The sequence below is a fragment of the Martes martes genome, assembly GCF_963455335.1.
Source record: "Martes martes genome assembly, chromosome: 4".
Taxonomy (NCBI): domain Eukaryota; kingdom Metazoa; phylum Chordata; class Mammalia; order Carnivora; family Mustelidae; genus Martes; species Martes martes.
Genome location: NC_137891.1, coordinates 726691 through 860982, shown reverse-complemented (window position 1 = coordinate 860982; position 134292 = coordinate 726691). Strand labels below are relative to the sequence as shown.

The following is a 134292-nucleotide window of genomic DNA, read 5'->3' as shown; positions in this document are numbered from 1 at the left end:
CCTACATCTTGGTGCGCCCTGTGATTTTTCTGTTGAAGACTAGATATTTGAATCTAATAATGTGGTAACTCTGGAAATCAGACTCTCCTCCTTCCCCAGGGTTTTCTGTGTTATTGTTATTAATATCACCTGTCTCTGTGCTAAGGATTCGTGTGAGGGGTAAACAGAAGGTCTGGTTTGGTCTTTTCTTAGCCTGCGTGACAGCATGGTCATTTTCTTTCTTTCTTTCTAGATTTTATTATTTATTTGAGAGAGAGAGAGAGAGAGAGAGAGACCATGAGTGAGGGCAGAGGCAGAGGAGAAACAGACTCCCCACTGACCATGGAGCCCAATGCAGGACTGGATCCTGGAACTCTGCATTCATGACCTGAGCCAAAGGCAGATGCCCAACAGACTAAGCCACCCAGGTGACCTGCATGGTCACTTTCTAATTTTTCTTTTATATGCAGTTGCTTTTGAATATCTTAGTCTGTAATGTTTGGGTCCCAAAGGGGAGAAAAGAGGAAAATAAAGTTGGAGGAAAGGGTGCCAGCCCTTTATTTTATTCTTAAGATTTATTTATTTATGTTAGAGGGGTGGGGAGAGGGACAGAGGGAAAGAGGGAATCTCAAGCAGACTCCCCACTGAGCACAGAGACGGATGCAGGGGGTGATCTCACAACCCTGAGTTCACCACCCAAGCCAAGTCCAAGAGTCAGATGCTGGACTGACTGAGCCACCAGGGGCCCTTAAAATACCCTGGAAGTCACTTCAGCCAGAGGGCCTCGCATCAGTGTGGGAGGCGTAGAACTAGCCCGCCCCCCAGCCATGTGCGCTCCTGTGTGCTCAGAAGAGGCGCTCGGAGGTCCGCACGCACGTCTCCATATTTGGAGCCAGGGCCCTCTGTGCACCTGGATCCCACAAGCTGTGTGCGCGATGCCCCAGGAGCACCTGTGCAGCGGCCCGCCACGAGACCGGTGGGGGATGGGGAGCTGCTGCGCCAAGAGTTTGCGCTGAGTGGAATGAACCACATCGTACCGTCTGAGTCTTTCCCGGCAGGTTACAAACCTTCCACAGACTCCAGGTTTCCACGAGTGGTTCAATCCGACAGAGGCCACAGCACAGGTGTGTTTTAGCGGAGGGATTCCTGGTGCCTCGCACACTGCCATCTTCCAACGCGGGATCCTCTTGCATTAGGTACCGATTTTAAAATACATATAATAAGTTGGTTCCCCCAGGATCCTCCGAAGACAATCATCTCGTTTCTTTTTTAACTCGTAGATTCAAGCAGCTGTTTTCTTCACTGATACTCGGCTTGTCCCGTCTTCCAATTTCCAACATTGTAAAGTCTCCCGTTCTGAGAGCAGACCAGAGACCCTTTTTGGCAGATCACAGAAGTCCCGTCCTTTCTGGGGACTGGCTTCGGGAAAGCTGCTGCCGTTTTGGGCGTGGGGTGTCCAGGGCGGCCTACAACTCTGCCTGCGTGGGGGATGCTCTCTCGTTTAGTTGGCTCTTTGGGAACAGATGCCCCCGACAGCCTGTTGAGACAGAGGTGAGATGCCCCTGGGGCCTGGAGCCCAGAGGAGAGGCTTGGTGGAGGTCAGGCCTCCTCGAGGGCGCCCCTGGGCTCTGCCCCAGGCAGCCACAGTTAGTTGCAGGAGCTGAAGGAAAGCTGGGGCGGCTTACCCCTCCCGCCCCCCACGTCCAGGGCTCGTAGTGCAGCCAGCCGCAGGACAGGGACAGGGACGTGGGGAAGATATGGCAGGGGCTGAATCCAGGGCTCAGCTGCAATTAGCGGAGGCCCTGAAAACAGCGACAGCTCGTGTGCGCTGGGCCTGGGGAGGAGGAGCCTGGGAACAGTGCTGTCTCTGGACCCTGGACGGCAAACAGGAAGGGCTGAGTGTTCAGGAGGTGGGACACCTGAGTCCTGCTGCCTACGAACCAGTGGGACACGCCCATGTGCCATCAAGGCCCACACACGTGCTGGCACTGTCCCTGAGAACCTCACCAGATAAGCGTGTGCTCGGTGGGCCTGCAACACCCCCTGCCCGCAGGCCTCCCGTCTCCCGTGCCAGGCCCTCCGCCTTCCGCGGACAAGGTCCCCGGGACTCAGGGGCTCCGCTTCTTGGTCCCTGAACCACGACACCCCCGTGTCCCAGGCACTCCGGTTGCTGTCCCCAGCAGCGAAGAATGACCAGCTTCCAGAGCCCTGACAACAGGGTGGTCAGACTTGTGGCCCCCCGAGCTGGGAGGAAGCACATGCTGGGGCTGCTGGGCCACGGTGCCCGTTTCAGTGGCCTCGGCTGACCAGGGCCCACAGCGCGGTACAAGTGGTCTGGCGGGCCTGACCCACAGAGTCGACGCAGGCAGCCCCCCAGTACGGTGTTGTGAGACCTGGGTGTCCGGCAAGGGGGTGGCTGACAGCAGCGGCTCCCACACTTGGGCACGCGGTCACAGGCGGGGCTAGGACAGTCCTGGAATTTCTGATTCGGTGCGTCCAGGGTGGGCCCGAGGACGTGTCGCTCTCCGCAACCCCCCCTCGGAGGCCCCGGGACCATGCTGGTGTGCTCAGAGGTCCCACTGTGAGGAACACTAGCTTATTACAGAGAATCAGGACTTCAAAGGTAAACGATGTGGTCAATGTCAGCTGCCCCAGTGGAAAATGTGGTCGCTTGACCTGCTTCCCCACGTGAGCCAGTTCTCGGGCCCAGAACCCATGAATCGGAAGGTCTCCTTGGTCTCCCCGAGACACTCTGGTGGAGGCAGCAGGACTCCGAGGCCTTTGGTAAAGCTCCCCCAGCCACCACTCTGGGCAAGCGAGCCCGAGGGAGCTGCGCCGCCGGGTCGGAGTCGGGGCTGGTGGACCCCAGGGGCTGCCGCACACCAGCACAGACCCCGCCTGAGAGGGGAACTCGGGGGTCAGAAACGAAGGGAGTCCGAGTCTGGTCGCACTCACACAGGCTCCCTCTCACTCATCCCAATGTAGCACAGAAGCTGTGCCAAGCCAAGCGTCACAAAGCACTTCCCAGAGGCCATGTTCACCTGCTGTAAGAAACAGCCTCACCCCTGCTCATCTCTGCCGGACGAGCCTGGGCGCAGCGTGTGATTTATTACACCGGGGCGTGGGGAAGAGTATCTGGGGCTCCCACCGGTCTTACCTGCTACAGGAAGTCTGTGTTCTGTAGCCCGAGGAGCCAGGATGAGGGTCCCGCCCGTGGTTAAGTGTGTCCGTTCCAGCTGTACGTCCCCGTACCGATGACGGTCTGCCCGCGGCTCTGTGGACACACTGGACCCTCTGTGAGCAGGACGCCCGGCTCTAACTGGGAGAGCAGAGCCTGACAAGGACCCGGTCACCGGGACTCAGACCCCCTGGGACAAGGGTCTCAGTCTGCTGTCCCTGCTCCGGGCAAAACAGGCAGATGAGCTCTGGTCACTGCCTCGGGGCCGGAGGCTGGGTGGGACGGCGCTTGGCCCCGCTCACCCTGACCCTGGAGACTTTCCAGGAGACAGTCGGGAAGCTGGGCTCCGGCAGGCGGGAGGGGCCCGTGTGGACTTGGAGGGAGAGGCCAGCTGCCAAGGCTCACGACCGTGTCCGCCTCCGGAGCGTCACCCTTCACGAACAGGCACACCACCCCCGCCCAACGAAGGACCGCAGGGGCACAGCCAACGGCCGGGGACAGGAGAGCACGGAGCCCCGGCCTCCGTGGTGCCAGGCGTGAACGGAGCCCCGGGGGCCCCGCAGAACGCCGGGTGGCTGGCCGGACCGGCGGCAGGGGCCAGGGCCGTCCCGGAGCCGACCTCAGCGGGCGGGGCCTCCGCCTGGCTGGGGCTCGGTCAGCTTTCTCTGCCCTGAGATGCGCGGCCACAGGCCAGCGTCTTCTCCGAGGCCTTGCTGCTCCGTCCCCGGCCAAGCGCTGAGCCTGAGGCGGCCCCCACCCGACCCCCACGCGCACCCGACCCCGGGACAAAAAGGCAAGACAGGACCCGCGGGAAGGTTGGAATTGCTTTTATTGGGGTGGGCAGCGCAGGCCCACCCATGGTCAGGTTAGCGCTCTGCCCTCGCGGAGGCGGCCGGAAACCCGCTGCCTCACGCGCCGCCCGCCTGGGTTAGTGGGACATGCAAAGCTTCGTCAGGGGGTGGAGGCGGGGCGGGGAGGGGGGTGGACGCCACCAAGGTGGCCGGGCAGCGGTCTCCCCGGAGACAGGCAGGAAGCACCCAGGGCGGGGCCGCAGGGGGGCAGAGCCCACAGGAGCCCCAGCCATACCCAGCCTGGCCCCGGGCTGGCGTGCCCGAGAGCTGGGCCGTGGGGAGTCTCCCCAGAGGGTCTCCCTCCCACCCCAGATCTGGGGCCCCGGGGCCTGGGGTGGGAGGAAGGACACTGAAGGCACTTACTAGGGGGCTGAGGCTGGAAGGCGGAAGCCAGAGGCCTGGGGTCTTGGGACAGTGTCAGTGGGGGTGGAGGGGGCAGAGTCCGCAGCTTGCCAGGGGCCAGCCGGCTCTGTACACCGGACCCTCCTCTTGCCGTGGGAAAGGGGCTTCTCCGGGCAGGCTGGAAGAGACGGCCGGCCCAGGACCCCCCGCCCGCCCCAGCAGGGCCCGCTGAGCACGGAGGTCAGTCCCGGAAACGGGAGAGAAAGCTGGTCGTGAGGGCTCCGCTGGTGACGGGGGCCGCCCCCCGCCTCCCCGAGCAGCTAGGACTGGTGGTTGGTGTCAGGGAGCCCGGCAAGCAGGGCCGGCAGAACCGGGCCCAGACGACACCCTCCCTGGAGACCCGGGAGGGCTGGGCTCGGGGCCTGGCTCGGGACCCTCCAAGGCACCTGGCTGTGGCGAGTGGCAGGTAGACAGGAGAGGGGAGGCCTGCGGGATGAGGGGATCCCAGGGGCCCAGCTGGCCCCCTCCCCCCAGGAACAGGCTGTCTGGACAGGAAAAAGATACTAACGTATTAGTCTCGTTGGTTCTTTTTGGTTAAAGTTGAGGCACCGCTTGGGAGGAAGACGCCCTTGGACACGCAAGACCCAGCACCTGGGCGGGGAACCTGGCCACATGCAGAGCGGGGGGCGGGGCGCGGGCAGCCGGTCAGGCCGCTGCGGACTCGGGGCCCCCCAGGGAGGGTGCGGGCCCGGAGGCGTAGCGGCGGCCGTAGCCTGAGGAAGAGTAGGAGGACGAAGAGAAGGTCATGGAGAAGCCGGAGCCGGTGGCATCGAAGCTGCCTCGGCGGGAGCCGGCCCGGGAGCCGGTGCGCGAGCCGGAGCGCGAGCCGGCCGTGGAGCCCGAGCCGCTGACGCTGTAGGGGCTGTAGTAGCCCTTGCTGGACTGGGCAGCGGCCTCCAGCAGCCGCAGCCCCGTGCCCTCCTCCACCATGCTGCGGTCCAGCGCGTCCTTGTACGAGATCTTCAGTTTGGTCTTGGGGCAGGTGAGGTACTTGGAGTAGGCGCCGACGTCACGCAGCTTCTGGGCGGTGCGGGCGTCCACCATGCCACGTTGCAGGGCCTCGTCCAGGGGCACACGGCCCGGGGCGTCGGGCTCGATCAGGCCGCCCGTCAGGTACTGCACCTCCAGGAACCGCTGGCCCGCCTCATAGTAAAGCCAGCCCTTCTTCAGGGCCTGCGCGGCCGACATCTTGGTCTTGGTGCGCGGGTCCTCGAAGCCGCAGAAGGCCTTCTGCGCCAGGTTGATGCGGTCCACCATGATCTTGTCCACCAGGCCCTTGTTGACGGCGTCCGTGACGGGGAAGCGCTCGCCGGTGCTGGGGTCGAGGATGCCGCCCGTGCAGGCCTGGGCCTCCAGCAGCCGCTGGCCCGTGATGTTGTCCACTAGGCCGCGGTGCATGGCCTCCGTGATGGACACCTTCTCCAGCGTCTCCGTGTCCAGGATGCCGGCCACGGGGCCCGTCTCCTCCGTGGGGTCCGACCAGGAGGCCACCTGGGTCCTGGAGGGGGCGGGGCTGACGGGGTAGGAGGAGGACGACCCCACGGAGGAAGAGCGGGAGCGGAAGCCGCCGGCGTTGCCCGAGAGCATGTCCGCGAACTCCGTGATGGAGAGCGTGCCGGCGCGGTACTGGTCCAGCGCCGAGCGGTCGATCAGGTTCCTGGCGATGGCCTCATCGATGTCATACTGGCGGCCGGAGCGGCGGTCGATGATCATGGACTTGACCACACCGTCCGAGGAGGAGATGGTGATCTCCTCCCACTCGCACTCCTGCTCAGACAACTCCAGGTACGTCTGGTGGTCGATGAGCCCCTTGCGGTAGGCCTCGTACACAGACATCTCCTTGCCTGTCTCCGGGTCCACGATGACCACGCGGCGCTTGCGCACGGAGGACTTGGAGGACGTCTTCCGCTCCCGCTTCTTCTCCTTCAGCGGCAGCAGGCGCAGCCCCGTGCCGGGGTCCTCCACGCAACGCTCCATCAGCTGCAGGTACGTGAGGTTCTCCTCCGTGTTGGGGTCGAAGAAGCCCTTGGTGTCGTCGCTCGGGTCCGTCAGGATCTCGTTCATCTCCTCGTCAAAGAGGCCGCGCTGGTAGGCCACGTCCACGGGCAGCCGGTGGCTCTCCTCGGGGTCGATGATGCCGCCCGTGGCGATCTGCGCCTCCAGCAGGCGGATGCCGTGGTCCTTCAGGATCAGACCCTTCTTCATGGCCTGGAACAGGGAAATGAGCTTCCCGGAGTAGGGGTCCTTGTAGCCGGTGACCGCGCGCTCAGCCGACAGCAGCTTGTCCTTGAACTCGGGGCCCACGATGCCCATGCGCACAGCCTCCTCCACGGTCAGCTTGAGCCCCTTAATGGGGTCGATGACGTAGCCGGTGGCCGCCTGCGCCTCCAGGAGCTCGAAGGCTGTGCCGGGCCGGATGACGCCCTTCTTCATGGCCTGATACACCGATAGCCGCTCCTTGGTGGCGTCCACGAGGACGCCGGCGATGCAGCTGGTGCCCTCGAGGAACTTCTGCAGGGTCCTGCTGACCTCCTCCACCGACGCCAGCCCTTCCTGCAGCCGCAGCGCGGTCGCCTCGTCCATGACCTGCGAGCGCACCAGCTCCTCCACCGTGATCTGCTTGCGCAGGCCGCGAAAGGTCAGCTTGCGGGCGTCCGACAGGGGCAGGAGCAGCTGGCCGCTGGTCTCATGGCGGCTACAGCGGCGCAGCAGCTGCGTGTAGCTGAGCCGCTCGTCCGTGGACGGGTCCAGGTAGCTGCGCACCTCGCTGGGCTCCGACAGCTGTTCGTACGTGTCCTTGTTGAGGTAGCCCCGCTGGTAGGCCACCTCCAGGGGCAGATGGAAGCCCAGGCGCGGGTCCACGATGCCGCCCGTGGCCAGCTGGGCGTCCAGCAGCCGCAGGGCCTCCTCTGCGGGGATCAGCTCCTTCTTCATGGCCTGGAAGAGCGAGATGGTCTGCTCCGTGTAGGGGTCACGGTAGCCGGTCACGGCGCGCTCCGCCGACAGCAGCCGGTCGTGCAGCTCGGGGCCCACCAGGCCCTTGCGCACGGCTTCATCCACGGTGAGCCGCTCGCCCTTCACGGGCTCCAGGAGGAAGCCCGTGGCCGCCTGCGCCTCCAGCAGGAGACGGGCCACCTCGGCACTCAGCAACCCCTTCTTGAGCGCCTGGTAGACGGACAGCGACTGCTTGGAGCCCGGCAGGTAGACGCCGGCCACGCAGCCCGTCCCGTACAGGTAGCGGGAGGCCGACTCCTCCTCCAGCACCTGGCGCAGGCTCTTGGCGCCGGCCCGGAGGAGCCCGTAGGTCTCGTGGGAGATGATGCGGGCCTCGTGGAGGTCCTCGGCCGTGAGGCGGCGACGGACGTAGTCGTAGGAAGCCAGGTTCTGCTGGCGGATGATCTCCGTCTTCTCGATGATCTCGATGATGATGACAATCATCCGCTCCTTGGTCACGCGACCGGCCTGGAAGTCCGCCAGCAGCCGTGTGCGCTGCTCCTCCGGGATCAGGTCCGACTGCATCACCTCCCACAGCGACATCGTGGAGCCACCACGGCCGCCCCCGCCGGGGATGTCGATCTGCGTCTCCTCGAATGCCCGGCGCGTCTCCTCCTCCGTGTACACCTGCGTGGTCTCCACCACCTCCGTCCTCTCGGCACCTCTCAGCGGCAGCAGGCGCAGCCCCGTCTCGGGGTCGAGCACGCAGCGCTCCAGGAGCTGCAGGTACGTGAGGTTCTCGTGCGTGTTGGGGTCGAAGAAGCCCTTGGTGTCGTCGCTCGGGTCCGCCAGGACGCGGTTCATGTCCTCGTCGAAGTAGCCGCGCCGGTAGGCCACGTCCACGGGCAGCCGGTGGCTGTGCACGGGGTCGATGATGCCGCCCGTGGCGATCTGCGCCTCCAGCAGGCGGATGCCGTGGTCCCTGAGGACTAGACCCTTCTTCATGGCCTGGAAGAGGGAGATGGTGCTGCCCGAGTAGGGATCCTTGTAGCCGGTGACGGCCTTCTCAGCCGACAGCAGCTTCTCGTGCAGCTCAGGGCCCACAACGCCTGCCTTCACGGCCTCGTGGACGTACAGGCGCTGGTTCCGCACAGGGTCCACCAGGAAGCCAGTGGCCGCCTGTGCCTCGAGCAGGAGAGTGGCCGTGCTGGGCCGGAGCAGGCCTCGCCGCATGGCCTCGTAGATGGTCACCTTCTCCTTGGAGCTCTCCAGGTAGATGCCGGCCAGGCACCCGCTGCCCTGCAGCAGCGTCCGCACGGAGCTCAACTCCGACAGGTCCTTCACCGAGGTCCTGCCATCCTTGAGCTGCTCAAACTGGGTGCTGCTGAGGACCCCGGAGGCCACGAGCTCGCTGGCCGGCACCGGGGCGCGCAGGCCGCTGAAGGACAGCCTCTCTCGCCGCACGGTCTCTACCTCCTCCACGATGGTGATGAGGATCTTGATGACTTTCTCCACGGTGACCGTGCCCGTCCGGAACTGGCGCACCAGTTCCTGTCTCTGCTCCGCCGTGAAGTACTCAGAGCTGAGCAGCTCCCACACTGTCACTGTCCTGCCCTTGAAGCTGCCCACAGGCACCTCCACGGGAGTCTTCTGGAAGGTCTCCTGGGCCTGCAGCTCGGAGCAGAGCCCCTCGCGCCGGGCCTGGGCGGCCTTCTCCGAGACCGGCAGCAGGCTCAGCCCTGTGAGCTGGTCGGGCCGGCACTGCTGCTGGAGCTGCCCGTAGGTGACGGGCTCCTGCGAGCTAGGGTCACGGTAGGTCCTGGCTTCTTCCCCGGGTGCCGACAGGGTTCGGCGGGTCTCCTCGTCCAGGTAGCCGCGGGCACAGGCCACGTCCACGGGCACGCGGTGGCTCTTGCTCGGGTCCACGATGCCGCCAGTGGCCAGCTGGGCATCGAGCAGGCGCAGGCCCTGCTCCCGGGGGATGAGGCCCTTCTTCAGGGCCTGGAACAGGGAGACGCTCTGCCCCGAGTAGGGGTCCTTGTAGCCTGTCACGGCCTTCTCGGCGGACAGCAGCTTCTCGTGCAGCTCGGGCCCCACCAGGCCGGCACGCACCGCCTCATCCACAGTGAGCCGGGCGCTCGTGGCAGGGTCAATGACGTGGCCGGTGCCGGCCTGGGCCTCCAGCAGAGCCACAGCCGCCTCTGGAGACAGAAGGTCTTTCTTCAGGGCCTCATAGATGCTCACCTTCTGGCCCGCCTCCTCCAGCCACACCCCTGCGATGACGTTGGCACCTCGCAGGGCCCGCCGCACGGCGTCCACGTCCGCCACCTCCCGCACGGAGCGCTCGCCCCGCTGTAGCTGGCGGAGGAGGTCGCGGTCGATGACCCCGCTCTCCAGCAGCTCCGCAGCGGGCACCAGGGCGCGCAGGCCCTCAAAGCAGAGCTGGCCCTTCTGCTCGTGCTCCTCCACCACCGTGATGACCATCTTGATGATCTTCTCCACCGTGACCTTGCCCGTGCGGAACTGCCGCAGGAGGTCCCGCCGCTGCTCTGCCGTGAAGTACTCAGAGTTGATGAGCTCCCAGATGGTCACCGTCCTGCCCTGGAATCTGCCGAAGGGAGCGGACACGGTGGCCTTCTCGAACACGTCCCGGGCCTCGGAGTCTGTGTAGACCAGCTCGCCGCCCCTGGCAGCCTGATCCGTGAGCGGCAGGAGGCGTAGCCCCGTCTCGGGGTCGAGCACGCAGCGCTCCAGGAGCTGCAGGTACGTGAGGTTCTCGTGCGTGTTGGGGTCGAAGAAGCCCTTGGTGTCGTCGCTCGGGTCCGCCAGGACGCGGTTCATGGCCTCGTCGAAGTAGCCGCGCCGGTAGGCCACGTCCACGGGCAGCCGGTGGCTGTGCACGGGGTCGATGATGCCGCCCGTGGCGATCTGCGCCTCTAGCAGGCGGAGGCCGTGGTCGCGGACGATGAGGTCCTTCTGCATGGCCTGGAAGAGGGAGATCTGCTCCCCCGTGTAGGGGTCGGTGTAGCCGGTGACGGCGCGCTCCGCCGACAGCAGCTGGTGGTGCAGCTCGGGGCCCACCACGCCCTCCTTCACAGCCTCCTGGACGGTCAAGCGCCGGTTGTGCACGGGGTCTAGGAGGAAGCCAGAGGCGGCCTGGGCCTCAAGCAGGATGAGCGCCGTGCCCGGGCTCAGCAGCTGCCTTTGGAGGGCCGCGTAGATGCTCAGCTTCTCGTCGGTGGGCTTCAGCAGCAGCCCAGCCACGCCGCTGCAGCCCTGCAGGTAGCGGCGCACGTCCTCCCACTGGGCGAGCTCGGCCACGGTCGTGTGGCCCTGGGCCAGCCGCTGTAGCTCCTCTGAGCTCAGGACTCCGACCTCCTGCAGCCGCTGGGCCGGCACCTTCCGCCGCAGGCCGTCAAACGCGAGCTCGGGCTCTGCCTCCGCAGCCGGGCCGTCGGGTGCGTCCCGGCCGTTGGGCAGGGCTTTGGCGGCCACGGCCTGCGCGGCGGCGATCTCCTCGGACTGCGCCAGTGCGGCGCGGTGCTCCTCCTCCAGGCGCTGCAGCCGCTCCCGCAGCCGCCGGTTCTCCTCGGCCAGCAGCTCCTCCTGCTGCCGCCGCTGCTCCTGCAGCCGCTGGAGCTCCTCCTGCTGCCGCCGCGCGCCCTCCTCGGCCTCGCGCTGCCGCTGCCGGGCCTCCTCCATGCTGGCCACCAGCTGCTGCTTCTCCTGCTCCATCTGCTGCTGCTGCCGCTGCTGCTCCTCGCGCAGCGTCCGCGCCTTGGCCACCTCGTCCTGGAAGAGCCGCTCCAGCTTGGCCTTCTCCTCCTCGATGAAGCGCTCGCGCTGCAGCAGGCGGTCCTTCTCGGACAGGAAGCTCTCCTGCAGGGCCCGCGTCTCCTGCAGCAGCTGCTCCTGCTGTACCACCTGCATCTGGGGAGGAGGGGAGGGGACAGTCAGGGACGCCGGGGGCCCGCCCGAGAGCAGCCCCCCTGCCCCAGGGCCCACCCACTTGCGCACGGAGGGCAGGTCGGTACCTCCTCGGACTTGTGCTGGAGCAATGCGGCCTCCTCCTTGAGCTTCTCCTTCTCGCGCTCCAGCTCGGCGATGGCAGCCCGGAGGCGCTCGGCGTCGTGGTCGCTCTGCTGCCGCTGGATCTCCAGCGTGTGCACCAGCGTCACCTTCTCCTGCGTGGCGAGCTCCGTGCGGTGCAGCTTCTCCCCGATCTCCTCTGCCTGCTTGCGGAAGCGCTGGGCGTCCTCCTCCGCGCGGGCCTGGGCCCGGCTCATCTCGGCCACGCGCACCTTGAGGCGCTCGGCCTCGGCGCTCATCTCCAGCTGCCGCTGCCGCTCGGCCTCCAGGGTGCGCTGGAAACCCTGCGTCTCCTGCGCCAGCCGCTGCGCCATCTGCTCCTTGTCCTCCTGCAGCTGCCGGGCCTGCTCCTGGGCCAGCTCCTTCTGCTGCTGCAGCAGCTCCGCCTCCGCCTTGAGGCGCGTGGCCTCCTGCACCGCCTGCATCTTCTCCTTGAGCATCTTCTCGGCCAGCGCCCGCTGCTGCGCCAGGTCCTCCTCCGCCAGCTGTCGCAGCCGGGCCGCCTCCTGGGCCGCCACGCTCAGCCTCGCCGCCTCCTCCGCCACCTGCTTCATCTTCTCGGCCTCCTCCTGCAGGACGCGCTGCGTGTTGTCCTTGTCGCGCAGGACGAGCGCGCGGTTCTCCGCCTCGATGCGCGCTTTGAGCTTGCCCAGCTCCTCCATCTGCACGCGCACGGAGAAGAGCTCCTCCTCCACCTGGCCGCGCTGGCGGGCGGCCTCGGTCACCTCGGCCTTCAGCCGCTGAAGCTCCTCGTCCAGGATGCTCTTCTGGTGGTCGGTCTCCTCCAGCTGCAGCCGCAGCGCCGTGAGCTCCTGCTCCACCTGCGCCTTCTGCCGCAGCGTCTGCTCCGCGAACTTCTTGTGCTTCTCCATCTCGGCGTCCGCCACCTGCTTCTGCTTCAGCGCCGCCTGCTCGGCCTGCGCCCGCCGCGCCGCCTCCTGCTCCGCGTCCTTGCGCAGCTTCTCCGCGGCGGCCTGCGCGCGCGCCCGGGCCTGCGCCTGCTCCTCCGCCGACTGCTTCAGCCGCTCGGCCTCCTCCACCCGCTGCCGCGACTGCGCCGCCTCCCGCTCCGCGCGCTCCCGGGCCTCCTCCGCCTCCTCCGCCGCCCGCCGCGCCGCCTCCGCCTCGGCGCGCAGCCGCTCCAGCTCGCTCTGCTCGTGCTGCAGCGTCTGCTGCAGCTCCCGCTCCTTCTGCTGCACCGCGAACGCGTGCGCCTTCTCCTCCGCCTGCAGCCGCTTCTGCGCCGCCTCCCGCGCCAGCTGCAGCTGCCGCGCCGACTCCTGCTCCGCGCGCTCGCGCAGCCGCCGGGCCTCCTCCACCTTGGCCTTGAGCCGCTCCACCTCCTCCAGCGCCGACGTGCGCTGCCGCGCGGCCTCCTCCTCGGCCGCCAGGCTCTTCTGCACGCGCTCCTCGGCCTCGCGGCGCCGCTGCTCCTCCTCGGCCGCCAGCTGCCGCTGCCGCGCGGCCTCCAGCTCGGCCTGCTCCTTGCTGCGCAGCGTGTCCTCGGCGTGGCTGCGGATGCGGCCCAGCTCCAGCTCCAGCTCCGCCTTCCCGGCGGCCGCCTTCTCGAAGCTCGCCTTGAGGGCCAGGATCTCCTCCTCCACCTGCCGCCGCTGGCGCACCGTGTCCTCCACCAGCCCCTTCTGCCGCTCCAGCTCGCTCTCGGACGCCTTGCGCAGCTGCGCCAGCCGCTCCTCGATGTCCGCCTTGTGCTGCGCCGCCTGCTCCTCCAGCAGCCGCCGCTGGAAGGCCTCGTCCTCCGCCAGCCGCCGCAGACGCTCGTTCTCCGCCTCCTTCTCCTTGAGCGCGATCTCCGCCTCGGTCTTGAGCCGCGTGGCCTCACTGATGGCGGCCAGCTTCTCGGCCAGCACCCGCTCCGCCTCGGCCCGCTGCCGAGCGGCGTCCTCCTCGGCCAGCTGCCGCTGCCGCTTGGTCTCCTCCGCCAGGGCGCGCAGGCGGGCAGCCTCCTCGGCCAGCTCGCGGAACCGGCCGGCCTCGGCCTCCAGCCTCTGCTTGGACTTCTCGCTGGTGGAGCGCGACTCCTCCTCGGCGCGCGCCTTGCTGGCCAACAGCACCTCCATCTCGGCCCGCACCTTGGCCAGCTCGGCCTCCAACTCCTGGCGCTTCTGCGTTGCCGCGCCCGCCTCGCGCTGCAGCCGCGCCAGCTCCTCCTCCAGCAGCTGCCGCTGCTGCTCGCCCTGCTCGGTCTCGGCGCGCAGCCGGATCAGCTCCTGCTCGGCCACCAGGCGCTGCTGGGCGGTGCCCTCCGCCAGCTGCCGCTGCTTCTCCAGCTCCTGCTCCGCCAGCGCCCGCTGCCGCACGGCCTGCTCCTCCGCCTTGCCGCGGCGCCGGGCCTCGCGCTCCGCCTCCTCCTTCTGCTTCTCCGCCTCGGCCTGCGCCAGGCTCTTCTGCTGCGCCACCTCCTCCGCCTGGAGCCGCAGCCGCAGCGCCTCGTTGGCCTTCAGCCGCCAGCGCTCCAGCTCCTGCTCCGCCTCCGCCCGGGCGCGCTCCGCCTCCGCCTGCTGCCGCGCGTGCCGCTCCGCCTCCTCCCGCAGCTGCGCCACGGCCACGTGCTCCTCCTGCAGCGTGCGCTCCAGCTGCGCCGTCTTCTCGGCAAAGGAGGCCCGCTTGCTCTGCAGCTCCGCCTCGGCGCTGCGCTGCGCCGTCTCCAGGGCCACCTGCACCTGGCGCGCCCGCTCGGCCTCCGCCTGCCGCAGCCGCCGCTCCGCTTCCTCCGCCTGGAGCCGCAGCTCCTCCAGCGCCTGCACGGCCCGCTGCTTCTCCCGGGCCGCCTCGGCCTCCGCCTTCACGCGCACGGCCAGCTCCGCCTCGGCCTGCCGCTTGCGCTGGCTCTCGTCCTGCACCTGCCGCCGCAGGCGCTCCGCCTCCTCCTGCGCCTGCCGCTTCTGCGCCTCCGCCTCCTCCGCCCGCGCGCGCAGGGCCTGCAGCTCGCCCTCAGCCCCGCCGCGCTGGCGCTCGGTGGTCTCCAGCTGCAGGCGCACCACGCGGATCTCCTCCTCTATGCGCAGCCGGCTGCGCTCGGCCGCCTCCACCTGCCGGGCCTTGGCCTGGATCTCCGCCTCCGAGCTCTCGCGCAGGTGCTGCAGCTCCTCCTGGATGCTCCGCTTCTGCTGCTGCGCGTCCACCGCAGCCTCCTCGCGCCGCGCCACCTCCTCCTGCATGCGCCGCTGGAGCTCCTGCGCCTCGCGCTCCGCCTGCGCCTTGGCCTGGGCGTGGGCCTCGGCCAACTGCCGCTGCTTCTCCAGCGCGGCCTCCACCTCCGCCAGCCGCTCCCGCTCCTCCGCCCGCTGCTGCTCCGCCAGCCTCTGCGGCCACGGCAGAGAGGAGAGAACCAGAGACAGCGGTGAGCACACAGCGGGCCGCCGGACGCAGCACAGGACGCGGCACCACCACAGTTCACTCCGACAGCGCGGGGGGGGGGGGGGGGTCGAGGAAGGACGGAGGTCACAGCCCGGCGGAAGGAGACAGCGTGCACCCTCCCAGGGCACTCAGGGCAGCGAGCGCAGCCTGGCCCCACCGTGCTCACCAGCCTGGGGAAGGAGGCCCAGGCGTCCTCCCCTCTTCCCGCAGACAGGCCATGGAGACAGACGGACAGGGAGAGAGAGAGAGAGAGAGAGCAAAGCAGGAAGTTCGCAGGGCCTGCGAGCCGCACCCACCACATGGCCCTGCCTGAGACCCGCTGAACACCAGCTGCCCTGGCTCTGGCCAGAGGACCCCTGTCCCTGACCCAGGCCCACTTCTGCATCCCGGTGGGGCGGGGAGGGGCAGGGCAGCTGGTGCGATAGAGCAGTCCCCAGGGACTGCAGGCCTGCAGAGAGGAGGCGGGGTAGGCTAGACGGCATATCCACCAGGCAGCAGGGGGAACAGGAGAGGGAGCCACTGGGACCCTCCCTCCCCAGCCCCGGTGATGTCACACTCCCCAGCTCTTAGAGCAAGTGGCTGAGCACAGAGGCCGCACAGAATCCCAAGGAGGAACACACACGCGCACACGCACACACGCGCACACACAGCCAAGAGAACACCTGGTGGGGGGTGCGTGCCAACAGAGGAGGGGGACCAGCCGCCGTGGGGAGAGCAGTGCAGCGCCAGGCCAAGGTGGGGCAGGCCGTGCTGCAGGGGAGGGTGTTTTCGGGAGGGGACGGGGTTGGCAAGAGGGATGGGGACAGAGCTGAACTACGTGGTCTCACATGGGTTCCTAGGCTGGCATCTGGGGGAGGGGACGGGAGGACGGCACTCCCACCCCCCAAGCCCTACCTCCTCCTCCTCCATGCGCCGCAGAGTTTCACTGATGAACTTGATGTACTGACTGGTGAGGGTAGTCAGCTCGCTGTACCTCGTGCGCAGGTCTACGTACTGGGGGGGAGGGGGCAGCCAGGGTCAGGCCTGCCCCGGGCCCTGGGCCCAGGCAGCCCACCCGGCCCCACCAGGCCCACCCCCGGCCCCACCTCCTGGATGACGCTCTCAGAGCCGGACTGGACCTTGGGCTTCTTGGCCGGGGAGGCCACTGGCTCCAGCTGTGCCTTGTACGTGACCAGCTGCAGCTCATAGTCCTGTGAAGACACGCGAGTCAGCCTCCAGCTTCCCGCTCCCCTCCCGCTGCGCCTGACCGTGTCTTGGGCTTCTGCCAGGGCGGCCCGCACGCGGGGCACCTCCCCCGCGGAGCCTCACCTTGATGGCGTTGATGTACTGCTTCGCCAAGCGCTGGCACTCCTCCACCTTCTCCCCGTGCTGCTCGATCTCCTCCAGTAGGGCCTGGGAGGGGAGGGGGGTCAGAAGCCGCGGGCGCCCCCCGCGCCCCCCACCCTGGCCGCGCTCCGCCCGCACCCACCTTCTCCTGCCGCAGCTGCTCCCGCACCGCCTGGCTGTCGGCCAGAGGCACGGCCTGGATCTGCTCCTGCCGCCGCTTGGCGTCCCGCAGCCATGCGTCCAGCGGCTCCGCGCTCTCGCGGTAGTAGCGCAGCTGCCGGCCCAGCTGCTCCAGCTCGCGCTGCCGCACGTCGGTCTGGCTCAGCACGGCCTGCCAGCGCTCCAGCAGCGGCGCCACCCGCTCGCGCCAGCGCTCCACCTCCACGTCCCGCTCGCCGTGCTGCCGCTGCAGCCGCTGGCCCACTTCCTGCGCCCCCCGCAGCTCCTCCCGCAGGGCATCGAACACCGGCTGCTGGGCTTCCGCCTGGCCCCGGAGCTTCTGCAGAGGGGAGGGCACGGTCTCAGCCCCGGGGGCCCCGCCTCTGGCCCCCAGGGCACAGCCCACTCCAGCCTCCCCGTGAGGCCCCGGCCCCGCCCCACCTTCAGCGCAGCCTTGGTGGCCTCCAGCTCGGGTAGGGTGGCCGGCACGGCCTGGGCCTCCTTGAGCTGCTCCTCGTGGGCCCTGAGCACCTCCTCGGCGCCCTGCGTGCTGCGGATCACCAGACTGATGGTCTTGAGCCTGCGGGGAGAGGGGGCTCAGCACCGGGGCGAGCACCAGCCCCCGCGAAGGAGAGCCAGAGGACTCCTGTGGCCACAGGTGTCCGCGAGAGGAACAGAGGCCTCAGGGACAGGGTGGCTGGGGCGTTCTGGGACCCAGGGACACGTCAGCTCCGACTGAGTCCTGGAGACAGCTGTGCTGTCCAGAGAAAGCCCTGGGCCCTGGGAGAAGCTCTCAGCCTCCCAGATCCAAAACTGGGTGAGGGGTGACGCCGCGTACCACGCGGGTGAGGGGTGACACCGCGTACCACGCGGGGACGTTTCTGACCCATCTGTCTTTGTGCAGAAAGAGCGAGTAGCGCTTGGACGTGCTGTTTACGACACAGACGCTACAGAAGGACCACAGGCCCTGGGAGCCAGTCTGTGATGAGACGGAGCGAAGGTGTGGAGAACCACACGCCACCCTTCCCAGGGGTCAGAGCCCTGTGGTGAAGTCCACGCGGGAGTGGGTCGCAAGGGGCCGGCAGAGGAAGGGGCCTGGGAAGGGCCGCATTTCCCCAGAGACGCGGGAGCGAGTGCGGACTGGGGGGGGGTGGACTGCAGCCTCCAGAAAGACCTCAGCCTCAGGCCCACTCCCCCCTGCACCCCACCTGCGTGCCCTCTGCAGCTCCTCATCCCCACCTTGCACCAAGACCAGCCCCCAACCCTGGCCAAGCCCCGTCTGAAACTCACTGGCCACGGGCCACGTACCCTTCCGGTGTTCCTCACCCGGCTCCTGCTCGGTCTCCTCCCCCAGCCTGCACACCCGCAGTCCCATGCCTCAGTGAGCCGTACTGAACCCCCTTCCCACGTCAGGTCACCAAGAACCCCCACCTTTGGGACACATCAGGGCTGTGCCCTCTGGCCACATCCACACCCACCATCCTGGTCCACACCCGCTTCGCCGCCAGAACGCTCAGCAGACCCTTCCTCCTGGCCCCCATCAGCCTGTCCTCTGCCGGCGCACGCGCTCAGGCCCCCCTCTGCCCAGAACCCTCCCACCCTCGCAGCTCCCAGCCACCCACACGCTCACTCACTTCTCCAGGTAGATAGCAGACAGACTGCGGACCTGCTCCAGCTTGCCCAGGGTGAGCTCCAGCTCCGAGCGCAGAGTGGGGGCGGCGGGGGACGGCTCGGGCAGGGCCAGGACCTTCTCGGCCTCGGCGGACAGCCGGGCGACCCCCTTGCCCAGGCCCTCCACCTCCGCCTGTGCTTTCTGGGGAGACACCGAGCAGGGCATGAGCTGACTTGGGGAGCCCCGCACCCAGCACCCGGGGAAGGCTGGGGAGGGCAGAGTGGGAGGGGCGCGGGGACGGGCAGGGGCCTGCCTGCTGCTCGGCGATGCGCTGGGCGCACTCCCGTGCAGGCTCCTCATCCAGCGGCAGCCGCAAGCGGTGCACCGTGCGGGTCTCGCAGGCTTCCAGCTGCAGCCGGATGTCCTTGAGCTCCGAGATGCATCGCTGGCAGCGGGACTCCTCCTGTGCGCCTGGGGACACACGCTGCTCATGGGCCTGCCCCGCCCAGCCCCCCACCCCCCCCACAGCTCCCACCACTCAGGCCCCCCACCCCAGGTCTGCCGCCGCCTACCTTGCTCCGCACTCTGCAGCAGCTGCTGGTAATGGCGGCTGCAGGAGCCATAGTCGCGCTCGGCCTGGAGCCGGTCCTCCGGCCCAAAGCTGCCGGCGTCCTGACTGTCCCGCAGGAAGGCCTGGTAGTGCAGCTCCAGGCTGCGCAGGGCTTGCCGCTGCTCCTCCGGCTTCAGCGTCCGGAACTGCGGGCGGCACCGGGAGCGGAGCGTAGGCAAGGGGCGCCCGGCCCGCGAGATGCCTCCCTCCCTTCCCCCGCCCCGCACGGCCCCGTGGGTGACTCCTACCGTGACCAGGGACCAGGAGCGGATGAGCTGCAGGTCTCGGCTGAGGCTCTGCCATGCCAGGAGACTCTTCATGTCCACGTGCAGCTGCTGCCACAGGGTGACCAGGGCCTGGTGCTGGGCCTCCAGCCTGCGGGTCAGTGCGCGGTCAGAGCCGTGGGGGCACCCGCCCAGGGCCACCTGCTGCAGCTGCCAGCCCCCCGCCTACCCACCTGGTGACAGCCTCTTGGGCCTCCTGGTTGGGTGGGGGCACGAGGAAGCACACGGAAGGCACGGCGGCCTCGCTGCCGGAGCTGCTGAGCACCTTCCAGTGGGACGGCTGCGCAGGGCCCAGCAACTGACACTCGTCGCCCTTGTGCACGGTCACCTGCGGGAGCCGGAGTTGTCACTGAGCCGCCGTGCGGCCCCCCACTGGGCCCTGCCCGGGGTGCCCTCTACCGGGCCCTCACCTCCGCCTGCTTGTAGTCGCATGCGGCCAGCAGCGGCACGCGGCCCCGCACGGGCTGCGCTAGGTTTCGGGGCTTCAGCTGCACGATGGCTTTGGCCCGCTTGGCCAGGCCTGACAGGTGTGCCCTGTACTCGTTCAGCTGGTCCTTCTCATCCTGCCAGGGAGAGAAAGCTCAGAGACTACGGTCCAGGAGGTAAGACCAGGGCAGCAACTCAGGGCTCGGCCCCCAACACATCCCTCTGACCCTCCTTTCTTCCCGGCCCAGACTCTGCACCCCCCCCCCAGGGCCCCACACTGCGCCCTCCAAGAGAGCAGCCCCAGCCACGCCTGGCCACACGATGTCCTCCCCCCACTGAAGGTCGTCCACCTCCTCCCATCTCACTCCTCCAAGGGTCCAAAGCCCACTGAGGACTGTCAGAGGCTGTGGTCAGTCTACCCTGGAACCGCCCAGGTCTCTTGTGCCTCTGCCATAAGACCCCCCAGCCTTCACTGCCCCCAGCTTCTGCTCCCAGGGGCCCCCAGCCGGCAGGACTGTCCAGTGTCCGTCCCTCCCTCCCGCCAAGCCCGCCCCTGCCCCAGGGCACACGGGCGCCAGACCCAGACACTTCTCTGCCAGCTGACCATGCCAGCGGCGGGGTGGCTGACCCAGGTCTCTGCTTGCCCTGGAGGCTCAGGTGATGGAGAGCTCACGTTGCTCTAGCTGCCACCCCGCCACCACTCCAGGACCCAGCACTAACCGCTGAGTGCCCCCACACTCCCGTCCCGCGCTGCTGACCGGCCCCCGTCTCGTCTTCCCGCCGGCACCCCGGTCCCTCCCACTGCTGCATGCCCACCCCCAGAGGGACCCTCACGCAGCGGCTGCGCAGCACAGACTCTGAGCCAGCCTCTCCGGACTCCCGGGAGGCCCCGCACTCCCCCCACGGCCACAGCTGCCCCTGCCAGGCCGTTCCATCCCGGAAGGGGACGGCCACCTGCCCTCACTGCTCCGGGCCCCAGGAGCCCCACTCGTTACTGCAGAGCCTCGGGCCAGCTGAGGCCTATGGTCCCTCACCTGGGCGTCCTGCAGCAGGTCCTCCAGGCGCGTGACGGTGACGGAGCGGTCACAGGTGTACTTCCTGCGCAGCGTCTCCTGCAGCTTCCGGAGCTGCTCCTCGGTCTCCCGCACATCCGAGAAGAACTGGGAAGAAAGGAGGGTCACACGGGGCCCAGGAGCCTCCGGCCGCAAAGGATTCTGACGCGAGCCCCGCAGGACAGCGCCGGCCCTGCTTCGCCCCCTGCAAACGGACACGGGGAGGGGCCCTGCACCCCTGCCGCGGTGTGGGGCCCCTCGGGGATGCTGCACCTGACCCGGGAGGAGCCCCGTTCTCACCTGGAAGTAGGCTGTGTTCTCCTTCAGGTGCGCCTCGATGCAGCAACACAGCTGCAGCATCCAGCTCCACTGGGTCTGCAGGGCTGCCTGGAAGGACTGCACACCCCCCGCGCCCCCTCAGGCTCCTGGCCGGCCGCAGCCGACCCCCACGGCCTGCCCGCCCCCCCGTGGCCGCCGGGGCCCCCGGGGCGGTCCCCCACGGCCTGCCCACCCCGCCCCGTGCCCACGAGGGGCCCTGCCCCACCTCACCTCCACTGTGGGCCGAGCAGGGTGCCCCTCCCGCAGCAGCCGGTCCCCGGTGCTCTGAATCTCCTTGATTTTCTTCTCCCGCAGCTCCAGCTCACGCATCAGGGCCTGACGTGGAGACAGAGGGCTCAGGAATGGTGTCGGGCCAGGGCCAGGGCCCACCAGTCTCCCATAAGCGTCCCCCCGCCAGCCAGCACCCGGGGACCCCACAGGGGCAGGACGGTCCTGGAAGATTCCAGAAGGCGGCCTCACCGAGTAGCTCTCCTTCTTGGCGGCCATGTTGGAGTTGCGCTCCCCCCAGTCGAAGCCCACCTCCTCCTCCTCCTTCTCACTGAGCCACATCAGCTCCTTGGTGGCCGCCGCCACAAAGCCATGCAGGCTCTCCAGCCAGCGGAGACGGGCCTTGGAGGAGTTCTGCAGGGCAGCGGCAGCCCGTCAGCCGGTCCCACCGTCCGGTCCCCGCCGTCCCCGCCGTCCCCGCCCCCAGCCGCAGCCGGCACTCACCAGGAGCTTGGCGTACTGCAGGTCCAGCCGGCCCAGGCAGTCTCTGTAGGCGCCGCGGGGGGCCGGGGCGAGCTGGCCCTGCGGGAGACGGAGGCGGTGACACTTACCGCGGCCAGGGTCCGCACCCCCCACCCCGACTGCCTGCCTCCGGGCGCCCGCGCACCTCGTCCGCTCGCGCCCGCTCAATCTTGGCGCGGAACTCCTCGACGGACTGGTGCAGGCCGCGGTGGCTGCCCAGCTGGGCCTCCACACTGGGCAGGTCCCCGCCCCACTCGGCAATGTCCACCCGCCGCTGGTTCTCCTCCACCCAGGCCAGCAGGTCCTGCAAGTAGCGCAGCGTGACGTCCTCCAGCTCAGGGCGCCTCTGCGTGGTCTGCACCGACACCGGGGTCACGGGCGCCGCTACACCCGCCTTCAGCCGGAGGTTGTACTCAGTCCGGATGGCCACCAGGCGCTCGTGCAGGCGGTACACCCTGGCGGCGGAGGGGGCGTGGAGGGATGAGCCGGTCGCCAGAGCGTCCCAGACGCCCCAACCCCGGCGAGGGGCGCAGCCCACCTGCGGTACATCTGCTCCCCCTGCGGGTGCCGCCCGTCCTTGAGCGTCTGCACGTCGTTGAACAGCACGCGGATCATGCCGTCGGCCTTGTCCAGGTCACGCTCCACCTCGGCCGCCCGCTGGGGCGCCTTGCCTGCAGCCAGCAGCCGGACGTCCTGCAGGGCGTCCCCAGCGCTTAGGGCCTGCGAGCAGGCGGCCTCCTGACTGCCCAGGGTCCCGATATGCCCTCCCGGCCGGGCTGCCAGCCCCCGGCCCTCTGTGGGAATGGTGCTGACCCCCAGGGCTCCCTCCACGTGGTCCCGGGCCCCGTCTGCCTCCACAAGCCCCGGCCCAGGCTCACAGCCCCAGCCCTGCCGGGCCCCACGGGTGTGGGTCTCCCCGCCAGCTCCTCTGGGCAGCAAGCCTCCCAGGCCTGGCACCGGCTTCGGTGGCCTCTTGTATGGCCTGCCCAGTGCCCGGAAACCAGCTCTGGCCAACGGGAGCGATCAGAGTTGGCAGCACCCCAGAGGAGGAGCCGGGGCTGCTCTCCACCCACTGGCCACAGGGCGTGGCAGGCTCCGGGCTCTTCCTGCCTCCCTCCTGCCTGCCTCCCCCCACCTCCCCTCCCCTGCCCTCACCGACTGCAGCAGGGCGTCGGCGTGGTTCAGCTGCTCCTCGCACAGCCCGGCCTCCATCTGCAGTTTGCTCACTGTGCGCTGAAGACACTCCAGCCTGCGGAGCGCAGCGCCCACGGAGCCGCCGTGAGTGGGGTCCGCCCGCCGGGCTCCGGGACGTACACCCCTCCTGCCGCGGGCCTCCCTGCCCGCCCGCGGCCCACAGCAGAGCTGGCCCCAGTGTGGGAATCCCAGCCGGGGGGTGGTTTCCTCCCCAGGCAGTGACTCACCCCGTGGCTGCGGCCCCACCCCCAGCGGCCTCCCCCCGCCCTGCCCCCACCCACCTCTCAAACTCGCCCCGGAGCTGCTTCTCCCGCTCCAGGATGGCCACGTGCAGCTTGCCCCACTCCTTCTCCACGTCCAGTGGGTGGTAGCCGGGGGGCACCTTGAGCTGGCCCGCTTGCACCGCACCCTGTGGGCAGGGCCCGAGCTCAGGGGGGTCGGGGCCGAGCCCCCCAGGGCCCCCCAGCCTGTCCACCCTGGAACAGCTCCAGTCCCAACAGCTCAGCCACCGGGCCCTGCCCTCCGTGCGGAAGGAGGCCTCGCTCCCGCCGGCACCGCCCCGTTCCCCCCGTCCGGGACTCCCCCTCACCTCCAGGGACTGGAAGATGCCCTTGGAGCGGTTCTTGTCCGCCTCCTTGGCCGGAAGCTCCGTCTCCTTAAACTTCAGGAACTGGCACCACAGGATCTGTGGAGAGGCGTGCGTTGAGCTGCCTGCCTGGGCCGCACGGGGCCGGGAACGGGGGCGGGAGGCCAGGCCCACCTCGATCTCCTCGAAGCTGGAGGGGAACCGGCGCTCCTCGAAGGCCGCGGTGTGATGGCGGACCCACTGCAGCAGCAGCAGCACGAGCTCCCGGTACTCCTGCCAGCGCAGCTGCAGCTCCTGCGGCCGGGGGGGCCGTGAGGCACCGCCAGTCCCCACCCGGGACGCGCCCCCCCGCCAGCTCCCCCCCCCACCCCCGACCCCCCCCCCCCGCCCGCCCCGCCCGCCAGCCACGGCTCACGTTGGCCCTCACGCCGTCCTGCACGTCAGGCACCCGCGGCATGGCGTCGTACAGGGACGAGACGTACGTGATGATGGACTTCTCGTCGGGCTGTGGGACGTCCACGTCTGCAGGGAAGGGACCGGCATCAGAGGGGGCCCGGCAAGGGGCAGCGGGGGAGCAGGGGGTGGGGGACAGGGCACGCACCCTCAGGGTCCAGGAGCCGTGTCACCCCCAGGTCCCGCTCCGCCACGGAGAAGGCCTGGTCCAGGTTCTCCAGGTTGGTCTGACGGAACACCTTGTTCATGTCGATGAGCGTGGGCCTGTGGGCAGGGGGGCGGGGGGACTGAGGCCCACGGGGCACGTCACTCGGCCTGAAAACGACCCCCCACCTCTCTAGCGCCCAGCACTGCCTGCCTACGTGGCCTGGCCCCCAGAACTCAAGGAGCCTGCACCGGGCACAGAGGCTGGGACACACCAAGCAGAGGCTCCCCGCGCGCGAGCGGTGCCTGCGGCTGCCCTGCCCCCCAGGCCTCGGGTTCTGGGCTGGGGCAAAGGTCCATTGAGAGCCATTCCCACCATGGCCTGGCCACCCCGGCCCCTTCTGGCGCGTGCCACGTGGGGCTGAGGCCCCCGGCTCTGAGAGCCATCAGCTCACTAGCCATCTGGCTCAAGGAAGCCGGCGACGCTTCAGAAAGGCTCGGGGCAGAGGAGGGCGGGCCGTGGGTGGGGCTGGGCCTGCCTGCACCCTTCCAGAGGGGTGGGCTGGCATAGGCACACAGCTCCCGGGGCAGCGGGTTCCTGCGCAGATGCCCCTCCCGCCACGGCCCCTGCCCCAGCTTGCTTGCAGTCGCCCAGCTGAGGTGCCCTGGGGCGCCCCGGGACACATACTTGTGCCGGTGAATGATGGCATTGAAGAGGCGGCCGTCCCGCCAGCTGGAGGTGAAGTTGTCACAGCGCAGGCCTTGGTAGCCCTCCACCATGCGCTGTGACCACAGCAGCAGCTTCTCCTTGGCCGTCATGTCCTCGGACTGTCCGCTCACCTGGATGTCGGAGATCTGCCCCGCGCGGCGGGCCGGCAGCACTCAGCCGCAGCCACGCGCCCCGCCTGGCACCCACGGGCGCTTATCTGAGTCCATGCGAGCACGCGGGCCCCCATGGGAGCTCCCAGGCCAGCGGAGGCAGGGGGCGCCTCCAGGTTCCCTCCCCCATCAGCACCACAGCCCAGGCTGCTCTCGCCGGGCTGCCCCGGAATGAGTCAGAGCCCCCAGGCTCTGCCACCGTCACAGAGTGGGCACCACGGATGCCTCCCTGAGCTGCTGGAGGCCGGGCCCTAGGAGGGCAGCCGCGGGCACCAGGGCCAGCCCAGAAGCTGCAGGCCTAGGAAAGGTGGTCCCAGTGGGGGTGGGGGCCAGGTCAGCACCCGCCCCCCGCCGACTCCAGAAGGGGGGTGGGGTCTCTGGGGGATGGGCAGGGTCTGGGGGCGGCCTGTCAGCCTGCCAGCCTGTGTGACTCAGCTGCCGTGCCACCAGACTCTGCCTGCTCAGCTCCTAGATTTGTGGCTTCCTGTGTGGCTGGGGCGGGCAGCGGGTGAGTCAGCCAGTGCAGCGGGTGCTTCTCCAAAACCCTCCCGGGGCAGGAGGCCGCACGTTGCACAGAGAACACATTCCTCTGCAGGGAGGCTCTCCCGCCCTGCCCAGCCCGGGCCAGAGGGCACAGCACAGGCAGGCCCCAGAGAGAGCCCGGAGCCCTCGGGCCACGGGGCTAGCTCAGGGCACGGGCGCCGTCTGGGGCTGGGCTTGGGGCTGGCAGGAAGGTGCCAGGACGCCAAGGGCCCTGGCTCCTGGGCCACACCCCAACCCGGCCGCCTGGCCGGCCCCCAGACTACCTGGAAGTGCAGGATGATGGTCCAGATGAGGCCCAGGGTCAGCTTGGGGTTGCCATCGGCGATGTCATCGTTTCGGATGTTGACCAGCTTCACCTGCACGCAACACCCACAGCCACACTGTCGGCCGGCCGGGGAGGGGGCTCCACGGCCGGGGAGGGGCCCGGGCCGGGGAGGGGGCTCGAGGCCGGGCCGGCCGAGTGGCCTCACCTGCCGGTGCCGCAGGTAGTCCAAGGCGATCTGCACATTCTGCAGCTTGTGGAAGCGCATCCTCCCCTTCTCCCGGGGCTGCGGGAAGAGGCCCGGCCGCTCAGAGCCTCAGGGCAGGGGCACGGTCCCACCTCCCGCCGCAGCCCCCCGCCTGCCCTCAGAACCGCCGGGGCAACTGCGGGAACCGACCGAGGGTCTTCCCCAGTGGGCAGCGGCCCTTCCCGTGTCCCCGCGTCACCCTCCCCGGCTAGAAGAGGGGGGCTGGTGGCCCAGAGGCCAGACCCGGCAGGGGCTCTGGAAGTCCAGGAGCCAGGCCCAGGCTGCGGGAAGGAAGGAAGGGGTGGGAGGAGACAATAGCCAGGAAGCCGCGCGCGGAGGGCAGTGGCACCGGGGGCAGGGTCCTCCTGGATGGCGGCAGCAGCCCCGGTGGGTCCCCGTCCCAGCCCCGGGCACCGCCACAGGCGGGACCCCGGGCAGCTGGATACAGAGCCATCTGCCTGCCCAGGCGCCAGGCACAGGTGGGTCCAGAAGGGCCACCAGCCCCAGGTGAGCCGGGCTCCCAGGCTTGGGGAGCCCACGCGCTGCCTCAGCCAGCACGCACAACCACTCACTCACCAGGCGCGAGCTCCTGATTACGTCCCGCTCTCTTGGCTGCCCGGCCAGAGCAGGGCATAGGGTAAAGGGCAGAGGCCAATGTTCACAGTCCAAGCAGCAGAGAAACCAAAGCAGAGCAGAGCGTGAGGTTACAGAGAGCAGCGGGGCCGAGAGCCCACGGCACGGGGAACGGGCCACACTCCCAGGCTGGGCCCAACGTTCCAGGCCGGGAGACCCAGGAGGGGCCGAGGCCAGGCTAGATGCAGAGTGGGCATGTGGGAAAGGCCCCAAGAGAGGAAGGCAGGCAGGGGCGTCCAGGTGAGAGGCAGGCGGGGCCCCAGAGGGGGCAGGCGGGCGGGTACACGCACCAGGCTGTCCCCGGAGAGCACCTCCAGCAGGGAGATGAGGTTGTGGCCATCACGGAGGTCTTCATACAGGTCGCTGATGTGTCGCTGGGCCTGTGGGGACAGAGGTACTAGGCTGCTACACAGCCGCCACCAGGCCATGGCAGGGGGGGACAGGCCCTGACCCCAGAATGTGCCCCGCCCCCACCGAGGCACCTACCTCTGCCCTCCAGTGCTACGAGGAGAGCAGGAGAGGCCGGAGGAGGAGGAGAAAGAGGAGGAGGAGGAGGAGGAGGGGGAGACAGGAGGCAGGAGCAGGAGCGGCGTGAGGGAGGCCCGGAGAAGAGAGAATAACAGGTTTCAGAGATGGAAGGTGAGCCCGGCCAACAGCGAGAGCAGCCCTTGTTCCGGCCAGAGGACCAGGGGCGCCCTCCTCCACCCCGTGACCCTGCCCACACACGCACACACGTGTCTACACGCGTCCACACCAACCTTGATGAGGTGTTTGTTGACCCACTTGGTGAAGGTTTTCTTCTGCACACGATCCCGCTCATCTGGGAGAGACAAAACCAGGTGACCTAAGGCCTGGGAGCGGCCCCAGGGGCCCCCAGGAGGCGACCACCAGGCAGACACAGTGGCGGCACCCGAAGCGGGTCTCAGAATCCCAGAGACCCGGCGCCCTCCCACGCGCGGGAGCCTGGGTGCTGGGCCGGCGAGGGGCCTCCTCTCCATCCCCCCATGGTCTCTCTCTGGAGATGGAGGGCCCAGAGCTGGCAGCTACTCTCGAGGACCGCAGAGTCCGAGTCCCGGCTGCCCCACCCCCACACACGCTGCCTTAGAGACCCGGGCAGAAAGGTTCCCAGTCAGGACCCAGGGCAGGGTGAGCGGAACGCTGCACCCTCCCAACACGGCAGCCGGCTTCCCCAGGGCCCAGGGAACCCCCACCCAGCACGGCCCTATAATCACGATCCAGAGCCCAGTGCCAGCCTTGCCAACACAGGCCAGCCCTCTCCATGTTGGGCACCGGTGGCTGCCCATGCCCCACCCCCACCCCAGCTCTGCACTGGGGCCGGGGTGTGTCACACAGGCCTGGGGGCCTTAGCTGGTCTCAGACTCTGTCCCTACGTTCAGGGTCCCCACCCCTGCCGGGTGCCAGGCTTCCTGCGGCAGGAAGTGGACCTGCCCAGCAGGGTTGCCCACTACCTTTCTTGCCCTCCGAGGCCCTGAGCACAGCCAGGTAGAGGTTGTCCTCCGAGCTGGTTCTCTTGCGGCCCAGGCCCTCGGGCTCTGGCACCCGCAGCCGGTGCTGAGACATGGTGCCACCCCGCCCGTCTGGCGCTCGCTCCCGAGGCCCCCCGCGCTGAGCTCCGGCCCTCGTGGCACACAGGCGGCTGGAGGCTGGCGCTGCACAGGACCCGCGGGCTCGCTCGGCTGCAGGCAGAGCTGGTGTGGCCGCTCCCTGCCCGCCGGACTCCTTCGTGTGCCGCTGTCCCCGCCCCAAGCCCCACCCCGCCCTGCCCACGCCCCTCCCCCCAGCGGGAAGGAAGAAGGTGGCCCCTCCCCCAGGGCCACACCCAAGGCCCCACAGAAACAGGAAACCCAGGGGTTTCCTCACCCACTAGCTGCCACAGTCCCAGAGGGACACCCAGGGATTTGAGGGGGCCTGGCACGCTGCTGCACACCTCCTGCTGCCAGGACCACACGCCAGCCCCCCAGCCACCCCACGGGACACCCCGCCACAGGGAGGGGTGCCTGAGTGTGGCTGGGCCCAGGGTGCCCCCCGAGGCCACACCTCCCTCCAGGGCTTCAGCCCAGGTCCACCCCTCAGCCTGCCCACCCTGTCAGCTGGGACCCCAAGCCGAGTGACCCCGAGCTGGGGGGACGAGCTGACCGCCTCTTTCTTGCAGCCCCGTAGGTCACACCCTTGGGCCCTATTTCTGTGGCCTCCGCCCCCTGCTAGGCCCCACGATGCCCCAGCTCAAGAGCCACAATGGTCCCGTGCCGGCCGGGCCCTTCTGAGCCGCTCACCAGGCACATCCCGGAGCAGTGCCCCCTGTCCAGAGGCACAGCACACGGCGGGGCAGGAGCGGGCACATAGCTGAGCACTGACTCATCAGGCAGGACCGCCTAGCCCCAATCTGCAGGAACTCGGCCTGAGTTAGGGGGAGGAGGGGTGCAGGGGGCACTGGGGAGTGGGGGGGGAGGGGCACCCATGAGTCAGGGTCCGGGAGGGGGCCCGAGTGACTCACAGGAGAGGAAACCACACCTGGGGGCTGTTTGCCGTGGGGCGGGGCTCACAGATAGCGGCTGTTCGGGGCTGTAAAGGGAGGCGGAGCGAAGGGTGCCCGGGTGCAGCCCGGCTTCCTCAGGTCTGGACAGACACGCCTATGGCCGGCACTCCTGCCCCAGCCGCCCAAACAGCCACAAGAATTTTCCAGTGAGAGCATCTGGCTTGATGCAATCCAGCTGCGAGCGGAGCCCCCCCTACCCGGAGCCTCCGGCCAAGGTTCCGGGAAAAGCTCACCCCACCCCCGTCCGTGCTGCCCCTCTGTGGCCACGGGAGGGCGCCCAAACACCACGGGGCAAAGGGGGCGCCTGCCAGGAGGAGCTGGTAACACCCCACAGCCCCCCACGTCTAAGTGACCCAGCCAGACCCTCAGGCTTGGAGCCCCGGCTCTGCACCTGGCTCCAGACGCAGGATGGAGGTCCAGCTCCACACTCCCCACCCCTCCATGCAGAGCCCGGGGCAGAGAGGTGGCCTGGGGAGGCAGTCTCCACACCCCACCAGACATCCGCTCTCCACGCTCCCAAAGGCCTCCCAAATCTGGCCCCCAATACACCCCCCTGGCCCCTCCCCAGGTTTGGAGCGGGCAGAAATGCCCCTTCAGAGGACCCCTTGCCCTAGCACCGCCCAGAGTTCCAGAAGCCAAGACTGAGCACCTGCAACGAGCAGCCACTGGGCGAGTCCAGCACGAGCTGGGAGGTGGGGTCCCTGCCGGCAAGGGTGTGGGTGTCATTCTGGGGAAGGTCCCTGGGAACGGGCCAAGAGGTGCGAGCAGGGAATTCTGGGACAAACAGGACCCAGGAGCCGGGGCCTGAAGTCTGACACTAGTGTGAGCCCCCACCCAGGCCCCAGCCCAAGCTCCTTCTCCAGGTTTCTGCCACTCGGGGTCTCCAAGGATGCTGGGGGGGGGGGGAGCAGCCCCAGCACCTGCTCCCCCAGGGAAGCTCCCCTGCCTCTGAGCTCCTCCTGTCCCTCCACCTCCGAAGCCCTTTCTTCCCAGCCCTGGCTGCCCCTGGCTACCCTCCCCCATGAGATTCAGACCCTCAAACCAAGAGGCAAGCCTTCCCAGGATGGCTCGGCCTGCGTGCCCTCAGCCAGACACACCGGCCTCCAACACTGCCGGCCTCAGCTGGCCCCTCCCCAGCAGGGGCGCTCCCGCCTTGTGCTGTCCCGAACAGCCGATTTTCTGCCGCCAGCCGGGGTCCCCCGGAGCCGCCCACGACCCTTTCAGGGATATCATCGCCCCTTTGTACAGATGTGGAAACTCAGGCGGGAGATCCCACAGCTAATGAAGACGCTTCGGGGACGGGAAACCTCCGGACGGAGCGTAGCGCGCTGGCCGAGGAGAGCCCCAAGGCCGCAGAGGGCCTGGAGTGCCGCCGCCGCGCCTCCCTCCCGCCCTCCCCCGGCGTCCCGACTGCCCAGGGCCTGGTGCCGTGGCACCTTCCCGCAGAAGGAAACCGCGGCCCAAGGCCAGGCCGGCCCCGCCCACCTTCCCAACCCCGGCCTCCAGCTACGCAACAGACGGGCCGGAGGGGACCGAGCTCGCCGCCTTCCTCCCCAGGTGTTTCCGCAGCGGGGGGCGGGGCTGCACCTGGGGCGCGTGCTCCGCCCCTTCCCGGAGCCCGCGGCTCCCCGGAGACCGTGCCCCCCGCCCGCCGCCCCGCGGCCGCACGCACCTACGCAGCACAGCTGCCCGTAGAGGTAGCCCCTGCGGGCCCGCTCGCAGCCCCCGTCCAGCCAGCGCGGCCGTTCCAGCACGACCTCCCGCACGGCGAAGGCGCCGCCCGCCCGCCCTGTGCCCGCCGCAGCCATAGCCCGGGCGCCCTGGGGTCCGCGAGCGAGGAGGACCGCGCGCAGCCTCTGCTCCCCAGCCCGCGCCGCGAGGCCGCCGGCAGCGGGCGCCCGGCCCAGACCCGAGGAACCTGCCCCGGGCGGGGCGCCCCGCCCAGCGCGCGCCGGAAAGCCGCGCCCCTACTTGGAAGGAGAGGACCCCGCTGGGCCCGGGGCGCTGGCGGCGCAGGGAGGCTGCCCGACAGAACAAAGGGGCGTGGGAACTCGCGGGATGCCCAGGTTCCCGCGGAGCGGAGCCTCGGGGGACGCCGAGGCGCCGGGAAACTCCCCTCGACTGACGCCCACGGACTGACGCTCCCAGAGGCTGGCGCTTGGGGACGGCGCCGGGAGCAGGGGGCTGCGCACTGCCAAGAGCAGAACCGAGGGGCGCTGCAGGGCAGCCCACGACAGCAACGGAGCAGGAGCCCCTCCCCCCGTGGGGACAGGGGACACAGTGGGCGGAGGAAAGGAGGAAAGATCAAGTCTGCGGGGGAGAAGCGCCGGCCCCAGGCACTGTATTAAACGCCCGCAGCTGAGTCACTCGCGGCTCCCCGGTCCCCAAAGCCACGCCTAGAAGCCCCATCCTGACTCAGACCTCAGGTCCGGCGGGCCTGGCACCCAAACTGGGAGCCCCTCCCCGCCAGGTGCAGCCAGGCACAGACCAGACACAGCTCCAAATCCAGGAGGGCAACCCCTCAGGCCCCAAGCCCAATCCCCACCCCGCCCCATTCACAGGAGGAGGCAGGCCCCACCCCATCCCTGCTGGGCAGTCCCTGGCTGCCATCGGCGGGCGCCCAGAGCCGGTGACTTTGCGCAGGCGGTCGGGCAGAGCTGCAGCCTGGCTGCCTGCCCCCTGGCAGTCCTGGGCCCGGCCGAGGGTGCTCAGGTCCAGCCCCACCTCAGTCCCAGGCAGAAGCCTCTCCCAAGACCTGCCCCAGGACGGCAGCCCTGCACCTGCTCTACACCTGCCAGCCCGGGTTCCTGTGTCCTTGCCTTCCTGGCAAAGGAGCGCAGGATCGGAGACAGGGGAGGGGAGCTCCGCGCCCAACTGTGCGCGGGCCCTGCACTGGAGACCCTGCCCGTTTCCCTGGGGTGGGGCTGGGGTTCAGTGGCTCCCGCACCCTAGAGCCCCAGCCTGGGCAGGTGGGTGCAGAGGAGTTTGGGGGTGCCGGCTCTAGAGCAGGGCCAGGAGCAGTACAGGAGCGCCTCCTTCGTAGTCAGCAGCCACCGCCCCTGGCCGGCTGGAGGCGGGGCGGGGTGAGGGCCGCCTCCCTCCCTCCCTCAGCTATATTTCCCTGTTCCCTCCCCTTCCTGTCCCTGAACCGCAGCCCCAGCTAGGCCCAGGTGGTAGCCGCCAGAGGCGCTTACCTTGCACGTCCTGCACCCGCCAGCGCCCCCTGCGCCAGTGCCACACGGCGGCCAGGGTGACGACGTGGCCCACGACCACCAGGGAGGGAAACAGGCTGCCCGAGGGCTCCATGGCTCTGGGGCTGCACCGCTGTGGGCGCAGCAGGCGGAGCTGCCCTCGGGAGCGGCTGCCAGAGACCCGGTAGACCCCTCCCTTCCCTGCTTGGAAGACGGGTGTGGGGGGGGGGGGTTGCCCCGGGACCTGGGACCGCCCAGCCTGCGGACCGCCCTACCGCTCGGTCAGCCTGGCGCCCGGGCGCCCGGGGGACTGGTCTGGTTCACAGCCCCAGCTGTGCTCCCGCCCGCCTCCTCTCCCTCCTCCCTCCCGGCCACTCGGAGCTCCCCACCCACCTCCCGCTGCGCCCAGCTCAGCTGTCCGGACGCAGAGCTAGCACGCTCAAGGTTAGCTGGAACCTTAACCCCTGCTTACCCACAGCCACACCCGCCGGGAGGAGGGACCTGTAGTGACGCACAGCCCGCCCCCCCCCGCCCCCTGCACGGCCCGGGCAGTCTCAGCATGGCCCCCCCATGCCTCCCCAGGAGGGTGACTGCAGTGTCCCAGCACCCCACTCTGCCTCCAAGAAGCCCTTTTGGTGACAGCTGCCAGGAGCCCAGCAGGGGTGGGGGGCAGCACCCCAGCCCCTTCTGGCCCCCCAGGCTTGCAGCGGACCCAAGCACCCCCCCCAGAACCCCAACAGCCCCGTGTGGGACAGCAAACACGGTCCAAGGGAGGGCTGGGGTGATGGCCTGGGAGGGCAGGGTGTGTGTGGGGAAGTAAGGACAGACAGAGCCTCCGGCCCACCTACCCGGCACGATCTTCATTAGGGACGGCAGCGGGAGCCCACGGGGCAGACAGGGAGTGGGAGCAGACTGTGCAGAGGGTCACAACCCCTCGGAGGCGGCCGCGAGCCCCACGGTGGCGGTGGGAGGAGGGCACGGCCAGCCGAGCCGCTGTCAGCAGCAGTGCCTGTGTCCATGGGGGAGGGGAGGGGTGGGCAGGGGGGGATATAAATATCTGAGGAGAGCAAGCAGGGCCCGTCACTTGTCCAGACTTAGAACATGACGTGCAGAGCAGGGCACTGGGGCCCTCACCGGAGTCCGTTCTTGCTGGGGGCGGCGCCACCCGACACTCAGCCCCAGGCTCCTGCCCGTGATTCTAATAATAAGAGGCCACCTGGCGTCGGAATCCACCTCAGAACAAGGCCCAGCACTGACACGGAGACTTGGGGCGGCGGGGGAGGGGGGGCTCCCACCCGTGGGAGTCGACGCAGCCCTGCCCGGCCCCGCCCCGCCCCACCACTCAGGGCCCAGGAAGTGGGGGGTTACGCTCGGGGAAGGCTAGGGGAAGGTTACAGGCGCAGGGGGCTTGGCTCCCTTTCTCCCAGCGGGCCCCACACGAGTCAGTCCACACGACACCTGGCCCAGGAGAGACAGAGCAGCCTCTCCAAGGTCACAGCACCAGCCAGACACCCCGGGCGCCCCAAATTGGGCTCAGCCGCAGGAAGGTTTGCCGGCCCTGCAGCACGGGCCCCAGGACCCTGCCCCAGGCTGCCCCCAATGCCCGCCCTGGCCCCACCCTAGAGCCCCCGCAGCCTCTGGTCTGCAGGAGGCCTGACGCCAGAGGTCACTGTCAGCAGGCATGCCCAAGCCACATCCTGGAGGACCGGAGCTCAGCCTGGCCAGCAAACAGGACATGGGGGTCACCGTGCCACCCTCTCCTCCCTGGGGCCTTCAGGCCCCCGGCCCACAAAGAGTTAAAAAGGATTTATATCCTATTTTGTAGCATTTCCTGTGCATGAAGCACCATATTCTATTTCAACCTCAGAGAACCCCTGAAGGAAGTCAAATGCTCTGACTGAGCCGTGGGCACGGGGAGCCTGTGGAGAGCCAGGAGCTGGCCCCTGGGGGCCCGGGCAGCGGCCGGCACCTGCGGTCACCCCACAGCAGACCACACTCGGCCTCTGACCACTGGGCTACAGGCACCACGGTCCATCTGGGGAGACCAGCCACTATGAGGAGAGGGCCCGGGCCGGTCCCCAAACCTCCCACTGGCCAATCCCCCATTTCAGAAACTCATTTCTGAAGGACAATGGCCTGCAGCCCGTGGCTGGGGCGGGAGCCTCACGGCAGCCCCAGAACTCCACGGCCAGCGAGAGGACCCCTCCGGGGCAGTGGTTGGTCCCCGAGCGCCCACCTAGGACAGGGCCTCTCACCTCCGGCTGCCTCCAGCCACACCCACAGGCAGGTATCGGAGGGGACCCGCTCGTCCTGCACCTCTGTGTCCTGGTGTCCGCAAGGCAGGCGGTCCCAGCGCCCCCAGGGCCCCAGCCCCAGCCCAGCCGGAGCCCCCATGCCCGCAGCAGCCCCCCGGGGGGGCTCGGCCCTACCTTGGCCCAGCTGAATCAGCTCCTCCATGCTGTACCTGTCCATGGCGGCTGAGCACGCGCCAGGCCACGGAGCCAGTGGGGAGGAAAGGCAGGAGGACAGGAAGGAGGGAAGGGTGGGAGGCAGAGGGAGGGCTCACTCAGGCCCTGGGCTCCCCACCCAGCTCTGGGAGCCGTGACTCCTCCTCATGGCCACCCCTGAGTCAGTGAGCGGAGCCGGAGCCAGCAGAGCCGAAGCCCGGTGGGGCAACGGGTCCGACCAGCCCAGGTGGTACAGTGGACGGGCCTGCCCGACATCCCCGAGCCTCAGTGGAGCCCGCAGGGCCCGCCGGTCTTTGATGCCTGCCCTGACCAGCCCACCGGCAGCAGCGTGCCCCTGCCTCCCCCCCAAGGCCCCTCCCGCCCCTATGGGTCTCCAGCCCGGGCAAATGCCACACCTGCGTCCCTCTCTCTGTGCTCCCCCAGGTATCTTCCCACCCAGCCGATCAGGGCCCGGGAAAGGCAGATCTGATTCTGCTCTGGAGCCCCGCCCGAGTTCCAGAGAGCTCGGTGCACGAACTCCAACACAGACACGGAGCTGGTGACTGTTGCCAAAACCTGTCCCCCCCCCCCCGCCCACCGCCAACACGGCACTACATGGCCATGGGAAGAGCACGGCCATTGCGTGTGTGGACCCCGGGTTCCCTCGGGGACACAAGCACCACACGGGAGAGACAAGGCCTGCTGTGGGTGTGGGGTGGACCACCGGCTGTATGACAACGGCGCTGGGAGCATCAGGTCCCTTTCCTTCCGGAGCATCTCGGGTCAGCTGGAGTTCTGAGCCGGGCAAAGCAGTACTGCTGGAAACCTAGAAGAAATTCCTACACAAATGCCCTGGCCTCGGCTTCCCACCACAGAAGTAAACCCCAGCTCCTGCCACAGCCACGGGCCCGGGGCCGTGTCCTCCCAGCACCCCCTACCCTCGCGGCCCCCCCAACTCTGGGTGGGGCTGGTGCTGCTCAACGGTCAGGTTCAGCTCAGAGCACCTCCTCAGGGGGTCCCCCCCCCCCGACGGCTTCTAACCCTGGCTCCCTGTCGCCCACCCCTGCTCTCCGTCCCTCCCCAGGTGCTGGGGGCTTCCCTGGCCGGGGGCTTGGTCTGGGTCTGGCCGGAATGCGGCTGACCCAGCAAGACGGCCCACACACATCAGGGCTCGCCGGCGGGGCTGGAGCAGGCGCGTGTGACTGCCTCACGGCGTCCGAGCTCCCTGGCCAAGGCTGGACAGGCAGGGGTGACCCACTGACCGAGGCCATTCCAGGGATCACACGGTGGGCCTCACCCTAACGGAGAGCACAGAGCCGAGGGAGAAAGGGGTCTCTCTGAAAAGTCACTGACTCTATGTGCGACCCCAGAGACGAGGACGTGCCCACACCGCAGCCAGCAGCCAGCATGCCCAAGATGCCCCCAGCAAGGGGGGTCCTCAGGTCCACGCTCGACCCTTGGGAAGCCCACACCCGCAGGCCTGACTCAGCCTGGAGCTGGAGCTCATTTCCTGTTGGAAACTCTGAGCGGCCGCCTGTGGCTGCGGCTGGGAGGAACACTGAGTCACCTCCGTCGGGGCTGGGGGCGCCCTCCACTCTGCCCGCTGCAGCCACACCCAGTCCCCCATCCTGGCCCTACGACCATATGCCCGCCCAGCCGCCCAGCCTGGCCACAGACAAGGAAGGAAGAAGAGAAGAGGAAAGAGGAGCTCATGCTCACCACACGCATGACTCCGGAGAGGGAGAGGGCTGGAGTGCCGGTGGCAAGGGTCGGAGGTTCCCCGGGTCTGGAACTTGGCCACTGGATGCCAGTCAGTGCTAATCAAACACCCAGCCAAGCACGCACTGTCCCCTTGTGGGAGACACTGTCACCCCAGTGACAGAGGAGTTGGAAGATGCCACGCAACTTTTCCACGGCCACGGGGAGCACCCGAGAACATTCCTCTAGCTGACAACCTCACTGATCCTCCCAGATGGGCTCCCAGCCCTCACGAGGCCAACGAGACCACACCAGAACTCGAATAGAACTTGACCCCTATTCACCCGGCAGACTCCTGCCCACCCAGCCGGCCTCCTGGCAGGCCCCCTTCCCAGACCCTTAGAGACCCCGTTCCTCCCCAGGTGACAAGACACAAAGACGGAAGCGGCAGCCAAGCCTGACCTCTGCTGGGGCACCAGGGCCACCCCAAGTCAGCACCAAGGCCAGGGGGCTGGGAAAGCACATGTGTGAGCCTCAAGCTAATGGGACACCTGGGTCTTGCCAGCACAGCTGCTTGGGGACAGATGCCACGGAGGGAGGACACTGTGAAGGGTCCCTGGCAACCCCTGGGACCACAGGACCTGATCCAACTTCTGGAGCCCCGTCCACCGTCGGCCCAGACCCAGGACGGGGCCCAGTGCCCACCACACCCTGGCCTCTGGTCTGCTCTTCTCCCCCCAACCCCGGGCTACCCCCTGGGCCCTCCCCAACCCCATGCCAGCCACGCTCCCAGTCACAGTACCACATCACAAAACCATATGAGCCACAAAACCGTGGGGGTAGATGTCACCCGCCCTGGACAGACCGAGGCTCAGAAAGGTCAGACAGTTGGCCCGGGCCACGCTACTAGAGAGCCCCCACCCCATCCCGTTCTGGCACGTCCTCTGCGCTCCACAGCCTCGCCCAGAGAGGGCCTAGGGGCAGCCAGGCCGCAGGGAAGGCTCAGGCCAAAGGCAGGGCCGGGGACGGACACCCGCGGGCGTGGGGCAGGGCTGTGCAGAACAGCTGGGCCTGCCAGTCCAGGCCCGCAAGCCCCACCCCTAGCCCCAGGGGGAGCCTGGGGCTGGCCTGGCAGCGGCCCAAGTGCTCCTCCATGGCCTGCCCACCCCAAGGTCCTCAAGCCGCAAGGAGCAGCCACGTGGGTCCAGCGGCTGAGAGGCCGGCACCACGGGCAGACAGAGCACCACCTGCCGGCGTGAGCGACGTTCCCACACGTGTGCTGCCCACCCCAGCCCACCGGGCCGGTGCCCGGGCACCCCGTTCCCGTCCCCCACAGCTGGGGCCCGGATGCCGCTGACCTGTGGCTGGCGCCGGCTCCGGACCAGGCCTCCCCAGGTTCCCTGGGGCAGCAGCGGGCCGCACAGGGGCCTCAGCCGGCTCCTCCGCGGGCTCCTTCCGACGGTAGACTCGCCGCTCCTCACGGGCAGGGTCCTCCGCTGGCTGCGGACCCCACTTTGGCGGGCAGCCCAGGGGACCCTGCACAGACTGCACGTGGGGGGTGCGGCGCGCGGGCATCACCATGGCGACCGGGCGGCGCACGCGCTGCAGGGAGGCGGGCACGATCTCCGGCGGCAGGTGCAGGTACTGGCGCAGGTGGGCCATGCCCTCATTCGTGAGGTACCAGTAAAAGTGGCGCCAGGCGAAGGTCTCCCGCACCAGGCCGCGGGCCCGCAGGGAGGCCATGGCGCGCATGACCTGCAGGTTGCTGACGCCGGGGACGTGAGGGTGCAGGCTGCGGGGTCGCCGGTCCTTCTTGGCCACCATCACGCCCTCGCGGAAGAGCACCTCATAAATGGCCCGCAGCTGGTCCAGCGGCATGAGCATGCCGGCCACCATGGCTGCCAGGGCCCGGAGGCCGGGCGGGGCCGGGGAGGAGGCCAAGGAGGTCCAGGAGGCCCAGGAGGCCCCCGCAGCAGGGCCGAGACACCGGCGCCCGGCACCGCACTGAGCGCGAGGGCGCGGGCTCCGGGGCTGGGGACTCTCGCGCCGGGCTCTCTGGCTCCCAGAGACTCTGCCGGCACTGTCGCCTGCCCGCCGCCTGCGCGAGCCTCCGCCCGCCCTCCCGCCCAGGCCGGCCCCCTCTGACTCAGCAGCACCGGCGGCCCCTCCCACCCAGAGCCAGCAGGGGCCCCTCGCAGAGTGGGGGGCACCTTGCCGCGCGGGCACCCCAACAGCCCCCCTCCCTTCCCGGGCCCCACAGCTCCAACGTCAGGAATTACATCAGTTTCTAAACACTTCCTTCAAGGATCCTAAGACCGGGGTGTGTGTGTGTGTGTGTCCGGGAGCAGCCACGGACCAAGAAGCCGAAAAGGTGGCAGAATGGGCAGCAGGGAAGCAGGGAGCAGAGAGGACAGGAGGGGTCCTCAGGCTGGGGACCCAGCTCAGGGTTGTGGTCTCAGGGTTAAGTGGAATTACAGGATCTGACAGTGGGGTGCTGGGCTGTCTGCTCCTGGGGGCGGGGGCACTTGAGGTCTGAGGCGAGGGCTGGGGTCCGGGATCTTGGGGAGCAGAGGCCTGAGGCAGGACGGAAACAGCAGCTGCTGTAGCACATGGCCAGGCGGGTAGCCGCCACCACTGGCTGCTGTCCGTCAAAGGGGCAAAGGGGCAGAGCCCCCACCTCCAAATGCCAGGCCCGGGACACTCTATTTAACACTTCCCTTGCCAAGCCAGCTCAACGGGGACGCAGGAACAGAGCCTGCTAGGACCCCCAAACACTCAGAGCAGCGAGCAGAGTAGGGGGCTCTGGGCAGGCCTTCATCCACCCCAACCCCCAGGCCAGCTGCTGGAAGCCACAGAAAATCAGTTACCAAGTCCCCACCGGCCCAGGCAGGCCTGGTGCCCCTACTGCTGCATGGACACCCTGCCCTGGTGGCCACGTGGCCGCCTGTGTATTGGTGGGGGGGCAGACGCAGGGGAGAGGAGCGCCGCACTGGCAGAGGGTCAGGGGCCCCAGCAGGGTCCACAATCGTCGGCGGGTTCCACGGGGGGCCCTGGAGCCCGGCGGGCCGCACCCATGAGTCACTTCCAGGCTCCCACAGCGGGGGCTCTAACCGTGGACCTCCCGTGCCTCCCCCATTCCGCCCGAGCCCCCACTGTCGCGCACTGTGCTGCACGCACCCGCCCCCAGACCTGTCTCTCCCCCTCCCCCCAGGCCGACACACCCTTTCCCACCAGGCGCAGCGAACGCGGGAACTGATTATAAATAGGGCAAATGAGGCGGGGGTGGGGGATCCCGAGGTGGGAGGCGCCCGCGGGCAGGCGGCCAACGGGCAGCGGGCGGGGGCGGGTGTACGGGCCGTTGCCATGGCACCGCAGCGCCAGCCCCAAACAGCGCCCGGAACACACGCGCACGCACGCGCACACACGCCGTCACGCGCGCGCGCACTCGGGAGACACACGCGTGCGCCCGGGCTGGCGGGCGCGGCGCTGAAGCGGAAGGTCCAGCCAACTGTCCCCACGGCCCCGCCCTCCGCCCCCGCCGGTCCCCTGCAGCCAGGCGGGCAGCCAGGCGGGCCCAGCCGCAGGGAGACCGGCTCCGGGAGGACGCACCGCCTGCGCGCGAGTGGCCGGCGTCCACGCCCCTACGGCCTCCCCGCCTCCCGGGCCGCGGCTCAGGACCGCACTCAGGCAGGCCCGGCCCAACCCCGCGTGCAGAGACGCCCACTCTCCCGGTCGGGCCCCGCCCCAGGCCTCCCGCGCTCCCCCCTGCCCACCCACAGCCCTTTCCTCACTTTCTGGTCTCCCGCCCATGCCTACCCCCTTCATCCAGGCCGTGTTCCTGGCATGATGTCCCGACCTACTCCCCCCAAATCCCCAAGCCAACCGATGCCCCGCAAAATGACTCCAAGCCACCCTCAAGACCTCCCAAACTCTTGGACCTAAGGTGTCTCCTACAGGGGCCCGCCCCCGCGACGGCAGCAACTTGGGGAACCGCAGAGAGGGGGCGGGGCACTTTAGGGAATTCCCCCCTCCCTCCCACCAGCCCGGGCGCCCTCGGCGGATGAGGGGAGGGGCAGGTAGGAGCCTGGGGCAAGCTGTTCCCGGCAGCTCCGTCTGCTCGCGCACACCCCCCGCCCCGTCACTCTCCGTGCCAGGGTGGGGGCGCCCCCCCCAAAGTCCCAGGGCTGGAAGGATGCCCTTTTCTGCCCCGCCCCCACGCTGCAGAACCGCAGCCGGAGTCGCTGATTCGGCACTGGGAGGGCCAGGGCGGGGGGGGGGCTTTGTGGAGGGGGGGACCCAGGACAGCCTCTACCCTCACACTCCAGGGTCCTCCGGGGCCCTCCAGGTTTCCAGGGCAACCAGTCGGAACCCTCGGGCAGCCCCCAGCCTCCCCACCCCAGAACAAAGAGCCGCAGTGTGGACTTGCCCGGGGCCAGCCCTCCTGGCGCCTCCCCACAGTGATACCCACTGCCCTGGCCAGTCCCCTCGGACGCCGAGCTGCAGGGCTGCAAAGCGGTAGGGAGGCTGGGAGGGCCGCAGGCGGGGCGGGAGCTCCGCAGAGGCCGGGAAGAAAAGGGGCGGACCCGCCGCAAAGGCCAGCTCTCACCTCCGACCCGCCCCCGTCGCTGCAGCAGCCCGCCCCGCCCCCCCGACACTCACCGCAGGGCTGCAGCGAGAGTAGCCCCCGGCCAGACCAGGGCAGACCCCGGCCAGGTGGAGCCCTGGCGGTGCATGGGCCCGGGGTCTCCGGCGGCTCCGGCTCCCCATCCCCAAGGCTACTCCCGGGACAGCAGACCTTGACCGCGGCCCTGCGCAGGGCTGCACCCAGATAGAGGTCACTGCCCGGCCCTCGCCTCCTGCCTCGGGCCCCGTCCCCGGCCCGCACCTTTGAGGGAGCTGATCTCCTGCTGGATAGCTCTCGAAGGGTCCATGTCTCCACCGGGACTGACGGCGGCGGTGCCGCCGCCACGCAGAGTCCAGCCCCGCAACTCACTGCCGGGGCCAGAGCCGCAGCCTGGGGGAGGAGCCGGGAGGCCTGGGGCGGGGCTTGTCAGCTCGGGGCGGGGCTTCGGCTGATCAATGCCCAAGGCCAGGCCGCCCAGACGGGAGCTCCCGCCGCGCCCCACCCCCTTCCTCCAGCCTCCACCTCGCGGTGCTTGACTCTGCCAACTCCAGCTAGACGGCCGGGTCAAAAGGCCGGATCCAGGTGCGCTCCGATGGCCCACCCTTCCCCACCCCACAGCCTCGCGGTCAGAGTGACCGTCCGGTCCTTCGTGCCAGTGGCTTCCCCGACCTCGAAGCCACGGCCACTCACTCCCTGCAGGAGGTATCCACCGGTCCGGGCCACCCAGCGACCTCCTCAGCCAGTATCCTGGCCCTGGAAGGCAAAGGCCCAGAGGCAAGAGAGGAGGGTCTGGCCAGCCCCAAAGAATGTGGAGACAGCAGGGGCAGGGGAGGAAGAGCTGGAGACAGCTGTCCCGGGGTTCACCAAGCTAGGGAGCTCCCTCAAACTACCTTGGACAAGGGCCTGGAGGCAGGAGATACGGACCACCTGTGAGGACGAAAGAAAGCAGGTTCCCAGGTCCAGCCTGTGAGAACGGAAGGCGGCCCACCCGACAACCTCAGCTTTTACCGGCCGCACGGCCCACGAGGCTTCCTCTCCGGATCCTCAGGAGGGCAAATGGTCTGACCCAGCAGCGTGGCTCTCTCATGCCTGCTAGGGCCTTATCAGGTCCCCTGGGCCAGGCACTCAGACTTTGGACATGCCAAACCATCTTGAAGCTTTCTGCAAATTCCAGGAGCCAGCTCGTGCCCTCGGTGTCCCCGGAACCTGCGTCATAGCACCACAACCAGGCCCTCCCTCCTTTCCAGCCCCTCTGGGGCAAAGCCCTCTTCATAATCCCGGAGACCAAGGAGGGATCCCTGCCCCCATCCCCACGTACCCTCGTCTTCTCTCCCGCTGCTCCCGAGACCCTACCTGCCCTCAGCATGGCGCTCCTCCCAATGGTCCCCACCAGCTTCAAACCCGTCCCCCACCCCCATGGCAGCCAGCCTTGCTTGGGCTCCCAGCAGTCGGTCCTCCGCAGGGATCAGCTGTAGGCCATGGGACAATCGTGGGACGATCAGGGAAGACCTGACCCGGTGAGACCCCACAGACTGTGTCTGTGGCAGGAGCACGGGGGCCACATCGCCCCCCGGTCACAGCCGAGAGTCCACCTCCACCTCGGGAAGCTGTGGGGCCTGGGCAGGAGAAAAGCCTCCTGCCTGGGAGGCCACGCCTTGCTGGGTGATGATGGCAGGAACTCGGCCACACCAGCCACCCTGGGCGGCTCCTGGAGGTCTAGGTCCACGACACCACCGGGCCAGGTGCCCGCCGGGGCTCCTGCAGGTGCTGGGCAAGACGGTGCCGCGGTCACCCCTTCGGGCCCCGGCCAGCTCTCTCTGTGCAGCCCCCTTCCAGAACAGCGCTGTTACCAGGCACCTGCCAGAGACTCTGGTGGGGGATCCTGGTTCCGGCCCCCACACCCCCTGCTCGGCCGTTCTCTCCCAACGACCTCTCAAACCCATCCTCACCCTCCCGCCCACTGCCTGACCACCACCCTTCTCAGCAGGCTTGTCCTGGCAGCCCCCGGAAGACCGCCGTGCACCCACCGGGTCCCGCCGGGCCCCGCTGCTGCCCCCCAGCCTGGGCTCCCTTGCTCCCCTGCAGTGTGGTAGACCCGGGCCTGCGTCCCACCGCCCGCACCCTTCTGCCAGTCCCTCCCAACAGGGAGAAGCACGCTAATGCAGACACTTGACTGGGTGGCCCCAGGCGGCTGTCTCGGCATCAGCAAAGCCCAGACCCGGACCCCCAGGCCTCGCTGTGGGGGAGAGAAGGGAGTGGTCTCTCGCTGGGCCAGGGGGAGGGGCCCCCAGGACCTCTATTAATATGGTTTTGCCTCACTGATAGGTTAAAAGAGAAAACCTGTATATGGATCCCAAAAATGCTGAGAACTCATTCGATAAAACCCAGAAGCAGCGCTGGGTTTTACAGAGTGTCCCAGTAAACCACGAAAGGCACACACTGCTTACAGTAGGCCAGACAGGCTCGCCAGGCTGTCCTCCCAGGGTCCCCCCAACCCCCGGTCCGCCAAGGACATTCTACCGTAAGACGGGGAGTGCCAAAAGGAGCAAGCCGGTGCCCCTTCAGGCCAAGAGGCCCTCGGGGCAGTGGTCAGGGAACCCTCCTAAACCCACCGCCTCCGCACGGCTTCCGCCCACCGGCCAGCGTGCGCTCCCCTCGGCACCAGGACAAACCCCACGGCCCACCCGTCAGAACCCACAAGGGAGCTCCGTGATGTGGCTGGCTTGACTTCACCTCTCAAAGACTCGCGAGGTTTCATATACGCCGGCAGCAACAACTTAGAAAAACATACGAGAAAAAAGCCTTCATCAGCAACACTAGCTATAAAGTGCTTAGAAGAAGATAAATAAAAATCCGCCAGAACTCGAGTGCGGAGCCCCCCGCCCCACCGCGCGCACAGAGACGGAGCAGGGAACTCGCGCGCCCCGGTGCGCGGGTCCAACACGCCCCAGGCTGAGCCCTGCCATTGCGATGGGCCCTGCGGCTGGCCCCTGTTCGCACCTGTTAACACGGCCTCACGTACTCACGTCTGGCATGTTCTAGACCGGCAAGGCTCTGCCGTCCGTTTGAAACGGTAACCCGGGCGCTGGGCAGGTGTCGGAGTGAGGCCCCCCGGGCCGGGCAGCAGAAGCACCAGCAGCACCTAGCAAACACCCCAGACGGCGCACTCGCTGTCTGCCTGGGAGACGGTCACCGGACGCACAGGGACCGCACCCTGGGAAGGCCCCTCCCCGGCTTCCTGTTCACTCCTCTGCCGCTTCTTTACGGAAAATCAAGCAAATACAAACATAAGTCTTGGTTTTCCTCCTTTTGGCACAAAAAGTGACGCCTCACATGTACCATCCGACCCTTCGCTGCCGTCAGCCCGTGGCACAGAGGGGAACCCCCCAAGCTGGCAGAGCCCTCGGCCCTCCCCCAGGAGCCCTGTCGCCTGCCAGGACCCCCAGGAGCACCGTCCCCTTGGGCACCATCTGACAGGCGCCGCCACTGGCCTGGTTCCCACAGTTTCCCCAACACAATCCAGAAATCCAAGTGTTGGGATTTTTGCCAATCTGATACCTAAAAAATGGTATCTTGGTGTAGATAAGGCTTGCGTTTTACACACGATTTGATTCAGAAATTCTATTTCAAAGAGTAGTCATAGGCACACCCAACAATTCAGCTACAGGACCACTCCTTGCTGCCGTCCTCATATCAAATAAACAAATAAATAATAACCTTAATGCTGTATGAGAGGGGGTTAGGTTGAATACGATATGGTTAGGGGCGCCTCGTTGTCTCAGTCGGTAGAGCGAGCGACTCTTAATCTCAGGGTCGTGAGTTTGAGCCCCACATTGGGGGCAGAGTTTACTTAGTGAAAAAAATTTTAAAATATATAGTTACCATACCAAAGAATGTTATGTTATATAATATTGTAAATAAATGTTATAGAAAGATGTCCACGTTGGAACATTAAGTAAAAAGAAGTTACACGTGTCTAAAATGCTCTATGATATCAAATTGTATAATTATAAAATTATACATACATTACATTGTACTATAAAATATCGTGCACATTTTTTCAAAACAACAAGCACAAAACAAAAAGATGTGGAGGTTTTGAGTACATCGCCTGACACTGTAGGGCATTGAACAGGGGCCTTGACAAACACGTGTTCACATCTGAATCCCTGGTGCCTTTGACCGCGACCTTACGTGGAGAGAGGGTCTCCGCAGATGTAATTAAGGATCTCAAGAGCGGATCACCTTGGATCATGGGGTGGGGGGCCAAATCCAATGAGGCAGAAACGAACAGAGCCACAAGGAGAAGCCATGTGAAGACGGGGATGCCAGCAGCCACAGCGGCTGGGAGAAGTGAGGAGGTCCCGCCAGCACCTCACTTCTGGACTTCCGGCCTCCAGAGCTGAGAAAACACGTCTGTGTTTGTTAGACCACCTGAGTGTGGCGCTCGTTACGGCAGACCCAGGAGACCAGGCGGCACTGTGTTACGGGGGGGAGTGACCAAGGCCTGAGCGTGCGGCTGTGGCTTTGGGAGTGGGCCGCGGACAGAGGCTGGAGGACTGCAAGGAGCCGGGCAGGAGAAGCCTGGACTGCCGTGGACAGACTGCGGGGAGAAACGCAGATGGCAAGCGTGTTGCTGGTGAGGACCCAGAAGGAAGGGAGGAAAGGCGATCCTTATCAAATAGTGGCAGGAAATAGGGCTGAACGGCGGCGTTCCACTGCTGGGGGGACACCAGAACTTGGGAGCGTCTTCAGCTGCGGAGATTTCCAGGTGAAGCGTGGGAGGCGTGAGCGGCTCAGAGGAGGGTTCAGGAGGAAAGACATCCGTCGTGGAAGGGACGGTTAGCGCTGGTAACCCAGGAGAGCCCCGACCTGCTCAGACTGCAAAGGATGCTAAGGCTGGGAGAGTATGTCCTGGCGGGGGACAGCCAAGGGTGACTGGACGGCCTTCCGCGGAGCAGATCAGCCGTCTGACCCACAGGTCCACTCCACCGTCTCAGCAGAAGCTAGGAAGGGAGTGGGGTCATCCAGAAAAGATCTACGGAGACCCCTCTTGTCTAAGGACATGGGACCCGTGCCATACACAGGAGACCCACAGGTTTATGAGAATGTCAGACCAGCGGAGACACCACCAGCTTGGACTGGACAGAACACAGCACAGAGGAAAGGCATTAGGAATCTGGGATTCCTGGGAAGTAGGCTGGCAGGGCTACCCAGCTTCAACCCTTCAGGGAAAAGGAGACAGGGCTCCCCGAGCAGAGCCTTGGGGCCTGAGCGGAAGGCCAGAGCACAGAGCATCACGCCACCGCCGGAGGAGTAAGGAATTTGCCCTGCAGGTTTCAAACCTGCTGGGACCTCAAGGCCCTGATCACTGCCTAGTTCCCCCCTTGGAAAGGGGGTGTCTAGTCTGTGCCTGTCCCACCATTGTATTCTGGAGTCTCGGACTGGCTCACTACTTTCTCAGGTCCACCCGCAGACAGGAATTCTGCCCCAAGGGCCTCACCCAGTCCTGATTTGGACACTTTGGACAAGATGTGGGGCTTTTGAGCTGCTGAAACTTAGATGAGGTTTTGAACTTGAGTTGATGCTGTAATGGGCTGATGCTTTGGGGGACGGTGGGAAGGGGTGAATGTATTTTGCATGTGACAAACATGAGTTTTAGGAGGCCAGAGGGCAGACAGCTGTGGTCTGAATGGCTGTCCCCCAAATCTGTGTCCACCTCCAAATCCCAGAGCCCACAGTGTTCTCTTATTCAGAAAAAGGGTCTTTGCAGTTATAATTCAGAATCTTCAGATAAGATCATCCTGGATCACTCAGGGAGGCTCTAAATCCAGTGACAAAGAGCCTTACAAGAGACAGAAGACACAGGGAGGAGACCGTGTTGAAGACGGAGCCGTAGTCACTCACCAGGGAAGGCCCATGGCCACCGGGCGCTGGGGCAGGAGCGGCCCTACAGCCCCTGGAACAGTGGGAGGTGCCGCGGTGCTGTCTGAGGCAGCGACCCAGGAGAGGGTGTTCTTGGGGCCGGCTCTATCCCACAGCCAAGCATGAGCCGTCCTAGTAATGACCACAGTCAAGCTCAGTCGCGTCCCTCAAGGCTCACTCCAGCCCTATGAGCTTCCCGCGCAGCCCTTCACTTAACGAGAAAGGAGAAAAAAGGGGACGTTTCAGAAGTTCAAAATGCACATTCATTTCAAAATGGAAACAGGGGCACCTGGGGGGCTCAGTGGGTTAAAGCCTCTGCCTTCGGCTCAGGTCATGATCTCAGGGTCCTGGGATCGAGCCCCGCATCGGGCTCTCTGCTCCGCGGGGAGCCCGCTTCCTCCTCTCTCTCTCCCTGCCTCTCTGCCTACTTGTGAGCTCTCTGTCAAATAAATAAATAAAATCTTTAAAAAAATTTAAAAAAACAGAGAAGAGAAGACTCTAAGAGCCCCACACCCAGAGACACCTGCTGTGGACACTGTTCTCTGGCCTCCCACCAGCTGCCCCACACCTGCCCCCTGAGGCCCGCACTTCCGGCCCCGCACATGGGTCCCAGAGGGCCGCCCCTCCCCCAATGTTCCGGGCACGAGCCCGCCTGAACCCAGACTCCAGACCAGCTACGCCAGACGTACTTCTATGGCATTCCTTGCCTGCAGAATTGGCCCTGCCCCCACTCCAGGAACCAGGGTGGGCAGCAGAGTGTCCCCCCTCCTCTTCCTGGCCCCACATCCCTTTTGCCTCAGGACAGCAGTAAAGGTCCCTGCCAAGGGCTGACCACCCACGGGGACAACCCCTCTCCTAAATCACGACCCAAGCACCCCCAGAGGAGAGGAAGGGAGGAGAGGGGAGCACCCAGGCCTCCAGGCTCCTGTCCCATGGCTTCTGGATGGGCAGTCTCTTCCCATCACCTGAGAATGAGTTCCTGATCTCCCCTTCACCCGGCCCACCAGCAACCTGGGCCCCCCCAAATGACCCAGCGCCTGCCCCCACTTGGGTCCCCAACCTCGTGCCCCACAGCATCGGCTCCCCCGCCCACGGCTGCCTGTCCACAGCTGGTCTACAAGTGGCCCCCACCTGACCACTGCTCCCCAGCCTCCTCGAGCCCCTTCTGAAGGCACCCAGACCCCGCCCCCCTCCTGCCAGCTCCCCTCGGGCTTTATGGGGAAACCGAGGCTAGGAGGCAGCATCACCCACACCTTGCTATACTCTAAGGCCTGACGGTCCCAGCCCCTGCTCACCCCACAGGCCCTCGGTGGCAAGGGGCGGTCACATTCAGCCCCCAGCACGGGCAGATAGGTCAAGGAGAGAGACGGCCCAGCTCTCGGCAATGCCCATCCCCCCGATGGCCACAGGAGCCCCTCCAGGCCAAGGCCACCCCTGCCCCAGGGACCTCAGGCCAGCGTTTCACCTGCGTGCCGGCACTCTGTCCTGGAGGGCCCCCTCCCTCCCACAGTGTTGGACACCCTCCAGCTCTGCACCCCTCTTCTTCCGCGAACATCACCCTCAGCACCTCCAACCTGACTACACCTTCAAACAGGTCTCACCAAGGTCCCCAGGGTCCCTTATCACCGAGGGCCAGGCCCTCTTGGAGCCTTGTCCCGCTCAGGTGGCCCTCTTCCAGTCTGTCACCCCTTCCCATTCACTGGGCTGCCGGGACAGTGTGCCGTGGCTCTGCCCCTGCTTCCCCTGGCCGGCATCCCCAGCTGCCCCAAGGCTCAGAGGTGGGCCTCCTCCCTTCCTCATGAGGATCCCAAAGTACGGCCCCAGACGGGCCTCCCTCAACTCATCCAGCCTTTTCTGGCATCCGGGGGTCTCCACAGGCTCGCTCATCTCCAACTCGCAAACCTAAAGCAAACTCCCGCTGTCCCGCCTTCCCTGCTGGAGAGAAGGCCGCCGCGTCCCCGGCTCCCACCCTGCCTTCTGCCACCACCAGGCCTCTCCCCTCGGCACCTGCTCTGGGGGCACCGGGCAACTGATTGGGACCAGGAGACCCACGAGGGTCCGGCTCGGGGTCCACTTCTCCCTCCCACTCACTCACTCGTTTCTGAGTGATTCTGTCTTGCGGCAGAGGAGCCGCGGGACACAGACCCTGCCCTCAGGAAGCTGAGTTTGGTGGGAAAGGAGATACGTAAAATCCTCTCGGTCACCCACGGATGCAAGTCCGAAGCCTGAGCACGACCGCCCCAGTCTCCTGCACACCCCAGCCCGAAACAAAGTCCAGATAAAGAGGCAGATGTTAGAAAACAAACACACCAGAACTGGAAGACGCTCTCAGCAAACATTTTTTACAAAACAAGAGCGTCCTGAGCGGACATGAAACTCAGAGGTCACAAAATAAAAGAGGAAAGTTTTCGAGTTGATACGGATGAAGACAGAGACAGGATGAAATGACAGGCGACCCGACGGGTGTGTCGTGTGAGAAGTCAAGACAGCAACTGGGAACACGGGGCCTTTTAAGAAGCTAAGAAGCTATTTCCATGATCTCAATGCTGGTCACAAGGAAACTGTGAAATTTAAGGAAGCGACGTGTGTATAATTTGCATGCTTTTCTGTAGAAATGTTATATTTCAATAGAACGCTTACTTACCAAAGGTAACAAACTGGGAGAAAGTTTGAAACGTATATAACGAATAAGGAAGTTAATACTCATAATACGTAAAGAGCTCTTTTTTTTAAAGGCTTTTTAAAAAGATGTATTTATTTATTTTAGACAGAGAGAGTGAGCGAGCAGAGAGAGGGCAGAAGGAGAAGCAGAGAAGCAGACACCGCACCGAGCACAGAGCCGGACCCGGGGCTCAATCCCAGGACCCTGAGATCATGACCTGAGCCAAAACCAAGAGCCCAAGAGACAGAGGCTTAACCGACTGTGCCTCCCAGGCACTTCTGTAAAGAGCACTTATAATTCAAAGAGAAACACATCATACAGAAAAATTAACAGTGCTTTTTTCTTTTCAAACCTGATCTCTACCTGCCTCTCTCCTAGATCTGAACAAGGGTTTTGAGTAGGCAACTTATAAAAGAAGAAAAGTGAAATTAGCCGAGAACTACAAAACGATGCTTTTATTTACTGATCAAAGAATGTGAATTAAAGCAGTTTGGATTTTCTCATCAATCAGTGGGCAAAGATCTGGAGAACGCATGTGTCTTGTATCTGCCGCGCTCACCTATGCCAGAGCGCAGCCTAGAAATACAATCATGTTTAACGACGAGCCCAAATGTCCATGTAAAGGGACGAGAGAAATAAACGGTGGTGCTTCCGTGTAATGGGGTATTCAGGGCCCATGAAAAAGCATCAGGGAAAAAACCATGAGGGGAACTAAGCGCATTCCTTGGGAAAAGAACAATCATTCCGACAAATGGCGTTGGGACAACTGACATCCGTGTGCAAGAGAGCGAAGCTGGACCCTTAACTCTCACGCCAAAATTCACTCAAAACAGATCAAAGAGGGGCGCCTGGGGGGCTCAGTGGGTTAAGTCTCTGTATTCGGTTCAGGTCATGATCTCAGGGTCCTGCGGTGGGGCCCCGCGTCAGGCTCTCTGCTCAGCGGGGAGCCTGCTTCCCCCTCTCTCTCTGCCTGCCTCTCTGCCTACTTGTGATCTCTGTCTGTCCAATAAATAAATAAGTAAATCTAAACAAACAAACAAAAAAGCAGATCAAAGACCTAAATGTAAGGCCTAAACTATAAAACTCCTGGAAGCAACCGTAGGCATAAATCTTGACTTTGGAGGAAACAATAGTTTCTTAGATATGATGCCAAAAGCACAAGCAAAAAAAAAAAAAAAAAAAAAAAAATCAACTAGACTCATCGCAATTAAAAACTTTTCACTTCTAAGGACACCTCGAGGAAGGTACAAAGACATCCCACAGAATTGGAAACTTTTTGCAAATCCTGTATCTGGTAAGGGACATGTATCTATAATACATAAAGAACACCTACAACTCAACAATAAAAAGATAAAGACCCAACTCAAAAACAGACAAAGGATCTGGATAGATGTTTCTCAGAAGATGGTACGCAAATGACCAATAAGCTCTCGACGTTGACAGCCATCAGGAAATGGAAAGCGAAGTCACAGTGAGATCCTCCCTCTGCCCACCAGGACTGAATGTCTGTACTCAGAGAGGCAGGTAAGCCCAAGTGTTGACGAGGATGTGGAGAAATGGGAAGGCTCGCACACCATTGTGAGGAATGCGGGACTGGGCAGCTGCTGCGGAAAACAGCCTGGCAGCTCTTCCAACAGTTAAACATAGAGTTCCCACGTGACCCAGCAATCACACTCCCTGGTGTCCACCCAGGAGACATGAGGACACCGGTCCGCACAAACACCCGCACACAGATGTCCACGGCGGTGTTATCCGTAATGGCCAAAAGAAGTCCCGGATGTCCATGAGCTGACGCACAGAGAACAAAGCATGTGCATCCGTGCCGTGGGCTATGATTCCGGCGTGGAAGGAACGACGTCCCTCACACACTCCCACACAGACGAACCTTGGAAACATCACGCTAAATAAAAGAGGCCAGATACAAGATGGTTTGATTCCACTGATACAAAACGTCCAGAACAGGCAAATCCTTAGAGACCGAATGTAGACCAGGGTTTGCCAGGGGCCGGGGGATGTCAGTGTTCTGGAATTAACTATGCTGGTGGTTTCACGAGTCTATTAATATGCTGAAAACCACTGCTCTCCCCACCCCCATATACACGGGTGCATGCGCACGCACGCGCGCGCACACACACACACACACACACACATGCTGTGGTCCCCCCAGCCAGTGAGACTGGGGGCCAGGGGTGTGACCATAACTGTTTCCTTTTATGTAGTTCCATAATGTGGTCATTGTTTGTCTCATTTTCTTCGATCGCACTGTACTGGGGACAGAAGACCACAGCCCTAGAGTCCTCTCCAAAGAGCCCGACTACCTGCCAGCCCCGCCCCTGCAGCTGAGCTCCGGTCGCCAAAGACGACGCCCTGTGCCGACCACCCACTCGCCCCGCGAGCACCCTGCAGATACCGTGAGGGCCTGGGGCAGTGCGGGGAACACAGATGACCCCGCGTAGAGTCCAGGCCCTGGGAAAAGTGGGACAGGGGAGGAGGGTGTCAGGCATGACGCCGGCCCCGCCAGGGAGCAGGGAAGCCCCTCCAGCTGAGTCTCGAGGAAAGCACAAGATACACGCTGGGCCCGTGCCCGGCAGACGCACAGACAGCTCCCCCCACCCCAGGGCCTCTCTGGACCCGCCTTCTCCCCAGGCTCATGCAGCCTCCCTACCCCAACCCCCCTGCCTGGAAGCCCTGCTCCCACCAACCCCACCCAGACCCCCAAAGCGACGTCATCAGAACCCTGACGTGCTGCTTTCGGACCCACATGGACTCTGGGGCCACCCTGCTCCTGGCCCCATGGGACAACCTTGAAGGCTCCACCCCGGCCGCCCAGGCCCTCCTGGCGAGCCCCAGTCCCCCCTAATCCCACAGACAGGCCTCTGGCCCTGTGCACACAGCACCACGGGGGACTTGGGCTGCCCCTCTACCAGCACCCTTACCCCACTCACCTGGCCCACCTGGGTTCTCCCTCACCCAAAGCCTCCCTGCCCTCCCACAGCCAGCCTCGGAGTCGCTCTAGGCCAGGCTCTGGGGAACCGGGACTCAGGAGAGCCCTTGCAGCCCCCCTCCCTCGGGGCACCCAGAGCTCTCCCACCGCAGACCCAGTGGCTCCAGCTCCAGGAATGTGCCCTGGAGAGAAGGCAGGGGGGATGGGCAGGGGTGAGGGCTCAGGCTGACAGGAAACTGAGAATGTTCTGGGAGGAGCAGTGACCGTGAAGGGAGGATTGGGGATTTCCAGGGGGAGAGCCCGGGAATGAATGACGTGTCCGGGGTGAGGTCTGGGGCTCTGTGGGGGGAGGGGATCGCTGGCGGCAGGGACTGAGTGGCTGGACTTTGGAAGGGCCACTGGGGAAGGGGCGTCTCATGTGTGGGGCTGGGAGGGTGAGAGCGAGCTTGGGCTAGAGACGGGGAGGCAGAAGCCAGAGCGCTTGGTGGGCCCAGCGAGGGACCAGCAGTGCTTGGACATGGCTGAGGGCAGTCCCCCAGGCAGAGCTGAAAAGTGCTGTGCTGGGACCCAAGAGAGGGGGGCTCGGCCTCCCCATCTGCACACTGGCTGGCATCAGGGGCCACCCCTTCCCTCCCTCCCTCACTGGGAGCCCTCCACCTCCAGGGACAGGGTGGACCAGGGCCTGGGTCCTCTGGTAAGTCCAAGGCATGCACAGTGGTCAGGCCTGCCCTATCGCCCAGCCACCTATGGCCTTCTCTAGGCTCCTCCTGGACTTGGCAGTGGCCCTGGGCTGGCTACAGGCACCAACCTAGCCCCTTACTCAAAGGAGCTAAGGAGTCCTGGGGGTGCCTGGTATGACCCAGAAGCCGTCCGATGCCCAGGCCCGTGTGGGAAGCCCCCAGCACTCGCTCTCCTACTAAGCCATGGCCAGCTGCCAGTGCCACCCGACCAGAGAGCTGGGCCACGGCCCCGGCGAGTCCACGCTGTGCACCCTCGGGCCAGAAGCAGGCTCGAGTCGCCGACTGCCCTCTTGTCAGCCTCCAGCCACCACGCCCAGGAGGTGGACACGGGCCAAGACAGCCCAGTGTGTCCAACACCAAGCCTGGGATCCAAGGAGGCTGGGTTGGGGAGGGCAGGCACCCAGACAGGAAAACCCCCAGGGACCTGTCAGATCTCACTCCTGGGAGGCAGGCCTCCAACCCAGGGAGTAGAGGGAACACGGCTACTCTGGTCAGGATGCTTCACCCGGATGCCCTGGACAGGATCTGGACCAACCCGATCACACCAAGGAAGATTCTGGAACAAACCACTAGGTATTCTGTGTATCTTGCGTAGGTGTCCCTACTTCAAACAGGGTGACCACTTCATAAACAGTTCTGTCCTGGGGTGTGCCAGGAGAGCTGTGGCCCACGTGGGCAGCTGCTTCCTTGCCCAGGACCCACCCAGATGAACCCTCGAAGGCCAGGCCAGCTCTGGGAGCTAAGAGCAGCAGGCCTGCCCTCTCTGGACCTAGACTCCCTCCCTCAGGAGCCCATCACCCCAGGAGCATCTCTGTGAGGACCGGGCCAACAGGGTGGCCACAGCACGGGCAGGAGACTGCACAGCAAAGCCAGAGATCAAGCAGAAGCTCTTTGGGGAGGGGGACCTGGCAGGGACAAGCCCTAGGCGCTCTGCAACCTTTCCCTGCCTGGGGGAGGTCAGTGGGCAGAGAGCAAGGTGAGGCCCTAGCAGGAGCTCTCCCTGAGCTGCCCTTGGGGGCCGAGCCAGCCACGCGGAGCTGGAAACAGCTCTGGTCAGCTCTGCCCGGGCCCCCGCCTCGACCCTCTGCAGCAGCTCACTCACCCAGCCCTGAGCCTGTGCGGGCCAGGAGCCAGGGCTGTGTGTGCCCGCAGGGGACAGCACTGAGGGCCTGGGCAGCCCCGAGGCCCCAGGGGGCCCCTGCAGCAGGCCAGGGGCTCTGTCAAAGTCAGAGAATCAGCTCTTCTGAATAGGAAAGGAAGGTTGCCCTGTCTTCCCCAGCCCAGGGCTGCCTACCCCTGGGGGTCAGAGAAGGGGAGTGAGGAGGTCCCTGCCAAGGGAGGGTGGCAGCCTAGGTGAGGGCCCATTTGGGGATGTGAGGAGAGGCCACAAGTATGCGACCCACTGCCAGGTGTGGCCGCGCGGCGGCGGCCCCCACCCCACGGGGGAGGCACCCTGCTGAGGGGCGCAGGAGGCCTCGGCCTTGACCCACCTGTCTGCTGGGCACCGGCTGGGGACACTGGACCCCGGCACCGCGAGCCTCCGACCGCGGAGCGGCCCACCCCACCACCCTCGCCGCTCCATGCCCTATTAAGGGCATGACTGCGGGGGCTCCGCCGGGCGCTCCCGCCTCTCCCGGGGGCGCCGCAGCCGCGGGGGGTCGAGCGGGGCCGGCGAGGCGGCGGGCTGGGCTGTGCCCGGGGCCGCGATCGGAGCGGCCACGGCGGACAGGCGGTCAGAGGCCCGGCCGTCAGGCTGGAGGACCCGCCAGGGCCCGGCCGGACGGCAGGTCGCCCTCACGGTGCGCGGGGCCGGCGGCGCCGTACCTTTGTACTTCTCCCGCACCTCCTCGTAGGCCTGGATGAAGTCCAGCTCGTCGGGCGGCGGGCCCGGGGGCGGCGGGGCGGCCATGCCTGGGCGCGGGGCGCGGCGGCGCGGAGCGGCCTCCAGACCCGGCGGCCACCGGCCCCGCGGCCGCGCGCCGCTTAAAGGGGCGGCCCGCCCCGCCCCCCGCACCCAGGATGCCCCACGGGCGGGGCGGGGCCGGGCGAGCGGCCAGGGGGCCGGGGCCGCGCGGGGCCGGCAGGGCAGGCTCCCGGCCGCCGCCCCCCTCCCGCCCCCCCCAACCCCGCCGGCCCCGACGTCCCCGGCGACCTCACCTGGCCGCCCCCGGGCGCGCCCGTCCCTCCTCCCCGCGCCGCTCCCGAGACGCCTCCCGCCGCTGGAGACCAGAGCTGGTGGCTTGGATATAAAAAGAGCCTCAAAGCACAAAAAATTTTAGTCTAAAAGGACTAAAATAGGCAATGCGCAGCCAAAAGAAAAAAGATTGGGTGAAACTGAAAGATTCTTTCCCGCCCACGAAATGGGCAAAGCCCCCCCGTGTCCTCCTTTGCGGGCCGCAGACTCCGCGGCCCACGCCCCGCCACTGCCCTCGGCCCCGACGGCAGCCTCCTCGCCCGGGGAGCGCTGCGGCCCCCACCCCGCGGCGGGGGCGGACGCCGAAGACGGAGCGCGGTGCGGAAGGACACTCGTGATCCGCCTTCACGGAGGTAAAAATCCTCCTTCCAGACCCGTATGTGACGCCCACAGAGCCTCACGGCGTCCCGCGCCTCCGCGCCGCTGCCGGCCTCCCACCCACGGAGCCCCTCGCCGCCCAGCTGCTGGCCTTGCAGGCCTCTGGCCACCTGCCTCAGTGTCGCCCCGGCCTCCTGCAGGGGCCAGGCCTGCCCTCCACATGCCTCACTCTGTCCTGGGGGGAATGGGGTCAGCCCGCCGCAGCCCGCGCCAGCGAACCCTCAGCCGGCCCTTCCCCCTCCCGCCACAGCCTGCCTGATGGCCTCCAGCCCTGGGTCACCCACTTCCCAGGGGCAGGGGCCGTCCCCAGCTGCCCCGCCCTACACTCTCAGGGGCCTCCGGCCGGGCCCTTCCCGTCCTCCACTGCAGGGCAGCGGCTGGAGGCCAAGGCAGGCCCCCGGCCCACGGAGGCCCCGCAGCTCTAGCCAACCGGGGCCCCCTCCCCTCCGGCTCCTGCGAGCTCCCCCCGCGCTGCCGGGGGTGGCGGCCGAGAGCAAGGGGCCTGGGAGGTGGCCCTGCCCCAGAAGCCCCAGAAAGTATCATGGCATCTGGGCACCGGCTCCTGGTCATGAGGCCCATGATGGCGCCGCCAGACCCGACTCAACCTCGGGCTCCGGCGCGGGCCTCCTGCGGCGGACGGGCGGGGGCCAGCAGGTGGCGCTGTGCGGCCCGCGGTCACCTGCCCCCGAGGAGCCGGCGGGGGACCGGCGCAGCGGGGCTCCCACCCCCGACACCTGCGGGGAGCCGCCGGCAGGTGCTCAGTCAGCAAGCGGGCGCCAGGGTCCGAACTGGACCGACGAGGCCCACGGCGTTACCTGCAATGCGGATGACGGCCCGCTCGGCGGGGTCCAGCACGCCCCCATTGCCCCCGGAGCCCCCTCCGCTTCGCCGGGTCCTCTGTGTCTTCCCCAGGTTCCAGGGCAGTGTGTCCCCAGGGCTGGGAGAGCTGCTGCCTCCGTTGGCATCTTCAGCCACCGGCCGCCCCTCGTGGTCCTCGCCTGACATGGCCTCCTGGAGAGGGAGCAGGAGCGGGTCACACTTCTGGGCTTAGGGGGTTACTGCACACCAACCGCCACTTCCTTCATCTGGACATTGACCACACCCTTCACACTCTAACCAGCTGGACACCGACCCCCACTCCCCTCCTGGGTCCCACTGCACACGTACTGACCCCCCAACCCAGACACTGACAACTCTCTGCTCCCATCCACAACTGGCCTCACTCCCTCCAGCTCACCCTGGGGACACCCACACAAAGACACCCCTCCCCCCAACACTGACCTCACTCCCTTGTCTATCGCCAGGACACTGGCCCCTCCACACTGTCGGCCCCGGGGCTCACGCCATCACTCAGAAACCAGCCCCCACTGGCTGCGTCCCAAACCTGCACGTCCCCTGAAAACCTCTGATCGGCAGGCCAGCCGCACCATCAGGGAGCCCTGACCGCACTCCCTGCCCTCACCCCGCCAACAGGGAAGGGTCCCGGCCCCATCCGCCGGACACCGGCGCTCTACCTCCGAGCCGTGTCAGCCTCTAGGACCCGACCGCCTTTCCCCACCCCCAGCTCCGCGCAGTCCCACCTTGCTCTCCGCAGTGAAGGCCTGTGAGCGTCGGGAGCCGCAGCGGCGTGGGCGGAGCTCGGGCCTCCCCTCCTGCCCCAGCCCAGAGCCTCACGCGCACCCGCACCGCCGGCGCTGCCGGGGCACACGCACACCCACGCGTGACCGCTCTTCAGCTCCGGGTCCCCAAGAGCGCTGGCGTGCGGGAGGTGAATGGGGCTCTGTCCCGGCAGGGCCGGGTGGAGTGGGGGGCACAATGTGGACTCTGTGCCTCCGCCCTGGGGCTAAGCGCCGGCGAGGAGACAGCGGGCACCGGAGCTGGGGGCCACCCCGCCCCGCCTACCCCCTCCCCCGCCCCCCCCGGCTCCTCCACCCGCACCTCTGCTCCAGTCCCCCCGCCCCGCACGCCGCTGTCACCGCGCCTCCCCAGCAGCCTTTCCTGCCCACACTCCGGGCACCGCCCGTCCAGTTCCGCAGTGCCGGGCGCGCAGAGGTGGTGTCCTCCGCAGGGAGGATGGGCCGCGACGCAGCCCCTAGTTCCGGGACGCCCGAGGCCGCAGCGCCCCCAACCCCGCCCCGCAGCTCCCGCAAGCCGCGCGCCTGTCCATCCCCAGCCGGGTCCTACGTGCCTGGTGGCTCAGCTCGGCTAGGCTCGGTCGCCGCCGCGGGACTGCTGGGCGGGGAGAGCCGCGGAGGCTGCGCAGGCGGGGCGAGCCCGGAGCCCCGCCCCGGCCCCAACCGAGCGCCGCCTGTGCGGTCGCCGCGCCCGGGTGCGCGCGGGGCCGGGGCCTCCCGGAGGCGACGGGCCGGAGCGCGCGTTCTGCTCGGCGGGCAGCGCCCGACTGGTGCGCGCCGCTCTGGCCGGGCGCAGACCTCCCGGCGCGCACGGGGCGGGCCGGTCGGCAAGGAGACGTTGTTGGGGAGCGTGCGTGTCACTAAGGCGACGTGGGGTCGCAGGGGTGCGCGCTGGGTCCGGCCTCCGCCCGCGGCCCAGGGCTACCCCGAAGGAGCCACGGACTCTGCCCGCCGGCCCTCGCCCCTAGCCGCGCCGGGGTCCCCCATTTCCCTAGCAGAGGTCGGACCCAGAGGTCCCGTAGGCCCCGCCGCCTGGTTTCCCGTAGACGTTTATTCAGGAAACAGTGGCGCTCGGTCGGGGTTTGGCCGAGGGGGGCGGGGTCGAGCGGGCCCACCCTCCCCCCGAGCTCTGCTGACCCCTGGTGGCTGGACCGGCTCCGGCGGGTACCGGCCCCCAAGCGGGGACACAGCCCTGGTCCCCCAGGTTCGCACCCTCCTGTCCACTCCCCCCAGCCAGAGGTGGGGCGACCCCAGGGGCAACTCAGGCAGCCCAGGGGGGCGGGAAGGCTGTGCGCAGCCAGGAGCCCAGGGACTGGAGGGGGCGGGGGTAGGAGAGTCAGGAGACTGGAAAATGGCCCAAATGCCCAGAGGAGTCCTCTGGGGAAGCCCGGGCATGTGCTTGCAAGTAATGAGGTGGGTGGGCAGGGCCTGGGTGTCGCGAGAGATGACAAAGATGCTGGGCTGGCGGAGGCCTGCGACGGAGCTCCTGGCGCAGGAACACGTGGCCAGGGGCCCGCAGGAGGTGGGGGGCACCCACAGGTTTCCACCACCGGGAACACCGCCTTGTGGCCATCAGCGCTGGGGCCGAGTAGCAGTCCTGCAGGGACAGGGAGGCACGCCCCTGCCCATAGAGTGTGCCTGCAGGGGACAGGCGAGGGTCAAGATGGTCTGGGGTGGCCAGAGCCGGAGACCACTGCCTGGCCTGTCAAAGTCTCCCTAGCTGTGGCTGAAGCCCCGCGCACATGTGTGGGACTGCCCGGCCGATGGGCCATGGCACAGAGGCTCCCCTGGGCGCCTCTCAGGAGCCCGTTCCAGGTGCTCCCCGGGGCGTGGGACCTGCTGCCGCAGCCCACACCCACACGCTCCACCCTGGGAAAGCCATCCAGGGCCAGGCTCTCGGGAGACACTTCTACCCCTACTCCCCCCAACCCCTGGGGAACACGCAGCAGAGCTGAGCCTGGAAGCCGAGATCCTTCTCTTGGTGGAGTTCAGGGTCTGGGGAGATGGTTGAGCTCCAGTCACGCTGCATCCCGCTGCAGAGTTTAGGCAGACATTAGCCACCCGGATGGGGCCCCAAGTGGCGCTGGAGGGCTTCTCAGAAGCCTCGCTCCCTCCAGGGAAGTCTGGTCCTTGCAGGAGGACGGCTGCGGGTGGGCAAGCCCAAGCACTCGCCAGGCCCCGGCACCCACAGCCAGGCTCCGCAGGGCAAAGCTGAGCTAGGTGCCCCTACTGCCCACAGGACGTTCCTTGAGATCCCACGAGATGGCCCGGACCCCTCAGCACCGGGAAAACCAGCAGCCAGCCTCGACGGAGCCAACTCAGCGGCTCAAACAGAGCTTCCGAAGAAATTCCAACTAATCTCTTCAGGGGGAGGCAAGAGGGTATCCCATCCACGCGCCAGGACGCGCTGCTTGGAGAAAGAATCAGTCTAAAAAAGGCTGAGAATGGAATGCAGGCGTGGGGTCCAGTGGGCAGGCCGGGTGGTGAGGCCAGGAGGTGGAGCTGGGGAAGTGCCCCCCAGCTCAGAGCTAGAGGGAGGAGATGGGGACCCACGGGGACCTTCCCCACAGGGAAGGTGCCGCACAGGGGGCCAGCCCCTGCCAGCGAGGGTGCCCGGAGCCCAGTTTCCCTGTCTCGAGCTGGCGTCTGCTGGTGGAAAGGATCCATAAAAAGGCCCAGAAGGACAAAGGCGAGCGAAAGACACATCCCTGGCGCCTACCTCCTGGGGAAACTCCCAAATATCCAGACACACACATACACACACACGCACACGTACACACACAAGCACGTGCACGTGTGCGCACTCACGCACATGCACACACACATGCACGCACACACACACCCCTAAGTCATATGCAAGTGGGAAGAAGTCTTGGAAAAACGCCACATGCTCACCACCAGTGCTACTAAGTGCTAAGAGATCATAAATGGATTTTTTTTAGCTTTCCTAAAACAACGTTTTTTAAGCGAAAAGAGAAAGGGCAATGTCTTTCAGAGCTTGGAAGGAGAATATAGTTTGGTCCTGAACACTACGCCTGCCCACACTACTAATGAGGTCAAAATAAGGACATTTTAAGATACGCAAGATCTCGCTGTGCTTATTTAACTTGTTTTAACTTGTCTTAACCATGTCTCAAACCCAGAGCAGCTTTCGCTTGAAAAACAAGTTTACACCAATTATAGTTGCGAGTTACCTCTAATGGTAAAAAGCAAAGTAAATGTTTCCTGGCCAGTCAGGGAGGTTCTCTACTAAACAGAGAGTCCGTACAGGCTGGGGACAGGGGCACAGAGGGTAACCACACAGGGAAAAAAGTGAAAGTTAAAAAAAAAAAAAAAGATGAAGAGCCCTGGGTCCGCAGAGCCTGGCTGGCTCGGTCAGTTGACCCTGTGACTCCTGATCTCAGGGTCCTGTGCTCAAGGTTCAAACCCCACACTGGGCATGGAGGCTACGTAAAGAAGGAGGAGAAGAAGAAGAAGAAAACGAGCCATTAGTCCTTGAACCCTTGCATAATTCTCTTTCATGCAATACAGTCTTAAGAACGAGGATTTCGTTTCCTGGTTTCCTCTATGGTTCATTGGTAAATACTTTCCGTTAACATCACGGTAGTCACAGACTAAGAAGTGACACCTGTCAACCTTGATGACATAAGAAAAATGCAACTGGCCAAACCGTGTGATGGAAGAAGAGAAGGGAGCCCGTTCCCCGCATCCCCCATTGAGCAAGTCAAGAAACAGTCTCCGACGTTGTTCACAAAATACAAGCCGCGAGTGCCAGGATCAAGAGCCTGGAGCCAGCAAGCCCTGCGAGGAGCCTGTTTCCGCAGAGCAGAAGGGAGAGCTGCAAAGTCCAAGCGCGGAGGAAAGGGACCCTCCGAGCTGGAGCGACCACCTGTAGGAAAACAGCGGTGCTGGGTCATCTGGGGAAGGGGGGACGTTCTGCATCTCTGCCCGCCCGCAGCTCTGTGCATCCAGCGTCCGGCGTGCCTGGCTGGCCTCGGCCACCACAGCGGCCTGGGCTCTGCAAGGCCCCTTCCTCCCGCCTGTCTACCCAGCGAGCACCCAGCCCGTCCTCCTCCCTCACCTGACCGGCTCATCTGCACCTGTCCTCACCTCGCGGTCACTCCCCCGCCTGCTCGGTTCAGCTCCGGCCACTGCCCTCACCCCCCGGCCGCCTCCTGAGGCCCTCTGCAGCCTCTCCTTCCCGCCGCCTGACAGGCGGGGGCTCACTCTCAGTGTCCCCCCACCCCAGTGGTTCCCCGTGTTTGAAACACACCCATAGGGCCGGGGCCGCCTGAGTGGCTCAGTCAGTGAGGCATCTGCCTTCGGCTGGGGGTCCTGGGATCGAGCCCCACATCGGGGTCCCTGCTCAGCAGGGAACCTGCTTCTTCCTGTCCCTCAGCTGCTCCCCCTGCTGGTACTCATGCTCTCTGCCGAATAAATACAATCTCAAAAAAAGTTTAAAAAATGAAACACACCCATGCTCAGAGTTGCCACATTTAGCGATTAAAAATAGAGCTGCAGGTCCCGCTGGGGCCGACGCTGTGGGGGGATCCCCGAACAGCGCCAGGTCGCTTATCTGCGGGGTGCGTGATCCTCACCGTGGCCACGGGATGGCGCCACCACCCCGTGCTTCCGACAAGGAGCTCAGGTGCCACCCTCCGCCCTCACGGGGCTGCAGTCCGCAGAGCGGGGAACCCTGCCGCGGCCTGTCAGATCCTGCGGGCCCCTGCCCCCCTCTACGCCCTTGTCTTCCCCCACCCCCAGAGCAGGGACAGGACTAGGGAGCCTCATGGGTCCTCGTCTGACGGGTCAGAGTGACAGCCGGGGGCGGGGGGTGGGGAGGGGCTCTACAAAGCGATGTGGCCCCGTGAGTCGAGTGGGCGGCCACACGAGGCCGGCAGCACAGGGTGTGACGCACCTGGGCCATGCGGATCCCATGTGAGCAGTGGCCCCACAGCCCCACCCGGGCCTCCCTGCTGCTCTCCGCCAGACCCCAGCCTGTCCAAGGACCCTCCCGCCTCTGCTTAGACACCTGGAGACCCAGGGGATCTGGGCCATGCCTAGGGCACTGGACCCCGATGGCTGTCCCCCCGCCCTCCCCAAGCAGGGTGCAGGCTCACAGCTGGGGCCCAAGGCTGCCAAGACAAAGGCCAAACTCTGATCCGGGGGGGCCCGCCGGCAGTCCTGCTAGGTGGCGGGGCCCCAAAGTCCCGGAGACCGGTGCTGTCACCCCCAGGGCAACACTCACAGCTCAGCTCCAGACGGGCTCCTGGGACCCCACCATCTCCTCCTGGACCTGTGCCTCCAAGGCAGCCCCCGGCCCCCGGTCCAGCCTGAAAGCCATGCGCACCACCAGCCGGGCCACCAGCTCCCTGCCCACGACGAGCTTGTCTTCTGCCTCCCACAGGTTCACCGCAGCGTGGCGGCCTCCCCTGCAGCCACCCCGGCCCCCTCCTGGGCCCTGGAGGCCGGATCCCACTCTGGGCGCCCCTCAGAACCTCCCTACCCTCAGCTCTGAGACAGCAAGTCCTCCCCACCCAGGTCCTCCAGGGTGGCCGGCCACACTCAGATCTCTGCTGGGGGCAGGGAGAGATGTGGGGTCAGTGGCCAAGCCCAGGCAGGGTACAGGGTACAGGGCCACAACACAGGTGCGAGCATAGGGAGAGGTAGAAAGCCAGGTCGAGAAAGGGCCCCAGGGTGTGCTGGGGTCCCCAGAGAGCCCTACCCACGTGCACCTTCTCTTGGTCACTGCCTACGTGATCTGGGGGCTGCGGGGTGTGCTCCAAAGACCTGGTGGCCATCTCCACTGGGCCCACTGGGCCTGGAGACCCCAGAGGCCACGGCCCGCCAGCTCCCCATCCCAGTAACCCGGTAAACCCCAAGCTGACTGGCCCAGCCTGGCCCAGAGACCCAAGGGGACCCATCCCCAGAGAGGCTCCTGTCTGCCCTGCTTCCTCCTCGGAGCACAGTGTCCCCAGCCCTGCCCTCCTCAGTGCCCTCACTGGCCCTCCAGCCTCCAGGAGAGCATGCTCGGTGGCCCCTGGCCCCACCGTGACCAGGTAGTCCCCTCTGCCGGTGTCCATGGCAAGCTGCTCAGGCTCCATGATGTCACAGTGGGGGGCCAGGCTCAGCCCTGAGCGCCGCCACTGGGGGTCCTGCTGTAGGACCCACCCGGCCACTTGGAGGAAAGGAGAGGACAGAGGCCCGTCAGGGCTCTGAGGAGCAGGGCGGGTGGGCCCCACGTCTACGCAGCTCCCTTCAGCCTGCCGCTGCTGGAAGGAGGCAACCGTGTGCAGGTGCCCAGGTGGGCAGTCCAGGCCCTCCTGGGTCCCCCCCGCCACCGCGGAGCATGGGCTCCAGGCACAGCCCCTGCAGCAGCACGCCCTCGGGGGGATGCTCCCCACCACATCCGCTGCTGGGCCTGGGACACCTCAACCCCCTCCAGGCCCAGGGTCTCCAGGACTCAGACCCCCGCGGGGGAGGGTGCAGGTCGGCTCCCAGCGTCCCCCCAACAAGCACACCTGCCCCAATCTTGGGACTCCCCTGCCTCGGAGAGGGGCTGGGGCAGGTGGGCCAGGACCCAGTCTGGCCGGGGACTGTCCAGGGCACAGCAGGGTGGCACTAGGTGCTCCGTGGCGCACAGCAGGGTCTGGCCGTGCTGCTCTGGATGCTGGGGCACAGGCAGGGAGTGGGGGGCAGTCCCTGCAGCTGCACATGGGCGGGGCCGGCCTCGGGCTCAGCCAGCACCACGGAACCTGTGCTCCTCTCAGCCGTGTAGCTGTAGGCAGGGGTGGAGTGGGGCGTCAGGGTCCGCAGCCAGCGGAGGGCCCGCAGGCTACTGAAAGGGAACAGCTCCCACCCCGGCCCAGCACGGCCTCCACCCCGCGCAGCACAGCCACCGCCTGCTGTCCTCCCTGGTCTGTGCACCTGTGGGTCTTCCCGCCCCATGTGGACGCCACCGTCACTGTCATCGTGGCCAACCAGCAGGGGTTGCACGCTCTGCAGACATGTGCTGCTGAGCAGATCCTCATCACAGAAGGGGAAAAGGAGGCGCAGACAGGACCCCGGGCGGTGCGGGGCCTCCCCCCGGCTGCGCCTTTAGGGTCCACCTGTGCTCTTGCTACCGACCGCCTCCCCCTTTGGTCATCTGCCTCCAGCCTCCCAGATTCGTTCCCACAGCTGCTGCCCACTTCCCACCTCTCACTGACCCCTCCGCCCGCCCCTGCGGCTCGTCCGGGGGACCTGTGGAGCTCGCAGTCGGGCTGCACCCCCGGCACCCTGGCCTGAGCCTCCCTCGTCTCCTCCCTGGATCACTGCACCAGCCTCTTGTCTTCATCTCCCTCTGACACGCCCACCCCACCCCACTGTCCATCCTCAACAGAGAGGGCAGCGGAGCCCTGTGAAGTGGCGCCCACAGCTCCAGCTTGGGCCGTGGGAAAAGCCAGAATCACTCAGTAAAAGCCAAAGTCCTTTGGGGGCCCTGCCAGGCTTGGCCTGACCAGGCCCCAATCCCCTCCCTGTCCGCATCCTCCCTGCACTCCCCCCTGCTCAGCCAGCTCCAGCCTCTTTCCGTACAGTAACAGACACTCCTCCCCTCAGCACCCATAATGGGCCTGTCCCTCTGCGGGGATGGGCCTCTCAAGAGCCCCCGGCTAGAACCCCCATGGCTCCCCTCATGGCACTCTTCTTGGTAGATTTAACTTGAACCTAAAGTCCCTAAGGATCGGGGACTTGGAGGACTCAGATGATTAAATGTCTGCCTTTGGCTCAGGTCATGATCTCAGGGTCCTGGGATGGAGCCCCCATTGGACTCCCTGCTCAGCGGGGAGCCTGCTTCTCCCTCTCCCACTCCCCCTGCATGTGTTCCCTCTCTCCCTGTGTCTCTCTGTCAAATAAATAAATAAAATCTTTTTTTTTAAAACCATTTTTTAAAAGATTTTATTTATTTATTTGAGAGAGAGAGAGAGAGATCACAAGTAGGCAGAGAGGCAGGCCGAGAGAGAGGAGGAAGCAGGCTCCCCGCTGAGCAGAGAGCCCGATGCAGGGCTTGATCCCAGGACCCTGGGACCATGACCTGAGCCGAAGGCAGAGGCTTTAACCCGCTGAGCCACCCAGGCGCCCCAATAAAATCTTTTTTAAAAAAGATTTTATTTATTTATTTATGTGACAGACAGAGATCACAAGTAGGCAGAGAGGCAGGCAGAGAGAGAGGAGGAAGCAGGCTCTCTGCTGAGCAGAGGGCCCGACGCGGGACTGGATCCCAGGACCCCCGGGATCATGACCTGAGCCGAAAGCAGAGGCCTTAACCCATTGAGCCACCCCGGCGCCCTAAATAAATAAAATCTTAAAAAAAAAAAAAGTCCCGAAGGACCTTTGACTTGCTTGGGCCCCATCCAAGGCCCCGACCTCCACTTCATAGTTGTGCTTTCTAATGATTTTTCTTGAAGCCAGCCCTGTACATTGCGTGGGCTTCCGGTTCTACACCCCGCCTGCCCGGTGTCTTCTCTCGTCCTAGAGCCGATCACCTTCCGCGCTGTCTCGGGTGTGTCTCACACCCCAGCCCGAGCCCGAGGCCGAGGGTCGGCCTCCGAGCCTGTGCCACGGCAGGTCCCACCGCGACCAGGGGGCTAAGTTTTCCGGGATTTTTGTGGGTCCGCTGTCACACGGGCGGCCGCCGGAACCGGCCGTGAGGGGCGAGTCTGTCACACCAGCACGAGCCGAATCAGAGCTCAGGGCTTCCCCCGCTACCGCCGGTCTTGCACGGTGGGCCCGCGCGCCAGGGGCCCAGGCCGGAGCCTTCTCCGAGCCACGGCGGGTCTGGGCAAGGCCACAAACCAGGCCCCCAGGCACTGCGGCCCGAGCCGACCGGGCTGCGGCAGTCCGCCGGCCCCAGCAGCCCTGCAGGAGCCCCGGGAAGAGGCTGACTTGACCTGCGGCCCCGGCGAGGACGCGGGGCTGAGAAGGCCACCTTCACCGGCTGCGAGGACGCGGCGCGGACGGAAGACACAGAAGGTCTGGCGCGGTCTCAGTGACTGCGGGGGCGGGGGCGCTCAGCGGGGAAGGCCCGCGGGTTGGGCTCAGCGGGGAAGGCCCGCACGACAGGGCGCGAGAAGAGCGGAAGCGCGGTTGGAAGACCCCCGCGGCCCGCACTCCGGAGCGCACCCCCTCCCCGACCCCCGCGGCCGGGCCGGGCCTCCGCCTCCAGGGTCTTCAGCCCCCGCGGCCAAGCCTGCCCTTCGGCGGACAGTGCGGGACGCCGGGCGCAGGCCTGGGGCTCGGGAGGGAGGCAGCAAGGCGGCCACAGCGGGTGGGACCCAACGGCGAGAAGCGCGGGGCTCCCGGCCGCGCCCGGGCCCGCAGCCCCGCTCCTCCGCCGCCCAGGCCCCGCCCCCCGCCCAGGCCCCGCCCCGACACGAGGCCTCGCTGCGTCTCCGCAGCCGCAGGCCCCGCCCCGGCCCCGCCCCCCGGCCCGGCCCCGCCCCGTCACAAGGCCCCGCAGCGTCCCCGGAGCCGCAGGCGCAGGCCCAGCCGAGCCGGCCGCCGAGCGGGTGCGGGTGTGGGTGCGGGCGCAGCGGCCATCGACCGCGCGGTCGCGCACCGGACACCGTGCGCACCGTTCCGGAGGCGCCCCGCGAGTGGTGAGTCCCTGGCCCGAGCGCAGCGGCGTGGCTACCCGCTCGGCCGCTGGGCCGGCCGCCCCCGCGCGGGCCCTGCGCAGCCGAGCGGCGTCGCGGTGGGTCAGTCTGTAGGTCCCGCCGGGGCGCCCGGCCCGCTTGGGCCCGGCGCGGCGGCGGGCGGCGGGCGGGCGGGCGGCGGGCCGGCGGGGTGGGGGGCGGGGGGCGGGGGCGGCAGCGACGAGACCCGCGTCCCGAGCGCCCCCTGACCGGGCAGCGGGACCCATCCGCCCTCGGTGCGGGTTCCGTGGCCGCCGCCCCCACCCGCCTCGCCGTCTCGCCCGCTTTGTTCCCCCGCACGCCCTCTGGTCGCTTCCATCCCCCACACGCCCCCGCACCCCGCTGTTCCTGGCGTGCCCTCCTGGCGCCCCGACAGCCGATCCAGGCCTGCTGCTCCCCACCTTGGGAGCGAGGGACAGTCGGGCCTGCTTTTGGACAAGGGTCAGGGCTCTCGCGGCTCACAGATGGCCTGGGGATTTCCTGGGATAGAAATAGCCGGCGGCTCTGGCCCCTTAAAGCTGCTTAAGGGGAGGGTGGCGAAGGGGAGGGTCCGGGCACACCTCCACACCTCCCTGACCGCGCCCCCAGCCCCGACCCGGGCTGAGCTCTGACCGAGGAGACGTCGCCCCGGTCATAAACCTCCCCCACTTGCTCCTAAGAAACACCCAAAACCCAAAATCACGGAGCTGGCGAAGTCATCCTCTTGTCTGTCCCCTCCTCCACTTTTGGGGTCGTCTTAGAACGGCCCCTTCCAAAGCCCCACGCCCTGCCGAGGACTCCTCCGTGGCTTTCGTGGTCCTTCTGCTCACGAGTTGCCAGTGGCCCTGGGGGCAAAAGTCACGAATGCCCCCCTTTGTGTCCTGGTTCCCTGCAGCAGGTGGGGCGGGGCAGCGGTGGCTTCTTCCGGGGACTTGTCACTGCGGGGCTGACTTCTCTCTCTCTCTCCTCTAGGGGGAGACCACAGAATCTGAGGCCATGCCCCACGAAAAGAGTTTCTTAGTGTCTGGGGACAGCTATCCTCCCCCCAACCCTGGATATCCTGGGGGACCCCAGCCCTCCATGCCTCCCTACCCTGGAGCCCCTTACCCACAGGCCCCCTTCCAGCCTTCTCCATATGGCCAGCCAGGGTACCCCCAGGGCCCCAGCTCCTACCCCCAAGGGGGCTACCCGCAGGGCCCCTACCCCCAAGGGGGCTACCCCCAGGGCCCCTACCCTCAAGGGGGCTACCCTCAGGGGCCATATCCACAGAGCCCCTTTCCCCCCAACCCCTATGGACAACCTCAGGCCTTCCCGGTACCGGACCCTGGCTGTGAGTAGAGGGGAGAAGCTTTGGGGGGAGGGGCAGGGGCTCCAGGTGCCCACTTGCCGTGCTGACCCAGCCCACCCTGCCCCTCAGCACCTCAGCATGGAAACTACCATGAAGAGGGCCCCCCGTCCTACTACGACAACCAGGACTTCCCCGCCACCAACTGGGATGACAAGAGCATCCGCCAGGCCTTCATCCGGAAGGTGGGCGAAGGAGGCTGGGGGCGGGGGAGGGGAGGCGCGGAGGCCCTGTGGGGCAGGACTCTGAGCTGGCTCCCACCCTAGGTGTTCCTGGTGCTGACCCTGCAGCTGTCTGTGACGCTGTCCACTGTGGCTGTGTTCACCTTTGTCGGGAAGGTGAAGGGCTTCGTCCGGGAGAACGTGTGGACCTACTACGTGTCCTACGCCGTCTTCTTCATCTCCCTCATCGTCCTCAGCTGCTGCGGAGACTTCCGGCGCAAGCACCCCTGGAACCTCGTCGCTCTGGTAACCCCAGCCCCCGGCCCCCCCCGCGTCCTCACCTGCTGCCCCCCACTCTTTGCAGGCGCAGGAGGGTGGGGATGGGGCGGGGTAGGGGTGGGGAGCGGCTCCCCCCACACGAGGCTCTGTGTCCCCACAGTCGATCCTGACCGTCAGCCTGTCCTACATGGTGGGCATGATCGCCAGCTTCTACAACACCGAGGCGGTCATCATGGCCGTGGGCATCACGACGACTGTCTGCTTCACGGTGGTCATCTTCTCCATGCAGGTGAGGGGCCCTTGAAGGCCGGGCTGCTGGCCCTGCGGGCCCGGACGCCTTCCCGGGCCCGGCACCCAGACCCCCTGTCCCCCCGTGCCCGCAGACGCGCTACGACTTCACGTCGTGCATGGGCGTGCTGCTGGTGAGCCTCGTGGTGCTGGTCATCTTCGCCATCCTCTGTATCTTCATCCGCAACCGCATCCTGGAGATCGTGTACGCCTCGCTGGGCGCCCTGCTCTTCACCTGTGTGAGCGCCGGGGCGGGGGGCGGGGGGGCAGGGGCGGGGGGCGGCAGCGAGGGGCGTGGCGGGGGTGCATCCCTCACTGGCCCGCCCGCCCCTGCAGTTCCTGGCTGTGGACACCCAGCTGCTGCTGGGGAACAAGCAGCTGTCCCTGAGCCCCGAGGAGTATGTGTTCGCCGCGCTGAACCTCTACACCGACATCATCAACATCTTCCTCTACATCCTCACCATCATCGGCCGCGCCAAGGAGTAGCCGGAGCTCAGGGCCCCACTCAGGTGGCGTGGCGGGCCTGGGTCCTGGCCCTGATGGGGCGGCGCCGTCACACCTCCCCTCGCACCCCTGCCTCCCGCCGGCCACAGCCCGGGACCGAGGGGCCCCTCTCCGACCCTTCCGCGTGTAACTGCAGATTCTCCTGTGTGGACCTGCCGTGGCCAGCATGGCCCCTTCTCGCCCTCCGGCCCCGCCCAGGGCAGTGGGGTCCGGTTCCCAGGCCACCGCCTGCCCACTCACTGTTGCATGAGCCGTCTGCCAGCCCACCCCAGGGTCCGGGGGCCACACCAGGTCCCAGGGGAGAGGGGGCGAGCCAAGAGGTGAGGGTGCACGTCTCCCTTCCTGTTCCAGCCCCCCCCACCCCAGTCTGGCCTAGGGTCCCCCTTCCCCCACCCCTCCCCCGCCCTGGAGCGCTGCCCTCTGGGGGGCCTGAGGCTGCGGGCCTTGTCCCCCTGCGGAGCCCTGAGGGCAGAGAGGATGAGGCTATTTCAGGGGGGAGGGAGACCTTTCTCTCGTCTTGCTGTCTTTAAACTTCCAATAAATGGGACCTTGTGCTCTCCACGTTGTGATCCCTCTCCTGGCCGCATTTTCTGGGGGTGGGGAGGAGCCTGCGGGCATCGCCAGGGTAAAGGGACCCGGAGCAGGTTAGCCTGCCGGGAGGGGAAGTCAAGGACAGGGAGGGCAGCCAGGCCGCCTCCGTGCGCACTGCACTGCCCTTCCTGTCGCCTTCCCGACTCCGTCCGAGGTACCCTGCGGGGACGGGGACAGGGACCCGAGGCCTCCGGAGCGTGGGGCCGGGTTTGCAGGGTGGTGAACGGCCTGACTTTGCCACTCGCTCCTGGGAACCGCACAGCATGGGGGAGGGTCTTACCGGTCCCCTGGGTCTGGGGACAGCGTAGGTGACTGACTGGCCCCAGGGCAGACTTCCCCCAGCTCTGCCCATCAGTGGGCACCTGACGTGCCCCCGGGGCCTGGCTCAGACAAGGCCCTTGCAGATCCCTCTGCGCTCCCCGTGGGGAGCTGCAGACTGGAGCCTCTGGGGGGGAGCTGGACGGACTGCGGGGGCTTGGCTGGTTGGCCCCCCGCAGCCGGGCTCTCGCACCTCCCCCCGCCTCACCTCAGTTCCCCCATTCTACGCACCCTCCCCTCCTGCTGCCCCCCCAGCCGGGCTCTAGGGCCGGCGTTCGGAGGCCAGCCAGAGGTCACCAGCTGTCCGTGCCCTCGTCCTCCCCGCAGAGGGGCCCCTTCACTGCCGGCGGACCTCCCTGCCCTTGGTTCTCTGCGGCCTTCCCCCACAGGACCCCCATCTCCTGAAGCTTGAGAACCCTCTCATGGGGCCCCGTGCCCCCCCACCCCCCAACCCCACCCATTAACCCAACCCTATAACTGGCCTATGACCCCAGCGTCTCCGAAGGGACTCACACCCCGCGAGCCAACGTCCCTGCCGAGGTCTGCCGCCACCTCCGCTGGGCCCCCCACCCCCCCGCAAACCTGCTGCTGATGTGTCCTCTCCACCCACGGTCTCTGCCCCACCGCCCCCGCCAGAACCAGGGCTGTCTTCTCTCCTCCCTGCCCACCGCCCCACCCCCGCACAGAAGGCCGCCTCATGCTCACCTGTCCACTCACACCCGCCGGCCCCCGTCCTGCTAGGTCTATTTCCAAACGCAGATCACCTCCCCACCCCCGTCTGCTTCAAACCCTCGGAGAGCTGCTGGTGGAGGAACTGCACATTCTTGGCCTGGCCCATGGGCCTGCCATCTGCCCACTGGCCGCTTAGCTGGCCTCCCGCTGTCCCCTAGCCGCTCAGCGCCCGGGCCTGACCTTGCACCGCCTGAGACCCAGGCAAGCCCCACTGCCCAGGGCAGGGATGCACACACCCCTGGGCCCTTCCTGGAGTCCACCTCGCCTTGCCCCGTGGCTGCTGCTGCACCGTCTCCCTTAGCTGTGTCCACATGCTAAGCATGAGGCAAGCAATGCAGGTCCCCTCCCCTCCCCTCCCCTCCCCTTGGCGGCTGGGTCCTCGAGCAGGTCCAGCTCCCTGCCCAGGACTCCCTGCCTGGCCCGTGGCCTAGGCGTGCCAGCACCTGTGAGCTGACCTGCTCGGGGTCAGCTCACAGACCCACCAGGGATTCGCACTGGAAAGAGCCCCAGAGTGCCGACATGCCGAGGGGGGACATCGGTCGCGGCAGGGAAGCTTGGAATGTCGTGAGTGCCACGCGCAAGGACGGCGTTTCCTCGAGAGGCTTCAAGAACACGGCCTCTCCGCTAACCCAGCCCTGGGGGAGCCTCCCTGGGGATGGCCAGGGTCGGAGGTTGGTGCAGGGGCGTGGCGAGGGCCGACAGGCCGGGGGACAGGGAGGAGCGGTGTCTGCCGCTAGAGGGAAAGCCAGGGCCGCACACAGCCGAGGCCCTGGAGGTAAAGGGGGCTCTGGCAGGTGAGCCCAGCAACAGGACGTCCCGGAGACGGCGTGGGGTGTGAACAGGTGAGGCGAGCGGGGAAGGAGCCATGGAGATGTGCGGAAGAGGGGAGCTCGGAGCAGCTACGGGCCCCGGGCCACAGCGTCAGGAAGTGGCCGGCGGTGCCACAGAGGGACCAGGCTAGGCCCGGGGCAAGGCCAGCACCATATCTTCTTTCTTTCTTTCTTTCTTTCTTTCTTTCTTTCTTTCTTTCTTTCTTTCTTTCTTTCTTTCTTTCTTTCTTCTCTCTTTTGGTAATTTATTTATTTTGTTCGAGAGAGCGAGCTTGTGCTGGGAGGGGCGGGGAGAGACAGTCTCAAGCAGACTCCTCGCTGAGCGTGGAGGCCTAGACGAGGCTCGATCCCATGACCCTGAGATGACGACCTGAGCTGAAACCAAGACTCGGACGCCTAACTGCCTGCGCCCCCTCACCCCACGCATCCCTGCTGGGGCATTTCCACTAACTGCACATCCCACCCAGGTTAGAGAAAGAGAGGCAGCTTGTGACCGGACCTGTGGAGCTGCGTGGAGAAGGCTCCCGTGTGGGCTCGGGGAGCCACCGGGGGTGAAGCGCTATTGCTTTTCCAGGTGGGGAAGGAAGCAGCCTCCAACCCGGGGAGCTAGCCTGCTCCCCTGCGCAAAGCCCTCGTGCTGCAGGAGCTGGCCCAGCGCGCAGACCCAGGCGTTGGTGGCCTCCTGGTCAGTTGACAATTTCATGCCACACCAGTGTCACAGCAGGCAGTCTGGGGTGGATCAAGACAGAAACAAGTCCCCTCCGTGACCACATGTGAACACAGACAAGACACAGCATCGTCCAGGCGTAGGAGACCCACGGCACACGGTCCTGCTTACTGACAGCTTTCCCGCCTCTAGAGGTGTTGAGACACCCAGACCCAGGACACCCCCTTTCCTGCCAGCATGCGATCTGGAGTGAAGCCCTGCTTCCTCAGCCTTCCCCAATTCACCCAAGTGAGCCCAGCCCCTCACGGGTCCTTTCTAGCACCAGTCCTGTGACCCCCGTTGCCTGCCCATCATGACCTGCCTGTCGCCAGGGGTCCCCTCAGTGCAGTGAGGGGTAAGCCCGGCCCGGTGGGCTCAGCGGGCTTCCACCGGAGGGCACCGAAATGGCTACTAACTATACTGAGGCCAAAGGCGGATAACGTTTTCTTCAACCAAAATGTCTATCTCCATAGCCCATCGTCGCATCCATCCTCGTCTTCAAGATGAAAAGACACGAAGCATGCACACACCTCCATCACACTCCCTGCCAAGGAACACGGCCGTGCTGCGGAGAGCCATGCTGGGAGGCTGGCCCAGAACACCGACTTGCGGAACACCCAGGCCAGCACCCCATCCAGGGTCAGGCACACCATAGGTGTCAACTGTGGAGTCAGTGAATGAGCTTCATGTCCCAGAGCCAGGGACAGAGTGTTAAGACTTCAGGACCTCGGCTCAGCCTCAGTGCTAGTGGGAAATTGTCTCGGGAGTGTGGACAGCAAAACTCAAAGCCCAGGAGAATGCACGGAGGCAGGTCAGGGGAAACCAAGTGGAAGAAAGAGGACACACGGAGGGTCTTGAGTGGTCAAGGCCTGGTGTGGAAAACCAAGGATGGGCAGCTCCAGAGTCTGCTGTCCTCCAGGGAAGCACCTGGGAGTGGTTTGAGTAAAGGCAGGAAGATCGGTAGTGACTGTCCTGATGGCACAGGTGGAGAGAGCCCTAAACAGAGAGATGTACCATGTTCATGGATCAGAAGCCTTAATAACATCAAGGCATCAATTCTCTCCAAATTGATATAGAAATTCAACAATACCAATCAAAATCCCAGCAGGCTTACTGTAGAAATTGACAAACATCTTAAAACATATATGGAAATGCAAAAGATGTAGAAAATGCAAAACAATTTTGAAAAGAAAATAACAGAGTTGGAGAACCCACACCACCTGATTTCACGACTTACCATAAAGTGACAATAATCATACGGAGGTCAGCGGAACAGAGTGCGGAATCCGGAACTAAACTTATGCACACATTTTTTAAACAGATGGGAATGGGAAACTGGGTACCACAATTAAAGAAAAAGAAAGAACCTCGGCCTGTACCTCATATACAAAATTAACTTGAAATGGATCTTAGACCTAAATGTAAAAGCCAGATTTACAAAAACTTTAGGTGAAGACTTAGGTGATATCGTCAAGACCCTAGAGGAAGCAGATTTCTCAGCTAAGACACAACAAACACGAACCACTAAAAAAAACCTTTGATAAACTTCAAAGCTTTTGTTCTTTAAAAGACACTGCTAAGGAAATGAAAAGGTAAGCTGCAACTCAGAGAAAATACTCGCAATACACGTGTTTGACAATACTCGAGTCCAGACCAGAGATGTGCTTCTACAGTTTCATAATTAGAAGATGCTTGACCTTAGTTTCAAAAATGGTCGAAAGACTTTAGGAACTCCGTAAAAAAAGATACACAAATGGCCAATAAACACATGTGAATGTTTTCTTTCTTTTTTTTTTTTTTAAGATTTTGTTCGTTTGAGAGAGAGCACGAGCAGGCTCCCCACTGGGCAGGGAGCCCCATCTGGGGTCACGACCTGCACTAAAGGCAGACGCTTGACCTATTGAGCCACCCAGGCGCCCCACACAGGAGTATTTTCAACGTCATTTGGCATCAAGGAAATGCAAGTGAAAGTACAATCAATGCCAGTCCACGTTCACTAGAAAAGCGAAACGAAAACATTTACAGTAACGAGCGCGGGCGAGGACTCGGGGCCGCTGGCGGAAGAGCGCAATGGTACAGCCATTTGGGAAAACAACTGGGCGGTTTCCTATAATGTTAAACAGATACTTACCATAGGACCCTGCAAAGCCACTCCGAGATTTTCATCCAAAGATTGGAACACAGTTGCTCGTGGCTGCTTTATTCGTAATTGCCAGCCTTGGGCATGACTGAAACGCCCACGAGCAGGTGAACGGAGAGGCCAGCCGTGATGGTTGTGGAGGGAGCCCTACTCGACCATGAAAAGCAGCACATTCCCTACACACGCCGCACGAGTGGGTCTCTAAACCACCCCGCTGAGCGGAAGCCAGACACTAACGGACACATGTGTAGAAATACATACACGATGATACAGAAAAGACCGTTAGCACCACAGGTGGAGGTGGGGCTCGCTGGAGCGCGGCACACGGAAACTCTCAGGGTGACGGGAATGTTCAGACGTTGCTGCAGCAGCGGTCACAGGTGTGCACGACCGTGACAGCTCACGAAGCGCGGGATGGTGAGATCCAGCCCCGCGCCAGGCTCCCTGCGCAGCCCACAGTCTGTTTGACGTCCCTTCTCCCTCCGCCTCTGCCCCTCCTGCTCTTGCTGGCCCTCTCTAAAAGAAATGATCTTTAAAAAGAAAAACTCATAAATTGTTCTTTTAATTTTATTTATTTTTTATGCTTTTTTTTTTATTTGAGAGAGAGAATGAGCAGGGGGAGGGTCAGCGGGAGCAGCAGACCCCCCGCCGAGCAGCCTCCCACGGGTGACTTGCTCACAGCCGCCGATCTTCCAGAATGTTTTTTACCTCGTGTGAAAGAAGACGGTGATTTTCTTTCTGCACCCGACTCACAGCGCTACTATCCTGATTGAGACCCACATCGCCTCCCAGGGAGCCCCAGCCTCTCGGTCGCTGGCCACCCCGTCTCCAGCCTTGAACCAGACAAACACCGACGGACGGACATCGCCCCCAGCTTCAAGCCTTCCGAGAGCGGCCCGGCCGGCACTAGTCTGAGCGGGGGACTGTGGCCAAGTCCCCCTCTGGCCCAGGCCTTGCTCCCAAGCGTTCACCGGCCACCACGCCGTCCCCTGAAGACAGGGGGCTGAGGACGTGTGCCCTCAGCCCTCGACACTCGAGCTGCTCAGTTCGGGGTGCTTGGCCTGAGAAGTAGCTGAGAGGTGACCCGGGAAACTGGAGGGGACCCCAGCTCCCGCCAGCATCTGACCAAGTGCAGCCTCCTCCTGGGGGTGCCCTTTCTAGCAGCGTCTCCAAGTATCTGTCCACCGTCTGTCCTTGTCCGTCTGCCCATCTGCCCACCCCTCCACCAGAAGGTCCCGGCCTCTGTGCCCCTCGCCGCCTCCCACCGGGGCCTGCTCCCTCCCCCTGCCTCGGCCGGTGCAGGCCCCTCCCCTCAGGATTTCATGCTCCTTCAGGTGCCCCCACCACTCTGCTGGATCAGGCACCCCTGTGTGTGCCCAGGGTTTCGTGCACATCTGCACGGGGCTGGGACAGGCCCAGGTCACAGGTGGCTGGGCGGAGGGGCAGACGGGGAGGTAGAGGGGAGGACTGTGGCACAGGGGAGGAATCCATGGCTTGTGGCTAAGGGACCGCCCAGAGCCACGCAGCCAGTGGAGGGGGGCTGAACAGCCAAGAAAACCCAAAGGCTGGCGAGAAACTCAGGGCAAAGGGCGGACCAGCAGCCCCTCATCAGCCACCGACAGTGGGAGCCTAATAAACGGGGCGGGGGGGGCAGGTTGCAGACACGGGGGAGGGGTGTTTACTGGAAGACCAGCTCGTGGGAGGGTGGGAGGAGGGCGTGGGCTTGCGGCTTGTGAGCCTGAGCCCCAGCTGGAGCCGGGGAAGTTGTGACACGGGGCAGGGCGTGGCCCAGCACGGCTGGGGCCCAGGGACCCAGGGACGCAGGGACGCGGCAGGAGTCGGAGGACAGAGCATTTTGCGGTGCGTTCAGCGCATGTGAGTTTTGCTGTTCTCACATTTCTCTGGGACATATTTGCACATAAACAAACCAAACCTGCCTTATGCCCCTAATGTTCGCACGGACACCGGCCCCGCCGACGCTGGGCGCGGCAACTGCCCAGGATTCTCTCGCTCAGCCCCCTGCTTGACACCACGACAGACTAAGGGTCCCGGCTGACCGGGCAAGAGGCCCGCCACTCAGCTGCACCCAAACCTGTAGGACAGTGCTGGTCAACCCAAGGCCCGGGGACCCAGGAAGGCGGAGGAGGGCTCCCTGCTTGAGGGACAGCGGCCCCCCTCCCCTGCGCTGTGGCATGAAAAGCTGACAGACATTGTAAATGGCCGCAGCAGGCAGCGGGGACACGGGGGCACAGCCAGGATCGCCAGGCCCTGGCCGGGGGCAACGCGGCTCCTTCCAGGGACCATCGCCCACACTCTGGGTGGACAGAGGGCTCCAGGTTCAAGGTCCCTGTTGTTTAACAACTTTTTGCCTTGCAACATGGCTTTTACAGGGAAACATGCAAAGAATCCTGAGCCGAGAAGGGCGCAAAGGTCCCTAGAGGGCTCCCGAGGTGGGAGCTGAGCTGAGTCTCAGGAGGCAGACGCGAACGGGGATGGGATGAACTGTGCAAGCCAGTGACCCGAGACCGGAGTGGGGACAGCCGGCTCAGCGCGAGCAAGGCGGACACGGGAGGTGTGTGTGCGTGAGTTCCCAAGGAGCCCATGAGGCTGCAGACCGATCCCAGCATGGGGCCAGGAAGAGCAGGGAGAGCGCAGGGAGCTGCCGCCACCGCCCCTCCCCCCACACCTGCCTCCACACTGCGCTCAAGTTTTGAAGCTTTGGGTGAAGCTCTTACTGTCTGCAAACTTCTGCTACCGTAGCCCAAGTCCAAGCCCAGCAGACGTGGCCATCAAAGGACACTTGCGTATACGGTAGGAAAATGACCACAGGATGAGAAAATTGGAATGAGGGGCACCTGGGGGGCTCAGTCAGTGAAGCCTCTGCCTTCAGCTCAGGTCATGATCCCGGGATCCTGGGATCAAGTCCCACATCGGGCTCCCTGCTCCACGGGGAGGATCTCCCCCTGCTTATGTTCTGACAAATAAATAAAATCTTTCTTTTTTTTTTTTTTTAAAGATTCCATTTATTTATTTGACAGACGGAGATCACAGAGAAGCAGGCAGAGAGAGAGGAGGAAGCAGGCTCCCTGCTGAGCAGAGAGCATCACGCAGGGCTCCAGCCCAGGACCCTGGGCTCATGACCCGAGTCGAAGGCAGACGCTTTAACCCACTGAGCCACCCAGGCACCCCAATAAAATCTTTCTTTTAAAGATTTTATTTATTTACTCGACACAGAGAGAGAGATCACAAGCAGGCAGAGAGGCAGTCAGAGAGAGGGGAGGGAGGCAGGATCCCTGCCGAGCAGAGAGCCCGATGCGGGGCTCGATCCCAGGACCCCGAGATCATGACCTGAGCCGAAGACAGACGCTTACCCACTGAGCCACCCAGGCGCCCCTGACAAATAAAATCTTAAAAAAAAAAAAACTGGAACAAAGAAGAAATGAGAGGCCAGAAAGCGGGTGAGCACAGAGCCGCACGGGGAGCCGCAGCAGTCCCAGGGGGACAGGCTTAGGGCAGAGGCGGGAAGCCCAGGACCAGGGGGTGGGGCCGCAGTCCGGGAAGGCTGGGGGCCCGCCTGGTCTCAGCCTCACACACCCAAGCCTCATGTCAGACCTTCACCGGGAGCTCGGCTTCCTCTCCGCCAAGCTGGTGCAACCAGCAGCCCTGCTCTTACCAGAAGCCTGGAGGCTGTCCCGGCTTTTGCCCACACCCCAGATCCCTCCGTCCGGACCCGTGGCCACTAAGCTTTGCTCAGCTCTCCTCGCCTCCACGGCACCGCCCACGGCCGCTTGGGTGACCACAGTGGCCCCCTTCCTGCCCGGCAGCTCTTTCCCCACCAGGCCATCCGCGCACCGCCTTCCTGGACTGCGCAATGGCCCTCAGGATGGAGAGGACCTTGAGGGCCACGCTCGGGGCCTGGCCCTACCGCCCCCTCCTCTCGGGTCCCACCTGCAGGTCCTTCCGGGGAGGCCTGCCCTGCGGGCCCGACACCCCTCCCCACCCGGACACCCCCCTACCAGCTCCTCCACCGGCATTCACTTGGGGGTGCTGCTCGGGGCCGACCCGCTGGAAGCGCCCGCTAGTCTCCCCCCCCGCCGCACAGTGACCCCGTGTCCAGCTGCTCCCCACGCTGGGCCGGGGCCACGGGGCACAGATGGTGCCTGGACACAACTAGCGCTAAACGCCCGGTTTCTTTTTTTCCTGTTCTAGTTTTTAAATGTTTTATTTCACCCCCAGTGTGTCACATCGTGACTCTAACGCAGTGTGGCCACGCGGCCACGGCTCGCGGGGCGCGGAGGACAGACGCGCGGGTACCCACGGGGCATGTCAGTCAGATTTCTTGTGCGTGAAGACATTTATTTTAAGGAACGGGCTCTTACCGTTGCCCATATCCCAGGCCAGCAGCCTGGACACTCAGGCCGGTCTCCAGGACAGCCCCGAGGCCACCACCTCCTTCCCTGGAAAACCCTGGCTTTCTGCTCTGAGAGCCTTCACCTGCTGAGACGAGGTCCCCTCGTGATTGAAGGGGACGACCTTGACTTACAATCCACAACTGTAGGTGTTAATCCCTCCAGAAAGTACTTCCACAGCAACGTCTGAGCCAGTGTGTGACGGAGCGCGTGCGCACCCACCTGCCCTGCTCAGTTCAACCGGCCCAGCTGCGCTAACCGCGGGGAGCACAACAGGGAGGCCGCGCTGGGTGGTGCAGGCGACCGGAAGGCCACGGGAGGCGCGTTTTCCCACGAGGGAGGAGGGCCTATAAACAGCAGAGAGGGGTGAAGAGCTGCGGGCCGGCCCCCAGGGCCCAGGTGACTCCGCCAGGATCACGGTCTAGGGCCTCCGAGGAGGGTGGGGGCGGCCCCCATTGTGAGGTCCCGGCGGAACGCTGCCCGCCTGTCCTCACCTGCACCTGCCTATCAGGAGCGCACCCTCGACTTCGACCTGGGCCTCGCTGTCCTCTCCGAGCCCGGGGTGATGCCTGGGACTCCGCCTCACCGGACTGCCAAGGTCAGGCCTGCCAAGATTTCCATGTAGGCAGCTCTTAACAAGGGGTGCGGCGCAGACACACAGGTCTGAATTCTCAGAACCTGACGGTCTGACGAGGGGCACGTCGTGGGCGCTCTAAGGCCCACATTTTGGAAAATTCAAGAAGTCAGAGAACAAGGGTGTGGGTGCAGAGGGCTGCCACGGGGGGCTTGGACTGGGGGGGCCTGAGTCACCAGCACTGGCAAGTCCAAGCTATGGGGAGCCAGACGCCGGGACAAGAGAGCCCCTGGGCCAGCAGTCAAAGGCTTTGAGCACTAGGATTGGAAGAAAGTCTGGCCACTGTCCAGGTATCCAAGTAGAATGTCCCCAGGCGAAGGCTGACAGGCTTAACCCAGGCGTGCCCGACCTCCCAGGAAAGGGCCCCCTGGCCAGGAAGGAGGGCGATGAGCTTTCCTTCTAGATTTCTGCACTGGTCACCTGTCCTGCCGTGCACTTGGGCCTGCTGCTGGCTGCCGGGGAGGTGCCCAACCCCCAGGCTCACACCAGCCCCGCCAGCCCCCGGCACAGCCGGGGGGAGTGCCGCGGGGATGACATGGCCGCAGGGGAGGCTGGAGAGAGAGGTGAGCCCGCTGGGCTGCAGGAAGCTGGACAGAGCAGGTATGGGCAGGGCGAAGGTAGCTGATAGAGGAAGGGTCTGTGCATTCCCGATAGGGCAGGACCAGGGCACAGCCCGGAGGCGTGGAGAGCAGGGGCAAGGAGGAGGGCACAGCCTCTGACCTCACAATACCCAGAGCCCACTGGGCCCGCCTTGTAACTTGCAAAGTCTGGCGGCCTCCTCCAACCCGGGCAAGGCCCGGGGCCCTGGGCAGCCTCCAGGTGTGGCGCCCTCCCTCGGGCGGCACCTGTCCAGCCGCCCCGGGGCATGTCTCTACTCACCAATTATGAGGGGCTTCGGCACCAGATCGAGAGGCTGGTGAGGGAGAACCAGGAGCTCAAGAAGCTGGTGCAGCTCATTCGGGAGAACCACGAGCTCAAGTCGGCCATCAAGACCCAAGCGGGCGGCCTGGGCATCAGCGGGTTCAGCTCTGGGCTCGGCGAGGCAGCGGCCAGCCCCCCTCAACGCCGGGGAAACTGTAAGACGGCGAGGGGGCGGGCGGGGTCTCGGGAAGCCCGGGAGAGAGGGCACAGACAGTGACACCGGGCTGGGACAGCGGGCCCTAGAAGGGGAAGGGAGGGCACGCACGCACGCAGGGCCACAGGGACGGAAGTGCCACCCACCCCAATGGTCTGTGATCGGAGCCCTGCCACTCCTACCCCCTCTGCCGGACTTCCAAGTGGCCCCAAAGACTGTGAGTGTCCCAGCTCTGGAATCCGAATGTGCTGCCCTAGCGGGTCCACTATGTCACCCCCATCGACCTCCCTCGCCCTCCACCCTCCCCCGCATCACCCCCTTCCGCTGTGCCTAGGGGTGGCTGGGAGGCAAATGACGGCCCAAGTCCAGGGGCCAGGGTCAGAGTCCAGGACGGGAGCTAAGGTCTGGGAGCCATGAGCATGTGACTGAGCCCTGGGGCCGCAGAACCTCTCCAGGAGGGGGTGACAGGGAAGAGGCAGAGAAGCCACGGGGTGCGTGTGGGGACCGAGCCAGGACGACTCCCAGGGGGACGCTGAGCAGCTGGGGGCCGTGATAGGAACAGGGGCCGCGGGAAGGACAGAAGCCGGGGCTGGAGATAACAGGGAGACTCTGGCCGTGGCCACCGCCCAGGGTGTGGCAGTAGGAGTCAGCCCCGGACAGTGCATCAGCGAAGGTCGCACAGGGCGCTGAGCCGGTGACAGAGCCCTGCAGCTATGACACCGCACGCTCCCCTCCCTGCAGCATCTCCCCTGTGGCCTCTGTTCCTGTCCCTGGCCCCTGCGGCCCCTGGCGGGCCTGGAACCGCCCTCGTTCCCTGAGAGGAGGACTTGGCTCTTCCGCCGTCTCTGCCCACTGGGCCTCTGGAGCCTGGCTGTGGACCCCGACACTCAGTGGTAGTGGTTCTAGAAAGGTGGCGGGCGGCTTCCCAAGTGCCACATCCTTCCACACCTCTGCATGGACTTCGGGACTAATAACCCCCCCCCATTCTGCGTCCTGAGAGCACCCACGGCCGGGGCGTCGGACCCCGCATCCCCTCAGTGCCCAGCGCTCCCAGGCTGGCCCAGGCCTGCCCTCCACCCGCTGCCCACCCGCCACTCTCGCCCGCCACACCAGAAGTGCAGCTCCCTTCACTGGGAGCCCCGGTGACCCTGCACTCAGCTCAGTTCGCACCACAGTGTTTCTGACCAAGACCTCGCCCCTCCACTGGGACGCTAGACCCCGTCGGGTGTGCGCTCCTGCCCCGACAGTCCAGCTTCCGGCTCGGAGCCCCTTCCCCTTGAAGCCTGTCACCTCGGACCCCTACCCTCCAGCTGTCTTCCCGCTCCTTTCAGAGGCGTCCCAGCAATGACACACGACAGGCTGACAAAGTAAAGACAAGGGGAGGAGCAAAATATAAGAAACCCCAAAGTTTAAGAAAAAAGTAAGCCTAGAGCTTGATTCTTTTTTTTTTTTTAAGATTTTATTTATCTGACAGACAGAGATCACAAGCAGGCAGAGAGGCCGGCAGAGAGAGAGGAGGAAGCAGGCTCCCCGCTGAGCAGAGAGCCCGACACGGGGCTCGATCCCAGGACCCCGGAATCGCAACCCGAGCCAAAAGCAGAGGCCTTAACCCGCTGAGCCCCCCAGGAGCCCCTAGAGCTTGATTCTTAAAACAACCCTTGGACCACCTCCTGAAGGTCCCAGTTTAGGGGGTTAGGAGGGCGAGCCCCACGCGACAGGAGGGCCCTCCAGGACAAGCGGCAGCTCACGCAAAGGGCAGGGCCAGGGGCCTGCGCAAGTGTGAAACCAGAGCGTGGTTAAAGCCCAGGCTGCGTGAGTGTGTGTGTGTGCCCGTGAGTGTGAGTGTGTACCCTCAAGTGAGTGTGTGTGTGCCCTGTATGAGGGTCTGTGCAGTTGCACCCGCGAGCGCGGGGCTGGCAGGGCCGGTGAAGGTGAGCACGTGGCAGGGTCAGCAGAGATCCGACAAGCACGGACAGGGGGACCAGGCTCCTGGAGGCAGCAGTGGCCAGCAGCTCCTGGCAGAGTGGCTGTGTCTGTGCTTCGGCCGCGGTGGGAAAGGGACCCAAAGGAGACCAGGGCGAGGCAGGGCACCGGGGAGCTCTTGCTGTCATCCGGGTGGGAGGCCACAGCGGGAGCAAGGAGCGGCAAGAAATCCACTCGAGTTATTCAAGAAAACAAAGGGCTTAGACGCGATGGATGAAGAGGGAGTTCCGGCAGAGGTGGCCGGGTGACAGGGGCTGTGACCCCCTGAGACTGCAGGTCTCCATCCCCTTGCCTGGCCAGGGAGCTCCCCGCCGTGGCCCCACGGGAATTTCTCTGGCCACTTCCTCGTTCTGCCTGCTCCCCTGTCCACTCCTTGTGACTTGCCTTCCTCGTGGAATGGGGTTCTTGGTCTGCGCTTGTGAACTCAACCCCCAGTTCCTCTTCCTGGGATCCCCTGTGCTCTGTGTCCTCCAAAACCCAGGGGTTCCTAGCTCTGCCCTCCCCCGCCCCCTGCAGAAGGTCCGCAGAAGCAAACACAGCCTGGGCTGGTGGGTACCCCTGAATGGCACGGGATCACCCGGCTGGGAACCCATGGGACACCTTCGGGAGCAACCACAAATCTGACTCTCCGGGCCAGAGGGAGACGGTTCAAGAGAGCTGATGGCTGAAGCCCCAGGAGGGGTGAGGCCGGCTGGGAGGGGCAGCAGAGCCAGCCCAGGAGAGATGCATGGAGCGGAAACCTCACGTGCAACTTCTCGGAGGCACAGCTTCGAGGGGACAGAGCATCAGCAGAGTAACAGGTGGGGGGAGGTCAGGCAAGAAACGTGCTAAAGACATGGGGGCCCTCCGAGGACCTGGTGGGAATGAGCCTGCTTGGACTCGAACCCCAGTACAGACACAAGAGGCCCAAGAGCGAGGCGGCCGGAGGGAACGGGAGCAGAGGGGCCTGGCCGCAGGCAGGCGGTGGCTGGACAGGTCTCGCGGCCAAGCTGAGAGAGAGAGAGAGAGAGAGACAAGGCAGAGACGGAGTTTGTTACCTTGAGGTGGGAAGAAGCCAGAACAGGCACTGGAAGGTGCCGAAGAGAATGGGGCACTTCCCGGAGGGGAGGAGGACGGCTCATCCCCTGCCCTGGAGGGGAACGAGGGCAGGAGGCAGAGAAAGCTCCAGAACCATGGCTTCGATTTTCCCTGTAAAAATGGCATCGTCTGCGAGCCAAGATGAGGAAGGCCTGAAACAGAGTGAGCACGACGGAGGGAACGGACGGGGGAGCCTGGTCCCTCTGTCTGGCTGTGTAGGGAGCTCCGGGGCTGGGGGCATCCGTAGATCCTAAAGGCAGCGGCCCCAACCTGCCCCAGGAGCGCGCGCTGCAGACGGGGGTGGGGGCGGCGGCAGGGGAAACGAGCTGCCCACGGGGAGAGAAGAAGCATGCCGGGGTGCCCGGTGCTACGGGCTGGCAAGGGCTCCCAGAGCGGCGCCCCGAGTCGTTCTGAGCAGGGATCAGGCACCACCGCAAGGGCAGCGTGGGCCATCGGAGCGGCCGGCCCCCCGGCACTGCAGCTGTGGCCCCAAGAACACAGGGAACAGACAGGGCCTGAGAGGTTCAGGCCTTGGCCCCGGGAACACTGCAGGTGGGAGGAAGAGCCAGGATGGGATTAGGATGGCGAGGCCTCCTGCTCCCCGGGCCTCCTGCTCCCCAGGGCTCCTCCTCCCCAGGGCTCCTCCCGCGGCTCCCACACTCCCCACTGGGGTGAGTCAGCCTGGATGGGAAGTTGGGGCAGTGGGAGGACAGACGAATGAGGCCCCAAGAGTGCTGGGGTGATTAGAATGGGGGCGGCTCCTGCCCCACGGGTCAGGCCCCAGGGGCTCCACACAAACGACAGACGTGATCAGGCCCAGACAGGCTGTCGGCGGGGAAAGGCTGTGGGGCGGGCGCTGGGGGCTGGGGGCTGGGGAGGGGCTCTGTTGCTCTTTCTACCTGGTCCCTCCCCCCACTCCTCCTCCACCTAAGGCCACCCCCGCCCCCACGGCTGCCCCCTCCGTCCTCTCTCGGGGGGTGCAGGCTGCTGGAAGCTTCCTGAGGGCCGAGTTCCCGTCTCCGGAAGGGCCTGGCCGCCCCCGCCCCCACGGCTGCCCCCAAACCAGGGGCGGCCTTCCCTCTCAGGGCCTTCTCCCACCGCCCGCCACCCCTCACCCCGGACCCCTCCCTCCCTCCTCCCTAAGAGCCCAGCCGGGCCCCGAAACTCTGCTCCCACCCCCTCAGGACCAGGGTCCCCAGGATGTAAACCCACCCCAGCCGCCGACGCTCCCCGTCCCAGATCCGCCCTCCCAGGACCTGTCTCCCCTCGGGACCCGCCAGCCCCCAGGACCTGTCATCAGCCCCCCTCGCTCCTTCCCCCTTCCCGCCGCCTCAGCCCCCTTGGAACCGCCCGAACACACTCTAAAGCCCCCGCGCTCGCCGGCCGCCCGTCTGCGGGCCCCGCCGCCCTCCCGGCTCCCCCGCGTCGGAAGTCACAGCCCCGGCTCTGGCCCCGCCCCCACGCGGACTCCGGCCCTCTGGGGGCGGGGTCGGAGGAGGAGGGCCGGGGGCGGGGTCGGAGGCGGGGGCGGGGTCGGAGGCGGGGTCGGGGTCGGGGCGGGGTCGGGGCGGGGTCGGGGCGGGGGCGCGGCGGGGTCGGGGCGGGGGCGCGGCGGGGGCGCGGCGGGGGCGCGGCGGGGGCGCGGCGGGGTCGGAGGCGGAGGGTTGTCAGTGGGCGGGAGGCCGGTGCGGCGCGACCTTCCCCACCCCGCCGCCGCCCAGTCCGCCCGCCCCGAACCCGCGACCCCAGTGGGGCGGCGGCGCGGAGCACGGGCTTCCGCTGGGAGGGGCAGGGTGGGGGGCGTCAGACGTGTCTAACTTGGATCGTCCCATGTAACAGAACTTCCTGGACCCCAAGTAAGTCTCAGGCGTGACATGGCTACAAACGCGGTGAATCTCAGACTCTCCTTACGGTGCTAACGCGGCCTCTCAACCTGGGAAGGGCTCGCCCCACAAATCTAGATCAATTGAACAATTTACGAAGGGATGCAGGGGGCGGGTGGCTGGCCCAGGGGTCTGGAGGTTGTGAGCTTAGGCCACATGTTGGATGTAGAGACTAAAAACAAAATCTTAAAAAAAAATCCATCAGGGACCTGGTTGGCTCAGTCGGTTGGGCGTCTGCCTCCGGCTCAGGTCACGATCCCACAGTCCTGGGACCGAGCCCCGCGTCGGGCTCCCCGCTCCAGGAAGCCTGCTTCCCGCTCTCCTTCTGCCCCTCCCACTCGTGCTCTCCCGCTCTCATCTTTTTAAAAAAAAAAAAAAAATCCATCAGGGGCCTCTGGGTGGCCCAGTCAGTCAGCATCAGACTCGGTTTCTGCTAAGGTCGTGGTCTCTGGCGGTGGGATCTGCGTGGGGCTCTGCTCAGGGACGAGTCCCCTTGAGAGCCTTTCCCTCCGCCCCTCCCTGCATGGGTGCGCGGTGTGCTCTCTCTATGGATTTTTAAAAATCAATCGATTAAATAGAAATTATAAAAAGAGTAAACACCACATGTACATTTTGCGTTAGAGTACAAAGATGTGGGACGGAAATGTCTAGTTTTTATTTAGATTCCAGGTACTTGGCCTACGGTGTCCTGTTAGTCTCAGGTGCACAGCGCCCGGATTCCACACTTCCACACAACCCTGCGCGCCTCACAACAGGTGCACTCCTCAACCCGCATCCCCCACTGAGCCCAGTCCCCACCCACCGGCCCTGTGTCACCACCAGGGGGTTCTCTACCCTCACTTTCTCTTTCTTTTTTCCTTTGCTCATTTGTTTTGTTTCTTAATTCCACGCATGAGTGGAATCAGATGGTGTTTGAGATGGAAATCTCTCAAACAGCGGCCAGCTGCGGACCCCTGGCTCACATCATGGCTTCAGTGTTACTGGTGCTCCCCAAACTCCTCAGATATTTCTGCCAGGAGGCTCCTGGGATTCTCATTGGTGACCCCGATGGGTTGCAAACCCTACGAAGCCCGTGTCTGTGGCTGCAGCCACAACAGTCATGGCCCTGAGCAGCGGGACACCCACTCCTCCGTGATCTGTGGGGGCATTTAATCGGCCCCTGAACCATGACTATTTTTCTTGCAAACCTAAATGCCTGTGACCGCAATGAATCATTTTTAAAATGACAATTTTATTGGGATGTAATTCACATACCATGCAATTCACCCATTTAAAGTGTGTGATTCAATAGTTGTTCATATACCCACAGGTTTGCACAAAGATCACCACGATCTTAGAACATTTCCATCACCCCAGAAGGAAACCCTTCAGCTACGATACTCCTACCACCTAACCCTCCACAACTCTCAGCAGCCATTCATCTACTTTCTGTTTTTACGGATTTGCCTATTCTGAATATTTCTTACGCAGGAAATCACGTATATGTGGCTTTTGGGTCTGGTTTCCTCCACCCCGCACAGTTCAGGGTTGCCCATGCTGTAGAGTGAGTCAGGATTTCCAGTTCGTATCCATTGTTTGCTGTTGTTTCATGGATGAATACTATTTCATTAATGGATACGCCACATTTTGTTTATTCATTCAGCAGCCGATGGACTCTTGGGTCGTCTCCTCTTTGGGGCCATTATGAGCAACACTGCTATAAACATCCATATATGAGTTTTTGGGTGGATTTATGTTTCCGTTTCTCGTGGGCGTGTATCTAAGAGTAGAATTGCTGGGTCGTATGGTGACTATATGCGTAACTGTTTGAGGAACTGTCAGGTTGTTTCCCAAGGTGGTTCTCTCTTGTTCATCCCCACCAGCAATGTACGAGTGCTCCAACGTCTCCATATCCTTACCCACACTTATTATCTGATTTTTTATTATAGTCATCCCAGTGAGTGTGAAGTGGTTCTGATTTGCCTTTCCCTGATGCATAATAAGGCCGAGCATCTTTTCTCTGCTAATGGGCCATTTGTATATCATCTTTGAGAATGCCTGTTCCTCTCCTTTGCCCATTTTTAAGTTGGGCAACTTAGTTTCTTACTATTGAGTTGTAAGAGTTCTTTAAGGATTCTGTTTACATGTCTCTTGCCCAATGTGTGAGTCGCGAATGCCTTCTCCCATTCCATGGGTTGCCTTTTTACTTTCTTGATGGTGTCTTTTGAGACACAGCAGCTCTTACATTTGATGAAATCCGTCTCATTTACTGTTTTCTCTTGTTGCTCACAGTTTGGGGGCCGCATCTAAGAACACATGGCCAAATCCAGGGTCATGAAAATTTTCCCCTATGTTTTCTTCTAAGAATTTTATAGTTTTAGTTCTTACATGTAGGCCTTTGATCCATTCAACTTTTGTGTATGTTGTGGGGCAACTGTCCAACTTCATTCTTTTACACATGGATTCCAGTAGTCCCCTCACCACTTTGTGAAAAGATTATTCTTTCCTTCATTGAACTGTCTTGGCCCCCTCGTTGAAAATCAGACCACAGATACACGGGTTTGTTTCTGGGCTCCCTTTACTATTCCATTGACCTATATGTCGCTCACTATGCCAGGGCCACATAATCTTGATTGCCGGAGCTTTGTAGTAACTTCTGAAACCTGAAACTGAGTCCTCGAACTTTCTCCTTCCTCCCTCCCTTCCTGGCTTTCTTCTCGCTCTGTCTCTTTTCTTCTTAGGTAGTATAAGGGGGAGAAGTGCAGGGTGGCTAAGGGACACCTGCAACAATGGCTTCTTGCTTTTTAAAATGTGGCTTTCGCCATTCTGGGTCCCTTACAATTCCTTGTGACTTTGGGGATAGACTTGTCAGTCCCTACAAAGAAGTCAGTCCGGATTCTGACACATTGCACTGACTCTGCCGGTGAACTTGGGGAGTATTACTCTCCATGGGATTCTTTCCCATTTATTTAGATCTTCTTTAATTCCTTTCAAAAATGTTTGCAGTTTTCTTGGGGAATCTGGGTGGCTCAGTGGATTAAGCGTCTGCCTTCAGCTCGGGTCATGGTCTCCGGGTCCTGGGAGGGAGGGCTATGTCCAGCTCCCTGCTCCACGGGGAGGCCGCTTCTCCCCATGCCCTTCACTCGGCTTGTGCTGTCTCTCTCTCAAATAAATACGATCTTTAAAAAAAAATAAAGTTTCAAGACATCTTGCCACACATTCTATAGGGTGTCTCACGGGCATAGATTTAAGCAATAAGTCTGGAGACTTCCGAAGGAATGTAGGGATGTTTCTGGGAGTCTTAAGGAAGGTAGATTTAGCCATGTGCGTTAAGGACCACTGGAATGTCTGTTTTTTGGGGGAATAATCTATAATAAAGATTTATGTAGTCAACATCACTCATCTTCAGGGAAATACGAATCAGAACCACACAGAGATCCCGCCTCCCACCAGTCAGAACGGCTAAAATCAACAACACAACAAACAACAGGTGTTGGCGAGGATGTGGGAAAGGGGAGCCCCCTACGCTGTCGGTGGGAAGGCGAGCTGGTGCGGCCGCTCTGGAAAACAGCATGGAGGCTCCTCGAAAAGTTGAAAATAGAGCCGCCCTACGGCCCAGCAATCGCACTACTGGGTATTTATCCAAAGAATACAAAAACACTCATTCGAAGGGATACATGCCCCCCAGGCTTGTAACAGCATTATCTACGATGGCAAAGATACGGAAGCGGCCCGAGTGTCCATCGACAGGTGAACGGATGAAGATGTCTCACGCGCACGCACACGCACACGCACGCACACACACGCACACGCGGTGGAATATTACTCAGGCATAAAAAACCGAAATCTTGCCATTTGCAACAATGTGGATGGAACTACAGAGAGTATTATGCTAAGCAAAATAAGTCAGAGAAAGACAAATACCATAGGATTTCACTCATTTGTGGAATTTAAGAAACAAACAAGCAAATGGAAAAAGAAGGAAAGAAAGAGAAAGAGGCAAACCAGGAAACACAATCTGAACTCTAGAGAACCCACTGAGGGTCGCCAGAGGGGTTGAGGGGAAACAGGTGGTGGGGATTAGGGCGTGCGCCTGTCCCGATGAGCTCCAGGTGATGCCTACAAGTGTTGAACCCCTACAGGGCGCCCTGAAACTAATCTTGCGGTCTGTGTTAACGACACTGGAATTAACATTTAAAACCTAATGAGAAAGATTGCTGTCGTAGAATTATTTGTCACTGGAAAAATTGGAATCCATTTGCTTGCTCAAGGGTTGGAAGAGGCTCAAGGGAGAGAGGCGCCTGCGGGAGCGGGAGCCCCGGCCGCCACCCTGAACAAGGGTCTCGGAGAGAAGGGTGGTGCTGGAGGCGGGCCAGGAGGAAGACAGGGAGGCCAGGAGGACAGGGAGGCCAGACGAGGCTGCCAGCTCTGGGTACTCGGTCCTGGAGCTAAAATGGATTTCACTTTTTTTTTTAAGATTTTACTCATTTATTTGACACGGAGAGAGAGAGAGAGAGATCGCAAGCAGGCAGAGAGGCAGAGAGAGAGAGGGAGAAGCAGGCTCCCCGCTGAGCAGAGAGCCCGACGCGGGGCTGACTCGGGGCTCCATCCCAGGACCCTGAGACCATGACCTGAGCCGAAGGGAGATGCTTACTCACTGAGCCACCCAGATGCCCCGGATTTTACATTTTTAATGGTTGAAACAAAATCAAAAGAACGCTATTTCTGGACATGCCAAAAGTCCACGAAATTCAGACATGAGTATCTCTGAATCAAGTTTTGTTGCCACGGATCCACGTTTGTCTCCGCGTTGTCTGTGGCCTCTTTGCCAGCCCCGTGGCCGGGCCGAGCTGTCGCCACAGAGACCAGGGGGCTGCAAAACCGGGAATATTTGCCACCAGCCCTTAATAGGAAAGGTTCTCGACCCCTGATCTAGAAAACGCTTGGAGAAAGTCTTCAAGGCAACACGGAACTCTGTACTGCGGCCACCCGTGGGGGAGGGGACTAAGGCCATTTCTAACGGTGGCTCCGTTCTCTGTTCTCTACCCTGAGGCTCTGGGTAGCAGTTTTCGGTTAAAACCTTCCCTGCACCCTCCCCCCAGCTTCTGCGCCCCCAGGGGCCTTCTCCCCCACAACAGAGGTCATTCAAGGGCACTGACCTCAGGACCCCAAGGAAACGGGCTCTCCGCCTACCCAGGGACCAGGAGCGTGAGGCTGCGCCTCTGGGCCCGCCCGCCCTGCTGAACCCGCACTTACTGCTCCCAGAGATGCTGGCCCTAGTCCCGCCCGGCCTCCCCGAGGGCCCCACACCCGGGAGGTGAGGCTGTCCCCGCAGCAGCAGTGGCCAGGAGGCCGGGACCCACTGCTCCCTGCCGGGGGATGGACGGGGCAGCGGGGCAGCCCGGGGACCAGCCACCAGGAGACGCTCCTCAGGGAGGGGTCAGCCGCTCAGCACGTGGGCACACGGGAGGCGCGGGCAGCTGGGGAAGGGCCCCCCGGCTTAGTGGCAGGTGGGTGTTCAGAGAAGTGGGCCAGGAGGAGCGAGGCTCCTTCAGAAGATGTGGACAAAGGGCCAGACCCGCATGGGGGATCTGCCGAGGTGCCCCGCAGACCGCCCCCCAAAGGGAAAGGACCATCGTCTGGGCCGCCTAGGAGAAGAGGCTCAGAGTTGGTCCGCTCCTCAGAGGGAGACGGCACCTTGGCCCAGGCCCCTTCCTCGAAGAGCCTGCCTGGGGTCTCAGTGCTTTCTCTGTGTCCCCCAGGTGTGTTCCTGCCCCCGTCCCCAGCAGCAGCAAACGAGCCTCTCCTGGATGAAGCAGGGATCATGACTCTGGCGCCCCTGGCCGACATGCCAAACGGCCCGCAGCCCGGCGCCATGGCACGCCCAGCCGCGAACCCCCTGACCGGCCCCCTTAGCCCCCTGCTGTCTGGCCCGGGCCCTCTGTCACAGAACGGCGCGCTCACCAGCCTCCTGACCGGCCCCATGGCGGTGTCCCCGGGGGGCACGCTGACCAGCTCCCTGGGCCTGCCCTCAACTGGCCCCCTGACTCCGAGCAGCCTCCTGACCGGCCCCATGGCGGTGTCCCCGGGGGGCACGCTGACCAGCTCCCTGGGCCTGCCCTCAACTGGCCCCCTGACTCCGAGCAGTGCCCTGATGGCCCCAATGACAGGTGCAGTGGCTGTCTCTCTGAGCAGCCCCCTCCTCACCTCCGCGGCCGCCCCGCTAGGTGTCTCTCAGAACCTTCTGGCCAACCCCATGGGCAATCTGGTGCTGTCAGATCCGCTCCGGGGGTACCCTTCCGGACCCCATCCCTCGGCTGGAGCAGGGCCTGTCGCCACCCCCAAAGGTAACTGGCTCACGGGGAGGGACCACAGCCCCCCTCCCCACTGCCAGGCCAGTCCTTGATCCTGCTCTGATCCTCCTTCTCTCCTTTCTGCCCCACCACGTCACTAGTCCCAATCTCCACTGAGCATCCCCAGCTGACCCAGGACCAGGAGCCCTTCAGCATGACATTTGTGGGTTCACCCATCCAGGCCTCCACCCCTATCGGGACCAGGGGCACGCCTGACCCCATGACCACCTTCTCCTACAGCAGCTCAGATGCCCAGACCCAGCCCAGTGCCCCTCAGGGACAAGCGGTTCCTGCATCTGTCCCCACTACCCCAGCCACCTCTCCAACGGCCACAGTCCTTGTCCCTAACCCTACTCCCGCCCCCCAACCTACCACCAACTACACTCCTTCGAGCACCACCCACATTGTCCAGTGCCCCCCCCAGTCTCCCACCCGGGCACACCACCCTCCCACCCAGCCCTTGCCCACCCCCCACTCCCCTCCACGAAACCCCCACTCCCCGCCCCGAACCTCGTCCTCCCCGGCTACGGTCAACGATGCCCGGGGTCCACGTGGCATGGAGACATCTCGGAAAAGCATCCTAGAGCTGGAACGGAAGACGGCCCATCGAAAGGCCAGCAAGTTCCCTGATAGCCCCCGAGGTCAGTGACACAAGTTCAACATGAGGGGGGTGGTCTCCCCTGATGCCTGATGCCCTTGTAGACCTCCCTGGCACTAGCCTGGGCTGCTGACCATGGCCACTGACCAGTCCTTCTCCCCTTGCTGTCCCCAGAGTCAAAGCAGCTAGCCTGGGAGAGGCTGGTGGGGGAGATCGCCTTCCAGCTGGACCGCAGGATCCTGTCCAGCATCTTTCCGGAGCGTGTGCGGCTCTACGGCTTCACTGTCTCCAACATTCCAGAGAAGATCATCCAGGTGTGCGGCCCCCACCTCCCACTCAGAGGACCTGCCCCCTCACTTGTCGGGGATGGGGTGCATGCTGGCCTTGGAGGAGCTGCTGGGGGGCCCTAGACTCCAACCCAGGCAAGACATCAGAATCCCAGGCCCCCCCTGGAATGGAGAAAGCCTGGCATTCAGTCCAAGTGGCCAGAGGGTGTCCGGGGCATCTGGTGTCAGGAGCCTGTGGCCTTGGCCTTGTGGCCTCCCCAGAGGATAGGGCAGAGGACGGTCCTGACCATGGTCGGGACTGCCCTCTCCTCCTTCGCCCCTGCGACGGCCTCCAGACGGCCAGCCCTCACTCCCAGGCCCTCCCCAGACTAGCAGAACTGACGCTTTCCCCACCCCGTTGGTACCCTCAAGGGCCACCGTGGTGGCACAGGGGAGGCAGGTCCCAAAACCTGTGAGCAGCTGGTGGCCTCACGGCCAGGGGCCTCGGGCCAGGCTCATTCCAGTAGATTCTTAGCCGTCCACTGAGGTTGCTTCCGTGGAGGGACGCGGAGCACAGTGCTCCCCAAAGGTGCTCGGGCGCGTCTGCCTTGCCACCCCGCGTGGGAAGCTCTCCAAGGCAGTGGGGCAGGAAGCAGTCATGGGATGCGGACTGCGCTTGGCTGCATGCCCAGAAGCGCGTCCCGGCAGGACGGAGAGCGTGCCCCTCCCCTGCTAACGCGCCAGCTCCGGGTGGGACCCCGTGCCTCGGGTGGGGGAGGAGGGCCATTCCGGCTTTCTTTGGAAAACAGCCTTCTGTGCTCCCGGCCGCCTTCTCTCCGGCGTCTTTATCTCTAGACTACAGACCTGGTGTGTAACCCGTGGGAACAGCGGCCCGCCGGCGGCTGGTGTGTGATCCCCAGGAGGAACAGCTGGCTGCGAGGGGGGCCTGTTTGTGTTCAGGTTTGAGCCTCTTCCTTGGCTCAGCGTGTGCTTGGGTTGGGTTTTTCATTTTCACGTGGTCAGAACGATCTCCTTCCCTCAGCAATGACCGGGGCTGCCAGGGGCCACATACTTGGCACCTAGGCTCCCGAGAGCGGCCCCACCGGAGCCCACCTGCAAAGAGGCTATGGGGGCCGGGCAAACGCCACCTGGCTCGCCCTCCGTACAGCCCACAGCAGGCTGAAGGTGTCTTGTGCCACCTGAGGAGCCCAGAGGTGCTTCCTGCTCTCAAGGTCACCCATCCCGCCTGCTTGGCTGGCCCACTGCGGGCTCCAGCAGCACCCAATTCCACTTTGGCCGGATTTCTGTTTCCCTTCCTCCGAACATTTTGTGTTTCTGCACGTTGGACCCCGGCGTTGGTTGTTGCTAGAAGCCCTCGATTCTATCCAGACCCACGAAACCTGCTGTCCCGGCAACCTGCTGTCCCACTAAACCCAAGCTCCAGTCCCCGCTCGCCGGCTTCGTGGACACTGTGTAGTCGGCCATGGACAAGCTCTAACAGAGCCCCATCACTGAACGGGGACTTGTGGACTATTTCCACTGACCCTGGCCATCTGCTTTAAGGTTCAGTGGCCTATGCCATCTTTTAAGCTCAACTAAAAGTTGTCCCAATGCCCAGACCTGTCCCCTCTTCTACCCAGCTGCAAAGGCCTTCTGCTGGGGGCGCGTGCTCTCAGCTTTTCTTTCAGGTCCCAGTCCTAGCAGACCAGGAGCCCAGCCGCACCCTGTGAGGGTACCTCGTGATGCATACCCCCCACCTGGGGCCCGGGGCCCCTGGCGCGCTCTGGGGCCCCACTCGCTGGCCTGTCCACAGTGGTTTTGGGTTTTGCACAATGGTTTGTTTCCAGGTGCCAAACCCTTGGTCTGGTTCTCACGGCCTGTGTATCATCTTGGCCCTTCCGTGTACACAGTCATATCGTACACTCCTTAAAGGAAGCCGACGATGGGGCAACCTCATCATGCTTCCGACTCGGTGGGAACACACTCTTCGTGTCTGCGAGAGGTGTGCTGTGCGTCCAGACTTCTCGCCTTCTCAAGTCACAGGTCTTGGTTGCAGGGAACAGAGTAGCCACACGAGCTGATGTAACCAGGGGCTTTGCTGTCAGTGTTCAGGTGAGGACCCGAAACTGGCGCAGACGTTGGTACGGGGTCCCAGCCGCCGCCTCTCCCCAAACCTGAGCGCACCTCGCCCCCGGGCCTCCGCCCCCGCCCCCGGGGCGGGGCAGAAGCACAGGCGCTTCCGGAAAGAGGCGCGGGAGCGAAGCCCGACGACCCCCTCGGCACCTGCCGCGTCGTGTGGGGAAGTTCTCCCTCGTCCTCATCTGCGGGGAGCTCCGGGCGGGCTCTCCGAGCCATGAAGAAATGCTGACTTTTTTTCTTTCTAAGAATGTATTTTCTCTTTCACTGAAAAGATCGCAGGAGTTTTCCCTCCCTGTTCCCGCATCTCGAGGTGCGGGGAGGGCATCCCGGTGGTGAAGCGCACTTCCCCGGTGGTTTTACGTCCCGGGACGGCGTTCGCGGCGGCTCGGGACTCGGAGGACCCGCCCGCGCGCTGGGACGCAAACGCAGCGAATTCTCCGCCGGACCCCGCGGTCCAAGCCCGGGCAGCTCCGCGGTCGGGGCTCCCGGACTCGGCCGGGGGCGGGGCCCGCAGCCGCAGACTCACCCCATTGGCTCGAGTGTAATGACGTCAGGCCTGGCTGCGGGAGCGCGGTCCTCCCCCCCCACCCCGCACCCGGGCTTCCCCCCCAGGGAAAGGGACAGTCCGGCCCCTTTGCCCCGTCTGGTCTTGCTGACCGTCTCTCCTGAGCCTTAGGAGTCCGTCCGTCCGTCCGAGCGTCCGCGGGCCTCTCTCGGGCTGAGCGTTCGCGCTGTCCTACTTCTCGTCTCTCGCTGGTAAATACCCTTGGGGCGGAGAAGCGCCCTCCAGTCCGGCAGATACGCCAGTTTTCCACCCGCGGAGCGTCGGGAGCCAAAGCCGGGCGGACCCTGGCGGAGGGAGAGGGCGCGGAGGTTTGCGCGTGGCCGTGGAGATGAGGCCCCCCCCCGCAGCGCCCCGGGGCGTCGCCCCCCCCCGCCCGCCTCCCGCGGCCTCGCCCCAGGTGGGCGGCTGTGCAGGTGCACGTAGTTCGCCAGCTGCGGCTTCGCCCTCTCTAACCCCGGCGTCCGTCGGTGCGCGTCTTGTCTCCATCACCCGACGGCCCTTCCGCGGTCTCCGTAGTGCGGGTGTCTGAGCGCTTGCCCTCTGCTCCGAGGACGACGCCTGAACCACACGATTCCGTTACACTTGCTGCCACCTCCCTGTCCCTGAGCACGTGGCCGGTGTCGGAATGGAGGACTGGGTGGTGCGCCCCGGGGCTCCGTCTCTCCGAGGTGCCGTGCGTGTTTGGTCACACCTGTTCCCTCCTCCACAGCTGATCCAGCACCAGGTCCGCCGCTGATCCTCCTCTAAGGATGTTTCCCGTGGACACATCTGCACCTGCGCTTACCTAGGGAGGCCAAACTGCGGCCGCCTTCCCGCCCCACAGCTGCCCATCCCCTCCACCCAGTCACTCCCGCTATGGGGCATGGGGCATTCAGCGCCTGCCAAGTTCATGCCAAACAGACAGTCTCTGCCCTTGGGGAGCTCACCCGCGCCTGGGAGGCCTTCCATAAGTATCAAAAGACATATTTATGCTAGAGGTTGGGGGGCTGATACACGTTGTGAGGGTGTGAGAGCGAGGGACTGGGTGGGCCTTGCTGTGGCCCCCCGCCCCCGCACTCCCCACCTGTACCCTGGCCCACTCCCACATCCTGGGAGAGCGCCTCCCTCCTCTATTCCTTGGAAACACAATTCTGCTCAACGTGAGAGCCCACTGATGTGTCCTGGGGAACTGGGGGCCCCTTGCAGTGGGGCGACCAGCCCAGATGCCATGCTCATCACCCCGAGAGACATTTCCTTTCATCTTCAAAATAGCTGTGACAGGCGGTCTGGTTTCCTTCATGTCATAGCAGGGAAACAGGCTCAGCCCCAGTCGGGTGACAGAAGCAGCCACTGAAAGTGGCCCTCCCGCGTGGGCCCTTTGCTCCGTGCTCCTCCTCCTGGCACCTTCCATGCCGTGCACGCGGTTCCTTGTCCTGGAGGTTCCTTTGCTCCGGTCGCCCTCATCCTTCAGACGCCAGCCCTGCCATCCCCTCCTCTGCAGAACGTCCCTCCCCAGGCTCCCCATGGCAGCCCCCTCCTGCTCTGCCTTTTCATCACTGTAAACCCAGAGGCCTTTGCTCGGACGGGAATCCCATCACCAGCGACAGTGCCCCATACAGGGGACGGCTGAGAATATCTGTGGGATGGATGGACAGAACCCTCACCCTCTCTTGCAGCTTCTGTCCATCCCCTTATATGGTCAGCATGATCTTTTAGAACCACAATGCCAATGGGCCAGAAATCTCTGACCCGTTAGGACAGAGCCTTCCGCCACGCTCTGCTCAGCCCTGCCTGCTGCTCGGTGCCCGGAAGTTGTGGCAGGGACCATGCCCATGGCTCCCTGGCTTCCCTGGGGTGCCCTCCTGCTCTTCTCACTCACTCCCCACGCCTGTCCCCCCACTGTCAAGGGGCCACCTCTTTGGGGCAGCTCTGGCCTTGTCTCTCAGTGTGAATGCACCCACACTCCTCTCCCCTGTCCCGCACTCTGGCAGGGTGGGTGCAGTGGGCCCCCTGCAGACTTCTGCTCCTGTCTGGAGCTCCAAGCCCCCGGTGCAGCGCCCAGCGGGAGCTCAGCCGCAGCCCCAGGGTGAGGAGAGGGTGGGTCCTGACATCCCCAGGCGGCCGAGGCTTAAAGCTGTGCACCCCCCGCCCCCCCCCCGGGGCATTCAGCATGAAGATTCTCGTGCTCGCTCAGTTTGGCCGAGCCCTCGCCTTGGCCAACACGGGGCACGGGAACAGGCAAAGGGAGGGTGAAGGCTTAGCGGCCAAGAGGAGCCTCGAGTCGAGGAGGCAGGCTGGTTCTGGTGCTACGTGTGCACCCAAAGTCCTGAGCACAGGGCTCTGGGTGCGTCTGCGAGAGGTCAGGGGTCGCGATCCGAGTGCTGTGTCCACATGACCAGAAGGGAGGGCAGAGGATTTTCCTGGAGGGGGGCGAGGACCCAGCTCGCACTCAGGACCCAGCCTGGTGTGCAACTAGGAAAGGGGTGAGCACGTGGGGGAGTGGCAAGTGGCAAGTGCAGGGAGAGACCCCCGCCGGCTACTTCAGACCTGTCATTCCAGGGGTCTGGGCACGGCCATGCCTGCGATAGCTACGTCATTTGCAAGACTCGGTGCAAATGAAAACACAGGGCTCCTTGTTCGAAAATTATAAAGCACTTCAAGATGGCCACAGCAGAGCACTGGCTGGGCGTGGGCCCTCCTGAGCAGGGGCCCTGGCTCCGCGTGCACGCCACGTGCCCAAGAGGCAAAGGCGGGAGTGGAGAGGAGGCGCTGACGTCCTGCTTCCTGGTGCGCTGCTGCGGGCCGCGGTCACTGCCTGGTTGAGGGGCACAGGCAATGAAGAAGTGGGCGGAGACGCCCCCTTGCTGCCAGTGCCCAGGAGGGGTCGCCAGAGGGGCAGCGGGCCCCCTGGTGCTGAGACGGAGGGTGCTTGGCTCAGGGCCTGGGGCGGTCAGTTCAGCAGGAGGGGAGGACAGGGCCTCACTGAAGGAGGGGTACGGTGATGGGTGCTGGGGAGGCAGCGCGGGGCGACAGAGAAGGGACCTGGAGAGGCTGCGGAGGTCTCAGGGCAGGGAGCCAGCACGGTGCCTGGGAAAGGCCCCCAGGGGTGTGGGCCAGCGGGACCCCTCCTCTTTCCTTCACCTCCAGGCTCCCAGCCTCGGCTCGGTCTGAGTCCCTGCTGGTGGGCGGAGCAGGCCACGGGGGTGGAGTCTGGGGACCGCCCCTGGCGCTCAACCCACTGGGTTCCCCCTAACCCTAGACCCTCCAGAGCCTCTCCGCGGGACCTCCAGGCCCCTTTCCCCCAGCAGCCCCCGCACCCACAGCCACATCCGCCCCTCTCCCGCCCCGTGCCTGCGCGGGGCGGAGGGACCTGATGGCCGCTGTCCCCTCAGGCCTCCTTGAACCCCAGCGACCACAAGCTGGACGAGGAGCTGTGCCAGACCCTCACACAGCGGTACGTGAGCATCATGAACCGGCTCCAGAGCCTGGGCTACAACGGGCGGGTGCACCCGGCGCTGACGGAGCAGCTGGTGAACGCCTACGGCATCCTGCGCGAGAGGCCGGAGCTGGCGGCCTCGGAGGGCGGCTCCTACAGCATGGACTTCCTGCAGCGCGTGCTGGTGGAGACCGTGCACCCCAGCGTGCTCACCGATGCGCTGCTGCTGCTCTCCTGCCTCAGCCAGCTGGCGCACGACGACGGCAGGCCCATGTTCATCTGGTGACCCCGGCCTGCGCCCACCCGGGTCCACCATGCCCTGCACCCTAGCGCCAAGCCAGTAAAGCTTCCCACAGACACTAGAACTCGGGGGCTGCCGCTCCTCGGGGCTGGCTGGCCAGCACCTCACTCCCCGGCACCCCTTCGATCCTGCCTGCTCTGGGGCTCCATGCCCACCCCGGGGGCTCTTGCGTGGCAGCTGTTTGACTAAGGGGGGGTGTTCAAAGGTCCCAAGGCCTCCCTCACCTGGCAGCGGGGGGAGACTTGGAGGGGAAGAACGGGAAACACCGGGCCAGTGGCACTGTGCTGTGCGGGGGGCTGAAGCCTGGTGCGGAGTCAAAGGCAGAAGCTGGAAGGAGACGGGCGACCTGGGTGTGGGACTCCTTCCCTCGGCACTAGGCTGGAGGAGGGGAGTGGGAGAGGCGGCAGGGAGGGCTTTGGACCTTCCCTGAGGGCAAGAGGGTGTTAGATGGCAGGGAGGGAACCAGGAGAAAGTAGCCCCACCCAAACCCAAGCCGACGGGCTGCCCAGGGAGATGTGGCCGATTAGGAAGGCGCCACGGGCCCAGGGAGATGAGGCTGGCTCCACAGGGCTCGTGGGGCTGGGGCTGAGCAGGAGAGGGCAGCGTGGAGAGGGCTGCAGGGTGGAGCACGGGCAGAATGGGAAAGGGGGGGCAGGGGGGCTGTGAGACGGGACAGCTGGACAGATGGAGAAGGGCCTGTGGGCAGTGCCGGAGACCAAGCAGTGCAGGCAGGCGGCTGGTCCTTGCCAGGGTGTGTGTGTGAGCTGAGAGAAGGGCAGCGGGGGGCGGGGGGCAGCCTGCAGAGTGGCCTCTGGCCCAGAAGAGGAACAGGAGAGGAGCGGCCTGAGGAAAGGGAGGGCCTGGGCTTCGAAGGGAGGAGGGTGGGCTGAAGCGGCGGGAATGCAGACCCCGGCAGAGGTGGCTCCTGGAGCCTCCGTGTCTGCCAGCCAGAGGACTCCAAGGGGCCAAGGGACTCCTATCAGCCCCCAGTGAGGAATGCAGGAAGGAGAGGGTTGTGGAGTGCACCCAGGAGCCCCCTGCCTCTCTGCGCTCCCCACTCCCAGGCCTGCTACTTCAGGGGATCCAGCCAGACCCCCAGGACAGGCAGGGAAGGACTCTGCCTATAGGGATGTGGAGATCTATAGATAGAAATCTCGCTGTGTCTGCTGAGAAGGCCCAGCATCGAGACACACCAGTAACAGGGAACACAGCCAGCACCAGATTTTGGTTTCTAAAGGGAATCAGGTTTTCCTGGAGAACTGGGAGGAGGGCAGGCAGGAACCCCTGCACCTCGCCGCCTGTAGGCTTAACGGCAGCCCTGACTCAAACTACAGGGCAATTTAGGAGCAAACCGGGGAGATGAGGGGTATGGTTCACAGCTCAGATCAGAAAGTGGGGCCCAGGCAGCAGCCGAAGGAGCGCGAGGCAGCAGGTCCCGGGAGCCAACGGAGCAGGTGCGGGAAGGCTCTCCGGATGGGAGCTGGTTTCCCGTGGCTCACGTGCCCCGGGGGCGGGGTGGGGGGCAAGCAGCGGCACAAAGCCCAACCAACGGTCCCTTACCCCGAGATTGGAAGCTCCTTGGGGTAGGGTCACAGAGCCGTCACCACGGGGGACAGGCCTCTGGGGGAAGCTCTTGGGACGCTCAGCGGGTGGCTCGGAGTCCGTCCCCCCCTCTGGGGGTGGGTCTTTGAACTCAGCCGCTGGACGTTGCCACAGAGGCAGACGGGCGGGGGTGGGGCGGACCCTGCAGTCCGGGCGACCCGAGCGCCTCGCAATTCCGCGCCGACTTGCCGGGAGGAGGGAGCGAGCCGGACGCAGCACGCCCCGCGCTCCCTTCGCCAGCCGCCTGCGCCGGCGACGACCGCCCTCCACTCGGCGCAGGCTGCTCCCCAGGCCCCGTTCCCGAGCGGCAGGTCCGGGGGTTCTCCCGGCGGCCTTCAGGGGAGGGCGGGGCCGGGCGAGCAGGATCGGAGGCGTGGCTGCGGAACCAGGGTCTCTTTCGCTTTCCCTTTTGTTCTCTCCAACGGCCGCCGACACTCCGCGCCCGTGAGGAGCTCGCGGCTTCCCGGGCGCTCCGGTGTCCGCCCGCGCCCGCGCCCGCACCGCGCGGGAGCACAGCTCCTTCCCGGCTCCGCGCACCGGCTGCGCCACGTAGCCTTGACCCGCGACTCCCCTGCAGCTCCCGCGGACGCACCGACGAATCGATTCGCACGCTGGGAGCGACGGCGTCGCGGGGGGCGTCCCGAGGCCAAGAAGCCCCGCGCGCCATGCAGTCCCCTCCCGACTGGCCCCCAACGCCCGGCGCCCTGCGGCCCTCTCCCTTCCCGCACCCTGCCCTGCACGCCCTGCACCGCCTGGCCCGAGCCCTGCTCTTTCCGGCTTACTGGGCGCTGGACCAGCTGCTGGGCTGCGGGGCGCCGCCGGCGCGCGCGAGCCGCCGCCGCGCGCTGAGAGCCGCCGCGGGCGCCGTGGGGGCGCTGCTGCTGCTGCTGCTGGCCGGCCTGCCCCTCGCCCTGCCCGGCCTGCTGCTCTGGCTGCCCCTGCAGGCTTGGCGCCGCCCCTACTGCTACCGGCCCCCTCCGGAGTGCTGGGCGCCCCCGGCGCCCTGGCGCCCCCCCGCTGAGCCCGCGCGCTGCTTCGGCTTCCTCAGCGCCAACCTGTGCCTGCTGCCCGACGGGCTGGCGCGCTTCAACAACTTGCGGCACAGCCAGCGGCGCGCCGAGGCCGTGGGCGCCGTGCTGCTCGCCGGCCTGCGGCCCTCGCGCTACGGGACTACGGGCTGCAGTCCGCCAGGGCCGGGGACGCCCGGTGGGACGCTGACAGCCGCGGTGCCGGCGGGGCTGGACTTCGTGTGCCTGCAGGAGGTGTTCGACCTGCGCGCGGCACACCGCCTCGTCGGCCGCCTAGCGCCCTATCTGGGCCCGGTGCTGTACGACGTGGGCTCCTTCGGGCTGCAGCCCGGACCGCACCTCAAGCTGCTCGGCAGCGGGCTGCTGCTGGCCTCGCGTTATCCGCTGCTGCGCGCCGCCTTCCGATCCTTCCCCCACGCACGGCGCGAGGACGCGCTGGCCTCCAAAGGACTGCTTTCCGCACAGGTATAAGCCCACCGGCCGCGGGGAGAGGGCTGGGCGTGGGGTCGAACCGGCGACGTTGCTGGGCGGTCCACGGTGTTGCAGGCGCAGGTGGGCATCCTGGACGGGCGCCGCATCGTGGGCTTCCTGCACTGCACGCACTTGCATGCGCCGAGTGGTGAGCCCCGCGGACGGGAGGGTCAGCACGTGGGCCGGCGGTCTCCCCTCTCTCATCCTGGCGGCGGCGGGTCCCAGTCCTCGTCTGCGGCTCCGCTCCCCCCACCGTTTGTCCCCGGCCCGGAGCACCGCGAGCCGGGTGGTGGAGCGCCCTGGTGGGCTCGCAGGCCGGGGCCGGGGGGAGGCCGGGGTGGGGTGCGCATCCGGACTCAGCCTTCCTCCCCCACCCCCGCAGGGGACGCGCCCTTGCGCTGCAAACAGCTGACGCTTCTGCTGGACTGGATCCAACAGTTTGAAGCCCAGAGCCGCCAGGGGGGCGATGCCGTGGCCTTCAGCGTGCTTCTGGGTGACCTAAACTTCGACAACTGTTCTTTAGGTGAGGGGGTAACCGCAGAGGGGCGGGGCCAGCGCGTGGCCCCGCCCACCGAGCGCTGGCCTCTCCCCCGCAGACCACGCAGAGGAGCAGGAGCACGAGCTCTTCAGCCACTTCCGGGACCCCTGCCGGCTGGGCACTCGCCGGGAGCAGCCCTGGGCCCTGGGTACGGCGCCCGGGCGGGGAGCGGTCCTAGGGAGGACTCTGGGGCCTCGGCGCCCCCGATGACCGCCCTCCCCGCCCTGCCCCAGGCACGATGCTGAACACCTCCACCCTGCGCCACTCGGAGGCCTGCTCCTCGGAGATGCTGCGGAGGTGAGTGCACACCTGGGGGTCCGGCACCGCCCAGCACGGAGGGGAGCCCTGGCCCCTGGCCGTGGTGACGCCGCCCGTCCTCAGGGCCCTGGAGCAGGAGGAGGGGCGCCACCGCTACCTGGCGGGCCCTCCGGGCGAGGGTCCCCGGACTAAGCCTTGGCGGGGCCGGCGCGTGGACTACGTCATGTACCGGGAGGTGGCCGGAGGCCCGCTGAGCCCAGTAAGTGGCAGAATTCAGGGCGCTGGGCCGGCCGGAGCTGGGGCAACCCCTCAGCCTGACTCCTGCCCCCAGGAGGTGGAGCACGTGACCTTCAGCACCGCCCTGGCGGGGCTCACTGACCACCTGGCCGTGGGACTTCGGCTCCGAGTGTCTGCGCCCTCCTGACGCACGCACGCAGGCGCCAGGCCGGGTGGAAAGACGGACACGGACGCAGAGCGTGAGCCTGGCCAGTTGCCGCGGGGACAGGGTGCCTTAAGAGCTGTTTATTGTGGGGGCCGTCCCTCACACTGCCTCCTGGGCCCTGCGGTACTCGTAGACGCTGCCGCGCTCGGGGAAGGCTGGGGGCTGCTGGGGCGACCCCGGCGGCGGCGGGGCGGGGTCATCCGGGTCCCCGTAGCCCCCACCGCCCGGTGTGTGCAGGCAGAACACGTCCTGTGGAACAGGGGGACGGGCTCAGCGCGGGCATGCCCTCCCCGCCAGGCTGCCTCCCGCCGCGGCCCCAGCCACCCCCTCCACCCCGCCCCCCCCCCCCCCCCCCCCGCCACAGCGCCCGCCTGGACCACGGAGGCCCAGCGCGCGCCCTCTGCCCTTCAGAAACCAAATTAAATTCAGTTTACGGTCATCTCTGCAACTCTGCTCACTCTGCGGAGGGCGGATCAATGGGGGGCTAGCGGGAGAGAGAAAGAATGGGGCGCAGCCCTTACCCCGGGGTACACGGGCACCGACGTCTTCCCCCCCAGATTCACCGTCCGGCCGTCCTTGCGGATCAGCAGGTTTAGGCCACGCGCGCCGGGCTCTCCGCCTGCGGGAAGAGGCGAGGTGAGGGCAACCCAGGAGGCCAGGAGGGGAGCGACAGAGGAGGCTGGTGGGGAGACGGGAGGGCACCCGGCCGCAGGGGGCCGGGGGCAGGGGTCGGGCCACTCACCGTGGAGGCCGTAGGGCCGGAAGGCGCGGCGCTCGGTCAGCACGGACAGCAGCGCCTCCTCGCGGAACAGCAGCTCGCGGATGACGCCATCGCCGCCCCGGAAGCGGCCGCGACCCCCAGACCCCAGCCTGAGCTCGAAGCGGCGCACGATGACTGGGTACCTGCGCGGGGCGGGGACTCAGTGCGGCCGGCCCGGGGCCCGGCCCGCCCCACCCCCCGCCCCGCCCCGCCCCGCCCCCGCCGCCGCGGCGCACCTGCTCTCCAGGATCTCGGGGTCGGTGATGCGCGTGTTGGTCATGTGGCTGTGCACGCCGCTGCGCCCGTGCCAGCCGGGGCCCGCGCCCGCGCCGCCGGCCACCGTCTCGTAGTAGCCCATGTGGGCATTCCCCAGGGTCACATTGTTCATGCAGCCCTGGCAGGGGCAGGTGGCATTTGCACTGGGCTAGAGGGGCATCCCTCCCCCCACATGCCCGAGCGCGCCCACCGCCCCGCCGCACCTGCGAGGCGGCACAGGCCCCGAAGGCCCCCAGGATGACGTCCACCACGCGCTGGGACGTGAGCACGTTGCCGCCCACCACGGCCGCTTCGGGGGACGGGTCCAGGATGGAGCCTCTAGGAATGACCACGCGCACCGGCGCCAGGCAGCCCTGGGGAGAGGGGCCGGCTCTCAGGGCGCTCGGGGAATATCCCCGCGCCTACCCCCAGGACCCCAGGATCAGCCCTCTGTGGGGCCGCCCGCGCCCCCAGGACCGTTCAGGGCGACACCACACGCGCACCTGGTTGAGCGGGATGTCGCGGCCCACCAGACAGCGCAGACAGTAGATGAGCGCCGACAGCGTGATGGCCCGCGGGGCGTTGAGGTTGCCGAACACCTCCGGCCCGGTGCCGCTGAAGTCAAACACTGCGCTGCCCTGCCCGCGGGGGGACGGGAGGGGTCAGCCGCAGCCTGGCGGCCACGCCTCCCGACCCTCCGCCCGCCGCCGCCGCCGCCGCACCTGACTCAGGTTGATCTGCACGCGCAGGCGGATGGGGGAGCCGTCGTCCATGTGGTCCTCTGCCGACACCTCCAGGGGCAGGCCCCGGGCCTGCCGGGAGGTCCCGAAGGCCCGCAGCATGTCCCGCACGGCCAGCTCCGCGTTTGCCTGGCACACAGAATGTTCTGTGGGCCGCCATGCCGCCTTCCAGGTGCTGCGGGCGCCCCCACCTCCCCACCGAGCTGCCCCCTGCCCCTGCGCGCTGGGCCCACCTGAATATGGCCCATGTAGGCCTGCACCACGTCCAGCCCGTACTGCCCAATGAGCTCCCCCACCAGCTGGATGCCTTTCTGGTTGGCTGCCACCTGCGCACGCAGGTCCGACAGGTTGTCGTGCAGGTTCCGAGTTCCGCTGCAGCCGGGAATCTTGCCTGGAGCCCGCAGGGCCTCAGTCACCGCTGGACAGAGGAGGTCACCACTGAGACCCCCGAGCCCCCGGGGCGCCCCGGTGCCCCGCTCCACACCTCCTTCACCTCCGCTGGGCACTGTGCGGGGCACCCCATGTTGGCCCTTCATGGGCTCTCCCCCAGCCCTGTGGACTCCCCAGGCCCCCAAACCCCCAGCCGCCTCCCATCTGCTCAACCTTCTCCTTCCCACACTCCAGCCCCCCAGGGTACCCCAGACGAGGACAGGCAGCTTTGCCTGTGACCTCAGGAGCTGGAGGCTCCAGGGGCTGGCAGGGGCCCCTCCCTCAGCAAACCCTGCCTCCACCTTTAATTCTCCCTGCCCCAGCTCCCCGCCACCTGCCCCCCCCACCCTTTCTGGCCTTCCCTCCCCCTTCCGTGACCCTCCCCCAATCACACTGCCCCATGGGGTGTGGCTCTCTCAACCACTGTGAAGGGGGCTCTCTGTGCCTCGTGTCCCCCCAAACAAATCTGGGAGCCCCAGAGACCGAGGGACAGCCTCTCTCCCTAGTCTGGGATATAGTACTGCCTCGGGCTCCCCGGCCACTGCATCCTCTGTCGTGCGCCTGCCCACGTCCCTCCCATGATTCCTGCCCCTTGCCCCCTGCTCCCCCCACCCCGACCGAGAGGGTGGCCAGGCCTGGGTCACTCTGTGTGTGACAGCGGCCTGTGGCTCTGTTGCTCCACCCTCCACCGTGCCCACACCGCATGCCCTCACTCTGGGATGCCCCCCAGGCTCCCAGGCCCCTGCCGCCTCACACCAGCTGTGTTTGCCACTGCCCCTGTGTCCTGGGCCACACTGCAAACCCTGCCCGACTTCCATGCAGCTGCCCTGTGCCCGCCTATTGTCGGAGCCTCCCTCCAACCCCTAGTTGTCCAAACTTGACTCCTCACCCCGTCCACCAATCCCACCCAATGCCAACCTTGATGTCGGAGACAGTTGTCCCTACTGCGACTCCTGCTGCCCAGCTCGAGGGTCAGCACCACCCAGGGCAACTGTGGCTGCCCCCCACTCCCCCAGCTTGGCCTCTGGGCTACCCTCCAATGCCCATCCACTCAGCACGCAGGCTGGGGGCTCTCATGGTGTGTAGGCAGACCACTGCAGGCCCACCGAAGCCCTTCACAGCCGCCCCTCCACCCAGTGTCTCAGACCCATGCCCAGGAAAGATCTCAAAGAGCCGGCAGTCCTTGGGCCCTGTCCTCACCACTCTCTGCAGCCCCCAGACCCAGTGCAAATGCAGCGCAGACTAACCACCGTGGGCCACTGCCTACCTTGCAACAGGTTTCTCTCCCTCCTTTGGCCGGTCCCATGGGTGTCCTGGCCAGCTCCCCACCCCCAACATCACTGAGGCCTTCCCGGGCCCAGGCAGAGTGTGCCTCAGAGCCTCTGGTCACCTCTGAGAGACGGTCTGCAACCACTGTGGGGTTGCGACCCGCCCCCCCCGCCCAGGCTCAAGGCAGGCCTGGGCCGCTAGGCAGTGTCCCAGTGTCCCCCCTGGCCTGGCTGTAAGGAGCAGCCCCGTGTCCGGCCCACCAACTCCCGCCCTGCCCTCGCCATCACCCCAACCCCACCCCCACTCACCCTCCTCCTGGAAGACGCCCCCCTGGACGAGCTTGAAAGACAGAAAGACAGCGCCCTCCTGCTGCAGTGTGGTGGAGTGGGGCGGCATGGAGCCTGGCGTGATGCCCCCGATGTCCGCATGATGCCCGCGGCTAGCCACGTAGAACACGGGCCGAGTCTGACCTGGCCAAAACACCTGGCGGCACAGAGTGAGCGTCAGGCGCTCGGCCAGCCTCACCCCCAGGGCCGCCCCAGCGGAGGAGGTCCTCACCGGCGTGATGACAGTCAGGTCTGGCAGGTGGCTGCCCCCGGCGCTGGGGTGGTTGCTCAGCAGCACGTCGCCAGGGTGGAGGTTGGCCCCCAGCTGCTGGATCTGAGGCCAGGAGACAGCCCCGGGTTGGAAGGGGTGGGGGTTGGGGGGCAGGGAAAGCAGGAGGGGACGCGCCAAACCTGGAACTGAACGGTCTCCTGCATGGCACCCAGGTGCACGGGGATGTGGGGGGCGTTGGACACCAGCCCCCCATCCGGCCCGAAGAGGGCGCAGGAAAAGTCCAGGCGCTCCTTGATGTTGGTGGAGATGGCTGTTCGCTGCAGGATGCGGCCCATCTGCTCTGGGGGCGCAGAGTGACAGGCACCCGCTGGCCCCACCCCCCAGCGCAGCCGGCCGATGCGCACAACAGGAAGACGCGGGACCTGCCGCCTTCCGGGCAGTGGCTCGGGTGTGCCCATGTGTGCCCAGAGAGGCCACAGCCGGGCCACCCTGCCCGTGTGAGGGCTATCCCCTTCCTCTCCATCCCTGCCTGGAGCCTCACTAAGAACCTGAGACCCCACCCGTCCACCCTCCAGCGTGGCCAGCACAGTAAGAAGCCAGTGCCAAGGCACAGGATTGAGGGCCTCGAGCAGCCCCCAGCCCGATCCCACAAGGACAGGTTCACTGGGCTGAGCCCACCTCCTGTCCACGGACCCCATGGCTGCCGGTGGGACTTAGGTACTCACACCGCCCAAGGCCTGCCGGTGCCGGGAGGGGGGCTGGCCATCCCAGCGCCTGGGCCACACCGCCCACCTTCCCCTGGGTCACACTCCACCTCTCTCCACACACCCCCGAGGGCCGTACCGCCTGCACCCCCTCTGCCCCGGACACACTCTCCTACAGACGGGGGCAGCCACTGACCAGCAATGCTCATGAAGCGGTGTGAGAAGATGGACAGGTGGATGGGGTCAAGCTGGGCCCCCACTGTGCTTGGGGCCTCAGCCCCCACAGAGATGCGGATGTCCCCCGTCTCGGTCACCTCTGCCTGGCAGCCCGGTTCCACCAGGATAGTGCTGAGGGCAGGGGCACAAGAGGCTGGAGGTGCCACACCAGAGCAGAGCCCCCTCCCCAAGTAGACACCACACATCCCCAGGCTGGGGCCGCGCCCACCCTAATGGGACCCCAGAGTCCCCCATAGTCTGTAGTCTTGGGCCCGAGAACCCTCCACCAGGACCCCGAGCTCCCCTGGGGCCCTGGCAGCTGTGCCCCAGCCCTCACGGCCATGGCCCCACCCTCGCCAGGCATCAGCCCACCTGTTGCTGTCAATGATGAGGCAAGGCCCCTGAAGCTTGTGCCCGAAGCCCAGCTCTCCCAGCAGGTACACGGGGGTTTCTTGGTACCCCCCCTCAAAGTAGCACTGGGTCATCTGAGGAGGGGGGTGCTGAGTGCGCTTCCGGGGTCCGGCTCCCTACTGGGTCTCCCCGCCCTCCCACGCCCGTCCCCACATCCCTGTGGGTGTGGGTGTGGGTGGGCGGGTGGGGGGCTGAGTGCGCTTCCGGGGTCCGGCTCCCTCCTGGGTCTCCCCGCCCACCCACGCCCGACCCCACGTCCCTGCGGGTTTGGGAGGGTGGGCAGACGCAGAGCCACCCACCTTGTCCACCCGGGGAGGCCCAGTCTGAGCTTTGGCCATGTCCTCAAGGCGAAGGCCACTGCGGCCTGTGCCCCTCACGCGCACGTCGTCCACCACCACGGGCCGCTCGGGGATGACGAATCCAAACTCCCTCATGTACCTGCATGTCCCCCAGCCCCGAGGGAACTCTCAGAGCCGGGCGGCCAGGCTGACGGGCCCCCCACCAGCGCCCCCCCCGGGGACACGCGGTTGCCTACCTCTCCACAAAGGCGGCCCCGAAGTCACCAGCCCGGGGCGAGCGGGCTGTGGCCGGGTGCTGGTGGGCAGACACCATCAGGGCGCAGTCGGTGCCCTGATAGCGCAGGTGCAGGAAGCTCTCGGTGCTGATCTGGGACCTGGGGCAGGGGCCGGAGGGGCGCTCACACAGGGCCCCCCGACGGGACTCCTGTCCTGCCTCCTCCAGCCCTCCCTGACCACTGCCCCCATGGGCCCCAGCACCATCTGAGAAATCGGGCGGTCAATCCACCTGCGGGGCGGGGCGCTGGGATGCAGGCCTTGGCCTGGCCCAGTGCCCCCCAGCCCGCCCCTCGCTCCCCACCTGGGAAAGCCCTGGGCCCGCAGAGCGTCCACACACTGCTCCTCCAGGCGGCTCAGCCTCTGGTCCAGCTGCATAAAGGTCTCGGGCGCATAAGGCAAGGAGCACGGCTCCTGGGCCTCGTGCACCACGTCCGCCAGGGCCAGTCCCAGCGCCGACAGCAGCCCGCTGTGCCTGTGGGACAGGGACCTCGGCAATGTGGGACACCTCCTGAAGCCAGCGCCCCAGCCTAGGACAGGGGTGCCACTCCCACACGTACCTGTGAATGTGCACAGTGTCCATGCCCAGGGCCCGGGCAATGGCACAAGCGTGCTGCCCACCAGCTCCCCCAAAGCAGGCCAGAACATGGGCCGAGGGGTCATGGCCTCGTGCCTGGGAAACCAGAGGGGGGTCGGTGGCAGACCCTAACCCTGTCTGGCCGCCCAGCCCTCCCCCCACTTGCATTGCCTGAGTGGGAGGCATGGGAGTGGGGAGCAGGGCTGGAGGGCAGGGCAGGCGAAGGCGGGCATACCTGCGTGAGTGCGCGGATGGGCCGACACATGGCCTCGTTGGCCACACGCACGAACCCCATGGCCACCTCCTCCAGGCTCAGGGGAGAGGCCGGGCAAGGCCCGTTGGTCAGGAAGCTGTTGACCTCAGTAGCCACAGCCTCCAAGGCCTTTCGGGAAGCCTCAGGGGACAGTGGCTGGTTCTCTCCAGGCCCAAAAATGCAGGGGAAGGAGGCAGGCAGTAGGCGACCCAGAACCAGATTGGCATCCGTCACTGTCACGGGCCCCCCTGGGAGGTGTGCAAGGGGTGGGGGTTGGGGGGTGGAGACGGGGCCAGGACTGGGCAGCGGGGGCTGGGCTGAAGGGTTAGGGCGGGCCTGGGCGGCAGGGGCAGGGGCCCGGCCGGGCAGCTCCTACCTTTGCGGTAGCAGGCGGGGCCGGGGTGGGCTCCTGCAGACTCAGGCCCCACCACAAAGAGGCCGGACCTGGGACAGGGTGGGCCACACTCAGAGGTGCCCTGGGAGGCAGGGCTAGGGGGCCCCAGCCCAGGGGCAGGGGCTGACCTGAAGAAGAGGCGGGAGCCCCCACCAGCCGCCACTGTGTTGATGTCCAGCTGGGGGGCCTGGAGGGTGACACCAGCTGTGCTGGCCTCAAAGACATGCTCGAACTCTCCAGCATAGCGGCTCACATCAGTGGACGTGCCTGTTCGGGGGAGGGACACGAGGAGTGACTCACAGACGCAGACGCCCCCGCACTGCCCACCCCCCGCAGCCTTCCTACCTCCCATGTCAAAGCCAATGACAGGCTGGCCGCCTTCCACCCGGTAGGTGGTGGCGGAGTAGCCAACCACACCCCCCGCAGGTCCAGACAGCACAGCGCGGGAGCCGCTGAAGGAGTCCATGGGCGCCAGGCCGCCGTCGGAGCGCATGAACAGCACCTGCACGTCCTGGGGCGAGCGGGTGGCCAGTGACGGGGGGCTGGGCCGGCTCTGGCTGGGGGGGGCCGGGAGGAGGTGGGGCGGGGGCGAGGGGCTCACCTTGAGCTGGCCCTGGAAGCCGCGGCGGAAGCCCTGTACGTAGCGCTGGATGGTGGGTGTCAGGTAGGCGTCGGCGCAGGCCGTGTGCCCCCGCGGCACGATGCGCACCATGGGCATGGCCTCCGAGGACAGGGACACGTGCGTGAAACCCAGCTCCTGGGCCAGCGCGCCCACCTGCCGCTCGTGCTGGGCCCACCTGCGACAGGAGCCAGCAGTCCTTGGCCTCCGCCCCGCCCGCACCTCCCGCCCACCCCAGCCCCCCGGCAGCCCGCGCTCACGTGTAGGAGTGCATGAGCACCACGGCCAGGCTGCGGATGCCTCGGGCCAGGAGCCCCTCCAGCTTCCCGCGCAGACCCCCGAGGTCCACGGGCTGCTGCACCTCCAGCAGGTCCCCTGTGCGGCCTGCCGGGAAGCCCGTTACCCCCCCGTTGGAGGCCCCGGGAGGCGACCCCGCACCCTGAGCCGGGAGGCCCCCGCACCTTTGACAGGTGTCCCCGCGCCGGGCTCCCCGCGGTACAGCACCACGCGCTCCTCCACCTCCAGCACCTCCTCGTACAGCACCTCAGGCATGGGCACAGCCTGGGGGCAGGCAGAGGCTCAGAGGACGCCCAGGCCTGAGGGTCCTTGCTGGGGCCCTGCGTAGGTGGGGCAGTGCAGGCCAGGGGATGTGTCCCAACAGTCCCGTCAACAGGCCCAGGAGACACAGTCAGATGGGGCGGTCCCAGCAAGGCCCACCCAGGGGGCGGCTCCCCGCTCCCAGGCACCTGAGTGTAGCCAACAGCCCACCCCCACAGGGGCAGCTCCCTCCACGAACCCCCTCCCTCCCCCCCCCCCCCCCCCGCAGGGGAGGGTCGGGAGGGCGGGCTCCTACCCTTCACCCTGAACGGTCTGTCTTGGGTCGCTCCACACCCGGAGTCCAGGACAGGAACAGCACTACCTGTGAGCACTCCGAGGGCTTGGGGGACACAGCGCCTGCCACGAGTGCTGGGACCTCCCCTCTGCCTATCAGCTGGTGGCCTTGGGCCAGCACTGACCAAGGACATCCCTCCCCGAGGGACCATGGCGTCCCCGAGAAACATGAGCTCCCGGGCCCAGCCACCAGCTGGAGTGGGTGAGCTCACCAGATCAAAGAGGTCCTCTCGGGCCTGGGTGCCCACGTGCAGCAGGTCTCGGAACCCACGTGTGACCAGCAGGGCCACCCGCTCCCCGCGCCGCTCCAGCAAGGCATTGGTGGCCACTGTGGTGCCCATGCGGATGCTGGCAATGCGACTGGTGTCCAGCGGCCGGTCCCGGGGTAGCGGCATGCCCCCCTCCTGGGAACCCCATGGTCGGTGTCAGGCCTCTGGTCCCCAGGTCCCAACCCACCCCGCCTTCCTGCCCTGGCCACCTGCTCCAGGATGCGGCGGATGCCCTCGGTCGGTGCATCTACATAGTTGGCGGGGTCCTCTGAGAGCAGCTTCAAGACCCTCACGTGCCCCCCGGGGCACTGGGCAAAGACATCTGTGAAGGTGCCTCCACGGTCGATGGCGAAGTGGAAACGCCCCTCAGGGCTGCCCATGATGATGGCGCTGGAGTCCAGCAGCGACTCTTCAGCCGGTAGTCTGGGGAGAACTGGACAGAGACCACGGATCAGGCCACAGGCCCCAGGGGCATCGACGGGCTGGCAGCCTTGGGCAGAGCTGGGATGGGGAGAGGACGGGGCAGGCGGGGGGGGGGTGCGGTTCGACGTCCCGGAGGAGCCCTGGGCAGAGCGGGAGGTGCAGGCCCAGCTCCGAGGGCAGGGTGGGTCCGGCGCCCTAGTGGCCCGCATTACCCGGCTCCCAGCGCGCCCGGAGCAGGTCTTTCGGAGGGGGACGCGCCACGGAAGCCCAAGGGCCGGGGGGTCTGGACTCTTTGGGCACGAAAAGAGGAGCCCCACTCGCAGCCGCGCGACCTTCGGGCCCGGGCCCTGGGGGACGCGGGGCGGGGCCTGCGCAGACGGCGGGGCAGGCCGGGGCGGGGCAGGCCGGGGCTGGGCCGGGAGGGCCGGGAGGCGCGGAGCTGCGGGGGCCGCGCGGGCCGGGCGGTGCGGCGAGGAGAGGGGCCCGAGCGCGCGGGTGCGGGGCCCACCTGGCGTCGGCTCCGAGCGGCCGGCGGTCCGCAGGCCCCGCGCTGCCGCCCCGCCCCGTCCCCAGCCCGGAAGCGGAGCCCGCCCCCCGCACGACCGGTCCGGGCGCGCACGGCCCTCCCGGTTGCGTAAGGCTCGGCTCGCCGGGAACCGCCTCCCTCCCCCGCCGGGAGCCACCCCGGGGCACGGCGGGGCGCGGGGCCGAGCGGGGCCAGGCGCGGCGCGGTGCTGGCGCGTCCCCGGCCTCCGGGCACCTCGGTTCCGCCGGCCGTCAGGCCCCAAGCCCGCCCAGAGGTCGCCGAGCCTAGGAGCCTCGGGGCCCGCTCTGGGAGCGCCGGGGCAGGGAGAGCAGAACGCCCGGCAAAGAAATGCCAGCCCGGACGAGCTGGAGCTGCGCGCTGGCACGACGCGGTTCCGCCGCGGGAATGGAGCCAGGGCGCCGGGGGAGGGAGCGCGGGCCGGGGGCGCGCCCTGCAGAACCCCCTTGCTCCCCGCGTGCTTGCAGGTGCTGCGGGCAAGGGCCCCTCCACAAGCTAACAACACCCCTGCTGCCCGTCCAAGGCCAACCCTGCCGCAGCCGAGGCTGGGAGCAGCAGGACCCACACAGAAGGGCTGATGTCCCCAGAAGCTGTGGCGGGTGCCCTGATGAGGGCAGACGGCTCTCCCACCCTGGCTGTTCCCCAAGGGCAGAGAGGTGCCCAAGCTTGGAGTGGGCCCAAACTGTGCGGGGCCTGGAGCAGGCCTTTCCCACTCCCTAGAGGGAACAATGTGTGTGTGTGGGAGGGGTGTCCCAGGCAGAGGGGACAGCGGGTGGAGGGGGCTTCACCTCATGGGCCAGGCCAGGTAGACAGGCCAGCAGCCCCCCCCCCAACACGCTCCCCTGTCCCCTAGGAAACCTGCCAGCCCTGGAGGCCTGCTTGGTCCCTGCAGGTGGGAGGGAGGTGGGCCGGGTGGGGACCACAGCCTTGGGGTGCACCCCAGGCTGCAGCAGGGAGGGCTCCCATCTGCCTGCGGGCCTTTGGCAGCCTCAGCGTCCCCTTCCATGTGGTGGGGGAGGACGAGGAGACATGGTTTTGGAAGAACTGGACCAAGAAAGATACATGAGATTCAGTGACTCAGAGCAGTGCCCAGGTCTGTGACTTCTGACCCCACCTCACACCTTCTGATGGTGGCCCATGGCCTCCTCCGCCAGCCCAGGCTCCAGAGGGTGTCTCCCCACATCCAGCCCTGCTTGGGCCAAGCGTGGAGGACTTGAGCTCCCCAGCCCACAGGGTTGGCCCTGGAATCAGGCACACAGGACCCACGCCCCCAAGGATGGGCCGTGACCGTGTCCAGATGACTGTGTTCCCGCATCCCCAGTGGCAGGTGTCAGCCGTGGCAACGCCCCCAGACCTCTACCACACCGATGCTTAGCACCTCCCCCATCCCTCTCGCCCAGCTGGGGCCCGCGATAGTCAGTAGAGCCACGATGCAGGAGCTCTACCTCCGCTTGCTCTGAGCAAACCACGAGGCGGGGGTCAGCAGCCCCCTTTCAGTCCGAACCCCCACCTGCGGCCCCCACCGCGTCTCCTTTGTTCCCCCACAGCAGCTGCCCGGCTAACAGCCCACGCGCTCGTCCAAATGACTGGGTGATCATCCCACCAAATCCCCCACACGGCCTCTCCATCCGGGCCCTCAGCTGAGAATCCATCCGGAGACTTCCACGACCTCACCCGCACCCACCACCGCCTGGGGACCTGCACTCTGCCAAGCCTTGTCAGTACCGCCCAGCCACGCCGCCCTCGCTCGCACCCGTCTTCCCCTTGTGGCTGGTGATTGTCATTGTCCGCGCACCCCTGCTTAAGTCCCCACCCCCACGCCCTTCCAGCGGCACCCAGCTGCTCTGTCCCTAGGCTGCGCCTCCCCAGCGGTGTCCACCTTCCGCCCCACTCATGTCCTGGCTCTCTTGACCTCACCTCCACTGAGATCATATCTGGCAAGACCAAAGAATGTCCCCCAGCCGTCCCAGTGCCGGTCCCTCTCTGACCACCCCGTGCGTCCACCCATCCCCCAGCTGTGTGTGTGGGAAGCACCTTCCGTGATGGGCTCCTGACTTGCTCCCCGACTTCCTCCTGCCAGCCTCCTTCACCACACCTTCGTGATGCGAGTGTTCCGAGAAGGGCCCCTCTGCTATGCCCTGAATTGTGTCCCTCCAAAATGCGTATGTTGAAGCCTACCCCACACCGTGATGGGGTTTGGAGGTGGGATCTATGCGAGGTGATTAAGTCATGACAGTGGGGCCCCAGGGTGGGATTAGTGCCCCTGTAAGAAGAGACGGCTCGCGCAAAAAAAAAAATAAATAAATAAAAATAAAAATAAAAATAAATTAAAAATAAATAAATTAAATTAAATTAAAAAAAGAAGAGACGGCTCGCTCTCTCCAGAAGGTGCAGACGCGCTAGACGGTGGCCAGCTCTAAGGCAACCGCAGAGCCCCGCCAAGAGCCCTGCCAGCACCCTGAGCTCGGACTCCCAGGCTCCAGGACTGTGGGAAGCAAACTGTTGCAGTCATCCTGCCTGCAGCATTTGGACAGAGCAGCCCGGAGTGTAAGTCCCAGCTCCGGTCACACTGTCTCCCCCGTTGTCGCCTCGGGTCCCTCAGCAGCAGGGATGGAACCCGGTGCCAGGACTGGCCCCCCACCCCCCGTATCTCCCTGTGGATCTGCACAGCCAGAGGCTTCCCTGCAGCATGGCGCCCATGCTCGTGAGACTGGGGTCCCCCGAGCCTGCCCACACCAGGGACAGTGCCCTACTTGCAGAGCTGAGGCTTAAACCCTGGGAGCTGCCCTTAAACCCTAGGCCCCTGCCCTAGCCAAGCCTGTCACTTCTCACCAGGAGAACGACCCTCACCCACCCCATCCCATCAGGCCGGGAGCCCCAGGGGCACAGATCCTGCCGTCAGGTTCCTTCTGACCTGCAGGGCCTTCCTGGTCCTCGTCTGCCCTCGCCTTCACCAGCGCTGGCGCAGCGCGATGCCTCAACACACCCAGCTTGCTGCCACCTCAGGGCCTTTGCACAGACTAAGCTCGACCCCAGCCTTGTGGCTCCCTCACTTGGGTCCAGCCCTGCTCCAACACCACCTTCTCACTGCTGCGCTTCCTTCATATCACCCCCCAGCACCTTCCACTCCCGACAGGCCGCTGCCCTTGGAAGCTTCCCCCCACTTTCCAGGCTCTTGGCACAAGTTGACAGAGTGAAGCTCCACGGGCCCTGGCGCTTCTCACCTCTTTCGGCATCCTTGAACTTGATGGTTCTCCTCCGCGACGGCCGGGGGCTGGCGGCCACCTCAGTGAGGATCCCTGAGCCGCAGAAGCCCAGGCTGCTGCCCCGGTTCCGAAGCACCAGCTTCAGCTCCTGGTTCTCCTGGATGAGCTGCACCAGCCGCCGCAGCTCCTCGTTCTCCTGCGCCAGCCGCTGGATCTCCTGCCGCAGGCCCTCGTAGCTGCTCAGGAGGGACATGCCCGGCATCAGGGGCGGCAGCTGCCAGCAGCTGGCGGGCTGGCCGGGGACAGTGGACCGGTCCCCGTCATTGTGAGGTCAGTGGCCTCCCTGCCCCCGCGCCTCGGCCGCATTCCGGGGCCTGGCAGTTCCGATCGCCTTGAGCGGGGCACACCTGACCGCTGACCTCTGACCTCTGGCCCCTGACGGCCCAATGACTCGGGCCTGGAGTCCCTCTAGGAAGCCCCTTCTGCAGGGGAAAAGCTGCTTTTTCCCTTTAATTTAATTTAATTTAGATTCAGTTAACATACAGTGTATTCTCCATTTCAGACATAGAGCTCAGTGACCCATTAGTGTCATACAACACCCACCGCCCATCACATCCTGTGCCCCCTTCATGCCCATCCCCCGGCCACCCCGCCCCCATCCCCGCCCCTCCAGCAACCCTCAGTTTGTTCCCTGTGGTTAAGAAGAGTCTCTCATGGTTTGTCTCCCTCTCTGGTTTCATCTTACTTTATTTTTCCTTCCCTTCCTCGCTTCTCAAATTCCTCATATCAGGGAGATCGTATGATAGTTGTCTTTCTCCAATTGACTTATTTTGCTCAGCATGATACCCTCTAGTTCCATCCATGTCATTGCAAATGGCAAGATTTCATTCCTTTTTTTAAAAAAAGATTTTATTTATTTATTTGAGAGAGACAGCGAGAGAAAGCATGAGAGGAGAGAGGTCAGAGGGAGAAGCAGATGCCCCGTGGAGCTGGGATCCCAATGCGGGACTCGATCCTGGGACTCCGGAATCATGACCTGAGCCGAAGGCAGTTGCCCAACGAACTGAGCCACCCAGGTGCCCAAGATTTCCTTTTTTTTTTAAATTTTATTTATTTATTTGACAGACAGAGATCACAAGTAGCAGACAGGCAGGCAGAGAGAGAGAGGGAAAGCAGACTCCCCACTTGAGCAGGGAGCCCGATGCGGGGCTCGATCCCAGGACCCTGGAATCATGACCTGAGCCGAAGGCAGAAGCTTTAACCCACTGAGCCACCCAGGCGCCCCCCAAGATTTTCTTTTTGATAGCTACATAGTATTTATACGTATATGAATATATATTATTAATATTATATAATTATATATATTATTAAATAATATATATTATTAAATATATAACATTAAAATATTATATATATACACACATATATATACACAAACCACATCTTCTTTATCCATTCATCTGTTGGTGGACATCTAGGTTCTTTCCATAGTTTGGCTATTGTGGACATCGCTGGTATGAACATTCAGGTGCACGTGCCCCTTCGGATCCCTACGTTTGTATCTTTAGGGTAAATACCCAGTAGTGTGCAGGGTCGTAGGGTAGCTCAATTTTTAACTTTCTGAGGAGCCTCCATACTGTTTTCCGGAGTGACTACACCAGCTTGCATTCCCACCGACAGTGTAGGAGGGTTCCCCCTTCTCCGCATCCTCGCCAACATCTGTCATTTCCTGACTGGTTGATTTTAGCCATTCTGGCCGGTGTGAGGTGGGATCTCACTGTGGCTTTGATCTGTATGTCCCTGATGCTGAGTGATGTGGAGCACGTTTTCATGTGTCTTTTGGCCATCGGAGAAGTGTCTTCTTTGGAGAAGTGTCTGTTCACTGGACGCTCTTTTATCCCACCTGGCACAGACGTGTTGCAGGAAGAGGGAGTCAAGGATCCGGGCAACCCCACTGCTGGAGCATCTCCGCCTGCCTGTGCCTGTCACGGGGCTGGGTGACCAGCCATGGTCCACAAGGCCGTGGCAGCCAGCACGACATCGGAAGGGGCTGGGAGAGTGAGTGCTCGAGCTGCATAAAGGTGGGGGCTCTTCTGGCCTAGTGGCAGCAGGACCCACACAATAAAGACTTGGGAGGTCAGGGGCACCTGGGTGGCTCAGTGGGTTAGGCCTTTGCCTTTGGCTCAGGTCATGGTCTCAAGGTCCTGGGATCGAGCCCCGCATCGGGCTCTCTGCTCAGCGGGGAGCCTGCTTCCCCCTCTCTCTCTGCCTGCCTCTCTGCCTGCTTGGGATCTCTGTCTGTCAAATAAATAAGTAAAATCTTAAAAAAAAAAAAAAAAGACTGGGGAGGTCAGAATCCAGGGACACGGGGTGAGTCAGCAAGTGCATTAGGCTGGGGCTGAGCCTGGGGCAGGGAGAGCGGGGGTAGCAGTGCACATGGAGGCCAGGGGCCCTTGGGGAGGCGTGGAGACGGGGACACAACGTCGTGGGAGAGGGCGAGGCACGCAGCAGGGAGACCACGGGAAAGGGCTGAAGACAGCAGATTCCGGGTGGCATGGGAGCCCGCCCAAGGGTAGCAGTGGGGGTTACAGGTTCGAGGCCATGAAGGACTTCCTTCCCTCGCCCGGGCGCTCCTGCTGGGGCGGCTCTGTGCCGTGTCCTTGCCTGTCCTTCCCTTGGTTACAAGGAGTATTTATCTCACATCGTCATTTCCTTTTTGCGGGTCTGCTCGGGGCGGTTTCCACTTGTTAACCGGCAGGTTCTGGGACCGGCGAGCTCCGGGGAGGGGGTGGGGTCTTCACAGTGCCGGCCGTGGAGGGGGCCGCCTCTGACAGCCGTGTTCCAGGAGACGGGGCGGCGACTGCCCTTAAGCTCGATGGACGTGATGACAATTTTAAGAGTTCCTCTAACTAGGAACTATCCCGATTCTCAGGGTTATGGAGTGAGGCATTCCTGCCGAGCCTAGAGACCTTAGCTCAAAGGAGTGACAGGCTCAGGGCAGTGAACCTCCAGCCCAGACCCTCTCAGAGCAGGAATGTGGCAGGCAGAATTCCAAGGCCCCCAGGGATGCCTGCACTCATGGACAGACCCTGCATAATCCAAGAATGAAATGGGTTTTACAGCCACAATAAGGTTATTTATACATATTTAAAGGAGGCATAAAGGGAGATTATGTTGGAGGAGCCCTACTGAATCAGGTGGGCCCTTGAAAGAAGAGGTCTCCTCCTACAGGAAGAGATCAAAGTGTCAAAGACGTGCCACGCAAGGGAGACTATTTGCCGTGGAGGGGGCCACGTGCCAAGGGATGTGGCTGGTCTCTGGGAGCATATCATAGTCAAAATACTAAAAGACGAAGAGAAAACCTCCAGAGTCACAAGATAAAAATGACTTCTCGCACGTGAGGAAACCCAGTAGGATCAACACCCAACTTCTTGGTGGGAACAGTGGAGGTCAGGAAGCGATGAGATGACGCTTCCAGCCACTCTTTCAATGACTCAAGCAAGAATCCCAAATTCTGGAAAGTGAGCTTTGGGAAATTAAGGTAAAATAAAGGCACTCCGTGACAAACAGAGATGGAGAATTTCCTGCTAGAAGACCTGCCTTACGAGAAAATACTAAAGAAAGTTCTTCACAAGACGGAGGCATGGAGGGTCCGGAACTCGCCTCCTCCCAAGGATGCGACAAATTCACAACTGCATGTGGAGGGGCCTCTTCGGAAACAGCCCTCAGAACTGGACGAACAGAGCCTCCGCAACGCAGGACAAAAAGAGACATGGGTGCGAGTGGGGCACCTGGGTGGCTCAGTCGTGAAGCTTCTGCCTTCAGCTCTGGTCATGATCCCGGGGTCCTGGGATCGAGCCCCACATCGGGATCCCTGCTCAGCGAGGGGTCTGCTTCTCCTCTCCCTCTGCCTCTCCCCCTCCTTGTGCACAAAGGAAACCATCACGGAAAGGAAAAGGCAACGTACTGAACAGGAGAGGATATTTACAAGTCCCCCATCGGATACGGGGTCAATATTCGGAAGACACAAAAACTCATACAACTCAACAACAACAACAAAACCACCAAGCAACCTGATTCAAAAACGGGCAGAGGATCTAAGTAGACACTTTTCCAAAGACATGCGGACAACCAACAGACACATGAAAAGACATTCGACATCAGTGATTATCGGGGAAATGCAAACCAAAGCCACAAGGAGACGTCACCTCCCGCCTGTTAGATCAGCGACTGTCACAAACACAGGAAAAAACGAGCGTTGGCAGAGATGGGGGCAAAAGGGAGCCCTCGTGCGCCGTCGGCGGGAGCGCTAGTTGGTGCAGCTGCTGCGGAAAACAGCCCGGGGTTTCCCCAGAGAAGTAAGAGGAGAAACGCCCCAGACCCCGGCAGGCCGCTCCTGCGCGCTCCGGAGAAACCAAAACCACGAATTCCAACCGCCGTCTGCACCGCGGGGCCCGAGCCGCATCGTGGACAGCGGCCAGACACGGCGGAGCGCCCGGCACGGAGGAGCGGGCAGAGGGTGTGGTGCACGCACACCCACACTCACACACTCGCACACACTCTCTCACTCTCGCACACTCGCTCGCTCACACTCACTCTCGCACACCCACACACGCTCGCACACTCACTAACACACCCACACACTCACGGCTCACACACACTCAGTCGCTCACACACACTCACTCACACCACACACTCTCTCACTCGCTCACACTCACACGCACTCGCACACACGCGCCGCAGAGCATCACTGAGCCAGAAACCAGGAGGATGAGCTGCTGCTGTTTCTCACCCCACGGACGGCCCTTGCGGGTGCGGCTGCGCGCGCAGTGAGTCAGGGTCAGACAAAGGCCCGGGGATCTCGGCACACACGGAAACAAGCTCAGGGAGCCCGGCCGGCCGGCAGCCGGCAGCCGGCGCGGGGCGGGGGACGGGGCGGGGCGGGTGCAGGGGGCGCAGCGGGTCGGCTGCGGGGGGCGGCGTGGAGTGGCCTCCCGGTGGGGACCCCTCTGCGGTGTCCACAGATGTGAGACGGGGGTCGCACAACGGAAACTCACACAGGAGGTTGTCGACCAATTTTACCTCCATTTCAGCCAAAAGAAAAGTCCTCGAGGTGAGAAGCAGTCCCCTCTGACCGCCGCTGAGGTCCGGTTCCTCGGGGCGGCCGGGCCGGCGGGGACCCGGGCGGCGCCCCGCCGGGGCTTAGGCGCCCGCGTGGGAAGCCACTCGCCGGGCAGCACAGCGGGCGCGGCGCGCAGGGGAGCCAGAGCGCCACCGGGACGCAGCAGGGCCGCGAGGAGCCCACGCTTGCGCTGTCCTCGGACGGACCGGCGCCCCGAGGCCAAGCTGGGGACCCCGCGCGGACGCACGGGCGCGGAGCCCTCCCGGACCCCGGCAGCCCTCCGCCCCGGAGGAAGCAGGCGCGCCGGCCTTGCCAGAGGACGCGGGGACGGCCGACCCTCGCTGCCACACGGAGACACGCTCAGGGCCCTCGCGCAGGAAAGGAGGCCCAGGCATCGTCCCTTGGCCTGGGAACCGGCGCTGTCCCTTATCTTGACCAGAAGAATGTGGCTGAAGTGACAGCACACCTACATCCAGCCTTGACCTCGAGGGCCAGGACTTCCGGGGCGGCTCGGTGACCCCTCACTCTGGACTTTGACCAAAGGGCACGCAGCGTTTGTGGGAGGCGGCCCGCTGTCTGGGTGACAGACAGGTCTGCAGCGGGACCTGGCACTGGGGCCAGAACCTCCCCGCTCCCAGCCCGGGTTCCCAGTCCTGGAGGCTGCACCCCGAGGGCCCGTGGCCAGCCGCTGGGCGGAGGGGCCTCGCCGGGCAGGACGACCCCAGGCCGCCATGCCCCCGGCACCCGCCGGCAGAGCCGGGGTCGCTGCTCCTGGCGGAGCCGCCTCCCCCGCATGCTGCCCCGGGGAGGAGGCAGCCTGGACGCTGACGCTGACGGTGGGATGTCGGGGACGTGGAGATGCTCTCCGCGACCGAGGACGGAAAGGCCTCCGCACAGGCCGAAGGCTTGAACCGCGCGCATCCCGCTGTGGAGGCCGGCAGCTCGGGCGGAGTCTCGGGGATTAACATCGAGGTGGTCACAGGACAGGTTCCTTCCGGAGGTTCCGGGGGAGAATCCCGGGACGCCGCACTCCTGTGCTCGTCCGGTCTCCGTCCCCACCGTCACTTGCCTTCTCTTCTGTAACCGAACGCCCTCCGCCTCCATCCCGCAGACGACCGTGGTGACGTCGAGGGCCAAGACGGTCTTCCCGTCTCAACTTAACCGCATCCACAAGCTTCCTTTTGCCCTAGAAAGTAGCATTCACAGCTTTCAGTCCTGGGCTCTGGGTCTCTGGAGGGGATTCCTCAGCCCACCACACCGGGACACGAGGCCTTGTCCAGCCACACACGAACCGTCAGCAGCGATGCGGCTTCCCTGGCCGGGGAAGCCTAAGCCCCAGCTGTGCTGACCCAGACTGGGCTCCTAGGAAGCCAGGCTTCCACCGAAGACGGGGCGGGGGTGGGGGGGCAGGTGAGGGCAGTAAAGCTCACAAAGCAGCCCTACAGGGGTCCCCCGTGAGCAGCACTGGCCAGTGGGCAGCACGGTACTGGCTGAGCCTCGTCTGGAGGGCCCAGCAGAGGAGTCCCAGGGGCCTGCAGCGCTGCGCTCGCGACATGGGGACTCACCGTCTTCCCGAGCCCCCCATCAGCCTAATGGAAAAGTGACCGTCTGCGGAGGGCTCTGTACGTTCCCAGCTGGTTACTGGCCCCTCTGCTGGGGGGGCCACCGTTGGGATATGTCTGTGCTGTCTTCAGGGGTCAGGTCTCTGGGGACAGGCTCACTGGGACCTCAAGAGGCTCACCCCTCATTCACACAGCCCCTTCCCGGGGCCGGGGGCTTGGCAGAGTGTTTGCGAGACCGCATTTTGTAGAATCTGCAACAGTAAAATCATCACCGTCAGTTCAAGCTCTCTTCCCACAGCGACGCCCCCCGTGCGGCATGAGCTGGAGAGGCTGCGCTTGCGGGGGTTTAGCGGGAACAGCCACTTCCTGGAATCCCTAAGCTGTTGCCTCCAGGGACACACCTGCCTCCCACGGCGCTGTGCGCCAGGGCACCTTGGGCGGCTGGAGTTGGCTGATGGGCGTCATCAGTTCAAAACACGTCTAAGGTCGTTTAGTCACAAACACGAAAACTACAGAGGCCCTGAAACCTCAGGGCTCACACGTACACGAAACTTGACAGAGGGCTCCTCAAATTTAACAACCCTAAAACCTGACACCCTATTACCCACAGGAGCCGTTCCCTGAAAACAACTTTTCTAAGCTATAGTAAAAATAAACTTGTTAGAAAAGAGACTGAGTTCCCTTCTCTCTGTATGTACACATCAAACGACTGTTGTCATCTTTTTATTTAATTTTACTTTTAGTCATCTCCACACCCAGTGGGGGCTCGAACTCACAGCCCCGAGATCGAGAGTCATGCGCTCCACCAGCAGAGCCTGCTGGTGGTCACCCTAACAGGCCATCAGAGCGTGCATCCAAAAAGCATAAGGAAAACGCGTTGGAGAGATATTTCGGGAGGATAATTCATGACCTTATGTGGGTTCCCCGTGTTTTGTGATGTTTGTGATGCTGCTCAACTCTGAACAATTTACACTACATGTTAGGGTTTCTTTTCTCACTCCGTTCACTTGATTTCGGACACATGACTTTGCCTTCTGTTTTGGGAAACAGCACTCTGCAGGAAGGAGGCACACAGCAGGGCTAAGAGCGCTCTCCTTTGTGAGACGCGCTGGGGTTAGCCGGTCCCTGGGGGCTTCAGTCTGGGGACGGTTCCCACCATTCCCGAGGAGTGGCTCACTGAGCCTGATCTGTGCAAACAAGTACGGCTTGTCCCGTGCTCCGGCCTTCCTCCCAGCCCTCTGGCGTCGTCGGGGTACGTGCCAGACGGAGGGCGCCTCCCCGCCCAGCCCCCACAAATGCCCTCAGTATGGCGTCTCCCCACGCGCTGTCACCCCTGGCTGCTGGGGGGTGTAATGTGTTGTGTGGAGAAGGTTCTGGAAGCTGTGCTTGGTTCCCTAACTTTGCCACATGAACCTTATTCCTTTGCTGATTTGGATCACTGTCCTTTCTCCAATAAATCTCAGGCTCGAGTTCAACACCTCTGAGCAAGTTGCCGAGTCCAGAGTGGTCCTGGGGTCCCAAACATAGCCCCCAAATATGTGTACGTGTGAGCTCCAGCCCTGGATCTACCCATGGGTACAACACAGGGTCAGAGAATCCAGGGGGCAGGAGTGGCTAAAGCGCCCGTGCTGCCGGGTTGGAGGTCTTAGTTCCCGGGGCAGAGGGACACTCCCACCAATGGGCACAAGAAAGGTTCCACTGGCCTGGGGGGACAGCCACCACCCAGCCACTTTGGGCCCTAGGCTCCTTAGGCCCCGGACCAGCATCACAGACTGTTCCGGGCGACAAGTGTCACTGCTATGCAACTGCGGCAGGAGAGTGTGGGACACCTGTGGGACTCCCACCTGCACCAGTGGACAGCCACTGCGTCATTGACCCGATTAGAACGGGGACAACGTGGGCTCAACCTGCTGAGGGGAAAAGCCCCCGTCGCTCCCCCGATAACCAGCCAAAGATCTGAGGGTGGGTAGATGGCAGGTGGTGAGTCCCAGAGGACGCCAGCCATCACAGCCTCAGACCAGGGGCAGGCGCAGGGCCGTAGCTGGCTGCCCGCCCTCACACTGCATTCATCTCGGAGACCAGGACCTCGAAGGGGACACTGTGCTGGCAGGACGGGGCTCTCGCCTGCTACAGTGTTTCCATCCTACTGCTCTTCTTATGTCCTGACGTTGGTCTTGCTTCTCTTGAGGGTCAAAGTCCACGTTCCCTCCCCTGGAGCCCAAGCAGAACTTTGGGACCACCTCGACCCACAGAGGCTGCTGGGAATAACGTTATACGATTTCCGAGGCTTGGTCTTAAAACACCATACGTGCCCGCCTTGTTGTCTTTTGAGGTCAGCTGGAGGTCACCTTCCAGGAAGCGCTGGCTGCACGGACAGGCCACGCACCGGCGCCGTCTCAGGTCTGGATCAATAGCCGGCATCAGTCACGGAAGACATGGGAGAGGAAGCCATCAGGACCACAGCTGCCACCATCTGCCGTGAGCACAAGCAGGAAAGATCCTAAGTGCAAACAACCTAGATGGGCCCAGACAAGCCCCAGGACTGCAAGACTTAACGATGTGATTATGTTTTGTTACTTGAAGTGACTGAGGTTACGCAGCACGAGACAAATAGCCGTACAAGCCCCACTAGACCCGTCCTGGAAGCAGTGAGCGTGTCTTCATTCTCGAGGGGATACAAGGCCCATTTTATTTCTTTACTTATTTTAAAGATTTTATTTACTTATTTGTCAGAGGGAGAGAGAGAGAGAGCACACAAGCAGGGGGAGCAGCAGGCAGAGCAGGCAAGGGAGAAGCAGACTCCCGGCTGAGCAGGGAGCCCGATGCAGGGCTCGATCCCAGGACCCCAGGGATCAGGACCTGAGCCGAAGGCAGACGCTTAACTAAGCCAGTCAGGTGTCCCCCAGAAGAGAAATTATTAAATTTCCTACCACCTAGAACCCACTGACAAGTCCTTGGAATAGGCAGAGCGACCTTCCTCTAGGGGCTCAGCTGCCTCAATGCTGACACTTTGCTAAGGGCAAGAGGCAATCCTAGCCCGACCCCCAGGATCCCGTAAGTCTACTTCAACATATACAGATTTGGGGCTCCTGGGTGGCTCAGTGGGTAAGTGTCTGTCTTCCGCTCAGGTCATGGTCTCAGGTCACGGGTCCTGGGATCAAGCCCCACGTCGGGCTCTCTGCTCAGCGGGGAGCCTGCTTCCCCCTCTCTCTCTGCCTGCCTCTCCGCCTACTTGTGATCTCTGTCTGTCAAATAAATAAACAGAAAATCTTTTTTTTAATTTAAAAGATTTTGTTTATTTATTTGACAGAGATCACAAGCAGGCGGAGAGGCAGGCAGAGAGAGAGGGGGAAGCAGGCTCCCCGCTGAGCAGAGAGCCCGACGCGGGGCTCTATCCCAGGACCCCGAGATCATGACCTGAGCCGAAGGCAGAGGCTTTAACCCACTGAGCCCTCCAGGCGCCCCATCGTCAGTATTTTTAAGGGACAAACGTAAACGCTAAACTGTAAGGACAAAACACAATGCATGCCTCAGCTTGGGAAAATGAATGCATTTATGGCTGCAGAAGAACGAGAAACCATCAGAGACAGGACGCGGCTTCCTTCGAACTGCGTCCGCCCACCGGACCCACAAGGAGCCTCCAGGCAGGCCGAGCCGCAGAGGGCCGCCGGCCGCTAGAGCCCGCGGGTTGCAGGTGCTGGGGCGGGGCGGGGCGGAGCGGGCGCAGGTGTCGGGGGCGGGGCGGGAACGACCGGCGCAGGCGCAGGCGCAGGGGCTCGGGGGGCGGGGCCAGCGGGGCGCAGGCGCGTGCGGTAGAAGCCAGGGAGGGCCTGGGGTGTACGAGAACCTCCCCCACGACAAACCCGAAGGGGCGCGACGGGGGCAGTTCTTCCCCGAGCCAGTCTCCACCTCTGGCCGCCGTGGGACAGCTCCCCAAAACGGCCGCAGGCACAGTCTTCCTCCCCGGCTCAGCACCGTCGAAGATGCCCGGGGCCGGAAGTGAGGGAAGTGGCACCGCGGGGGAGCGTAGTTTCCCGGGACCGGAAGTGGGGGGAGTAGGGCCGCCAGCCCCCCTGGGGGAACCGTAGTTCTCCAGGGCCGAAAGTGGGGGCCGGGCCGCCGGAAACCGCGGGCCCCGGGAGGCCGGAAGTGCGCGTCAGAGCCGCCGGGAAGTGTAGTCCTGCGGGAGACGGAAGCGCGGCCCGCGGCCGGGCGCCATGGCGGGCCTGGAGCTCCTGTCGGACCAGGGCTACCGCGTCGACGGACGGCGCGCTGGCGAGCTGCGCAAGATCCAGGCGCGGATGGGCGTGTTCGCGCAGGCCGACGGCTCGGCCTACATCGAGCAGGGCAACACCAAGGCGCTTGCGGTGGTCTACGGGCCGCACGAGGCGAGTGGCGTGCGCGAGCCGGGCGGTGCGCGGGGCCTCCGGGCCGGGCTGAGCCTCCGGGCCGGGCTGAGCCTCGGGGGGCCCGCTGGCCGCGGCTCCGTTCGCCCAGCCCATCCTCGGGGCCGCCGCGGCGCACTCGGAGCCAGAGCCGGAGGCCCTGCAGTGCGAGGCGGCGCGTCCCCTCCGGCGCACCGACCCTCGCTGTTCCGGAAGCGCCGGGCGCGCTCCCCCTTCCCTCTCCCCCTCCGCTGCCACCACACGCTTCCCTGCCTCTCCCTACCCAGTCCCCTCGGCGTCCGTTCGGGGAGCCCCTCGCTGCACGCCTCCGTGGGCCGTGAACTCCGTGAGGACGGGGCTGTGGATGAGTCCTGCCGGCTCTACCGCCCGTCTCCATTGCCGGAGAAGGGAGGCGCGGGGGGTGGCAACGAGCGAGGCGGGTTTGCGGGGCAGAGGGCTGCTCGTGGGAAGACGAGGAAGGACTCCACGTGGGATCCAGTCGTCTCCAGGGAAGCAGCAACTCGCCGTTTTGTCGATCAGCGACACTGTTTAGGATTTTATGTCGCACGTGGTGGGGGAGCTTGGGAGGCGGCAGAGCAGAGGGCGTCAGACTCGGTATTTGCGAACCTGCCAGCTCTCGCTACCGTTCGGTTGGGAGGGCATGAGGCAGGGAAGAAACGGGGAGGCCTCGTTAAGAGAAATCCTATCCAGGCGTGGTGGTGGCTTAGAGACTGGCCACGCAGCCCTCCCGCAGGCTGCTTTGCAGGTAAAGTAGGAGGGTGGGAGGGAAGCTGAGGTCTGGGTCTGAGCCAGAGGAAGGTGTAGTGGGAGCTGGGGAGCAATGAGCCCGGCTTATGTGTCCTTCCTCCCCCAGATCCGGGGCTCCCGAGCACGAGCCCTGCCAGACAGGGCCCTGGTGAACTGTCAGTATAGTTCTGCGACCTTCAGCACAGGTGAGCGCAAGCGGCGGCCGCATGGGGACCGGAAGTCTTGTGAGATGGGCCTGCAGCTGCGTCAGACCTTCGAGGCGGCCGTCCTCACACAGCTGCACCCGCGCTCCCAGATTGATATATATGTGCAGGTGAGAGCTGCAGCCCTCAGCCCGGGGAGGGAGAGGGACGGGGGCGAGGGGGTTTGGGAGCCAGGGGTCAGGAGCCTAATGGACGGATGCCACCGGGGGGCTCCTGCAGGTGCTGCAGGCAGATGGTGGGACCTACGCAGCTTGTGTGAACGCAGCCACGCTGGCAGTGCTGGACGCTGGAATTCCCATGCGGGACTTTGTGTGCGCCTGCTCCGCTGGCTTTGTGGACAGCACAGCCCTGGCGGACCTCAGCCACGTGGAAGAGGCCGCTGGCGGTCCCCAGCTGGCCCTGGCCTTGTTGCCGGCCTCAGGCCAGATCGCGCTGCTTGAAATGGACGCCAGGCTCCACGAGGACCACCTGGAGCAGGTGCTGGAGGCCGCTGCCCGGGCTGCCCGGGACGTGCACACGCTGCTGGACCGTGTGGTTCGACAGCATGTACGTGAGGCCTCTGTTTTGTTAGGGGACTGAACATCTGCACCCCTGCCCCCCATTCCCTGAATAAAACCCACATAGTGTGCTGAACTCTGATCTCCCACGGCGCTTCCACACCCTCGGAGCCTGGCCTGATGCTTGCACCCCTGGGGTGACTAGGGACCATCCCTGTCCCCCACACATGAAGGACATACCGCTTGCAGTCTCAAGAATCACAGCCCAAAGAAGTTGGGGGGGGGCGTGTCCCAGGATGGACAGAGCAGTTGTGCCAGGAAGGGTTCAAGGCCGCTGAGCAGTGAGGTGCGGCCTGGCATAATGAGCCAAGCCAGTGGCGGGAGTCTGTTTTCCCACCGGCACATCCGGGGCCCACCATGGCGATGTGGGGGCCATGTCTGACATCTGCCAGACTGGCTTGGACCGAATGGCCCCTAATACTCTAGGAGCCCTTTGGGCCTACATAGCCCCGGACTCCAACAAAAGTACAACAGATACAAGTTCTCACGTGGGGGAAGGAGGCGGGTCTTCTCTACACACCTGTGCCCTGAGCACCAGCCCCTGCAGCCCTCACCGCACCCCTCCCGATCTGAACAGGAGTGCACCCTGCTTTTTACTCCACATACCCCAGCTCCTTTGAAACCCGTTGTGGCCAAGAGTACCATCTGCACTTTGCTGCCTGTGGTCATCTGACCCTGATGACCTCGGCGCTGCGTTCACACGGGGATTGCCCTTGTGCACTCGCTGCCGTTTCTGACCAACATCCATAGGAATGAGTCTGCCAATGCCCTGGTCTCAGTCCAAGCGAACTTTCCTCCTCCCCTACTCCCCGCCCCCCGGGGCGCTCGACCTGTCGCTGCCAGTGGCGGCACGTTCGCACGCTGGGGCGGCCGAGCTCTCCAGCCCCCCCGCAACCTGCCCTGTTCTTCCGGCTCTGCCCCGCCAGCCCGGGCGGCCGCTGGTCGCCGTCCTCCCGGAGGCCGCGCGGCGGGGGCGGGCGGGGGAACGCGCACCGCCTCTGCTCGGAGCATGCGCGGCGGCGCGAGGGCCATCGGGACCGGAAGTGCGAGCGGGCGCGGAGCGACGGCCCCACGGGAGCGCGGCCCCGGGCCCGCGGCTGGAGCTGCCGGCCGAGCGCGGCCCCGGAGCCGCCCTTCCCCGCCATGGGCCTCCTGTCGGACCCGGTGCGCCGCCGCGCCCTCGCCCGCCTCGTGCTGCGTCTCAACGCGCCGCTCTGGTGAGCGCGGGGCCCGGGGCGGGACCCGGAGGACCCGGGGCTCGGGCTGCCGGCGCCCCCGTGCCCCCGCGGGCTGCTCGCACCCGCGTCTCGGAGCCCACGGGACTCGCTCGGGGCATCGGGCCCGCGGCTCAGCTCCCCCGTCCGACGTCCCGAGCGCCTGGACCCCGGGGCCGGGTTCCCTCCGACACGCCCCCGCCGTCCCCGGTGCAGCGCGGGGAGGTCCCGGGCCGCAGCGCGCGGACCCGCTTATGCTCCGGGGCGCCGTCGCCCCCTCTCCCCGCAGCGTGCTGAGCTACGTGGCGGGCATCGCCTGGTTCCTGGCGCTGGCTTTCCCGCCGCTGACCCAGCGCACTTACATGTCGGAGAACGCCATGGGCTCCACCATGGTGGAGGAGCAGTTCGCGGGCGGAGACCGTGCCCGGGGCTTGGCCCGAGACTTCGCTGCGCACCGCAAGAAGTCGGGGTGAGCCGGACAGCTGCGGGCGTGGGGAGATAGTGGTGGCCAAGGTCAGGGAGCTCTGCCTAGCGGCTCTCCTTGTGTCCCTAGGGCTCTGCCAGTGGCGTGGCTGGAGCGGACGATGCGGTCAGTGGGGCTGGAAGTCTACACGCAGAGCTTCTCGCGGAAGCTGCCCTTTCCTGATGAGACCCACGAGCGCTACGTATTGTGGGGGAGAGGAGTGCCTGGGACCAAAAGGCACCTGGGCAGGGTGGCTTGGGGCCGGGAAAACCATGGGGGCATGTCCCGGGCCCGGGAAATCCCTGGTGGGCAGTCTAGGGCGACGAGGGAGGGCAGCCCTCGGGGGTAGGGTCGTGCTAAGTCTCCCCCATACCGTGTCCAGATGGTGTCCGGTACCAACGTGTATGGCATCTTGCGGGCCCCGCGCGCTGCCAGCACCGAGTCCCTGGTGCTCACCGTCCCCTGTGGCCCGGATTCTACCAACAGCCAGGCTGTGGGACTGCTGCTGGCACTTGCTGCCCACTTTCGGGGTGAGGCTTGGGGGCTGCTCCTGGCAAAGGACGGTTTGGCCCCTGGCCCAGGCTCTGCTGACCTAGCTTCTGGTGTCCAGGGCAGATTTACTGGGCCAAAGACATCATCTTTCTGGTGACGGAACAAGACCTTTTGGGCACAGAGGCTTGGCTGGAGGCCTACCACGACGTCAATATCACGGGTGGGTCCTCTTGCCCCGGTCCCTCTCTCCAAACCGCTGTCCTCGTCGGCCCCCTATAGGCAGCTCCTTCTCCTGCTCCCACAGGCATGCAGTCATCCCCTCTGCAGGGCCGGGCAGGGGCCATCCAGGCAGCCGTGGCCCTGGAGCTGAGCAGTGACGTGGTCACTAGCCTCGATGTGGCTGTGGAGGGGCTGAACGGGCAGCTGCCCAACCTCGATCTACTCAACCTCTTCCAGACTTTCTGTCAGAAAGGGGGGCTGCTGTGTACGCTGCAGGGCAAGGTAAGGGGGGCTGCCTTCCAGGGGAGCCCGGGCCTCCCGCGGGCTTCTCTCTGTGGGGCTTCTCTGACCCTGCCCCCAAACCCTCTAAGCTGCAGCCCCAGGACTGGACATCCGTCGACGGGCCGCTGCAGGGTCTGCAGACCTTGCTGCTCATGGTTCTGCAGCAGGCCTCCGGCCGCCCCCACGGCCCTCACGGCCTCTTCCTGCGCTACCGTGTGGAGGCCCTGACCATCCGTGGCATTAATAGCTTCCGACAATATAAGTATGACTTGGTGGCAGTGGGCAAGTAAGTGGCTTTTGGCCCCCACTTCCATGCTTGGGGTGGGGTAGGGGGGGTGGCCTGGGGGGCCTGGCTGGCCGTGACGCCGCCCCACCCCGGCAGGGCCCTGGAGGGCGTGTTCCGCAAGCTCAACCATCTCCTGGAGCGCCTGCACCAGTCTTTCTTCTTCTACCTGCTCCCGGCGCTGTCCCGCTTCGTGTCCATCGGCCTCTACATGCCTGCTGCCGGCTTTTTGCTCTTGGTCCTCGGTCTCAAAATATCCTGTGAACCCCCTGTCTGTGTGTGGCCAGCCTAGGTCCTCTCCACTCTAGGCTGGGGAGAATTCTCCGTCCTTGAGGTGGGGGAGTGGGAGTGAGCCCTGGGTCTGCTGCCGGGTAGGTTCCACCACACCTGTCGTCAGGGTCCTTGACTAGACCACGCTCTGGAGCTGTGGATGCAATTGCATGAGGCCGGAGTGGGCCCCGAGGATCCTGGGGGGGCCTCTGGACCGAGCCCTCCCGTCCTGCCAGCACAGGTGACGGTCCCCCCACTCTTGCTGTTGGGGCGGGATTCCGGGATTCCAGGCGATCGTCACTGTGGCGGCTCAGTCTCGATCGGTGGGGTGGTCGTGAGGATCCTTGGGCCTCCCTTGGCCCCAGGGCCCGACTCCCATTGTCTGTGCCGTTGCAGAGCGTCGGGCTGGCCTCGCTTGTGGCGCCCTTGCTGATCTCACAGGCCATGGGTCTGGCCCTCTACATCCTGCCCGTGCTGGGCCAACACGTGGCTACGCAGCACTTCCCCGTGGCCGAGGCCGAGGCCGTGGTGCTGACTCTGCTGGCCATCTACGCGGCAGGGCTAGCGCTTCCACACAGCACCCAGCGGTGAGGAGCTGGGCTGGGGGGGGGTACCCCGGCCACACAGGCCAGGCCTCTGAGCCCCTTGTCCTGCAGGGTGGTGAGTGCACAGGCCCCAGACAGAGGCTGGATGGCACTGAAGCTGGTGGCCCTCGTCTACCTGGCACTCCAGTTGGCCTGCATCACCCTCACCAACTTCTCACTGGGCTTCCTGCTGGCTGCCACCATGGTGCCTGCTGCCGCGCTCACCACGCCCTTCGGGCCCCGGTACGTGCCAGCCTGCCCCACGTTGCAGAGTTCAGCGCGCGCTGCCCCTCCCCAAGCCCAGGGCCTGCGCTGCTTCCCACCACCGTGCCCTCGACGGGATGCCCCTCTCCCTCCTGCCCCGCCCCGAGCCCGACCCGATCCCCCGTCTCCCCCCAGGCCCCTCTACGCTGCCCTGCTGGTGCTGACGAGCCCAGCGGCCACGCTCCTGGGCAGCTTGTTCCTGTGGCGGGAGCTGCAGGAGGCCCCGCTGTCCCTGGCCGAGGGCTGGCAGCTCTTCCTGGCGGCGCTGGCCCAGGGCGTGCTGGAGCACCACACCTACGGCGCCCTGCCCTTCCCGCTCTTGGCTCTGGGCCTCTACCCCTGCTGGCTGCTGTTCTGGAACGTGCTCTTCTGGAAGTGATGTGCGGCTCACAGCCTTGCAGCGTCAGGACCCCCCGTTGTCTTCTTGGGAAATAAACAGTTTTGTTTCAGCCGCCCTTTGGGCCGCTGGCCGACTGTCTGCTGTCCGTGTGGGCCCCCCAGCCCATGGGCGAGAAGCTCTGCGGGAAGGCCTGGCCTTCCCAGATACTTCCTTCTTGGAGGGCGCCGCCCGGTCCACCTGCTGCTGGCAGGAGTAAGGGCCCGAGCCGCATGAACCTCAGAGGAGAGCCTCGGGTGGACACTGGGCTCGGGACCTGGAAACAGCCCATGCTGACCCTGCCCGGGC

The 134292-nt window shown here is 65.1% G+C and overlaps 7 protein-coding genes across 17 annotated transcripts; 5 read left to right on the top strand and 2 right to left on the bottom strand.

Annotated features, from left to right (window-relative positions):
- Window positions 1-3969: 3969 nt before the first annotated feature.
- Window positions 3970-56657, bottom strand: PLEC (plectin; the record flags this gene model as incomplete). 5 transcript variants are annotated; one of them, XM_080800253.1, is made up of 32 exons in its annotated part: window positions 3970-11274; window positions 11379-14759; window positions 15709-15807; window positions 15900-16004; window positions 16123-16206; window positions 16283-16639; window positions 16741-16879; window positions 17934-18112; window positions 18225-18382; window positions 18484-18667; window positions 18770-18896; window positions 18979-19133; window positions 19216-19368; window positions 20266-20391; window positions 20584-20679; window positions 20833-20937; window positions 21082-21243; window positions 21334-21411; window positions 21497-21806; window positions 21890-22044; window positions 22507-22600; window positions 22827-22954; window positions 23135-23230; window positions 23306-23425; window positions 23547-23653; window positions 23733-23848; window positions 24417-24583; window positions 25414-25506; window positions 25621-25698; window positions 26583-26672; window positions 27051-27112; window positions 56468-56657. In XM_080800253.1, the coding sequence occupies 32 exons, from the start codon at window positions 56655-56657 to the stop codon at window positions 5056-5058; spliced, it is 13713 nt and encodes a 4570-aa protein (XP_080656379.1). In that variant the 3' UTR covers window positions 3970-5055. The 5 variants fall into 5 exon arrangements, with proteins under 5 accessions (XP_080656379.1, XP_080656382.1, XP_080656381.1 ...); XM_080800256.1 differs by lacking the exon at window positions 56468-56657 and adding an exon at window positions 54905-54980; XM_080800255.1 differs by lacking the exon at window positions 56468-56657 and adding an exon at window positions 41071-41178.
- Window positions 56658-66790: 10133 nt separating this feature from the next.
- On the top strand, window positions 66791-70090 carry GRINA (glutamate ionotropic receptor NMDA type subunit associated protein 1). 2 transcript variants are annotated; one of them, XM_080802547.1, is made up of 8 exons: window positions 66791-66924; window positions 67912-68269; window positions 68357-68469; window positions 68551-68751; window positions 68885-69013; window positions 69108-69251; window positions 69349-69521; window positions 69653-70076. In XM_080802547.1, the coding sequence occupies exons 2-7, from the start codon at window positions 67936-67938 to the stop codon at window positions 69496-69498; spliced, it is 1071 nt and encodes a 356-aa protein (XP_080658673.1). In that variant the 5' UTR covers window positions 66791-66924; window positions 67912-67935; the 3' UTR covers window positions 69499-69521; window positions 69653-70076. The 2 variants fall into 2 exon arrangements, with proteins under 2 accessions (XP_080658673.1, XP_080658674.1); XM_080802548.1 differs by having other exon boundaries at window positions 66799-66924; window positions 69349-70090.
- A 10489-nt stretch (window positions 70091-80579) lies between these two features.
- On the top strand, window positions 80580-99495 carry SPATC1 (spermatogenesis and centriole associated 1; the record flags this gene model as incomplete). The annotated part of the gene is made up of 5 exons (XM_080801914.1): window positions 80580-80952; window positions 91636-92220; window positions 92328-92867; window positions 92999-93138; window positions 99166-99495. The coding sequence occupies exons 1-5, from the start codon at window positions 80742-80744 to the stop codon at window positions 99493-99495; spliced, it is 1806 nt and encodes a 601-aa protein (XP_080658040.1). The 5' UTR covers window positions 80580-80741.
- A 2134-nt stretch (window positions 99496-101629) lies between these two features.
- On the top strand, window positions 101630-103879 carry LOC308342303 (sphingomyelin phosphodiesterase 5-like; the record flags this gene model as incomplete). 2 transcript variants are annotated; one of them, XM_080802654.1, is made up of 7 exons in its annotated part: window positions 101630-102605; window positions 102687-102759; window positions 102994-103134; window positions 103208-103297; window positions 103383-103446; window positions 103531-103666; window positions 103739-103879. In XM_080802654.1, exons 1-7 carry the CDS (start codon window positions 101778-101780, stop codon window positions 103829-103831), a joined length of 1425 nt encoding a protein of 474 aa, XP_080658780.1. In that variant the 5' UTR covers window positions 101630-101777. The 2 variants fall into 2 exon arrangements, with proteins under 2 accessions (XP_080658780.1, XP_080658779.1); XM_080802653.1 differs by having other exon boundaries at window positions 103531-103831.
- A 5-nt stretch (window positions 103880-103884) lies between these two features.
- Window positions 103885-113754, bottom strand: OPLAH (5-oxoprolinase, ATP-hydrolysing). 5 transcript variants are annotated; one of them, XM_080802649.1, is made up of 27 exons: window positions 113698-113754; window positions 112976-113199; window positions 112710-112901; window positions 112068-112167; window positions 111867-111990; window positions 111589-111784; window positions 111333-111498; window positions 111116-111254; window positions 110970-111037; window positions 110576-110841; window positions 110324-110436; window positions 110068-110238; window positions 109727-109864; window positions 109491-109629; window positions 109153-109265; window positions 108761-108912; window positions 108040-108200; window positions 107861-107962; window positions 107611-107785; window positions 105838-106022; window positions 105587-105733; window positions 105368-105502; window positions 105089-105238; window positions 104846-105003; window positions 104592-104752; window positions 104371-104468; window positions 103885-104098 (listed from the first exon to the last, which is right to left on the bottom strand). In XM_080802649.1, the coding sequence occupies exons 2-27, from the start codon at window positions 113144-113146 to the stop codon at window positions 103949-103951; spliced, it is 3870 nt and encodes a 1289-aa protein (XP_080658775.1). In that variant the 5' UTR covers window positions 113147-113199; window positions 113698-113754; the 3' UTR covers window positions 103885-103948. The 5 variants fall into 5 exon arrangements, with proteins under 5 accessions (XP_080658775.1, XP_080658778.1, XP_080658774.1 ...); XM_080802652.1 differs by lacking the exon at window positions 113698-113754 and adding an exon at window positions 113402-113537; XM_080802648.1 differs by having other exon boundaries at window positions 107611-107962.
- A 13674-nt stretch (window positions 113755-127428) lies between these two features.
- On the top strand, window positions 127429-129637 carry EXOSC4 (exosome component 4). Its single transcript, XM_080801314.1, has 3 exons — window positions 127429-128011; window positions 128883-129089; window positions 129199-129637. Exons 1-3 carry the CDS (start codon window positions 127841-127843, stop codon window positions 129556-129558), a joined length of 738 nt encoding a protein of 245 aa, XP_080657440.1. The 5' UTR covers window positions 127429-127840; the 3' UTR covers window positions 129559-129637.
- A 938-nt stretch (window positions 129638-130575) lies between these two features.
- Window positions 130576-134056, top strand: GPAA1 (glycosylphosphatidylinositol anchor attachment 1). The gene is made up of 12 exons (XM_080802677.1): window positions 130576-130753; window positions 131040-131219; window positions 131304-131415; window positions 131596-131743; window positions 131824-131925; window positions 132010-132206; window positions 132296-132492; window positions 132589-132742; window positions 132905-133000; window positions 133156-133346; window positions 133416-133586; window positions 133743-134056. Exons 1-12 carry the CDS (start codon window positions 130680-130682, stop codon window positions 133984-133986), a joined length of 1866 nt encoding a protein of 621 aa, XP_080658803.1. The 5' UTR covers window positions 130576-130679; the 3' UTR covers window positions 133987-134056.
- The last annotated feature ends 236 nt before the right edge of the window (window positions 134057-134292 follow it).

What these genes read in the sequence shown, in the direction of transcription:
- GRINA (XM_080802548.1), top strand. Translation starts at nt 67,936, where the DNA reads ATGCCCCACGAAAAGAGTTTCTTAGTGTCTGGGGACAGCTATCCTCCC. An exon ending in GCCAGGCCTTCATCCGGAAG is followed by an intron (nt 68,470 to 68,550) that starts GTGGGCGAAGGA and finishes CTCCCACCCTAG; the next exon opens with GTGTTCCTGGTGCTGACCCT. An exon ending in GCGCCCTGCTCTTCACCTGT is followed by an intron (nt 69,252 to 69,348) that starts GTGAGCGCCGGG and finishes CCGCCCCTGCAG; the next exon opens with TTCCTGGCTGTGGACACCCA.
- OPLAH (XM_080802648.1), bottom strand. Translation starts at nt 113,146, where the DNA reads ATGGGCAGCCCTGAGGGGCGTTTCCACTTCGCCATCGACCGTGGAGGC. An exon ending in TCCGCCGCATCCTGGAGCAG is followed by an intron (nt 112,902 to 112,975) that starts GTGGCCAGGGCA and finishes TGGGGTTCCCAG; the next exon opens with GAGGGGGGCATGCCGCTACC. An exon ending in CCATCCGCGCACTCACGCAG is followed by an intron (nt 110,437 to 110,575) that starts GTATGCCCGCCT and finishes CTGGTTTCCCAG; the next exon opens with GCACGAGGCCATGACCCCTC.
- EXOSC4 (XM_080801314.1), top strand. Translation starts at nt 127,841, where the DNA reads ATGGCGGGCCTGGAGCTCCTGTCGGACCAGGGCTACCGCGTCGACGGA. An exon ending in TGGTCTACGGGCCGCACGAG is followed by an intron (nt 128,012 to 128,882) that starts GCGAGTGGCGTG and finishes TTCCTCCCCCAG; the next exon opens with ATCCGGGGCTCCCGAGCACG. An exon ending in AGATTGATATATATGTGCAG is followed by an intron (nt 129,090 to 129,198) that starts GTGAGAGCTGCA and finishes GGGCTCCTGCAG; the next exon opens with GTGCTGCAGGCAGATGGTGG.
- GPAA1 (XM_080802677.1), top strand. Translation starts at nt 130,680, where the DNA reads ATGGGCCTCCTGTCGGACCCGGTGCGCCGCCGCGCCCTCGCCCGCCTC. An exon ending in ATGAGACCCACGAGCGCTAC is followed by an intron (nt 131,416 to 131,595) that starts GTATTGTGGGGG and finishes TACCGTGTCCAG; the next exon opens with ATGGTGTCCGGTACCAACGT. An exon ending in CCACGACGTCAATATCACGG is followed by an intron (nt 131,926 to 132,009) that starts GTGGGTCCTCTT and finishes CTGCTCCCACAG; the next exon opens with GCATGCAGTCATCCCCTCTG.